This window comes from Pelodiscus sinensis, chromosome 1 (assembly GCF_052426305.1).
Source record: "Pelodiscus sinensis isolate ZL-2025 chromosome 1, ASM5242630v1, whole genome shotgun sequence".
Lineage (NCBI taxonomy): Eukaryota > Metazoa > Chordata > Testudines > Trionychidae > Pelodiscus > Pelodiscus sinensis.
This window is the reverse complement of record NC_143052.1, coordinates 267,296,552-267,440,730: the sequence shown is the minus strand read 5'-3', so window position 1 is coordinate 267,440,730 and position 144,179 is coordinate 267,296,552.

Here is a 144,179-nt window from a genome sequence, read left to right as displayed (position 1 = left end):
CTAGACTACACCTCTCTGTCAACAGAGAGATGTAGATTAGGCATGTTGAAATTGCTAATGAAACAGGGATTTAAATATCCTGAGTTTCATTAACATTAACATGGGCATCGCTTTTTTTCAAAATGCAGCTTTTTAGAAAAAAAAACACAGTCTAGATGCGGATCTGTCGAAAATAAACCCTTTTTCCACAAATCCTGTAAACCTCATTTTTTTGAGGAATACAGGATCTGTCGAAAAAGGATTTATTTTCGACAGATCTGTGTCTAGACTGCCGTTTTTTTGGGAAAAAGATCTGTTTTGAAAAAAAGTAGCAGCCGTATTTATGCTAATGAAGCACGGGATATTTAAATCCCTGCTTCATTAGCAATTTCAATGTGCCTAATCTACATCTCTCTGTCGACAGAGAGGTATAGTCTAGACGCACCCAAGAGGAGGCAGTGAAAAAGCCATTCAGCAACCCAGGTGGTACATATTATAATCCTAAGAGTGATGGAGAAATACTGAGGAGGAAGAGGGTGGTGGCAGAGTTGGGGCCACCCCACCACTCAGCACGAGAACTGCCTAGGAAATCCCGCTCTCTAGGGACACGAGGAAAAATGTGGCCTTTCCTTACTGCTCCACACAGATTTGGAGAAGAAAACTTGGAGGGAGGTGCCAATCAGGGAATGAAGAGTATTTTCTAATTCTTTTTTGGAATAGTCTTTCTCCTATGCTGACCAAGAATACCAAATTCAGGACAAGGTGCTGAGAAACAGGGCAAACACAACCCAAAAGAGGTGGTTATTCTTCCATAAGATATGTTCATTTGCCTCACCATACTGGCTAACAAGTCAAAAGCTAAATTCCCTTTAAGCTGCGAGGCCATGTGTCTGCACAACAGTCTATACATGGCCATGCAGCAGAGAGATAGTATGTGGGCCGGTGGATGAGTGGGAACTGAGGAAAGTATCAAGTTGAGATGTGCAGGCCTATCACAGGCCTCTCCCCCAAGCCATGGAGCTTGCTGCTGCTGCTGACAGGGAGAAAGGAACCTTTCCCCGGAGCTCCAAGCTGCCAGTATAATGGCAAAAGCAGCAGAAGCAATGTTACTGATCCAGATCTGTTCCTGTGATCATACTCGGAACAATCTCCCTAGGAAATTCTGCCAGGGAGCTTTTTGCATTGCCTCCCACATTGCTCCATGCTGATGGCAGGGAAAAGACTTCAGGGAGTCCTCCAGCCCCATTCCTGGGTCAGCCTGATTGATGTTTGTTGTGGCAAGTTGTTTGTGAAGAAAGACAGCTGCTGGCAAAGGATTTTTTTTTCTGTGTATGTTTCAAACACAGTCGTGTGAGTTGTGAAAACATGTCTGAATGACTGCTTCCCTTCAACACTCTTCGTTAGCTTAATTTTAACTTCTTTGATATATTGTAATATTTTCAGCCTCTCAGAAATCTTAAGAGGATGAGGTCTAGCTCCAAGTACATGTTATTTTTCCTAAATCACAGAAGGGGAAATTTTAAAAAGTTGTAGAGATGGAGCAGAGAAATTGGATAGTGCAGCTTGCAGTCATGAGGGTATCTTTTCATCTACCAGGTTAGGTCTACACTGTAAAGCTATTTTGAGATACCAGAGAATCCCAAAATTGCTATCCTACATTTTCACAGCAAGCTCGTTATTTCGTTATTTCGAAATATAACCAGCTTGCTACTCCAACGTTCCAGTAAAACTCATTCCATGAGGAGTAAGGGATGTTTTGGACTTGCATCTGGCCAGAGGGGGTCACCAGGGAATTGTGCGGCGAGCGGTAAACCTCCGCCGCTTTGTAAGGAGACAAGGTAAGCCCCGCACAGCTGCTGGTGACTAGCCAGCTGAGGAAACCCAGCCACCAGCTGCAAGTGGGGGGCAGAGGAGAGGGAGCAAAGCATTCTGCCAGAGGGGGTCACTGGGGATCAGAACGGCGAGTGAAGAACCTCTGCCGCTTTGCAGGGAGAGCCTCGCGCAGCTGCCGGCCACCGGCCGGTCCTAGGGGAAATTGTGTTATTGCAGGGACGGGTCGTGTTGTTTGAAAAATGTTTCCCCCCAAAAATCATGCTACCACAAAAATGAGTTACACGGGCACGTGTTAAGCAAGGAATTACTGTACACAATTTGCATACCTTATTTTGAGCTACGGTGCAGTGTAGATGCCCCCCCCCCCAGTGAATAAGAATGGCACATTCTGCTTTGCCTTTTGCCTTAGATCTGATTTTAAATACCACCAAGGAGCTTTAACAGTGACCCTGAATTAAATTGCTAATAGCCTTTCTAATAGCTTTGAATTAATTTGCCCATGGTCCTGTATTACTTTGTCAGTATCAAAGATAATCGTCCTTTTCAGATGCGGCGCTAACCGCAATTCTGGAGGTCTTTATCATCTTCAGATGGAATTATAGCAGTGTGCGCTGGTTTGAATCATACAAGACTATTCAGAAACTTCCTCTAGGTAAAATGTAGATGACTACTTATAAAGTAGCACAGGGACACATTTGTGCTATATCGTTTGCGTTGGTTTCCTATGATTTTATGCAAAATGTAGAAGCCCCATTTTGATCTATAAAACATTAAATGGAATGCTTTATGGCTACCTGAGAAACCACATCTCTTCTGATGCAATATGGCAGCAGATGTAATCAGCTGAAGAGCTGACCTAACTCAAATCTCTGCTCAGCCCTGAGTCCCTTCCCATATCCAGACAGCAGAGCTGACAACCCTGCCTGGCCTCTGCAGCAATCCCAGCAGCAATATGGAAGTGATTTGTCACACATCACCTCTGTACTGGTGCACGTAACAGATTCACTTTCCACATAAGTGGGAAAAATTTGAATGGAACATATTTTACCTTTGCATTGCCGTTCTCCAGTTCAGGGACAGTGAAGACAATGCAATACGTTTTTTGGGGGTCAGGAGGGATTGGTTGAGTAACTCCCTCTAAATTCACAGGAGTATAGTAAAAGGCATGTGTTGTGTTGTTTTGGGTTGGTTTTTTTTTTTTTACAATGTACAGCAAAATTGAAATAATTATGAGAGACCAGGAAATACGAATCAACCATAAAACCTGCACTAAACATTTTTTTCCTGAAAAGAAAACTATTAATTCGTTATATGGATCCCAGTTAGTGTAGTATTTACTGACACACCATGTTCTAAAGACAGAAGTGTATGGATACTAAGATGCACAAATTCATTATGGTAGAGAGATTTGTTTGTTTCCTTTTTACCATTTCCTTTCTTCCTGCTTCAAGCGCTTTCCATAAAAAAGATTATATACTGTATGAATGGCTCTTCAAATAAATGTGAAATGCTATCCAGGACTGAATTCAATTCTGAATGAATTGAACTATGTCTACCAATTATTTCCAGCTATCTGTGTGATGGGCCAACTCTGTTCAATTTGGGTTCTATTCTCAACAAAATTCATTATGCAACAATGCATTCAGAATTCTTGTGAGACAGAGGATATAAATATATTTGTTTTCTTTTATTATATATTTTGAGGAGAAAAACATCTGTGAAAGGGTAAGGGAGGTATATTATAGCCTCAGGGCTCTATGGGTATGTCTACACTACAACGTTAATTCAAACTAACTTAGTTCGAATTAATTAATTCGAACTAAACTAATTCGAACTAACGCATCCAGACTAAAAAACTAGTTCAAATTAGCGTTTTGCTAATTCGAAGTAGCATGTCCATGTTAAGTGGACCCTGAACCGGGCTTAAGGATGGCCGGAAGCAGTGCCGGCAGGGCATCAGAGAAGAACTTAGAGCATGGAGATGCTGTCTCAGGCTAGCCGAGGGCTGTGCTTAAAGGGTCCTAACCCCCACCCCGGACAGACAGTTCTCAGGGGTGCCCCACTTGCAAAGCAGTCCTGGCTTGGATTGCCCGGACTACCCACAATGGGCACATCACACCACTAGGCCAACAGCCCGGCTGCACTTGCCGCAGGCTGCCATCTGGAGAGAGGGGGTAATTGGGGGGCTGCAGGAGAGCTTCCACCCCCAGAAGCCCGCAGAGCCAGCCCAGTCCTCCCCATCGGGGGCTCGTGCCCCATTCCTCCCTCACCTCCTTCTACTTACCCTTCCCTAGCCCCTCTTCTTGATGTACAAAATAAAGATAACGTGTCTTCCAAAATGGAATCTGTCTTTATTGGACAAAACTGGGGGAAACTGGGAAAAGGAGGTGGGAGAGGGGAAGAGAGATTCTGGGAGAGGGGAGGGCAACTAAAATGATCAGGGGTTGGGAACAGGTCCCATATGAAGAGAGGCTAAAGAGACTGGGACTTTTCAGCTTAGAAAAGAGGAGACGGAGGGGGAACAGGATAGAGGTCTCTAAAAGCAGGAGTTGGGTGGAGAGGGTGCATACAGAAAAGTTCTTCATTGTTCCCATAAAGAAGGACTAGAGGACACCAAAGGAAAGGAATGGGTAGCAGGCTTCAAACTAGGAAGAGAAAGTTGTTCTTCACAAAGCAAAGAGTCAACCTGTGGAACTCCTTGCTGCAGGAGGCTGGGAAGGCTAGAACTAGAACAGAGTTTAAAGGGACGTGAGATCAAGTCACGGAGGTTGGGTCCATGGAGTGGTATTAGTCAGGGGGTAAGAGTGGTGTCCCTGCCCAAGGTTTGTGGAAGGCTGGAGAGGGATGGCACGAGACAAATGGCTTGGTTACTGTCTTCGGTTCCCTCCAGGGAACCCTAGGGTTGGCCGCTGTCGGCAGATAGGCTACTGGGCTAGATGGACCTTTGGTCTGACCCAGGACAGCCATTGTAAGCTCAGGGCTCAGGGCTCAGGGTCGGGGGTCTCAGTGGACCCCCTTGATTCTCTTGCACACCTGCTCCTGGGTGGCCAGGCTGGCAGCTCTCCTGCCCTAGCCGGCCACTTTCCTGTGCCTTGTGCGGAGATCGTGGACAAGGTCCACGATGTCTGCACTAGCCCAGGCGGGTGCCCGCCTCTTGCTGTCCCAGGAAAGCTCCCGGGAGCCGCCAGCCTGGTCCCGGGAAGAGGGGGAGGGCTGGGGGCCATCGGGTGGGTGGCTCAATCCATGACAGGTGCAGGGTCTGCTGGCTGGGTGCTGGCAGGCTTGCACCTGGCACGGGCACCGTAGCCAGCCCGTGCCCCTTTAAGGGGTCTGGGGCCGGGAGGGGGGCAGAAGAGTTTCCCTGGTGTTGGTCAGAGTGGCCACCAGGGAAAGCTGGGGAGGGCTAGCCTCCCACTAGTTCGAATTAAGGGGCTACACACCCCTTAATTCAAACTAGCTAGTTCGAACTAGGATTAATCCTCGTAAAATGAGGTTTTCCTAGTTCGAACTAAGCGCTCCGCTAGTTCGATTTAAATTCAAACTAGCGGAGCGCTAGTGTAGCGCCTATTAAAGTTCATTCAAACTAACGTCTGTTGTGTAGACATTTGTAGTGTAGACATACCCAGAGAGAGTAAGAGTCTATGGAAGCTCTGTTAGGCTATGTGTAGAAGTATGTGTGTGCACATACACATAGCTACGTCTACCTTGCACATTCTTGCACAAGAAGATATGCAAATGAGGTGCCTTGCTGACTATCCCCATGCCTCGTTTACATACCTAATGAACCACCATTTTACGCAAGGGGCTTTTGCGCAAGAAGGAGCAGTCTACATTGCTCCTTCTTGCGCAAGAGCCATTCTGCCTGGAAATAAGCGGCAGAATGACTCTTGTGCAAGAGGGGTTTATTCTGCAAGAAGGGGCAGTGTAGCCTTCTCCTTCTTATGCAAAATCCCCCTGCACCAAATTTCTGTTCATTAGGTATGCAAATGAGGCATGGCGATATTCATTGCCAGGCCTCATTTGCATATCTTCTTGCGCAAGAATGTGCAATGTAGACATAGCCCATGTGTATATAAAATCCCTCCGCTAAACCAAACAACACTCCCAACATGTTATACACTTAACAGAACACATTTTGCGATGAAGAAACATATTCAGTACATTGAGTCATTATGGAGCTAAATTACTTTTAATATTATATATTATCTACTAGATAGGTAGACTACTTTGATTTCTGTCAAGAGTAAAAATACAAAATGCAGCAGGGTACACAGTGAAAATACGTACTTACAGAATGCTAAAAATATTCATTCTTCTTTTTCATTGGTAGCGGGTTTTCCTGAGTCAGGAAAGAGGAGACCGTGGTGGACAGAAAGTTCTGTGCCATTAGCTCCCCTTTCCTCTTAAAATTGTTATAGTCCCATGCATTTATACCATAATCATGCTTATCATAGCCCAAACTACAATTCTAGAGAATAGGAACTCCAGTCATTCACTGACTTGTTATCCATTATCTTCAATGGTCTTGATCTGCTGATATTGATCCAATGCTGATAATGCTGCTAATATAGGCTTCATGTAACATTTTTGTTTGTTACTATTCAGTTTCAAAACAATTAAATTAGGCTAAAGTCAACATATCTCTAGTTTTAAGTCTAAGGTGCTATATAGATGCAAGGGTGTGTATGTCTACACAGCACCCTTAGCTCGAAATAAGCTACACAATTTGTGCTACACAAACTGCGTAGCTTATTTTGAGTGTATTTCAAAATAGCTTATTTGAAACAATAATTTGGCACTGTCTACACAACACCATATTTCAAAATAATTTGCTTTTCCAAAATGCCCCTTAACTCTCATGGAATGAGGGTTACCATGATGTCAGAATATGCCTCTCATTATAGAAATCTATTTGGAAATAACAGCTGCTTCAATAGAAATGGAATAGCTATTTAAGGATACTTCTGGTATACCAAAATAGCCTCGCAATGTAGAAATACCCTAAGGCTATGTCTACACTGTACTCTAAACTCGAAATAAGATACACAATTTGCGCTATGCAAATTGTGTACTTAGTTCGAGTATATTTCAAAATAAAGTGCTATTTTGAATCATCCCTTAACCCTTGTGAAATGAGGATTCCCGGGAAGCCAATATAGCTCACCTGTTATTTTAAAAATATTGCAAAATAACAGGTGGCTTGTGAAAATGTGGGGGGAACTATTTCAGGATACCTCTGGTATCCCAAAATAGCCTTGGAGTTTAGACATACCCTAAGTGAGTGATGTAGGTATTTAAAATGAAAAATGAAAATCTTTAGCATCCTTTTAGCAATCTACAATATAGTTGAGAGAATTTGTCTATTCATCTATGCGTAAGTCTGTCTGTCTATGCATCTGTCTGTCTGTTCAAGAACTCCTTCTAAATGGTAAGAGCTAGGACCACTAAATTTGGTATGCAGCTTCTTCTTATCATAACTTAAGCCAAAGTAAGGGTTTGGTTGTGCCAGGAAAATGAGATGTGCCTGGAATGGGATTGTGTCTCATAAAACCATACAGAAAAGAGTCACCAGGCAGATGAAAGGAGCTGGCTTGAAGCTAAATTCCCATCTGGGACTGCCTCAGCCACTCACCTCTGACCCCACTCTGAACTCTTTAAGGAGGGGAGGGCTGCAATATCTATCCTTCCCCTGATTCGTACAAGAACATTCCTGGTTGCTCTCCTTCATCAGGAAGCCAGTGGAAAGTGAGCAGTTTGTTGCATTCCTTGTTCTGGCTAGGAAGTGCAGTGGGCAGATGAACTTGGCCTATTCCAGCCGAGCTTAGGGAGGATGGCAGGGGCTAAAGCTACCCTCCTCCTCCAATTTGTATGGGAATATTACTGGCAGTTTCCCTATGCCAGGGAATGAAGGGAAAGTGCACAGTTGGCTGTGTCTCTCACTCAGGCTGGGGGACATAGAAGGCATATCAACATAGACATGACAGCCATGGGACATGCATCCCTCTCCTGCCTGTGCCTACTGCAGCGGCAGTAGCCTTGGAGAGGCACTTCTCACTGGGCACAAGCAGCTGCAGTGAGAGAGGGCCCAAGCATAAACACAACCATGATAGTTTAGTAACTTCCAGTTATTTTATTTTATATATTCATCATGTTTTAATGGCTATTGTGATGCTTTGCATACCTTGGAAGAAGAGCTCTATCTCTATTTCCAACTCTGCTTAAGTAATTTTGAAGTATAGCTGTCAAGGTAATATTCTGCAGTGCAGAATAAATGCCTATCAGCTATGACTATACAATTTTTTTACAATGTGGATAAATTACTTACCTTTCAGGAATATTGTGACACTCTCCCAGTGATATCCAGGGTCGTGAAGCATCTCATCACTCACTACCTGTTCTTAGCATGAAGTGAGTTTGTCTATAGTAGCTGTAGTTCAACTTCCTGAAACTATCAGCCTCCTCAGCATGAGCACGACCTTCCAGGCTTCCACAGAACTCACTATCTCTGTGCAGGCTACTGGGAGGCACACTCCAGTGCCCAAACCCTTGGAGCATTCCCTTCAAGCTGCTGTTTCCAAGGGAACCAAATACATACAGCTTGAAAGTTGCAACTCAGGATCAAATCCTTCAGATCATCCCAGTTTAGAGATCAGTTTATCATGAGAAAGGCATACATTTGTTATCAAAAGCTAAAATATAAAAGTTGTAAAGGTAATGAAAACTGAAATGATTACATATAAAACAAAAACAGAGAATGTGTTGTGAAGTCTAGATGTGACAGGCTAGACCCTCTTCTAAAGTAATTTATCTTCCCTAAAACAATCCCCCAATGTTTTCAACTAACACTGCTGGGATGCTTCCTTCATGAATCCCTCTTTTGCTTCCTACGTGAAGGATAAAAATATGTCCTATTGCCTTCTCTCTGTATCCACCAAAGCGTATTTTTTGACTCCAGAAACAGTAAAACCTCTTACGTTTTATTCTTTAGTGTCTGCTGACCTCATGTTGAGTTTACATCCTCATGCTGGTTTTGTATGCAAACCAGGCTTCCATTTTGTTGGCTTAAAATGGTTACTTTACATGTGCACCAAAACAAACAAGTGAATATACATCATTAGTATGTCAGAAATCTTTTTCAAACGTGCTTTGATTCAGACTGTAAAACATATTTTCCAAAATATATAACAGCTCCTTATATAGTGTCAGTACACACATTTCACAATGACATTAATGATTATTGTGATTGTGGCTTTCATTTAAGATCTCTCATGCATTCTTTACAGTTAAATACTATGGAAGTAGTGTGTTAGTTAAATTTGTTTGATTTTGTAGGATTTGCTATTACAGCACTTTGTAATTTGCGATTCAGGAGTTTTTGGCTTCAAAGACATTTAAGATATTAAACATGATCCTGCTCACACTGTTTTTAGTGGCAGAGGGATTGGTCCCATTATTATATAACTACTATTGAGTCTGTATATAATACAGTACAGTTAGATGATAATGAAAATGTCACATATATAAACCTGCAAGACCAACATTGGTAGGAATAATAAAAGCATTAACATATTTTGGAGAAATTATTGCAGTGAATATTATAATGTTATTTTTATATAATGTAAACAATACTAATTAGTATTAGAGGGGTAGCTGTGTTAGTCTGAATCTGCATAAAAAACAAGACGTCCTGTGGCACCTTATAGACTAAGGGCATGTCTACACTACAGCATTATTCTGAAACAACGCGTCTACACACAAAATGCATTCTGAAATAGCATTCTTCTATTTCGAAATAGCGCATCCACACTGAGTGGATGCTGAATTGCATTTAAGGCTGGCCGGAACCAGGCCCGGTAGGGCATCAGGTCAGGAGTGTCTTTGTGTGGCTTCTGCCTGAGACTATCGGAGGCATGTGCTTAAAGGGCCCCCCCCCCCCCCCCCGACAGCCAGTTCTCAGCTTTCCCTGCTTGCCTGCCTGCCTCAATGAGAGACAGCAAAGCATTTTGTTTATGTGTACTCTGGTTGCCCTCACTAGGGACACCATAGCACTCTGAAACATGGAGCCAGAGCTGCCCATGGGCACTCTGGTGCTTCTTGTGGATGCGTTGCTGTGAGCCTGGCTGCACTTTCTGCAGGCTGCCATCCGGGAGATTCATCTGCAGGCTGTCAGTATCCAGGAGGCTCTGCGAGAGAGCTTCCACCCTGAGGAGCACTAAGAGCCTCTCTGGTCTGCCCCACCAGGGGCTTGTGCCTCATTCCTCCCTCACACTCTTCCACTTACCCCTCCCTAACCCCCCTTCCTGATGTCAAATAAAATACACATATTTTTATGAATACAAGCTCTCTTTATTTAACAAAACTGGGAGGGGGGAATGAAACTCTGATGAGACTGGGGAAAGGAGGTGGGAGAGGGGAGAAGAGAGTATGGGAGAAGGGAAGGGGAAACCTGGGATTAGGGATCTGGAAGGGGGAAGCAAGAAGAAGAAGGGGAAGGGGAAGCTCAGGGTTGGGGGTCTCGCCGGACCAACTTGATTGTCATGCAAACCTGCTTCTTGGTTCGAATGTGGCCTTTGGTTGCTAGGCTGGCAGCTCTCCTGCCATAGACGGCTGTGTGCCTCCACCTACTGCAGAGATCATGGACGTTGGGGGCCTCCCCCCCAAACCTGAATAAGGTCCATGATCTCCACCCTGGACCAAGAAGGCGCCCTGGCAGGCTCCTGGGTGGTGGCAGACTGCTCTTGGGGAGCAGTGGAGGGCTGGCTGCCAGTGGCTTGCTGGCTCATATTTTGGGGCCACTGGGTCAGGGGCAGTGACTGCTGGCTCTGGGCTGGCAGGCTTGGAGCTGGCACAGGCACTGTGGTCAGAATCTACCCCTTTAAGGACTCTGGAGAGGAGTGTTGTTGGTTGAGGCTGGAGTGGCCACCAGGGCTCCTTGGGAAGGCTGGAAGCCCCCTATTTCAATATAAGTGTCTACACAGCGCTTATTTTGAAATAGCTATTTTGAATTTGGCGTTATTCCTCGTGGAATGAGGTTTACCAAATTCAAAATAAGTGCTCCGCTATTTTGAATTAATTTTGAAATAGAGGTTTGTCTGTGTAGACGCTAGTAAAGTTATTGTGAAATAACGGCTGTTATTTCAAAATAACTTTGCTGTGTAGACATACCCTCACAGATTTATTGGAACATAAACTTTCATGGGCAAAGACCCAATTCCTCAGATGTGGGTCTTTCCCCATGAAAACTTATGCTGCAATACATCTGTTAGTCTTGTTGTTAATACTAAGTAGGAGATCCATTGGGAGTTTGGAAGGTGTTTGAAATAATTTGTATGAGGTTCCCAAATATTCCCTTCCAGTCATAATTCCAATCTTTTTTTTTTCAAATATGAAATGAGTGTGTTCAATTTGAGACTTCTTCAGATAATAGTTTCATTGCTCCTCTTTAATGTCTTAACAGTGAAGAGGCAACACAATGTTTTAGTCAGTTATTTAAAAATACCAATGCACTATTTTTCTTGTCTTGAATTCAAAATTGAGCCTATAGCATTGCACTGTGTGAAACACTGCATTTTTTTTTTGCCTGTAGTACTCCTGAACAGAGTATAAATAGCTAGATTCATTTCCTAGGGATGTCAATCAATTTCCTTTCATGAGCAACAAAAAAGGGAGAAAATAGCTGTATTTAATAGCAACATTTAATCCCCTCAGATGCACATTTCAATACTCTGAAATATATTTTCCTGTCCTGAATTAGCTGTTCAGAATTTCAAGGTCAAGCTGTAATTTTCAGCATGTATGAATTCCTAGCTAAGCTCTTTTCTCACCTCTGCACTTGACCAAGCAGTGTAACAAGAGAATAGCTTACAACAAAACACTTGTGTATTAATATGGGGAAATCACATATCCCTGCATAATTCTTAAATTGAATATGTAGTGCACCCATTGGACATGAACTACTTTTCCAGCAGGCTTCCTGGAGAAGAATTTTCCACAGAGCTGATGTTATGTTACACTGGAGATGGTTTGGGGTAAATGAGCTTTATAAGCCGCAAAGCCCAACGTCATTAAGATTTCTTGGTTTCAATAAAGGATAGTGAGTCTGACACATCTTCCATGTGTAATTTAAATTCATACTTCAATGGTTTGCTTTATTTGGAATATGTATGAAATAGGACCTGTTGATTTTCTTCCCACTTTGCCAGTTTCTATCTCTACTACACCAAACTGACTGTATTTAGGGGTTATAATAATTAAGGTTAGAGACTCTATACTGCAATGATTTTCAAGATGAAAATGATGTGTAAAGAAATATGGGTTTGTAGACTTTTTTCTCTAATATCCTGTTAATCAGGGTTATTACAGCATGCATTATCTAAAAGGATGACATGGTCTTAAGGGTATTCTGTAACTTCCTACTTGAATGCACATTTTTTCAGCAATAGAATTTTTAAATGTTTAGCATACTGAAGTCAAATCATCATTTCATCAGACCTATGACAACTTGCATCGTAAGTACAAGTAATAGTGATTAAAGATATAAAATGCAAATCTGCTTCAGTCAATTTTTTTATAACCAAAGTCAATTAAGCTATTGCCAAAAATAGAGGCAGATCTGAAGCAAAGTATTTAATTCAAACTAGAATTCTAGAATCTGAACCCATAATTCTGATACATGCAATAGGATTAAAGATATTAAATTAAATTTAAACCATTCAACAGGGAATGAATCATGCAAGCATATTGGATTTCTAGCAAACTGGAGAGAGCGGTAATTAGCAATTGCCACTAATTCTTGAGATGTGATTCAGTGAGGGGTGCATTTTGAACCAGATTTGCAATGTTGCTCTACCTATATCAGTGGGATTACAGTGGGACTAGAGATCACAGGCACCTCAGCTGTCAAATGCCCATCTTGAGATTCCACAGAGAGGCTGATTTTCAAAGTCTGAGCAGAACAACCATAGTCTGAAAGTCAAGATGCTTCAGGGTATCTCAAGACATATACTCATTATCACTAGACTCTTTTGGAAAGCTTAGGCACTTTCTTGTTGGAATGGACCCAAGGTTGTCCTCTGATTTGAAAATGATAGGTAAGCATATTTGTTTAGCATCAACAAATGCTACTGTTCCTGGAGGGAAAGTATTCACGTTTTATGGTCTCTGAGGGTATGTCTACACTACCACCCTAGTTCGAACTAGGGTGGTAATGTAGGCAACCGGAGTTGCAAATGAAGCCCAGGATTTAAATTTCCCGGGCTTCATTTGCATAAAGCCGGGCGCCGCCATTTTAAATGTCCGCTAGTGCGGACTCCGTGCCACGCGGCTACACGCGGCATGGACTAGGTAGTTCGGACTAGGCTTCCTACTTCGAACTACCATTACTCCTCGTTTCACTAGGAAGCCTAGTCAAAACTACCTAGTCTGTGCCGCGTGTAGCCGCGCGGCACAGAGTCCACATTAGCGGACATTTACAAATGGTGGCGCCCGGCTTTATGCAAATGAAGCCCGGGAAATTCAAATCCCGGGCTTCATTTGCAACTCCAGTTGCCTACATTACCACCCTAGTTCGAACTAGGGTGGTAGTGTAGACATACCCTGAGTTCTCTGAACTGAAATTTATATGTGGTTGGACAGAAAGTGCTATGTATTCTAGAGAAGGCAGCCATACATGTATATGTTTAATTTGTCATATAGTTTACAGAACCTAAAATAATTTTGTGCTAAAATAGATACAAGTTGGACCTCTTTGGTTTGGCACCCTCAGGATCTGACTGGTCCCAGATAAGGGAATTTGCCAGGCCAGGGGAGGTCATATCTAGCCCCCCTACTACTGGCCTCCTGGCTGGTTTCCCTTATCCCCCCACTGCCAGCCCTGCTGCCCTGCCAGTCCCCTCCTCCATTCCCTGTACACCAGGCAGCCCAGCTGCAGCCCTGCTACCTATATGTTGGGCTCTTGACTATCCTGGGCAGCCCCACTGGTTGGACCTAGCAGCCCAGATACAATGCTTAGGGCATCCCAGGGAAGCCCAGCTGCCAGCCTTCCACTGGGACTCTCTGGACCTGGAACATCCATGGTTCTGATAGACCACAGATGTTGCTGGACTAAGAAGGTTAACAGAGGTTCAACCTCTATACCATTGTTATTAGATATCTACATATCTAATATCTGAGCTGTTATTTATGCAATATGACCACTCTGGCCAGCACTTTAAACTTGGCTGAACTCCCAGGTACACTGGAAAAGTCCTGGGAACTTTTGAATTTAATTTCCTGTTCGGTCAGCGTGGAGAGCTCAGCAGCACACACCTGATCATGGATGCCCAGTGTCACAAACAAGCTCCAGCATGGAGCATGTGGGAGATACTGGATCTTATTGCTCTGCATGTGTGTGTGGAGGGGAGGGAGATTGTTCAGGCAGAATTCTGATGCAGCAGAATAAATGCTGATATCCATGCCAAAATCACACATGGAACGGGGGAGAAAGGTTACACCAGGGATACTCAGCATTGCCATGTGAAAATAAAGGAGCTCAGGTAACTGTGCCAGAAGACTAATGAGGCAAACAGTTGCTCCAGGTCAGAGCCATAGACATGCCATGAAAAGGAAATTGTTGATGAGGAAGAGGAGGAGGAGGAGGAAGATAAAGAGGGGGTGTATGCACAGCAGGCGAACAAAAGAAGAGTTCTCCTCAATAGCCAGGAACTTCTCCTAACTCTGGAGCCAATCCCTTTGCCAAACTTTGATGGCAGGGGAAACAACTCTGATGAGGGCACATCTGTAATCACGCTACAGCTATTAAATATAATTGGGATTAATGTTTGATCTTCCCTGAACAAATGGGATACAGTGGCACTCAGTACAGCTACACAGAGGGTGCTCCCTGGAAAAGTTTATGTGCCAGGAGATGGACTGAGAGGCTGTGTCTAGACTACATGCCTCTGTCGGCAGAGGCATGTAGATTAGACACATAGGCAAAGGCAAATGAAGCCGCGATTTAAATGATCGCGGCTTCATTTATATTTACATGGCTGCCGCGCTGAGCCGACAAACAGCTGATCAGCTGTTTGTCGGCTCGCGCGCTAGTCTGGACGTTCCCCCTGTCGACATCAAAGCCCTTTGTCGGCAGCCCCATTATTCCTCGTGGAATGAGGTTTACCGGGGCTGCCGACAAAGGGCTTTGATGTCGACAGGGGGAATGTCCAGACTAGCGCGAGAGCCAATGAACAGCTGATCAGCTGTTTGTCGGCTCAGTGCGGCAGACATGTAAATGTAAATGAAGCCGCGATCATTTAAATTGCGGCTTCATTTGCCTTTGCCAAAAAAACAAATCTACATGGCTCCGTTGATGGAGCCATGTAGTTTAGACGTACCCAGACTGTTCTCTGGATTTGTCTACAAAGCTCTCCTGGAGGTACTCCCCAAACCTTCTTAGCATGTTTCTGCTGGAGGCTGCCTTATTCCACACTCCACAGTAGGACACCTTACCATGCCAAGATCGCAGTAAATGACCTGGTATCATTATAGCAGAAAGCAGAGCAGTGAAAGATCCTGATCTCTATCCAGATTTATGCAGCGGCCACTCCCTTTCCTGCTCTTGGACCCTCAGGAGGCTGATATCATAAAGTGGGGGAAGTTTTGTAAGTGTTAGCACTGAGGCAATCCACCTCTGTTTACTAATCCCCAACAAATTATGACACTGGGTGGGGTGCTGCTCTATTTGGGATTGGCTTGAAGTAATCATCCCAGAGAATAGCCATGCTGTGTGGGAGGGAGATTTTCCCACCCTAACTGTGAAGATCTCTGCCCCATCCCCCTAAACCTGCAGCCACTCCTTTGCAAATACATATACATGAACAAAATGTATATATGGTTGTGACTATTTTCTTCCACTATTTGATCTGAGGAAGTGGGTCTGGCCCACGAAAGCTCATCATCTAATAAACCATCTTGTTAGTCTTTAAAGTGCTACATTGTCCTGCATTTTGCTTCAGCTACCCCAGACTAACACGGCTACATTTCTATCACTATATACATGAACAAGCAGTTAAGCAACATCCAGGTTGCTGTGGGAAAAGAGGGCTATCCGTATGTGTTAATAAAAATATTAATATAGGGCAGATCGTGGCCTGCTAGGCTCATCAGGCCCTCATGCATCCCCATATATATTATAAATATTGCAGATCATAGCATAAATGGAACCTCTGCAGGACCGCTACTTCTTCTTCGAGCAGTGTCCCATGGGTGCGCCACTGTAGGGGTATGTCTAGACTACATGGCTCCGTTGGAGACATGTAGATGAGTTTAGTATACATAGGAAAATGAAGCGGCGACTTAAATAATAGCCGCTTCATTTACATAAAAATGGCTGCCCTGCTGTGCCTCCAAGCAGCTGATTGGCACAGCGGGGCAGCCATTTTGATGTAAATGAAGTGGCAATTATTTAAATCACCTCTTCATTTTCCTATGTCTAGTAAACTCATCTACATGGCTCCGACAATGGAGCCATATAGTCTAGACATACCTTAGGTGGTGGGCTTGTCCCAGTGCCAAAGATCGGAGATCTTTCTCAGCTGTAGCCCACCGGACCGTGCATGTGTGATGCGCGTCTCATGCCTTTTGCGCCGTTTGTGTGCATGAAGTCCGGCTCCCGCCAGTTCCTCCTGACTGTCCTTGGCCTCAGACGGTGTGAACGCTCTATTGTTGTCACTCCTGTCAGGATTTGAGTGAGAAATTTGTTTATAGTTATTAGTTAGTTTATATAGTTCTTACTCTTATAGTCATAGTCCCAGTTAGTTAGTTTGTTACAGTTGATGCTGTTATTTAAAAAAAAAGAGTTTTAGTTAGTGTGTTACTTCGTTAAGTTAGGAAGAATTACAGTCCTCTCCCCTGTTTAGAGGACAAGAGACGACGCTTGAATCATGCTAGGCTCATCCGGTTTTATAAAGTGCGGCATATGCCGCGATCTGATGCCCACCTCAGACAGACACTCACTGTGCATAAGGTGCCTCGATTAGGGACATATTCCCCAGAAATGTCCCCACTGTTCGAAGCTCACCGCGTTGGGAGAGGAGGCTGAAAATGCTCTTGTTCGACAAGGCTTTAAAGCCGCAGGAGACTGACTCCTCCCGACCCATGGACTCTGAATCCAGCAGGTGCTAGCCCTCATCGCCCAAGCTTACTCACGCAAAGAGGAGACCTTCCCCCTCACGCTCCTTACCTCCGACACGTATTAGCATGGGGAATAAGCCAGTCACCTCGGGCACGACTTCCACTCGCAAACCCAAGAAGCACAAGCAGGGACTCGGTAAGTTGGCACCTAACCCGGTGTCATTGAGAAAGTCAGCACTGAAAACGTCTGCTGGAACTTGACCAGAATTGAGCCCTGAACCGGCACAGACATCGGTGCCAATAACTGCATCGACACTAGCAACCATTCTGGCACCGGCCACCCTGGCACCGACCACGCTGGCACCGACACTACAACTGGCTCCATTATGCCACCCAGTGCCAGCACTGACAACTCAGTCAGCACTGACAGCACACTCAGCACCGGTGCACCGACCAGTGATGGCACCGACAACCCAAATGATTACGCGGCAGGCACCTACGCTCATCTCAACCCAGGCTTCATCTTCACACGAACAATCCCCGGTGCTGACAAAGTCTCACGAAAAGTCCTGCAAGCTACCATTTCTTTCATCAAGCCCGGAGCACATTGAGTTTTCTCCAGAGCCACCTTAACTGTCTCTGGCTTGCTCATTTCTTTCCATGCATTAACCAAGGGTACGTCTAAACTACATGCCTCCGTCGACGGAGGCATGTAGATTAGCCAGATCGGCAGAGGGAAATGAAGCCGCGATTAAAATAATAGCGGCTTCATTTAAATTTAAATGGCTGCCCCGCTCTGCCGATCAGCTGTTTGTCGGCAGATCGGGGCAGTCTGGACATGCCGCGTCGACAAAGAAGCCTTTCTTGATCGTCACAGGTAAACCTGGTTTCACGAGGCATACCTGTGCCGATCAAGAAAGGCTTCTTTGTCGACGCAGCGCGTCCAGACTGCCCCGATCTGCCGACAAACAGCTGATCGGCAGAGCGGGGCAGCCATTTAAATTTAAATGAAGCCGCGATTATTTTAATCACGGCTTCATTTCCCTCTGCCGATTTGGCTAATCTACATGCCTCCGTCGACGAAGGCATGTAGTCTAGACACACCCCAAGACACCATACTTCTAGACAAAGTTATTACTCACCGCCATATACTTCATCTAATTGCTGCCATCAGCACTGACATTCACCAGCATCCTCCACACACTCAAGGGGAAGATCATGACCACCCAGATCTCTCCAGCTACTCTGGGCACTGCGAGATACATAGAAACTTGATACTCCTCTAAATATTCCCCATATCACACATGACACTATGACCGCTCTAATACACACTCTCACTATATCAGATGCCACTCATATTCTCCATGATGAGATACAGAATCATCATCGTCTCTTCACCAACCTCGCACCACACATACCAGAACTGACTCTCCTTCCCCATCTGCAACGAGACCTCCTACTCTTATGGGAATTGAGCCTCCCGTGCCACAACATGCAGAACTAGAGCCTTAGCAGTTGTCAGATCAGAAAGAGACACAAAGACATTCACCTGAAGACAGTCACCTGAAGGCGCTGTCTTCCTCGGGGATCCATCACCCACTGATGACCTCCGACAATTTCAGGAGTTATTCAAAAGAGTCGCTGATAGTTAACAGGTGCAACTCTCAGAAGTACAACAAAATAATATCAGCTGCTTAGAAACCTACAACCTTCCCAAAACTCAAAATTTGCACTTCCACTTGATGATGCAATTTTGGAGACAGCGGATGACGTATGGCAAATGCCAGCATCAACTCCTGCTACAAACAAAAAAGTGGACAAGAAATATTTTGTTCCCGCTAAAGGCATGGAATTCCTCTTCACGCATTCACAACCAAATTCTCTGGTTGTGGATGCAGCACAAGAGAGGGCTAAGACTCCTCAGTTCAGGGGCAATACCAATGACAAGAAGACTAAGCATCCGGATCTCTTCAGATGGAGAGATCAAAATTGATTCTACTCCTAGAACATCTTCCAGATAATAAGCACAATGTACTCAAGGCGGTGGTACAAGAAGGATACACGGCTTCTAGAACAGTGCTACACATAGCCCTTGATACCGCAGATATGGCAGCACAGACCACCACCACTCTGTGGTCATGTGCAGAACCTCATGGCTGCAACAAGCAGCGGTGCCAAAGGACCTCTGGTCAAAGTTTGCAGATCTCCCCTTTGACAGGCAGAGTCTTTTTACAGAAAAGATGGATCAAGTTCTCCATTCTGGCAAGGTCTACAGAACTACACTTAAAACTTTAGGCATGTACACCCCACTTTATCGCTGAAAAAGATATACACCCTACCAAAGACAGAGACCATTCTCACACCTCATGCCCCAATATAGACAGCAGGAACATCAACACGGCAGACAAAGGCAACAGAAAAGACGACCACAAACTAAAACGTCCAATCAACAGAACACCAGGCAGCAAGTTTGACTCCTCGGTTGAGGGACTACAGACCATCCTGCTGGCCACTCACCTTTGGGCCACAGATGCACTGTTTCACCATCGTCTACAGCCATTTCACCAGTGATGGACCTATATTACCACCAACAGATGCGTCCTACAGCTAATTGTGTTTGGCTACACCATCCCCTTCCTCTCACTTCCTCCTCCCCACCCCCACCCTGTCCCTCTTCAGGGATTCATTTCACGAGTCTTTCTTAAAACAAGAGGTTGCTCGTCTTTTAGGGTATATCTACACAACAAAATTAGTTCAAAATAACAGCTGTAATTTCAAAATAACTTTACTAACATCTACACAGCCAAACTACTATTTTGAAATTAAATCAAAATAGCAGAGCGTTTATTTCGAATTTGGTAAACCTCATTCTTTGAGGAATAACACCAAATTCGAAATAGCTAATTAGAAATTAGTGCTGTGTAGACACTTATTTTGAAATAGGGGGCCTCCAGCCTTCTCAGGGTGCCCTGGTGACCACTTTCTTGCACTCCCCCTCTCCCCGGAAACCTTAAATGGGTAGACTCTGGCCACAGTGCCTGTGCCAGCTCCAAGCCTGCCAGCCCAGAGCCAGCAGTCACTGCCTCTGACCCAGTGGCCCCAGAACATGAGCCAGCAAGCCACTGGCAGCCAGCCCTCCACCGCTCCCCAGGAGCAGTCTGTCAGCTCCCAGGAGTCTTCAAGAGCCCAGAGAAGGTGGGCGCCTTCCTGGTCCAGGGTGGAGATCATGGTCCTTATTCAGGTTTGGGGGGGATGCCCCAGTGCCCATGATATCCACACTAAATGGAGGAACGCGGCCATATATGGCAGGATAGCTGCCAGCCTGGCCATCTCCAAGCCACCAGGAGCAGGTTTGCATGAAAATCAAGTTGGTCCAGCAAGACCCCGAACCCAGAGCTTCCCCTCCCCCTTCTTCCCCTTTCTTCCCCCTTCAGCTCCCTAATCCCAGTTTTCCCCCTCCCCTCTCCCACACTCTCTTCTCCCTTCTCCTGCCTCCTTTCCCCAGTCTCACCAGAGTTTCATCCCCCCCTTCCCGTTTTGTTAAATAAAGAGAGTTTGTGTTTATGAAAATGCATGTATTTTATTTGACATCAGGAAGGGGGGTTACAGAAGGGTAAGTGGAAGGACATGAGAGAGGAATGAGGCACAATCCCCCAGTGAGGCAGACCAGGGAGGCTCTTAGAGCTCCTCAAGGTGGAAGCTCTCCCGTAGAGCCTCCTGGATACTGACAGCCTGCAGATGAATCTCCCGAATGGCAGCCTGCAGCAAGTGCAGCCAGGTTTGCAGCAATGCATCCACAAGAAGCACCAGAGTGCACATGGGCAGCTCTGGCTCCATGTAGCAGAGTGCTGTGGTGTCCCGAGTGAGGGCAACCAGAGCATGCTGAGACAAAACTTGCTGTCACAGGATCATGGGCAATTGATACATCCTCAACTCGATCACCTCACTCTGACGGTTCAATATTGACAGGACACAATGCTTTCAGAAATCTCAGAGCCTCCTAGTGTCCACCGTGGAACATTCCAAAGGCCATCCCTTGTCGGCACAATGTATATCCAGACTCATCATCTCTTGTATAATACAATTTTATTCCTTACAGAACAAGCCTCTTCCACATATGCTGACGGTCCACTCAACAAGAGCGATGGCAACTTCAACTGCCTTCCTCAAAGAGGTTCTCCTACAAGACATTTGCTGTTCAGCTACTTGGTCTTCCAGCTTTATATTTGCTGAACACTATGCTATTCCTAACATCCTGACTGATGCAGCAGTTGCCTCTGTTGTCCTCTCTACAGCAGCAGGGCGTTAACTCCGAATCCCACCTCCTTGAAGTAGGCTACTGCTGTGAACTCACCTACAGTGGAGCACCTATGGAACACTGCTCGAAGAAGAAGAAGTTACTCACCTTGTGCAGTAATGATAGTTCTTCGAGATGCATGTCCTGTGGGTGCTCCGCAACCAGCCCTTCTCCCTTCTTTCGGAGTACCTGATTTATTGTGTCTTTCAGACTCTAGAGGATCAGGAGGAACTGGCGGGAGTCAGACTGCGCACACACAAATGGCGTGAAAGGCACGAGACGTGCATCGTGCATGCGCTGTCCAGCAGACTATGGCTGAAAAAGATCTCCGATCTGTGGTGATGGGACAAGCCCGACACCTACAGTGGAGCACCCACAGGACACACATCTCAAAGAATCATTGTTACTGAACAAGGTGAGTAACTTCTGCTTCTGCTTCCATATAGGTGGGAAGAGAATGGGAGGGCCAGAGCAGGGAGTAGGCATAGTGTTGATAGTAACTAAGCACAATATTCCAGCCAGCACTGCTGCAGAGGTTGCCTTAGCATAAGGAAGAACCAGTGATCAGATTGTGGTTGAGGGGTAATTTGGTTCCTTCTTTGTCAATGTCTTGGGCAGCATCATTATGGGATGTCCCATGGTCAAGGTGTACAAAGCCACCTTCTAGCCTATGTATTTTCATAATGTACTGATGAGCTATTGAGGCCCATATTAATTGGTTTTGTTCATGAAATAAAGCTGCTGTGTAAATGTACTCTCTGGAAATTACTCCTTTCTAAGGAAAGGGAGAAAGAGAAAATGCAGTTGTATGTTTTCCATTCCTCACTGACCATTAAGCTCCTACTGGTCATAGAATCATAGAATCATAGAATAATAGGACTGGAAGGGACCTCGAGAGGTCATCGAGTCCAGCCCCCTGCCCTCAAGGCAGGATCAAGCTCCGTCTACACCATCCCTGACAGATGTCTATTTAACCTGTCTAATATCTCCAGAGAGGGAGATTCCACCACCTCCCTTGGCAATTTATTCCAATATTTGACCACCCTGACAGTTAGGAATTTTTTCCTAATGTCCAATCTAAACCTCCCCTGCTGCACTTTAAGCCCATTACTCCTTGTCCTGTCCTCAGAAACCAAGAGGAACAAATTTTCTCCTTCCTCCTTGTGACACCCTTTTAGATATTTGAAAACCGCTATCATGTCCCCCCTTAATCTTCTTTTTTCCAAACTAAACAAGCCCAGTTCATGAAGCCTGGCTTCATAGGTCATGTTCTCTAAACCTTTAATCATTCTTGTCGCTCTTCTCTGTACCCTTTCCAATTTCTCCACATCTTTCTTGAAATGTGGTGCCCAGAACTGGACACAGTACTTCAGCTGAGGCCTAACTAGTGCAGAGTAGAGCGGCAGAATGACTTCACGAGTTTTGCTTACAACACACCTGTTGATACAACCTAGAATCATATTTGCTTTTTTTGCAACAGCATCACACTGTTGACTCATATTCAACTTGTGGTCCACTATGACCCCTAGATCCCTTTCCGCCATGCTCTTTCCTAGACAGTCGCTTCCCATTTTGTATGTATGGAACTGATTGTTCCTTCCTAAGTGGAGCACTTTGCATTTCTCTTTATTAAACCTCATCCTGTTTACCTCTGACCATTTCTCTAACTTGCTAAGGTCATTTTGAATTATGTCCCTATCCTCCAAAGAAGTCGCAACCCCACCCAGTTTGGTATCATCTGCAAACTTAATAAGTGTACTCTCTATCCCAATATCTACATCATTGATGAAGATATTGAACAGTACGGGTCCCAAAACAGACCCTTGAGGAACTCCACTTGTTATCCCTTTCCAGCAGGATTTAGCACCGTTAACAACAACTCTCTGACTACGGTTATCCAGCCAATTATGCACCCACCTTATCGTGGCCCTATCTAAGTTATATTTGCCTAGTTTATCAATAAGAATATCATGCGAGACCGTATCAAATGCCTTACTAAAGTCTAGGTATATGACATCCACCGCTTCTCCCTTATCCACAAGGCTCGTTATCTTATCAAAGAAAGCTATCAGATTAGTTTGGCATGACTTGTTCTTCACAAACCCATGCTGGCTATTCCCTATCACTTTATTACCTTCCAAGTGTTTGGTGATAAAGTCTTTGTAAAAAACATTATACTGACCTTCTATATTTGACTCTATCAAGCTGTGTTTTGAGCCATCTAATATAAACTATCTTATACTTTATCTAGGAGGAGCCTAAAAGATTTCCCTCTGCAGAGCTAAGATCCAGGTAAGGGAACAGAAATATACCACATCATTTCCAAAGGAATCACTGCACGAGAAAGAAATAATATGAAAAAAATCAGATATGCAGCGAGGCACATAACCCAATTATAGGAATCACCTGGAAACTATTTGTCCAATATTTAAATGTCACCTTCTATGGTGTAGGGGAGTCCTGAGGCACCTTATAGACTAACTGAAGTGTTGGAGCATAAGCTTTTGTGGGCAAAGACCCACTTTCTCAGATGCAGCATTGTTATGCATGCATCTGACGAAGTGGGATTTGCTCATGAAAGGTTATGCTCCAACACTTCAGTTAGTCTATAAGGTGCCACAGGACTCCTCGCTGCTTTTGCAGATTCAGACTAACACGGCTACCTCTCTGATACTTCTCTTGTGTGTAACAGAACAACTGTTTATCGGTTAACATCAGCATTCTTAAATTTAGGATAGCACGTAAAATTGCCATGTAGACCACAGAGTTTTATAATATTTTATGTAATGTGCTCAATGGGTAGTATGAAAACTCTGTTGGCCACCCTTCTCTGGTTAGCAGGAAGGCCCTTAATAAAGATACAACAGGAAAACTGCTTGTGTTTGTATCTGATCAAAAGGATCTTTGTGATTCAGCATGATCACACTGTTGCTCTTAGGAATAATTAGAATACAGATTGTGTTGTAAAGAAAATATAATGAATGAATTAAAAGTTTGTATTAGCAGAAGTTTTGTATTGAAAATAGATGATACCTTTTGTATGGACAATTGTATCTCTTTTCCTGTGTGTGAAATGATTGCGTAGTTGCAGGGGAGGGGGAGTGAATGAGTTTGGAATGTGACTGTTTGGAAAGATAACTTATAGCTCAGCAATTTCAGAGTCTAGACAGTGTGTGTGTGTGAGTGGGGGGGAAGGACTGGAAAATTCAGAGGCTCCAAGTTACTGTCACTTTGGCCCAATATCAAGTAGACTAATGCAAGACATTCTGGATGGTCTTAGAGTGTGAAAAGAAATCATCCTCTTACAAACAAGATAGCTTTGAAATAACACTGGGAAGGAACCACCAACATACTAATGTTAGATGGCAAAGAAGAATAACTCCCAAATAAACAGACATTAAGCAGAAAAAATGGTGATTGATTTAAGAGCTGACACAGCAAAATGCATAGACCTGAATGGAAGAAAAGTGCTATAAAGATAAGGTGTCTTGCTTGAATTTCTGGGTTGCATCTTGTCAAAGATCAGAGCATCGGTCCAGACTGAAAGAAACCCCTGCTCCTCCTCTTCATGCATAACTCTCCTGGCCAGTGAGTTATTATGAGCAACAAACTGACAACTTGAAGCAAAAGCAAGATGGTGTTTGTATGTTTGTGTGTGGGTATGTGTGAATATGCATATAACAAAATAGTGTTACATTGTTAATAAATGTGTGTTTTGCCTTATCCCCCTAAAAAAGATCCTGTGAAATTCTTTCAAGTATAACAGCCATATATAGTGAGAATCTTCAGAAGGAATTTAAAGTAGGCAGAATGTAACTGAGTTAAAATTTTCATTACTGTAACCTGGAGACATGCACAGAGATCCTCACTGTTCCCATTTTGTCGCTGAAATCAGAAGAATCACTTCATTTATACAGTTTCAACTACAGGCTTTTCTGCAAGACTCTTGCATTTTCTACTTTCAGGATGGCTGAAACTGCCACAACTGTCTTTCCCATAATGTAAAAAGGCACATCATCAACTACTGTCCTACCTGAGCTCAGTGCTAGTATATTATAGCTCTGAAATCAAGTAAATCTCCCCTGTGCATGCCCATTTACAATGATTACAGTCTCCTTTGAATGCTGTAATATAGGGTATTTGGATTCAAGCCATTCTCTATCCTTTTAGTTCATTGAACCTAACAAAATCATCTGTTTCCAAAGCATATTTTTAAAGAGTTATTCTGATGCGAAAAAAGAAAAGAAAAGAAAAGAAAAGAAAAGAAAAGAAAAGAAAAGAAAAGAAAAGAAAAGAAAAGAAAAGAAAAGAAAAGAAATGTCATTGATTCTAGGCCTCAAAGGTGATACTGGCTCTCTGCAAAATATTTATATTCTGTGTGAATCTCATACATTTTTAAGAAGAAAAATGGAACAATTACAACTTAGTGCTCCAGAAGTTTTGTATCCCATCTGGCAGGAATTATGAGACATAGAACTATGAAAGATAAAGGCAAGAAAATCAAAAGTCTTTAGGCAGCTTATCTGCCTCTAATCCATGGTCTACACGAGGGAGTTATTTTGAAATAACTCCTCTTATTTCAAAATAATAAGTGGAGCATCCATACTACTAAACCCATTATTTCAAAATAACGGGCTGGTTATTTTGAAATCTGTACTCCTGCTTTCCTCGGGGAATAAGCTTATTTTGAAATAGTTATTTTGGGGGTTATTATTTTGAATTTAATTATTTTGAAATTATTTCCCAGTGTAGACATGCATTACGAGAGGTGATTATGAACTACCATCCTCCTAGTTAATGAAAGAGCTATGATCTACAAAATATCTTTACTATTTGGATTTTTTCTTACTGAAAATATAAATATTTTAATACCACAAATAATTCCTTCGCAACTCATTAAATGGCCATTCCCGAGAAAAAATATCAGGCAAGACTTTCACAAGACAGTAAATGCTATCCTAGTGGGAATTAGGTATTGATGCAATTCTGAAAATTCCACTAGGCACATACTACCTTTAGTGCCTATACATTTTCTTAGATCCAGACTAAAGAAGCTAACTTACTTCAGAAAAATAAAAAATCATCATTTAAACCACATAGGCCTTGCAACAATGAACAGAAAAATGCTTAAATGCATTTAACAAACTGAGCTTTAGATAGTATTCAATGTCCTCATGAGGAGTAAGGGAAGCTAATGGAAGAATATGTGCCTGTCAACCTTTCACTGTGTGGACAGTGATTTAAGATACACTGGCTCCAGCTATGTAATTTACCTAGCTGGAGTTGCATATTTTACATCAACCTTCAGCTCTAGTATAGACAAGGCCTCTGGTTTCTACTACCCGTTGACTTCTGTTTTCCCTACCCCCAGGAAACATTACCTATTCCCATCTTTTACTTTCCTTTTCATCTTGGTCTGTACTTGACTCTTGGGTCAATGATGCTTCACATTCACCATAACATAATATAAGTTTTTATCTGCTCATTATCCCTTCCTCTTTCACTAAGGGTTTTTTTTGTCATTGTTGTTGTTTGTTTTTGTTAAGTGTCCTAGTGATTTTGACTGCCTAGTCAAGTCTGGGTGACTAATTTGAGATGTGATTATCAGAAAGTGTTGGGCACTTCTCTTCTGTAACGCAGGCCTTTATACTGATCACTTCTGAAAATTGTATTCTTTACATCTATACAAAGGAGAGAGGGAGCAAGAGATTATTAATGTGGTAATGAGACTAGGGCTCATTTATAATCTGAAAATTGAACATATGAGTAGCTTGGATAAGCAAATTATGTTGATATTCAGTGAGGAGTTAAAAAAAACAAAAATGAAACAGACGTGAAGAACCCTGCCACATTTTCGTTAATCATCTCAATCAGTAGGCTTACTGGCAACAAAATCCCTTTCAAATATCAGCTGGAGGCATCACAGGTGTCTGCAAATGTTTAGAACAATTTTTGTAGACCTTCTCTGGAGAAGATCTATATAGGAACACTTCTAGAGATGCACAGTAGCAGCAAACAATAGATTTGTATGACGCTGCACATTTTCCATCTGCTTTTGATGTCATAAACTCTTCATGTACTGATCATACCACGGTCTCAAAAGCAAGTTATGAAAACCATACATAATTTCATTCCATAGGTAGGCAAGTTGTCTCTGATTCGAATACCAGACAGCAAATGTGGCTTGTAAAATACTCATGGTTATGTCATTCTGACTCATTCCCAAGACGTGTGATAATGCCAATAGATTTAGAAATGGAACACTTGAAGGCAAGTGACTACTAGGAAAATATTAACAGTTGTTTTGTAATCTTAACTTTTAATGGCTAGATTGTGCTTTTTAATGCACAGCACATCAAGGGCAGTGTGAAGCTGTACATCCACCAGGTAAGCACTGGTGCTCTTAATTGCACAGGAAGTTTACGCATCTTATTTCTGCAGCAAGTGCAACATAGGCCCTTCCTGTGCAAGTCCTACTTTGTAGGATGGTGTAATTCAGAGATGGGAACATGGCCCTGTCTTAACCATAGCCCTTAAAAAGATATCATGCATCTCAGAACACATGGGCACTTGAACGAGTTACCTAGGAAGGTGCTGGAATCTATACACTTGGTGATCTTTAAGGGCAGCCTTGACAAAACCATGGCTGAGATGATTTAGTTGGGATTGGTCCTGCTTTGAGCAAGGGGTTGGACTAGACGACCTCCTGATTCAAATCCTTATCTTCTATGATTTTGCCTATTCCTTATGGGGGCCATCTGGAATTGTAGAAGTTCCTAATTAAAAGTTCTTAATCTGGCCCTTGATTAACAAGGGGTCTGATTCAGCCAGCTAACAGAGTATTAGCTTAGTCTGTGTGAAACCTTATTAAAAATCACTGGACCTATTCAAAAATCAATTAATATTTATATAGAGTAATAGAAGCACCTATTAAATATCAAGACTTTCCTTTTGAAAACCTGATGTTTTATAACCCCTTTTCATGTCTCCAGTCTCCCACAACAGTAAAATTATACTGCATTTACAAAGAATTACCAAATTGGTTGCTGAAAATGTTGTTTGGCTTCTTTATCATCCTTTTTAATAGCAAAAGTCTTAGTAATGCATTAACTATGCAAATATCTCAGCAAATATAATGAGATATTCTTCTGCTAGCTAAAGCATACGAGCACTTTAACGTTAGTGTATTTTACATCATATTGCTCTGGAATATGAACTATTAGAACAAAAGAAGAGGGAAAGATTTAAATGTCAAACTAGTGATCAAAAGCCAGCTTGATTGTCTATTCACTGCATTTGTTATTCAAGTATAGTGTGTCTCTATATAAAACCATAGTACCGCCACATCTTGCATACTGCATACAGATGTGGTCACCTCATCTCAAAAAAGATATATTGGCATTGGAAAAGATTCATAAAAGAGTAACAAAAATGATGAGAGGTTTGGAACAGGTCCCATATGAAGGGAGATTAAAAAGACTTAGACTTTTCAGATTAGAAAACAGGAGACTAAGGGGGAGATATGATAGAGGTCTATAAAATCATGACTGGTGTGGAAAAAGTGAATAAGGAAAAGTTATTAACTTATTCCCACAATATAAGAACTGGGAGTCACCAAATGCAATTAATAGGCAGCAGGTTTAAAACAAACAAAAGGAAGTTTTTCTTCCCTCAGTGCATAGTCAACCTGTGGAATTCCTTGCCAGAGAATGTGGTGAAGGCTAGGATTATAACAGGATTCAAAAAAGAGCTAGATAGATTCGTGGAGGTTTGCTCCATCAACGACTATTAACGAGGATGGGTAGGAATGGTGTCCTTAGCCTCTGTTTGTCTGGAAATGAGTGACAGGGGAGGGATCATGTGAGGATTACCTGTTGTGATCACCTCCATCTGGGGCATCTGGCATTGACCACTGTCTGCAGAGAGGATACTGGGCTAGATGGACTGTTGGTCTGACCCAGTATGGCCATTCTTATGTTCTAAGTAATAAAAAATCAGAATTACATTAATTGTTCTAAAATACCAGAAAAGTACTGCTTAGTTTTAGTGTCTCCAGACTAAATATTGGTCCCAGAGGTCAGTCTTTACAATAGAGTGTTCAATAGAGGTAAGAGAGAATCAGTCCTTTGCCAGGTTGTGGCTTCTCCTTGTTCCACTCCTGTTCTGGCTTCCAATATTCTTCTGTATGCTGGAAAAGAAAAAGCTTCCACAGAAAACATCTCTATAATGTATAAGGAATGTGCAACTTCCAGCATCCTCTTCTGCAGCTCCTATTAGAGGCATCAGACCATGTCCATTGAAGAAAGGGAGCTTACTGCGTAAAGGGGAAGGGTGGAGATTCGGGGTTCACCCATATATAAAATATATCCTCACAATTGTATTTCTTTTTTACCTGTGCCACACTCACCAACTCTTATTTCTGTTTTCCTATGTATTTCTGTATTTAGAAATAACAGTGTATGACTCATAAGAAAGAAAAAAAGAATATTGCTGCAGGCAAATTCTTAACAGAAATTTCTAAAGAAACTGAGATGCAGCATTTTTTTTAGAAGAACAAGTGATTTTTTATATATATAGAAGAGCAATTAGGAGACATTTTGTTGCTGTGGATTCTTTGTTAATAGCTGCAGAACTCCCGTTTATTAGATGCAGCATTACTGGCATCTCTTAGGGTATGTCTACACTGCAGAATTTTTTCTGGAAAAATGGCAATTTTTTCTGCAAAAGAACCAATACTTGCATCCATACTGCTATTCATTCTTTCAATAAAAAGTCAAAAGAGTGGAGGGTTTTTTCTGACAGAGGTAGACCTCTTTCTATGAAGAAGAAAGCTTTTTCCAAAAAAGCGTTTTCGGAAAAAGGCATGTGTGGACGCGGAAGAAAGGTTTTTTTTGGAAAAAAGAGGCCTCCAGGAAATAACACAGGTGCCCTGGTGGCCACCATGCCCAAACTAATATAGTTCCTGTCTCCTGCCATCTCTTAAAGCTGCAGGCTCCTGGGACAAGCCTTGTGGCAGGAAGCCAGCCCAGAGAGCTGCATCTGACCACGCGGCTCTGAGTGCCACAGACCTTTCGAAAGATGGCCCAGCCACAAGCCCCCCGTGACCCACCTGGCCCTCACAGGGAGCACCATCAGGGCTTCCAGAACCTACCCAGGGGCACAAAAAGTCATGCGCCGTGGAGATCCTGTCCCTCCTGGAGCTGTTGGGTGAGGAGGAGATCCTGCAGGATCTACGCTCCCGAAGGCAGAATGCAGACATATACAGCCAGATGGCTGAGGCTCTGGCTGCAAGGGATCATCCCTCCAGGACTCTGGAGCAAGTGAAGAGCAAAGTGAAAGAGCTCCACAAGGGCTACACCAGAGCCAGGGAGCATAGTTCTCGCTCGGGGCAGGACCCCACTCCTACCCTACTACCAGGTGCTCCACCAAATCCTAGGGGATAGTGCAGCCCCTTCTCCACCTGTGGTGGTGGATTTGGGGCTCAAGTCGCCCGTCGTTACCCGGCTGGGGTTCCCTTGCAAGGAGGAGGAGGATGAGCTGCAGGAGGAGCCCGCACAGTTACCATCACCCTGGATCTGGTACTCTTGGCCCTGGATCTCTCACAGGCTTCCTCTGAGGATGGGGAGGGATCACCAGGTGAGTGGTCTCAGTTTGTCACACACAGGGTGGGGGAGGTGGGCGCAGAGGGGATGGGGTGTGATTGTCACTCAGCCTGCTCGGCCTCGACATCATGTTGCACTCCATGCATGTAGAAGCACATGCTGCACCAGTCTGTGCCACGTGGCCTCAGGAGGCAGCCCCAGAGCACACCAGGCTCCTGCTCACAGACTCTGGGAAGGCCACACACATGTCTGAGCCCTGGGGGGATGCCCTCCCACCACCAGCCACCGCTGGAAGCAGACTGGGAACAAGGATGCATGCAGGACCCCCCCCCCCACAGATCAAGGAGTGCTGAACATGGCACAGGGGCATGCCTACATGGGCAAGGCACAACCTGCTCCTGAGGACAGTGCTGCCAGATGTGTATGCAGGCTCCATGGAAAGCTAGGCTGCTCCAGGCCCCTCTCCTGTCCATGGGATCCCAGTGTGGACAGATACTTCCTTTGCCTGCTTGTCCATGGGATGGGAGGGGTGTGGAAGAATGGTCCTCTGGACACCTCAGGGCCCCTGTGAGGCAGAGTACGCTGTGCAGGCCACACATGGCCTTGCTCCCAGGACATCCCCGTCCTCTGGCCCGAGGAGTGTTGCTTGCTGTTCACAGAGGAGGGCATGGCCTCAGGGACAGTGTCTGCATGGATGAGTGACTGCCTCTCCCTCTTTAGTGTCCACAGCTGGACCAGCCATTGCTAAGGGGTGATCATCACCATCCGAGGCAGCTTCCCGACCCCAGGGGAGCCACAAGTGCAGGAGGGTCCACGAGGACCTCATGAGGGAGTACGTGGCCATCTTCTGCGGTATGCAGGAAACCCTGGCCCAGGAGGTGTGGGATGGTGCCCAGTGGCGGACCCAAATGTGGGATGAGCTTGTGCAGCAGGGCAAAAACATTTGTGACACCATCTGAGAAATGATGGCAAACATAGCTCCTGTCCCTACTCCTGCCCCTTCGGCTATGCCTATGCCCCCACCCCCTGCCCCTGCCATACCTGACCCCCACCCCAGCCCCATCTCCTGGCCACCTTCCTGTTGTCCCAGGGCCCACCAACCTCTGAAGTTGATGAAGTCCCCGGACCTGAGGCAGCACTTCCAGCCATACCATGTGCCACTCCCAGCCCTGAGCCCCCTCTCCTCTCTGCCCCATTCAGGTTAGTTAGTAATCATGCTTGAAGGGCATAACAAGTGGGATTCCTCAGGGGTCTGTTTTGGGACTGGTTCTGTTCAATATCTTCATCATCAATTCAGATATTGAAATAGACAGTAGGCTTATTAAGTTTGCAGAAGATACCAATCTGGGAGGGGTTGCAACTGCTTTGCAGGATAGGGTCATAATTCAAAATGATCTGGACAAACTGGAGAAATGGTCTGAGGTAAACAGGATGAGGTTTATTAAGGACAAATGCCAAGTACTCCACTTAGGAAGGAACAATCAGTTTCACACATATAGGCTACGTCTAGACTGGCATGATTTTCCGCAAATGCTTTTAGCGGAAAAGTTTTTCTGTTAAAAGCATTTGCGGAAAAGAGTGTCTAGATTGGCACAGACGTTTTTGCACAAAAGCACTTTTTGCGGAAAAGCGTCCATGCCAATCTAGACGCGGATTTGCGCAAGAAAGCCCTGATCGCCATTTTCGCCATCGGGGATTTTTTGCACAAAACAGTTTTTAGCTGTCTACACTGGCCCTCTTACGCAAATACATTTGCGCAAGAGGGCTTTTTCTCGAATGGGAGCAGCATAGTATTTCCACAAGAACACTGACAATCTTACATGAGATCGTCAGTGTTCTTGCGCAAATTCAAGTGGCCAGTGTAGACAGCTGGCAAGTTTTTCCACAAAAGCAGCTGCTTTTGCGGAAAAACTTGCCAGTCTAGACGCAGCCATAGAACGGGAAGCGACTATCTAGGAAGGAGTACTGCAGAAAGTACTCCTAGGGGTCATAGTGGACCACAAGTTAAATATGAGTCAATAGTGTGATACTGTTGCAAATAAAGCACCCATGATTCTCGGATGTAGTAACAGGAGTGTTGCGAGCAAGATACGAGAAGTCATTCTTCCTCTCCACTCTGCACTGATTAAGCCTGAGTTAGATCTGGGCACCACATTTCAAGAAAGATGTGGAGAAATTGGAGTTTAGGGAACATGAGCTATGAGAGAAGATTGAAAGAATTGTGCTTGTTTAGTTTTGAAAGATGACTGAGAGTGGGCATGATAGTGGTTTTCAAGTATCTGAGGGTATGTCTACACTACAAAGTTAATTCGAACTAACAGCCACTAGTTCGAATTAACTTTCATAGGGGCTACACATACAAACCACTAGTTCGACCTTAATTCAAACTAGCGGAGCGCTTAATTCGAAGTAGGTAAACCTCATTCTACGAGGACTAACGCCTAGTTCAAATTAAGTAGTTCGAATTAAGGGCTGTGTAGCAACTTAATTTGAACTAGTGGGAGGCTAGCCCTTCCCAGCTTGCCTTGGTGGCCACTCTGGGCACAAACAGGGAAACTCTTCTGTCCCCCTCCCGGCCCCGGAGCCCTTAAAGGGGCATGGTCTGGCTACGGTGCTTGTGCCAGGTGCAAGCCTGCCAGCACCTAGCAGCAGACCCTGTACCTGGCATGGCATGAGCCAGCCACCTACTGCCACCCAGCCCGCCACCTCTTCCTGGGACCAGGCCGGCGGTTCCCAGGAGCCTGCCCAGGGCTGCAAGAGGTGGGCGCCCACCTGGTCTAGTGCGGAGATCGTGGACCTCATCCAGGTTTGGGGGGAGGCCTCCAATGTCCACGACCTTCGCACTAGACACAGGAAAGTGGCCTTCTAAGGCAGGATAGCTGCCAGCCTGGCCACCAAGGGCCACATGCGAACCCAGGAGCAGGTTTGCATGAAAATCAAGGTGGTCCAGTGAGACCCCTGACCCTGAGCTTAGAACATAAGAACATAAGAATGGCTGTACTGGGTCAGACCAAAGGTCCATCTAGCCCAGTAGCCTGTCTGCCGACAGCAGCCAACACCAGCCACCCTGGAGGGGATGGATCGAAGACAATAACCAAGCTATTTGTCTCATGCCATCCATCTCCAGCCTTCCACAAACAGAGGCCAGGGACACCATTCCTACCCCCTGGCTAATAGCACTCCATGGACCCAATCTCCATGACTTTATCTAACTTCTCTTTAAACTCTGTTATAGTTCTAGCCTTCACAGCCTCCTGTGGCAAGGAGTTCCACAGGTTGACTATTTGCTTTGTGAAGAAGAACTTTCTTTTATTAGTTTGAAGCCTGCTACCCATTCATTTCATTTGTTGTCCTCTAGTCCTTATATTATGGGAACTAATGAAGAACTTTTCTTTATGCACCCTCTCCACACTACTCATGATTTTATATACCTCTATCATATCCCCCCTTAGTCTCCTCTTTTCTAAGTCTTTTTAGCCTCTCTTCATATGGGACCTGTTCCAAACCCCTAATCATTTTAGTTGCCCTTTTCTGAACCCTTTCCAAGACCAAAACATCTTTTTTGAGGTGATGTCACGTTACCAAATTTGAGGGGAGCAGCCAGATCGCTGCTGCACCCATAGGTGGGGGTGTTGGCCCCAAAAATGGTATAGAAGGGGGCCATGTGAGGTATTGAATGGGAGCTTATTGTTTGCTGATCCTGTGTACGCTATTTATGTGAGTGTATAATGTCTGTGTGTGTAGGTAGGAATCTGTAATCTGTGTGGAAGCTGGATATTTCTCTGAATGTGGTTGAGCATTGCTATGGACAGGCTGATTAGCCAGGCCCTGTGGGACAATGGCACTTGATGGGCCAAGGACACACCTAAAGCATGAGGGCGGAGACCTAAGAGCTGCCAGCAGAGAGAGGCTGAGGGCCAGGTGACCGGCTGATACAAGAAGAGACCAGGGAGGAGGTATAAAGAGGCCATGTGGTAGATGCCATTTTGTTCTCAGCTCAGCACTTCATCCCAGAGGCAGCAGGGATCGAAGAGCCCGGAAGACCTGTGGACCCATCCTGATCTTAGGATGTGCAATAAGAACTTTTAAACCAGCAGCTGTAACATCTCTGCTAGAGCCTGCATCGAGGACTGGGAGATTCGGTGCATGTACCGTACTAATCTTTAACAACCTTACTCTCATGCTTTTCTTTCTTGTGATAATAAACCTTTAGATATAGATTCTAAAGGATTGGCCCAGCGTGATTTGTGGTAAGGTCCAGAGGGTAAATTGACCAGGGATCTGTGGCTGGTTTCTTGGAACCGGACAGGACTTGTTCGGGGTAGGTGGGATTGGGTGCTAGGACCCCCCACCTGTGTATGATGCCCAGGGCCATCTGGGGCACGGATATTGCTGGGGTGTCGGAGGGGTTTTGCTCGTGAGGCTTCAGGCAGGCAGCTGAAGCGCTCTGTGGGACTGGTTTGTGGCCTGTTTGGAGAGGTCACCAGTCTGGGGGCTGTAAGGAGCCCTGGATTTGAGCAATTCGCCCTGAGCAGACGCCCTCAGCTGTGCCCAGACACGGCCCGGTCCGTCACAGGTGATGAGACCACCAAGTCTGTACACTGTACTGAAGATATGGCGTATCATAGTTTTATACTTCCCCTCCTTCTTCTTCCCCTTGCTTCCCCCTTCCAGCTCCCTCCTCCCAGGTTTCCCCCTCCCCTCTCCCACCCTCTCTCTTCCCCTCTGCCACCTCCTTTTCCCAGTCTCTCCAGAGATTAATCTCCCCCCACTCCCAGTTTTGTTAAATAAAGAGAGTTTCTATTTTTGAACACACGTGTCCTTTATTTTTTACATCAGGAAGGGGGACTAGGGAGAGGTAAATGGAAGGAGGTGAGGGAGGAATGGGGCACAAGCCTCTGATGGGGAGGACTGGGGTGGCTCTGCAGGCTCCTCAGGGTGGAAGCTCTCCTGCAGGGCCTCCTGGATCCTGAGGAGTAATGGTAGTTCGGAATAGGCACCCTAGTCCGAACTACCTAGTTCGAGCCCCGTGTAGCCGCGCTACACGGGGTTCGAAGCAGTGGGGATTTAAAAATGGCGGCTCCCCGCTTATGCTAATGAAGCCCGGGAAATTCAAATCCCGGGCTTCATTAGCAAGTGCGGTATGCCTACATTACCCTCCTAGTTCGAACTAGGAGGGTAGTGTAGACATACCCTAAGTCCTAACCTGATGCCCTGCCGGCACTGCTTCCGGCCAGCCTTAACTTCGGTTCAGGGTCCACTCAATGTGGACATGCTAGTTCGAATTAGCAAAACGCTAATTCGAATTAGTTTTTTGGTCTAGATGCACTAGTTCGAATTAGCTTAGTTCGAATTAACTAATTCGAATTAAGTTAGTTCGAATTAGTGCTTTAGTGTAGACATACCCTAAAAGGGTGTCATAAGGAGGAGGGAGAAAAATTCTTCTTTTTGGCCTCAGATGAGAGGAGAAGAAGCAAAGGGCTTAAACTTGGTTTAGGTTGGACATTAGGAAAAACTAATGTTGGTTAAACACTGGAATAAATTGATAGGGAAGTTCTAGAATCTCCATCTCTGGAGTTATTTAAGAACAGGTTATCAGGGATGGTCTAGACTGTGCTTGGTCCTGTTGAGAGGGCAAGGGACTGGACTCAATAACGTCTGAAGGTCCCTTCCAGTTCCAGTATTCTATGATTCTATGATTCTATACTAAAGTAATATTGTGTAGAAATCTAACAACTAATTCTGAAATATGTTTGATGGAACTAGAATCTCAGATTTGGAAAATGTTGTAGTAAGGTCAAAACATCAGAAAGGGATATTTGAACAAGTAGGCAGGCGGGGTTCACTATGAGTAGATATGATTAAAATGTAAAAAAGCATTGAAGGCCATTCCAGCAATTAAAAATAATGAGGACCAAAAATAGCCATTTTTTCCATCTTTTTAAAATGTTCTTAAGTTTGTTTAGCTACCCTCCATACAAGAGGACTTTTGAGTACCTTTAACAGATAAACTTAGAAACCTATTTTACAGGGGAGAATTAATTTGCCAAAAGGCAAAGATCAGATAGAAATACAGCAAATGGTAGATAGAATTTTAAATCTGTGAACTAAGCTGCTTGCTGATACTGTAAGGGATAAAGCGTTTTTGTCCCTCTTGTACAGAAAAGGATTAATTTTGGGAGATACTTTTTTACTAAAAAATGTGCACGTTAAAGTCAGAATATATATAGCTAGCTTTAGATTTCTTATAATGTCCATATTCTGAACATGCAAATGTGTTGAGCTACAAATATACTCACATGTAGAATTGAGAGTCAGAAAAGTCTGAGAGGTAGAATTCTATGAAAAAAAAGCTTTCTACCTTTCAGTATATGACTCACTGACAGAATGTATGATCAAAGGAACCATATATTAAACTAAAATCAGGCAGATCTAGGGGTGAGCATAAATGATAAAAGGTTGGATCAGATATTGTAGCTCACTTAAACTCCTGGTCTTTCGAACAGTTATGTATGTAAGTTCACTTAGGCTACTGACGTGCATAAATGTTAGCACAGGATTGGTGCCTGTTACTCTATGAAAAAAATGGGCTGGATTAATAAACATTACTCTCTTTTTAAAGCGGTAAAAGGGAGAATTGTTTTGGAATATAGAGGAAATATCAAGGCATCCCATTCATCCAAAACTTCAAAGGGAGATAAGGATTTAAATGGCTGCAAAAACAGTTTAGGTTTCAAACTTTTTAGTTTATGTACTGTTGGAATAGATTTGCTGTCTTAATGTGACTACAGGTTGGACCTCACTGGTCCGGCACTGTCGGGAGCTGACTGGTCCTGAAAGAAAGAATTTGCCAGATCAGGGGAGCTCTCCTGCTACTGGCTCCCAAACTCATTGCCTGCTGCTGGCAGGCTGTTCCAGCAGGCATCCTGCCTCACCCTTAGTCTGTCTCCAGCTCTGAACATCTAAGGGCAGCCATGGGGATCCAAACTCAGCTCTGTGTTCCATGGAGTTGCTCCATGCTCCAGTGGACTGCTGCAAGACTCTGGTCCTATGCTACTGTGAAACTTGACTCCTGGGGGTGCTGCAGTGTCCCAGCCCTGCGCTCCAGGAAGCTGCTGGGGGATTCTGGTCCCACACTGCCATGGGGCCCCAACTCCCAGGAACTCCTGCAGGACTCCGGCCATGCGCTGGCCCATGCTACCGGTGTGCTCCGGCCTAGCCCCGCCCTGCCATGGGCTGCTAGAGGCTGCCATGGGGCTCTGGTCTTGCACTGCTCCCAGATGGGCTGCTGACCCTGTTGCCCCAGCCTCTGATGGCCCTCCCTCCCTTAAGCGCCTGGCTTTCTGGTCCAGAAGCATCTGTGGTTCTGCCAGAAAACAGATGTTGACGGACCACAGAATGCCAGTTTTGGAGGTACAACCTATAATATTATCCTGATTTCAAATTCACCAGGGTTTTATTGGTTCAAAGGAAGCCATGGAGGAAGTCTACCAACAGTGCACCAGGTCTGTGCAAGTGTCATAATTACATAAAGATGGTGTAGTGCAGCTCCCCTCCTTCTTGCAATGCTATGCATGTGCCTGTGAAATAGATGTGCATGTAAGCAAAAAATAAAGATGAGGAAAGCAATAATGTTCATTCTCAGTTCTTCATGTGCAAATAAATGGGGCAGTGCCTGCAAGAGGCTGTGTGCCAGTACAAGGTGATATAGACTTGGTGGTGCATACCTTGAAGTAGGTGAATATTTTTCCATTGACTTCCAGGGCCACAAGATTTACCTGCTCTCACCTTCCATTTTACTTTGGTGCAAGAGAATTCAATATTTAACAGGACAGAGAGGTAGTGTGTCAGTCTTTTGTCAGAACTGTTACTGTTACTTTGTTATTACAGTACCCTGCATCTAAGGATTTCTATCTGCACGTTAGAAACCTAAGTAATTTCAGAATATGCCTAATTTCTCTTTTGATTTTGTTTCTTGTGCCCCAGGCACTGAAAACTTAAAACTAGATCTTTAATGATCTTCCATGCTTATATATTTTTGATGTAATAGTTGTACAGAATCCTTAGCCTATATTTCGGAAATAAGGTTTCATATTTTCCTATAAATAGCTCTGATGTGGAAAGCTTCACTGACAGCAATAATTTGTTCTAATACTCAGCTGGGAAACCAGGAGAGAAAACACATGCACAAAACCAAATATTAAAATGACATTTTTCATTTCTTTGTGAATTTGACCTGGATTTAAATACACGAAGAGGCATAGCTAGACCCTCCACAGAAAACTCATCACCAATCATACAGTGTTCTAAAATGGAATGAGACTCTTCCCATCCTCTTAGACATTCCCACTTTTAAAAATCATGATCTTACTGCATAAATTTGACATAGAGATATTTGGGTCTTTACTCATCTGAGCTGTGAGGCAAACAGGGAAACAAAGAAGGATAAAATAGGATTTAGTACTATTGAAGGAAGCCAAAGTTGTGTGTCTGCCATATGCTTCCACCCCCTTCCACCTCCTCACCTCACACACACACTACGGGTTTGGTTATCATGAGCTAGGGAGAAAGGTAGACAGAGAAATTGATCTGTGCATCATGGTGCCCTCAGGAAGTTAGTGTGACTTCTTGCAGTCATTAACATCTTCTCTATGCAAGTTTCTTATTGAAGAGAGATATTTTACATTGGTGGAGAACAAATTATTTTTTTCAGCATGGCTTCTATGAGAGGTCTGGTGCCAAAGAGCAGGAGAAGTTGAATTGTACTTCTAAGAGAAAGCCCAATTATTGTTTTTAAGATCCCCTTAAAGAAGCTGTGGAAAGTCATGCTTTCCCTCACCCAGCACGCTTCTACAGTGAGTCTGGGTTTGCATCTGAATTTTTTAATGTAGAGAGGAGTTTGGTTTTAGGGCTTTGATTCTTGTCTCTAAATGTGATTATTTTTAGCTAGGGATCTGCAATCTGTAGCTGAATGCTTTTGATTTTAACATTGAACACTATATGTTGGGAAATAATTTATTTTAATGGGGCACAGTATAAAACAGATAGAAAAACAAAGTCCTAAGAAACCAACCTTTCAAGATGAATCTTGCACAGTTTCTGACTCTGTATTTCAGCTTTGGAGTTTTTTTCCCTGCTGTAGACAATGATTTTTATAATCATTCACTTATTGTGTGATGTTATGATTATGTTATATCACATATATTCTTTGTATGTCAATTAGGACATGGGTACACTACAAAATTAGGCTATTTTCATTTAATTCAACTTTAAGCATTTCATTTAACAAATGTGATTTTGTATGTCCCCACTTCATGGCAGTGGTTAACAGAGGACATCCTCCTTGCCTCTGGTTTCATTGACTCTAGGAGTGATTCATTGTGGGTAGCTATTCCACAGTCTCTTAATCAGACTAGAATTTTGGACTAGGGTCCAATGTCTACTGAAGGAGGCAAAGATTGTGTCTCTGACATATGCCTCCCCCACAGAAATGAAAACATTGTTCTGAGTGGCGATGGGTACATATGGTGCTAATCCTGAACATCTTATACCTGTGGCTCAGAAACAGTCTTGTCCTGTAGTATGCTTTCTGACCTCTTTTATTTTCATGTAGCATTGTTGTGTGTCTCTGGTGTAGACCTTATCTACCAGGCCCTGTCCAATTTTGGCATAGATATCAGCATTTCTTTTACTGGTTTGAAGCTCTGCCACATAGATTGTTCCATACACAGAAAAATCAGATTCAACATCTCCCGAACCCTTTATGCTGGAGGTGTTTGTGACCCTGGGCATACATGCTCAACTGTGCTGCTGAACACCCTATTCTACTCCAACAGGAAATGGATATTCGAAGTTCCCAGGGAATTTCCTCCTCACTTAGCTGAAGAACACAGGAGTTCAAAGTACTCCCCAGAGTGCTCACAGTGGAGCACTCTGGATCATCAACTGGAAGCCAATAACCCTGAATTGCAGTACACAGTGTTTACACTGCACTTAATTTGATGCGTGAATGTTGTGTCAGGCATTACTTTACTTGTTCAAATGGACTACAGAGGCCCATTTTAAAAACCTTTCAGGTCAATGGGAGGGACTGGGCAGTGCAGACACACTCATTACAAATTCAACCTAATGATGAATATATCAACCTAAGCTTGTAGTTTAGACCAGCTCTAGAGTTAATTCACAGGATTATAAAAGTATAAAATAGTTCCTGAATCAAGTATTAGACATGAGTAAGACACACTGAAATGCAAAAACCTGCAGGTTAAAGTTTTTTATCTTAGCATTTTAGGTATTGGAGAGAAGAAATGATTAAATAAGTGACCATAAAATAACCCAATGCCCTAAGAATCTGGGGAAAGAGGTGTCAACTGATAATATTTGCCCATAAATTGCCCATAAAATTTATATTAGATCATAAAAATACTGTAAGGTTCAGTGTCCCAGACATGTGTTTTCATCACTAGATACAGACTATAGAAAATGAGGGTCCCTTAAGTTACTAGGATACACAGACCAATAACAGAAAAAAAGAGTTAACACTTTTATGGACATGTGTATAATGTAGGAATAGACGGAATCACATTATAAATGGGGAATAGCAGCAATGGGAAAACTAAGCTTCCTATGGGAGACTCTGTCAGCAACTATCCCTCTACTAATGGTCAAACCATAAGAGACCTATTAGACCCTAATATTTGTTGTTAAGGATATGGGTAAAGCTGTATTTCTAACTTGTGCATATGTCAATATAGAATTGGTATAGTCTTAGGTAAGCATAACTTTTTAATAAAACATAAAATAAACTAGACCTTCTATTGGTAAAGGTATATGTGGTCAATTCCTCTGGTCTTTGTGTGTTGCTAGAGACTAAATTTGAAGCAAGTAACAGAAGTGACTTTCATTCTGTTAAGCTTGAAACTAGCCGTCAAAGCAGAATCCATGGTAGTGTCATACCACAATACAAAACTTACTTAAAATAAAATAAAAAATTACATTCCATCCCAAATTGAGTTGTTCATATTGTGTGGGATTTTCAAAAGCATGTTGGTCCAAGCTACGCTGGGCATTTTCCAGTCAGGAAAGAAGTAATAGTCTCTGTCATGAGGAGTTTACCATTTGCACACATAGAAAATTGATTCATTTAACAACTCAATTCTTTTATCTTGTCAGTTCTATAGGCTGTTATACTGGATATGTAGATAATTTGTTCCCTTATGAAGACTTCCTTGAAATCCTTTAAATGTAGTTTTAAACTTGTATATACTTTATGAACTCTTTTGCTGGGAGGACAGCATATTTCAGTACTTTAATGACCCTGCTCTACTGCAGTAGATAATGAGGAAGTGTTTCAACTCAAGCTTACACCTACTGCAAAGAGAAAATATTTTCAAAGACTCTGTATATATTTGTTTGTAATAGTCTCATGAATCTTGAAGAATTCCTGAACATGCATCCATTTATTTGCAAATGGATCATAGTGTTATGAGGTCCACTATATAAATCATTCCTGTGAAAGTGGGTATATTATAAATGTGATCCAGATAGTATGCATAGGAATAATTTTTGTGATGCATTGTGTAAAATAGCCAAACTAATAAAAGTGTAGTCTATTTTCAGCTACCGTGCTATCTTATCCATTTTTATCCCTACTGGTCATATCCTAAAATTTAATAAAACTACAGTACCAAATATTTTGCCTATCACAATACCTTTTTGTGTATAAATGAACACAGTTTGGAATATTTTTATATTGCTTATAAAAAGAGATGTTTAAAATGTATATTTTGCTTTTCAAAAGTGATAAGGTTAGAGGTATTAAACAGATATTGCAAGGCATTTTTGGACCAAGTTCTGTTGTGAATTGCTGATATGAGTAGAATTGAGTTCATATTCTGTAGAGTATAAATAACCATCTCTGTTTAAAATTGTTATTGCTTGTTTTAATATGCATAAAAAGCACATTGCTTTGTCCCATTCTTGTGAGTCATTGATTCAGTCATGTTGTGTTGCTCTCCTAAGCACTTAGTCTTTGAAAGAAATTAGCACTTTGTTGGAGTGCATCAACATCTTAGCCAATGGAAATTTAAGGCACTTAGCATAGCAATAAAATGTTCAGCATTTTGCTGGATCAGTCCCTAAATTAAAAAGTTTGTTTACTTTTTTCAGGTTTTACTATTCTATATTGGGGTGGCCAGACAATGTCCCATGGGCTATACATGATCCACCAGAGCATTTCATAAGGCTGGAAGAAACCCCGAGAAGTTTTTTGCCATTCTTTGCAGCACTGGACATGGGTCACTTGCAGGTTCAAATTATTGTGAATGGAGGATTCAATATAATTTGAAATCTTTAAATCATTATTTGAGAACTTCAATAACTGAGCCAGAGATTATGGGTCTATTACAGGAGTGTGAGGTTCACAAGCCTGAAATGTGTAGGACATCAGATTAAATCATTGTCTCCAAAAGTGTTATGCCCAATGTCACTTTTTGAATTTAAGGGCCACCCAAGTTCTACCCTGCCTCTTACTCGAGGTCCCACCCCTTCTCTGTACACTCCATTCCCTTTCACCTTTCTGTTGCTTGCTCTCCTCTACCCTCACTCACTTTCACTGGGCTGGAGCAGAGGTGTCATTCAGGAGACGGTGATGGCTCTGGGCTGGGGATGTGGTTTGTCAAAGGGCTCCAAGCTGAGCCTGAGGCAAAGTGTTGGGGTGCAGGAGGGAATGCAGTGTGCTGGTTCTGAGAGAAGTGTTAGGGCTGGGATAAAGGATTAGGGTTCAGAAAGGTTTGGGTGCTGGCTCTGGGAATGAGTCAGGGTTGGGGCTTGGGATGCAGAAGAAGGTATGGGGTGCTGGCTGCAGGAGGGGTTGAGGGCTGGGGTGGAACTTAGTGTGGGTGACTTCCAATTGGCAGTGCAGTGAGGCTAAGGCAGGCTCCCTGATTACCCTGGCCCCATGCCACTCCCAGAGGAAGCCTGGGAGTCAGGGAGCATGTGTCTTTGTGCTGTGCTTCTCTGCTGTCTCCTCAGTTCCCATTGGCCACAACTGCCCATTCCTGACCAATGGGAGCTGTGCAGTGGTGTTTGTATGCTGGTGCAGTGTGCTGAGACTCATGCCCTTCCCGCAGGGCTGTAGAGCACGTTCACAGCTTCTGGGAGCAAGTCAGCAGTGTGGCATTGTGGCAGGCCACAGTCTTGCTATAGAGGCAGCCCTCCTCCACCACCAGTGGTTGCAATCAACTGGGAAAGACCCCAGGATTGACCAGTCAATCACAGTTGACCAATTGATCAACACTGGACTAGATGATCATGATGGTCCCTTTTGGTCTAAGAACAAAAGCGAATGGATTTCACCAAAAGGAGTAGTAACAATCAAACACTGGGGTTCTGTTCCATGACTAAGGATCCTGGACTCTACAGCATTTTAAAGCAATTAATTAATTGTGTGTGTGTGTTTATATGCATGCACATGCATGAAAGGAGATCTAAGGAGTCAAATGATGAATGAGGAGCAGCTGATATGTGATTGGCATTCAAGTTAACATGGAAAAAATGTCAAGAAAGTTTTTCAGTGTTTCCTAAGAAAGGCCACACTCTGGCATTGTGTAATCATCTTTGGAAGGTGACCCTATAGATATCCTTCCCATTACATGAGAAAGCTTTATTTGAAAACATAATATCCAGTAAGTAATTTGAATTTCCTGTTTATTTTTTCAGTTGTCTTTGATGCTTTATTTTTTGTTCAGTAGCATAGCATCCTCTAGTTTTGATTCAGTAGTTATTGTTCCTTGGCTTCTCTGCTGAGATTAGATTTACAAAGAAAAGTTAAAAAAATAAAGCAACAAACTCTGGTCAATGCACTGCAACAAAGAAAAGAGAGACTTTACCTTGTTTTCTGAGATTCATGTAGCTTCCATTGTGGCATAGTATAAAATATAGTCCAAATTCAGATATAAAACAGAAAGTGAAATATCCTTAGAAATGATTAACATATTATAGTAATCTATTTTTCATGAATAAATACCTTCAAATTAATCAACATTCATTATTCGGAAGACTATGTGACAATATATGTATGTATATTAACCAGCCTTCCTTTCTATTTTGCTGTACTGTAAATAGTGCTTTTTACTGCTTTTTCATCTAGCAAAAGTAATTGAAACTGTTTACAATTTAATAAGGTTTAAGGTTCTCTGTATTTAGTTAACATATACAATCCCAGCTTAAAAATAACATAGGTAGAAAATGATAAGAACATAAGGACAGCCATATTGGATCACCTCAAAGTCCATCTCTCCCAGTATTCTCTCTTCTGACATTGGCCAATTTCTGGTGCCCCAGAAGCAATGAACAGAACATGCAGTCAGCAAGCGATCCAACTCGTCACCCGTTTCCAGCTTCTGACAAACAGAGCTTACAGACATCATTCCTGCCCATCCTGACTAATAGCCATGGATGTATCTATCCTCCATGAATTTATCTTGTTCTTTTTTGTAAAGTCCTGGTCTATAAAACATCCTCTAGCAAGGAGTTCTGCAGGTTGACTGTGTGTTGTGTGAACAAATATTTTATTTTGTTTCTTTTAAACTTGCTACTATTAATTTGATGACTTCTAGTTCTTGTGTTATTGAAACAAATAACTTTTTGTTCTTTACTTTATCCACACCAATCATGATTTTATAGACCTGTATCATGTCCCCCTTTGGTCTCTTCTTTTCTAAACTGAAAAGTACCAGTCTTATTAATTTCTCCTCGTACGACATTTTTTTGGCCCTTTTCTGAACTTCTTCCAGTGCCAAGAAATCTTTTTTCGAGATAAGATGACCACATCTACGCACAGTATTCAAGATGTGGGCATACTATGAATTTATTTGAAGGCAAGATATTCTCCATCCTCTTATCTACTCTTTTTTAAATGATTCCTATCATTCTATTTGCTTTTTTGACGTCTGCCTGCACATTGAGTGGACATTTTCAGAGAAATGGAGAGAGTTCCTTATAATTTCCCTTAGTGTGTCACTGTGGAAAGATAATGCTTGGTGTAGTTTGCAGACATGAATCCTGTCCTACCATAGTAAGGGAATATTAAACTTTCCCTGCGAAAGGCCTTGGGAGTTTCCGATCACTGAACTCCAAGAGACAACAGGAGAAGGAAATAAAGATATGCAAAAGGAGGTTAATAGAAGGTGTGTGGGCTAGGGAATTCTTGATTTAAATGGAATCAGAAGCCCAACTTCTTATAACAGTAAATGACTATAGAAAGCTGGAATTATGATAATGCAGAAGATAAAAGGGAAAAAATTGTAACCTCAAGTCATTAGTGAATATGAATATAATTTGTTTTACTTCCATATAAAAATATATGCAGGAAAGTATGTGAGATTTCCAGAAGTCCTAATCATCAGTTTCTTGTGCTCTTAGCTCCTAGATAAAGTCTTTCTCTGGGACTGAAAGCTTTCATTTCAAGAAGCACTTTTCAACAGGTCACCTTTTTATTAACAATAAGTATGAGCTTTTTTGCTATAAGACAAGGAGGCAGATTGATTTGCTACTAGAAATAGTCTATGCAAATATTGAGCCATAAAATCAAAGGAGAAAAAATAAATGCATCCAGAAAAATATTAAGATGACAGTTTCTTACTGTAGAGAAGTTGATCTTCACTGTCTTTTTCATGGATCTACCCAATTCCTAAAATAAGAAGTTTTGCAGCACTCTTGAAGAGTTGATAAAATCCTTCTATATAAAGAAAATATACAGATGCAATTAAACATAAGGGGCTACATTTTCAAATTAAATGTACTGCAGAATACACAACTTGTCAGACATGTTGCTCTTGATCTCTAGTTGGTCCTTTCCCATTTCAATAGGAGCTGCAGACAGGGGAGTTTGAGAGGGAGTTTGGCAGAGGGAGGCCTACGATGGTCAGGAAGACCCGCAACACCTGTGCCAGCACTGCTTCTGTCTCCTCCACTGGCACCTGTAGCCAGACAGAGCACTTGAGCATGGATGCCTCTACCCAGATCCTGGTGTGGTTTTGCAGGGACTGTGGATTGTAATTCCTGTTTATTGATATCCAAGCTGGGGAGATCATCCAATGTGAAAGGTGCCTGCTGGTGGAATCTCTCAGAGCTGCAGGAGGAAGTGGCTAGGTTGAGGAGCACCCGCATCCATGAGAAATTCTGCGTTCATGAGGAGACAGCTGAGGTAGCTGTCCCGGTAGACAGGATTGTGGACACACCACTGGTGGAGGAGGAGACAGCTCAGGGTGGACAGTGGCAGCTGGTTACTTCTGGCAGCAGGCACTGCTCTGCCCCTGCTCCGAACCCTCCCACCGTGGTACTAGGAAACTGTTATGCCCTTCTTTATACAGGAGATCGGCAATCACCCCCTACACTGGAGGAGGAGAAGCCCCGTACCCCCAAGGCTGGGAGGTCTGCTGCCACTACTGCGAATTAGAAACGTAGGGTAGTGGTGGTCGGAGACTCTCTTCTGAGGGGGACGGAGGTGCCCATCTGTCGTCCTGACATTTCATCTCGGGAGGTATGCTGTCTGCCAGGGGCCCGTATCTGAGATGTTACAGAGGCATTGTCAAGGATTATCCCAGCCCTCTGACTACTACCCCATGCTACTCATCCATGTGGGCACAAATAATACTGCGAGGTGTGACACTGAGCAGATAAAGAGTGACTACAGGGCTCTGGGAGTATGGGTGAAGGAGTTTGGAGTGCAGGTGATATTCTCTTCAATCCTTCCTCTTGAAGGTAGGGGCCCGGGCAGAGACAGGTGCATCCTAGAGGTGAATGCCTGTCTGCGAGGATGGTGTCACCAGGAGAGCTTTGGCTTCCTCGACCATGGGGTGCTATTCCAGGAAGGACAGCTAAGCAGGGATGGCATCCATCTTTCGAGGAGGGGAAAGACCCTATTTGGACACAGAATGGCTAACCTAGTGAGGAGGGCTTTAAACTAGATTCGATGGGGACAGGTGAGCAAAGCCCACAGGTAAGAGGAGAACATGGAGACCTGGGAGATGGGTTGGAAATGGGAGGGAGCGTGGGCTACAATGGCAGAGAGAAAGGAGGGTCAGGGCAAAACTGGGAGGCAAGGTCAAATCAGGATCTTAGATGCCTATATACAAATGCGAGAAGTATGGGAAATAAGCAGGAAGAACTGGAAATGCTAATAAATAAGTACAATTATGACACTGTTGGCATCACAGAATCTTGGTGGGATAATACACATGATTGGAATGTTTGTATAGAAGGGTGCAGCTTGCTCAGGAAGGATAGACAGGGGAAAAAAGGGAGGAGGTGTTGCCTTATATATTAAAAATGAAAACGCTTGGAGTGAGGTGGAGGTAGGCATAGGAGACAGAAATGTTGAGATTCTCTGGGTTAGGCTAAAAGGGATTAAAAACAAAGATGATGTCATACTAGGAGTCTACTACAGGCCACCTACTCAGGTGGAAGAAGTGGATGAGGCTTTTTTTAAACAACTAACAAAATCATCCAAAGCTCAAGATTTGGTGGTGATGGGGGACTTCAACTATCCAGATATATGTTGGGAAAATAACACTGCGGGGCACAGACTACCCAATAAGTTCTTGGACTGCATTGGAGACAACTTTTTATTTCAGAAGGTAGAAAAAGCTACCAGGGAGAAAGCTGTTCTAGATTTGATCCTAACAAATAGGGAGGAACTGATTGAGAATTTGAAAGTGGAAGGCAGGTTGGGTGAAAGTCATAGAGTTCACAATTCTAAGGAAGGGTAGAAGGGAGAACAGCAAAATAAAGACAATGGATTCGGGAAGGCGGATTTTGGTAAGCTCAGAGAGCTGATAGGTAAGGTCCCATGGGAATCAAGACTGAGAGGAAAAACAACTGAGGAGAGTTGGCAGTTTTTCAAAGGGACATTGTTAAGGGCCCAAAAGCAAGCTATTCCGCTGTGTTGGAAAGATAAAAATATGGCAAAAGACTGCCTTGGCTTAACCATGAGATCTTGAAAGATCTAAAAATAAAAAAGGAGTCATATAAAAAATGAAAAGTAGGACAAATTACAAAGGATGAATATAGGCAAACAACACAGGAATGCTGGGGCAAGACTAGAAAGGCAAAGGCACAGAATGAGCTCAAACTAGCTACGGGAATAAAGGGAAACAAGACGACATTTTATAAATACATTAGAAGAAAGAGGAAGACAAAGGAGAGGGTAGGCCCACTGGTCAGTGAAGAGGGAGAAACAGTAACAGGAAACTTAGAAATGGCAGAGATGCTCAATGACTTCTTTGTTTCGGTCTTTACCGAGAAGTCTGTAGGAATGCCACATAGTGAATGCTAGTGGAAAGGGGGTAATTTTAGAAGGTAAAATAAAAAAAGAACAAGTTAAAAATCACCTAGAAAAGTTAGATGCCTGCAAGTCACCAGGGCCTGATTAAATGCATCCGAGAATACTCAAGGAGCTGATAGAGGAGGTATCTGAGCCTCTAGCTATCATCGTTGGAAAATTATGGGAGACAGGAGAGATTCCAGAGGACTGGAAAAGGGAAAATATAGTGCCCATCTATAAAAAGGGAAATAAGAACAACCCAGGAAACTACAGACCATTTAGTTTAACTTCTGTGCCAGAGAAGATAATGGAGCAAGTAATTAAGGAAATCATTTGTAAACACTTGGAAGGTGGCAAGTTGATAGGGAACAGCCAGCATGGATTTGTAAAGAACAAATCATGTCAAACCAATCTGATAGCTTTCTTTAATAGGATAATGAGTCTTGTGGATAAGGGAGAAGCGGTGGATGTGGTATACCTAGACTTTAGTAAGGCGTTTGATATGGTCTCGCATGATATTCTTAGCAATAAACTAGGTAAATACAACTTAGATGGGGCTACTATAAGGTCGGTGCATAACTGGCTGGATAACCTTACTCAGGGTATGTCTACACTACAAAGTTAATTCGAACTAACAGACGTTAGTTCAAATTAACTTTGATAGGCGAATTAACTTTGATACACTGGCAAACCGCTAGTTCGAACTTAATTGGAATTAGCGGAGCGCTTAATTCGAACTAGGTAAACCTCATTCCACGAGGACTAATGCCTAGTTCAAATTAAGTAGTTCGAATTAAGGGCTGTGTAGCCACTTAATTCGAACTAGTGGGAGGCTTGCCCTCCCCAGCTTTCCCTGGTAGCCACTCTGGGCTCCACCAGGGATACTCTTCTGCCCCCCTCCCGGCCCCAGAGCCCTTAAAGGGGCACGGGCCGGCTATGATGCCCGTGCCACGTGCAAGCCTGCCAGCACCCAGCCAGCAGACCCTGCACCTGGCACGGCTCGATCCAGCCACCCACTGCCACCCAGCCCTCCTCCTCTTCCTGGGACCAGGCTGGCGGCTCCTGGGAGCCTGCCCAGGTGCGCAAGAGGCGGGTGCCCGCCTAGTCTAGTGCAGACATCGTGGACCTCATCCACAACCTCCGCACTAGGCACATGAAAGTGGCCGTCTAGGGCAGGAGAGCTGCCAGCCTGGCCACCCAGGAGCAGGTGTGCATGAACATCAAGGTGGTCCAGTGAGACCCCCGACCCTGAGCCCTGAGCTTAGAATTGCCATACTGGGTCAGACCAGGTCCATCTAGCCCAGTAGCCTGTCTGCTGACAGCGGCCAACACTAAGTGCCCTGGAGGGGATGGACCGAAGACAATGACCTAGCCCTTTGTCTCGTGCCATCCATCTCCAGCCTTCCACAAACAGAGGCCAAGGATACCATTTCTACCCCCTGGCAAATAGCACTCCATGGACTCAACCTCCATGACTTGATCTCACTTCTCTTTAAACTCTGTTCTAGTTCTAGCCGTCACAGCCTCCTGCAGCAAGGAGTTCCACAGGTTGACTCTTTGCTTTGTGAAGAAGAACTTTTTTTTATTAGCCTGCTACCCATTCATTTCATTTGGTGTCCTCTAGTCCTTCTATTATGGGAAGTAATGAAGAACTTTTCTGTATGCACCCTCTCCACACCACTCATGCTTTTATAGACCTCTATCATATCCCCCCTCAGTCTCCTCTTTTCTAAGCTGAGAAGTCCCAGTCTCTTTAGCCTCTCTTCATATGGGACCTGTTCCAAACCCCTGATCATTTTAGTTGCTCTCCCCTCTTCCACCCTCTCTCTTCCCCTCTCCCACCTCCTTTTCCCAGTCTCCCCGAGTTTTGTTCAATAAAGAGAGTTTCTATTTTTGAACACACGTGTCCTTTATTTTGTACATCAGGAAGGGGGGCTAGGGAGGGATAAGTGGAAGGAGGTGAGGGAGGAATGGTGTACGAGCCCCCGATGGGGAGGACTGGGGTGGCTCTGCGGGCTCCTCGTGGTGGAAGCTCTCCTGCAGCCCCCCAATTGACCCTCCCCTCCTCGGATGGCAGCCTGCGGCAAGTGCAGCCGGGCTGATGGCTGAGTGCTGTTATGTGCTGAGTGTGGGCATTCAAGGCACTCCAAGCCAGGACTGCTTTGCTGTCCCTCATCGAGTTAGACAAGCAAGCGGGAATGCTGAGAACTGTCTGTCCCGGGTGGGGGTCGGGTCCCTTTAAGCACAGCCCTTGGCTAGCCTGAGATAGTAGCTCCACGCTCTAAGTCCTAATCTGATGCCCTGCCGGCACTGCTTCCGGCCATCCTTAACCTCGGTTCAGGGTCCACTCAATGTGGACATGCTAGTTCGAATTAGCAAAATGCTAATTCGAACTAGTTTTTAGGTCTAGATGCACTAGTTCGAATTAGCTTAGTTTGAATTAACTGATTCAAATTAAGTTAGTTTGAATTAGTGCTGTAGTGTAGACATATCCCCAGAGAGTAGTTATTAATGGTTTACAAGCCTGCTGGAAAGGCATAACAAGTGGGGTTCTGCAGAGGTCTATTTTGGGACTGGCCCAGTTCAATATATTCATCAATGATTTACATATTAGTATAGAAAGTACGCTTATTAAATTTGCAGATGATACCCAGCTGGGAAGGATTGCGACTAATCTGAAGGATAGGATCATAATTTAAAATGATCTGGACAAATTGGAGAAATGGTCTGAGATAAATAGGATGAAGTTTAATAAAGACAAATGCAAAGTGCTCCACTTAGGAAGGAACAATCAGTTTCACACATACAGAATGGGAAGCGATGGTCTTGGAAGGAGTATGGCAGAAAGGGATCTAGGGGTTATAGTGGATCACAAGTTAAATATGAGTCATCAGTGTGATGCTGTTGAAAGAAAGCAAACATGATTCTGGGATGTATTAACAGGTGTGTTGTGAGCAAGACACGAGAAGTCATTCTTCCACTCTACTCTGCGCTTGTTAGGCCTCAATTGGAGTATTGTGTCCAGTTCTGGGCACCACATTTCAAGAAAGATGTGGAAAAATTGGAGATGGTACAGAGAAGAACAATGAGAATGATTAAAGGTCTAGAGAACATGACCTATGAGGGAAGGCTGAAGGAATTGGGATTTTTTAGTTTAGAAAAGAGAAGATTGAGAGGGGACATGATTGCGGTTTTCAGGTATCTAAAAGGGTGTCATAAGGAGGAGGGAGAAAACTTGTTCATCTTGGCCTCTGAGGATAGTACAAGAAGCAATGGGCTTAAACTGCAGCAAGGGAGGTTTAGGTTGGATATTAGGAAAAAGTTCCTATCTGTCAGGGTAGTCAAACACTGGACTAAATTGCCCAGGGAGGTTGTGGAATCCCCATCTCTGGAGATATTTAAGAGTAGGTTAGATAAATGTCTAGCAGGGATGGTCTAGACAGTATTTGGTCCTGCCATGAGGGCAGAGGACTGGACTCGATGACCTCTCGAGGTCCCTTCCAGTCCTAGTATTCTATGATTCTATTCTTCAAATTTATCTAAACTTTTCTCTACTTACACATTATGAATAGTCTTTTCTTGGAGAAAGACATGTCTTCTGTCTCCCTCAATATCTAGAACAAACTGGACAGAGACAAAGGAGGGAAAACCCCAAAATTCCATTGCCTCTGTTTGAAATCCTTATATGCCTTTCTATTGGCTGATGGCTACCTGGCTAGTACAGTTAATCCCAGGCTGTTGGCCATCCCTCATGACCATGATAGTATCACAGGGAGGTAGACAGGAGAGGCGGCTGGAGAGGGGTTAAGGTTGGGTAGGTAGAGGGAGGGACCCTAGGCATCACTTGGGGAGGGGGCATAGGCATTTCTAGGGGAGGGAGCATGAGCATCACTTGGAGAGGGAGCAGAGGCATGGCACGGGGATGGAGCAGAGGCATAGCAGGGGGCAGGCTAGTGAAAGCCAGGAGCAGCCACATCACGCGGGTGTGCCATCATGCAGGACATGATGGCACACATGTTGTCACACCACTGCATCAACTAGTCCCATGCACAGTCCCGCCACTTCAAGTCTGCATGGATCTTGTGTGCTAGGGTCTGGTGGATGTCCCAAAGGTCACTGATGTGCTGGTGCATCAGGTCTTCATGGACCCTGACATACCTTCAGGCCCCTCAGGCTCTGGTGGGTGGCTGCAGTGGTGTAGCTTGTTCCTCAGTCCCAGCTGGTCCGGCTGTGGAGAACACACAAGAGGGAGAAGTGGTCAGTCATCCCCAGCCCACAGACAAGCAGCCAAGGGAGGTGTCTGGCCACAGTGGGTTCCCCTCATGGGCAGCAGAGGAGCTGGGAGCAGCCTGGTCCTCCCTAGAATCTGTACACACAGGTGCAGCTCGCAGTGCTGTCTGTAGGAGCGGCTGCTGCTTCGCACGTGCAGGTATGCCCATGTGCTGTGTGTGGTACTCCTTGGTCTGTGTGGGGTCATGCCTGTGCCCTTGTGACTAGCCTGCTTCCATCCCGGGTGCCCCCTCGCCCCATGTCAAGACACGCATGGCCTCCCCTGAGCCTGGCAGCAGATCCCACCCGTGCTCAGGTGGGCTGCCTCCTGCGTCCATGTGCAGCACAGGAACACAGCACATGGTTGCACATAAACGTACCACAGTACAATATCCAGTCTGAGTGACACTAACCTCCTGCCTCCTGTGCTCCTGTCTCCCCTGCTCTGTGTGTGTGACTAAGTGAGACCACTCATCTGAAGATCCCTTCCAGGCATCTGAGGAAGCCTGGGAGACTTCCTGGGTCACTGGCACTGGCTCAAGGGACAGGGTCTCCTCCTTCTCCTCCTTCCCCTCCTTCACCATGGCCAGCTGGCCCTGGCCCTCCTGCTCCTCCTCCGCAAAGACCTCCAGCCGGGTGATCACTGAGGTCTCAAGGCTGGAGTCCATGAGGATGGGTGGGGAAGATGTTTCCCCACCCCCTAGGATCTTGTGGAGCTCCTTGTACTAGGGGCAGGTGTGGGGTCTCTGCACTCTCTTGCCTAGACATATCCCTGGTATAGCTCCTTGATTTTACTCTGGACCTGTTCCAATGTCTGCGGTGGGTGTCCATGCGCCTCCAGAAATGTCCACGTTGCGGCGCTTGGCCTGGGGATTCTGTAATGTCTCCTCCTCACCCCACAGTTCGAGGAGAGACTGGATCTTTGGGCAAGACCAAGACGGGGTATGTCCCTTCATCCCCCTGAGTGGGTCCTGGGACTGCTGGGGCTGCTCCCTGCGAGGGCCGGGGGGATCGTGGGGGACTTGAGGCTCAGCCATCAGTGAGCAGACCTGTGGCAGGGAGAGCTACTCGATGAAGTGTTGCTCTCTGGCCAGCTTCCTGCCACAAGGCTTGTCTAGAGTGCCTGCAGCTTTAAGAGGAGCCATAGTTTGTATAGAGTGGCTACCTGGGCACCTGTGCTTTTTTCCTGGAGGCCTCTTCTTTCGAAAAAAAAAAACAAACCCTTCTCCTCATCCTCATACGCCTTTTTGAAAAAGAGCTTTCACAAAAAGGTTTCTTCTTCATAGATTGAGGATTACCAGTGTCAGAAAAAGCCCCCGTTCTTTCCATTTACTATAGAAAGAACACAATTGCAGTGGGGACATAAGTGAAGTTTTTTTAGAGAAACGGCCGTTTTTCCAACAAAACTCTGTAGTGTAGCCATACCCTTTGTCTGTGTTTGTCTACACTATGGGACAAGGTCAAATTAAGCTATGAAGCTTCAGCTTAGTTAATTGAATAGCTATGTTAATTGCGTAGCTGAAGTTGAAGTACCTTAACTCAACTTTTGGCACTGTCCACACTGCAGGAACTCAAAGGGAGAGCACTCTCCCTTTGACTTTCCTTACTCCTTGTGGAAGCAGGACTACCGACATCGACTGGAGTGCCCCTCTCACTTCAAAGTAACTGTCTTCACTAGACCCATTAATTTGAACTCTGGAAGATCAACAGTGGCAGCTTCAATCTTCTCTGCAGGGTAGTCATATCCTTTGTCTCTTATCCTGATTCATGTGAGTCATGTAGTCTCCTTGGATATGTCTACACTGCAATGTAAGTCCAGAACCAGTGAGATTTGTCAGCTGATCACTATTAGACAACCTGGTGCTTGAGTGTCTACGCTGATTCTTAACACCAGCATTAAGAATGTTTTAACCTGTGGGGCTCTGGCATCCAGCATCAAGCTGACCTGAGTAAGACCAACCAGATCTCACACTCCTTAGCATCCTTCCAAAATGTGGTTGGCTTAGCCCTTTGATAGTGGTTCTCAATGGGAGAATTTTACTTCCAGACTGTCACATTACAGGAAGTTTGAATAGCTGTCAACACAGCCAGGTGAACAACATGGAGGCCCCTTTTCGTTCACCAACTTAGGCAAGTTATAATGACTGACATAACTATTCTATAAACAGGATTGTGTCTCCTGTTGTGTTGCCCTGAGTGTTGACATTTATATAAAAATGACTGTAATGTTTTTTAAATCATAGCTTGGGTAAACTGAAAGCTCTATGTGTGAGTGTGTGCGTGTGTGTGGGGGGGGGTTGTATTTCATAAACTTCTTCCTCCAATGAGTCAGGAATCTCTTATTTTCTTTCATGGACATAGAAGACAAAAGGAACAGAGATAAAGCTGAATGAAGGATGAGAGGATATTTTCATGCTTTTGACTACTTTGTTTACATAACCATTAGGGTATGTCTACACTACAACGTTAATTCAAACTAACTTAGTTCGAATTAGTTAATTCGAACTAAGCAAATTCGAACTAATGGATCCAGACTAAAAAACTAGATCGAATTAGCGTTTTGCTAATTCGAACTAGCATGTCCACATTAAGTGGACCCTGAACAAAGCTTAAGGATGGCCGGAAGCAGTGCCGGGAGGGCATCAGAGGAGGACTTAGAGCGTGGAGATGCTGTCTCAGACTAGCCGAGGGCTGTTCTTAAAGGGACCCGACCCCCACCCCGGACAGACAGTTCTCAGGGGTGCCCTGCTTGCAAAGCAGTCCTGGCTTGGAGTGCCCGGAGTACCCACACTGGGCACATCACAGCACTCGGCCATCAGACCGGCTGCACTTGCCGCAGGCTGCCATCTGGGGACAGGAGGCAATTGGGGGGCTGCAGGAGAGCTTCCACCCCCAGAAACCCGCAGAGCCAGCCCAGTCCTCCCCATCGAGGGCTCGTGCCCCATTCCTCACTCACCTCCTTCCACTTACCCCTCCCTAGCCCCTCTTCTTGATGTACAAAATAAAGATAACGCGTCTTCCAAAATGGAATCTGTCTTTATTGAACAAAACTGGGGGAGACTGGGAAAAGGAGGTGGGAGAGGGGAAGAGAGAGGCTGGGAGAGGGGAGGGCAACTAAAATGATCAGGGGTTGGGAACAGGTCCCATATGAAGAGAGGCTAAAGAGACTGGGACTTTTCAGCTTAGAAAAGAGGAGATGGAGGGGGGACAGGATAGAGGTCTCTAAAACAGGAGTTGGGTGGAGAGGGTGCATACAGAAAAGTTCTTCATAGGTTCCCATAAAGAAGGACTAGAGGACACCAAAGGAAAGGAATGGGTAGCAGGCTTCAAACTAGTAACAGAAAGTTCTTCTTCACAAAGCAAAGAGTCAACCTGTGGAACTCCTTGCTGCAGGAGGCTGTGAAGGCTAGAAATAGAACAGAGTTTAAAGAGAAGTGAGATCAAGTGATGGAGGTTGGGTCCATGGAGTGGTATTAGCCAGGGGGTAGGTGTGGTGTCCCTGCCCAAGGTTTGTGGAAGGCTGGAGAGGGATAGCATGAGACAAATGGCTTGGTCACTGTCTTCGGTCCATCCCCTCCAGGGTCCCTAGGGTTGGCCGCTGTCGGCTACTGGGCTAGATGGACCTTTGGTCTGACCCAGGACGGCCATTGTAAGCTCAGGGTTCAGGGTCAGGGGTCTCAGTGGACCCCCTTGATTCTCTTGCACACTTGCTCCTGGGTGGCCAGGCTGGCAGCTCTCCTGCCCTAGCCGGCCACTTTCCTGTGCCTAGTGCGGAGATCGTGGACGAGGTCCACGATGTCTGCACTAGCCCAGGCGGTTGCCCACCTCTTGTGGTCCCGGGCAAGCTCCCGGGAGCCGCCAGCCTGGTCCCGGGAGGAGGGGGTGGGCTGGGAGGCATCGGGTGGGTGGCTCAATCCGTGCCAGGTGCAGGGTCTGCTGGCTGGGTGCTGGCAGGCTTGCACCTGGCACGGGCACCGTAGCCAGCCCGTGCCCCTTTAAGGGGTCCGGGGCCGGGAGGGGGGCATAGAGTTTCCCTGGTGTTGGCCAGAGTGGCCACCAGGGAAACTTGGGGAGGGCTAGCCTGCCACTAGTTCGAATTAAGTGGCTACACACCCCTTAATTCGAACTAGCTAGTTCGAACTAGGCTTAATCCTCGTAAAATGAGGTTTTCCTATTTCGAACTAAGCACTCCGCTAGTTCGAATTAAGTTTGAACTACCGGAGCGCTAGTGTAGCGCCTATGAAAGTTAGTTCGAACTAACATCCGTTAGTTCGAACTAAGGGTATGTCTACACTACCCTCCTAGTTCGAACTAGGAGGGTAATGTAGGCATACCGCACTTGCAAATGAAGCCCTGGATTTGAATTTCCCGGGCTTCATTTGCATAAGCGTGGCTCTGCCATTTTTAAAACCCCGCTCGTTTGAACCCCGTGCAGTGCGGCTACACGGGGCACGAACTAGGTTGTTCGAACTAGGCTTCTTAGTTCGAACTATCGTTACTCCTCATTCCACGAGGAGTAACGGTAGTTCGAACTAGGAATCCTAGTTTGAACTACCTAGTTCGTGCCCCGTGTAGCCGCGCTGCACGGGGTTCAAACGAGCGGGGTTTTAAAAATGGCGGAGCCCCGCTTGTGCAAATGAAGCCCGGGAAATTCAAATCCCAGGCTTCATTTGTAAGTGTGGTATGCCTACATTACCCCGGTAGTTCGAACTAGCGGGGTAGTGTAGACATACCCTAACTTTGTAATGTAGACATACCCTTATTTTCTCTTTCAGAATTTCACCTGTGGAAATTTTTGGTTTTCACTTTGCTCTTGAAACGTAAGGGTTACATATATATTTCTTAGTTAAAGCTTTCACTATGCAGTGTTTCAAAAGTCTTACTCTTTTGAAAGGTCCAGAGACAAGGGTCACAAGATCCCAAAGGTGAGTCTTCTCAGCCGCCTAAGAGGCAAATAACCTGTGGAAGCTAGGAAAGAAGTCTGACTGACAAGCTAGGACAGACAACTGTGAACCGTGGAGAATTTGCACATCACGCGATTATACAGAAAAGCAAAATGTTGTGTTGGAGGACTTGACTGCAGAGAGTTGGCTTCCAATAACAGGAGCAGGCCTTCTGCTTGTTTGCTTTTGAAGGGAAGAAAAGTTGCCCAGAGAACTCATAGCCCACTGTTGCAAAGGTGAGTCCAGGATGATCAGTAGATTCTTCCCCTCTTGGGACCTCCATAGGCGGGTTACATAAATTTAACTTTGTAAAAGTTTGTTTAATTATTTTATTATTACCTGGAGAGCTTAAGATTTTCAAGTCCCCTGGAGGTGGTCAGCAGCAGAGGTTTCCCAAGTGCCTCGAAGGGACAATGACTCACCTACAACACAGGGGGAAGGCAGAGCATTCCAGGTGAGAATTGAACCCAAAAATCCCTGGTTGTAGAGATCAAGGCTTAACCATTAGGCCATTGGGCTTACTGAAGTCCAAATAGAGGCTGCAGGAGCTAGGTTTTGTGTAGTTCTGGCTGGACGGTTAAGACAATGAAGTATAAATCCACTGGGCAGGACATAGGAGTGAGTAGGAGTTCCCATCATCAGTTGTATGAAACCACCAACAGACAATAGGGCAATTCCTAGAATGCCTCCTGTTTCGCACAGAGCCCTGGGATAATACTAACCTTGAGTACCGAAACAAGGCAGTCTAGGTGTGAATATACCCAGATACAGAGTATACACCCATGACCAGTGTAGTATATTTGGAAACTTGGTTCAGGTATGGGCTATATGGGCAAGTACAGATGGCCCTCAACTTAAGTTCCCTCTAAGCTGTGTGGCCTGGTGACTGCACAACTGCCTAACAAGCTTTTTGCAAAGGTTCAGGGAGATCACACAGAATGTAGGCCTGACATATACTTGTAATTATATGGGCTTTATTTTATAGCTTATGTAGATGTAGTTATATAGATGTAGCTTTGTTTCATTTAATTATATAGATTATGTTTCATACGCTTTGTTTTATAGCAGCTGCTAGGTATTAAAATATATTCTGTACTAGGTATTAAAATATATTCTGCATAAGTTACCAAAAAATTGTTTATAGGTATTATAAATTAGTATATTGTAAATCTGTTAGAAATCCTGCCTCTTCCTTTGTAAGAGAAATTGCTTTCTCTGAAATGAATGGTTCTTTGTATGAATGAGGAATGAGTGAAAGGGAAGACAAGCAGCACCAGGTCAGAATGGTTAGCAAGGAGATGTGAACTTGGGTATCAGTCAAATTCAGGTGGCTTAAGAGGGGCAAAATTGAAGTCTCTAAGGATGTGTCTAGACTACAGGTGGCCTTTTTTTTAAAAAAAAAAAACTTCCCCTGCATCTAGACTGCCGCTGCGTTCTTTCAAAATTAAATCAAAAGAATGCGGTGGTGTTTTCAACTGCGGTAAACCTCATTTTTATGAGGAAGAACTGCCTGGGTGCTCTCTTTCAAAAAAGCAATCTGCTTTTTCAAAAGAAGTGGTTGCAGTCTAGATGCTCTCTTTCCAGAAAGCCTCTTTTGAAAGAAAAATGCAGGCCAATGTAGCACTTTAAAGACTAACAAGATGGTTTATTAGATGATGAGCTTTCGTGGGCCAGACCCACTTCCTCAGATCAAATAGTGGAAGAAAATAGTCACAACCATATATACCAAAGGATACAATTAAAAAAAATGAACACATATGAAAAGGACAAATCACATTTCAGAACAGGAGGGGGATGCAGGGAGGGGGAAGGAAGGAAGGTAAGTGTCTGTGAATTGATGATATTAGAGGTGGGGAGACATGTAGTCTAGACATAGCCTAAGGGTTCATCTACACTGCAGGGCTTAACTTGAAATAAGCTACACAAATCGAGCTACGTCAATTGCGTAGCTTACTTCGAAATAGAGCACTCTTCCTTCAACTTCTCTTATTCCCCATACAATGAGGGTTACAGGAGTCGGTGTAAGAAGTCCTCCAGTTGACAGTATTTAGGCATTGTTTCAAAATAACTGCCTGTTGTATAGATGCAGACGAAGTTATTTCAGAATAGCGCCAGTTATTACAAAATAGTGTTGCAGTGTAGACGTACCCTAAAGCAAAAGGCATACACCTGTGAAGGAGATATGTGACTGAGATAAACCAGCTGCAGTCACTCAGAGGACATTCATCAAATATTGATGGAGCATGACAGTGGAAGTAGGCTTGAGAGAAAACAATTAGTTGATTTCAGCATGACACTGCAAAACTCAGAGACTAAAGTTGTGACTTACAATTATAAAAGTGGCTGGCTGCCTATTACGGAATAGGCATGCAAATGTAGCACTTTGGAAGAGGCAAATCTGCGGGGCATTTAAATATCCCCCGCGGCATTTGCATTTTCATGGCCGCTGCTTTTTTCCGGTTTGGAGATAAGCCGGAGAAAAGCATCCAGACTGGCGCGATCTTCCGGAATAAAGCCCTATTCCGGAGGATCTCTTATTCCTACTTGCAAGGAATAGGGCTTTATTCCGGAGGATCGCGCCAGTCTGGATGCTTTTCTTCAGCTTATCTCCAAGCTGCAGAGAGTATATGTGTGTGTGAATGAATGCACATGCTTTCTTTGCAATAAATGTGGTGTATTCACTTTTCCCCCTAAGAAAGATCCCATGTGCTTCTTATAGGCATGACATTTTTGGTTGAAGATGCATGCTAAGTTAACAAGAGCACCATTTCTGCCTACCAGCCCTGCTGCAACTTTGGGGAAGAAGCATTTTTCCCTGCTGGCCCTGGCATGGCAGCTCTGTGCAGAGATTTGGCTAGCGGGGTGGTATGCAGGTCCCCAGGCCACAGCTGCTACATGCTGTGGCTGAGGGAGGGACACCTCCCCTCTCAGCCATGCCTCCGAATCCAGAGCTGCCTTAGAGCTGGCACTGCTGCGACAGGCAACCCTTCTCTGGTTCCCATCCAGCCTACCCTGGGTCTACCCCTGCTGGGGGACATTTGCCCTTCCCCAGCTATGTCTGCTGGAGCTGCAGATACTGTGGAAAAGCACCTCTTACTTAATCCCAAGCTGCTGTATTGAGAGAGGCCTGGGGGTAGTCCTCTCTCCCCAGGGCAGCCTGCACCTAAACTCCTTATTCCCAGCTCCACCCAAGAGCCTGTATCCCTCATCTAGGCCTCAGCCTCACCACTCAGCCATCTTCCCCAGCCCAGAGCCCCTTCTTACAGCTCAATCCCTTGATACCACCCCTACCACACACGTATATGTGGAGAATTACTTTTGTTATGTGATATATTATCTTCACACCGGTGCACTTAATGAAAGTCATCCACACGTGGACAAAAATGTTAGAGGAAATATTGCCCTCTGTTCAGTCCAGCTGCCGGTGTTTAGTTTAGTGTTTGTTGGCCTCTGCTGTCCTCTTACTTTAAACTTAAACTCTTCATGGCAGAGTTTATTTTCATGGCCAATCACTATTTTCAGTTCTTTCATCTGCAAGAGACTACATATGTAAATGGTGCTATAAAACCAACTTATTTTATAGTAAACCATTTTCCCTTTTCTTCTCTCTTCTCTACTATTCTCTCTAGGCTTCTCAAAAACTTGATTGTGCTATGTATATCTACACAGTATCTAATGAGTTCATGTATTCCTAGATGCTTACTAGTACATTCTATATAATGTTGTTCATCATTCCGTCCTACTTTAATAGTATTATCATGTTGCTAAGACTAAGATTAATGAGGCAGTTATTAGCATTGAAAAGCTAGCATAGCTAGTTTTTTCTTTTATTAGTAACTTGGGGAAATATATTTTATTTTATTTTTACTTTTGGGAAATTATACCTGTAGCTAAATTCTGTAGTTCTTCTCCAAGGGAGTATAAAATGTTTGCCTTGATGTGAATAAAAATAAAAGTCCTGTGAAATATGATTTTTAACTGTAGTCACAAAGTGAAAACTTTGTAAAAATATATATATGGAAAGGTTTTATTTTATTTGCTTGGTTTTCTTAGAAAACTAAATTTATTTTATGTATAAATTATTAATCAGGTGCTATCATTATAATTATCTTCATGTAGTTCATATTCAACAAAATAAGTTCAGATCTATTTTAGTAAATATATGTTAAATAATATATGCCACATAAGAAAAAGAATCCATAACTTGCCCTAAGCAACTCAATGTATTTATTGAAATATGTGAAAATGTTTTTGTACACTTTTAACAAATTCAGATACTGATAATGGGAATATCTGGATCATTATTTATATATATAATGAACTTTTCAAAAATGACTAGTAATTTTACGAGACTTACAGTCCAGCAAGTCTAACGTCGGTACCGGGCAAATTAGTCGAAACAATAGTTAAGAATAAAATTGTTAGGCACGTAGAAGAACATAATTTGTTAGGCAAAAGTCAACATGGTTTCTGTAAAGGGAAATCATGTCTTGCTAATCTATTAGGGTATGTCTACACTACAAAGTAAATTCGAAATAACAGCCGTTAGTTCGAATTAACTTTAATAGCGTCTATACATACAAACCGCTAGTTCGAATTTAATTTAATTCGAACTAGTGGAGAGCTTAATTCAAACTAGGTAAACCTCATTCTACGAGGACTAACGCCTAGTTCGAATTAAGTAGTTCGAATTGAGGGCTGTGTAGCCACTTAATTCGAACTAGTTGGAGGCTAGCCCTTCCCAGCTTGCCCTGGTGGCCACTCTAGGCCAAACCAGGGAAACTCTATGCTCCCTTCCCGGCCCCGGACCCCTTAAAGGGGCACGGGCTGGCTACGGTGCCTGTGCCAGGTGCAAGCCTGCCAGCACCCAGCCAGCAGACCCTGCACCTGGCACGGCACAGAGCCACCCACCCGATGTCCCCCAGCCCACCCCCTCTTCCCTGGACCAGGCTGGCGGCTCCCGGGAGCTTGCCCTGGACCGCAAGAGGCGGGCACCTTCCTGGGCTAGTGCAGACATCGTGGACCTCGTCCACGATCTCCGCACTAGGCACAGGAAAGTGGCCGTCTAGGGCAAGAGAGCTGCCAGCCTGGCCACCCAGGAGCAGGTGTGCATGAAAATCAAGGGGGTCCACTGAGACCCCTGACCCTGAGCCCTGAGCTTACAATGGCCGTCCTGGGTCAGACCAAAGGTCCGTCTAGCCCAGTAGTCTGTCTGCCGACAGCGGCCAACCCTAGGGACCCTGGAGGGGATGGACTGAAGACAGTGACCAAGCCATTTGTCTCATGCCATCCCTCTCCAGCCTTCCACAAACTTTGGGCAGGGACACCACTCCTACCCCCTGGCTAAGACTACTCCATGGACCCAACCTCCATGACTTGATCTCACTTCCCTTTAAACTCTGTTCTAGTTGTAGCCTTCACAGCCTCCTGCAGCAAGGAGTTCCGCAAGTTAACTATTTGCTTTGTCAAGAACAACTTTCTCTTACTAGTTTCAAGCCTGCTACCCATTCCTTTCCTTTGGTGTCCTCTAGTCCTTCTTTATGGGAACTCAGGAAGAACTTTTCTGAATGCACCCTCTCCACCCAACCCCTGCTTTTAGAGACCTCTATCCTGTCCCCGCTCCATCGCCTCTTTTCTAAGCTGAACAGTCCCAGTCTCTGTAGCCTCTCTTCATCTGGGACCTGTTCCCAACCCCTGATCATGTTAGTTGCCCTACCCTCTCCCAGCCTTTCTCTTCCCCTCTCCCACCTCCTTTTCCCAGTCTCCCCCAGTTTTGTTCAATAAAGACAGAGTCAATGTTGGAAGAAACGTTATCTTTATTTTGTACATCAATAAGAAGGGGGGCTAGGGAAGGGTAAGTGGAAGGAGGTGATGGAGGAATGGGGTACGTGCCCCCAATGGGGAGGACTGGGCTGGCTCTGCGGGCTTCTGGGGGTGGAAGCTCTCCTGCAGCCCCCCGATTGCCCCCTCTCCCCAGATCGCAACCTGCGGCAAGTGCAGCCGGGCTGATGGCCGAGTGGTGTGATGTGCCCAGTGTGGGTACTCCGGGCAATCCAAGCCAGGACTGCTTTGCAAGCGGGGCACCCCTGAGAACTGTCTGTCCGGGGTGGGGGTTGGGACCCTTTAAGCGCAGCCCTCGGCTAGCCTGAGACAGCATCTCCACGCTCTACGTCCTCCTCTGATGCCCTGCCGGCACTGCTTCTGGCCATCCTTAAGCCCTGTTCAGGGTCCACTCAATGTGGACTTGCTAGTTCGAATTAGCAAAACGCTAATTCGAACTAGTTTTTAGTTCTAGATGCGTTAGTTCGAATTAGCTTAGTTCGAATTAACTAATTCGAACTAAGGTAGTTCGAATTAACGTTGTAGTGTAGACGTACCCTAACAGAGTTTAAAGAGAATCTAGATAAATTAATGGAGGTTAGGTCCATAAAAGGCTATTAGCCAGGGGGTAGGAATGGTCTCCCTGGCCTCTGTTTGTCAGAGACTGGAGATGGATGGCACAAGACAAATCGCTTGATCATTGTCTTCGGTCCACCCCTTCCGGGGCACCTGGTGCTGGCCATTGTCAGCAGACAGGCTACTGGCTGGATGGACCTTTGGTCTAACCCAGTACGGCCATTCTTATGTTCTTATGTTCTTAATTTTGAGTGCTTCAGTTTTTAGGTACCCAATCTGAGACTTGCTAAAGGGACACAAGGAGAGGAAATTGACATAGAAAGTGAATTCTCCTCTCCTGTTCCTTGACTCCCGACCCCATAGCCTGAATAATTTGTGGCCCATTCCTTTGGACTGAGGGAAAGGGAAGCCCCTGCAACAGAGCTGAACTTCATAACTTCCTTCTGCACAACAAATGAAAGTTTGTACTCTCATTGACTCACGCAAGTAGAGGAGAGCATTTAAGATTTAATTTATTTAAAAAAAGCTATCCCCAGCTGCAGAATTGAATTTGTCAATTTCCTATTCATAAATTGTCATTTCCTAAAGTGTCTTTTAAGGACAGATAAGACCAGACAGACTGGTTGAACTAGCAATGACACTTTTAACACTCATAATTAGAGAATGTGTGGATGGGAATATATGGGCATTATGGTAACAGAGCAAGAATCTTCTGCACATTTGGAGTTACCACAAAGCCAATGCAGAGTGCTGATTTTGAGTAACTGTCATCAATCTATACAGTTTCTTTAAAAGTTCTAGTTGTTATCATTTAGATCTTTTACATCCTGGCCATTTTTCATAGAAATGAATGAGCTTGGATTATGCCTCAAATAATTAAAATTTAAAACACTGAAGCAACCTGTAACTAAACAAACATCTTCCTTAAAGCAAAATATTATTTATTTAACTCAAAAGTATTTCAGAAAAAAACATCTCCTAAAACAACAAACCAGACCACATTCACGTGTGGATTACCAAGTGTCTAACTATTTTACACATGGAGATCCTAGGCCTGCACTTTTTGTAGCCATACCCATCTTCCGAGAGAGTTCTAAAGTATTTTGGGGATAGTTTGTTCCCTTTTCTCACAAACAATTTCTCTCAGTCTCAGGGAGAAATTTGTTAAATAGTCCTTTTGATCATTCCTTATTCCTGAGACCAAATCACTTCTGTAACTGTTTATATACCTGTGATGGTAGTTCCCAGCATTGGCAGAGGAAGTTTTGAAACTCACTGGAAACAGAATATAAGGTACAATTTAGATTGTAAATTATTGCCTGTTGTATTTCAAATATATGACGCAGTGTTTTCTTAACTGAGGCTATCATATTCTTTCTGAGGACAATATTCCTTGAATTAAAGCATTATAGGTACATAGTAAACATTCCACTATTTCCAATACATTTATTCACAAAATTGTAATAATGCACTCCATAGCTCTACAGTAACTTTACCTCACTGACAACACAGTGCTCATAAAATTCTTAATGATCAGTATTCTTAGATTATTACATAGCAGCTCCACATCTGTCACAATCATAATTGCTCATTTTTGCACAGCACTCTGAATTACTTTGAGGAAAGAAGTTATGTAAGAGCATAATATTTAAGTGGAATGTAAGATTTATTTTAATCATTTCCTCACATTACTGCTCCTTCATAATTGTACTTACTGCTAGGAAACTATTATCTTGACACTTTGCAGTTTATGGTTACCTAAAAACAGAATTTCCTCAAATTGGCAATTATTTTTTCAAAACCCTTATATGATGTGGTTTACTTCTATCACCTTTTAGGCAAGCAGTTAAAATCCAATTAGTGTACTTCTGAATGCCTGAATGATTGTCTCCAAGAGTGTGTCTAGACTACACCTCTTTTTCGACAGAGAAATGTAGATTAGGAACGTCAAAATTGCTGATGATGCCGGGATTTAAATATCCTGCACCTCATTAGCATAAACATGGCTGCCGCTTTTTTTCTAAATAGAGTTTTTTTGAGGAATACAGGATCTGTGGAAACCCTAAGTTTAGAAAAAAAAAACTGTTTAAAAAAAGTGGCAGCCATGTTTATGCTAATGAGGCATGGGATATTTAAATTGTGGCTTTATTAGCAATTTCGACGTGCTTGATTTGCATCTTTCTGTCGACAGGGATGCAGTCTAGACATAGCTCTAGTCAGAGGGGCAGAGCTAGGTAAGGAACATTAGGCACCTGGGCCTTATAAGGAACTAGAGGGAGCTCGCTATGGAGGAAACTGTAGGAATGTAGGATTCTTACATAGAAAAGAACCCATAGAAAGTTGGTCAGGATCTTGTGGGGAATGCCCTATGGTAGGGTCAGCTAAAAGTGGTATGAAGTCAGTGAAGAGAAACTGGGAGGATCGAAATAAGATAAAGGCCTGAGATCCAAAGGAAGATTTTGTGAAGAAACAGCATAAGGAGGATAAAAGAAGAGGTGGAGCAGGGAACCAGCAATATGTCTGAAAACAACACCTAGATACTTCATCCGTGGTCACTGAATTGGAACGCAGAGTAGAGGGTGGGCCTGGGTTTCCCTAGTAACCCTTAAGGAAGGATCATGGAAACTCTAAGGGAAGAGTAGATGAGGCTCCTCTGGGAGAAGCCCTGAGGGAAGGCCAGTAAGAATGCTTGAGTGGAGCCTGATGGGGTGTACTAACTATATGGATAGCCATTGTGGACTTGCAGTTGAATTTTTTTTACCTTGGAAGGAGACTGAACTTTATATGGTTGGCTAAGCGGACCTGGCCATAGAAGATCCAGTGAGAAGCAGATGAAGTGCTGCAGATGAGGAATGTGGTAGACAGTCATAACTGGTGGGGTGTCCTGACAGGTCTCCTGATCCTTCAGTGATAACTATTTGGCTGTGTGTGTTTGGTCCTACATGTGTCATGTTGTCTTCACAAATAGCAAATACAGCAGAGTCCAAGATAGCCCTCAAAGAATATAAAAGCAGATAAGGATCAAAGGCACCAGGTCAAGTTTATTGTCAAACAAAATACAATAGTAGTTGTCAGTAGACTCTACTGAACCACAACACATATATATCCCCTGACAATGGACCCAGCTAAGTCAGCTGCAGAAACGATACACTGACCCCTTGTCTAGACAAAGACAACTCTTTTCAGTACACTTTTATACACAGGTATAAACAAGTTACATATCACTTCTTATATATCAGGTTGCCACCTTCTGACAATACCTAGAACCACCCATTACCTTGTACATGAGGGTTCAATCACTACCTACCATATTGTCACTTTAGATCCTGTCCTGGTTTGGTATGTTCCTGAGTGTTTCTGTAATATCAGCCCTGTTTTTGCAAAGATTTGTGAGAAGGGTCTGTCTCTTGCTCACAGCTTAACTCTGCTTTATATGAGCAAAGTCTTTACGATTGTACCTAGGACTCATGCCTTACACGAGGCCTGTGATACAGGGCTTATGTTCCAGGACCTCATTTTACACAAGGACCCTTTGGAGAAATGCACTCTTACATTTCTATGGGTAGTGAGTACGCTGTTTTGAACCATTATTCTACATGCAATTTCCTGTACTTAATCCTTAGGGAAGGGGATTCTTACTCTTTTGAAAGTTCCAGAGACAAGGGTCACAAGATTCCAAAGGTGAGTCTTGTCAGGCGCCTAAGGGGCAAATAACCTGTGGAAGCTAGGAAAAAAGTCTGACTGACAAACTAGGACAGACAACTGTGAGCCGTGGAGAGTTTGCACATCACAGGATTATACAGAAAAGCGAACTGTTGTGTTGGAAGTCTTGACTGAAGAGAGTTGGCTTCCAATAACAGGAGCAGGCCTTCTGCTTGTTTGCTTTTGAAGGGAAGAAAAGTTACCCAGAGAACTCATAGCCCACTGTTGCAAAGCTGAGTCCAGGATGATCAGTAGATTCTTCTCCTCTTGGGACCTCCATAGGCAGGTTACATAAGTTTAACTTTGTAAAAGGGATCTCTCCCCCCCCCCCCAACGTACACATTAACTCTATATTTCATTATACGACATATGACAAAAGAGAAAATTTCTGTCTGAAAATTCACCAGGAGTCTGCATTTAAACAATATAATGTATCTCAAGAGTGAAAATATTTCTGTACTGAATCATGGAAAATAACATATCTTCTCTGAATTCTGGTTTACAATCCCTTTCTGTTCATAATAGTGGCATTACTAAGCATACAATCTGCATTAATAAAAGATTGTGTCCCCTCAGTTCTCCATTCTTCAGTATAGTTTGTCCTTTCATAATACAAGAACTTGTGTAAATGTGTAGATTCATAACAGATATAATGGGCAATGTCTTCAGTTTTAATGAAAAGGCATTTTTATTTATTTTTAATTAATGGAAGTTACTGAACTTTTGAATTGATCGAAAAACACAGTGCACCAAAGACATATAGAAATTCATTATTTCTAATTCTTGCATTTTGATATGTTGGTACATAATTCATAGAAATACAATGTATACATTTATAGTATGTTTTCCTTATTTTGTACTTTTCTGTTTAATTATTTTATATACACAACAAAACTGCACAAAAATAAATCATCAAACACAACTGAAAACATAAACAGGACATTAAAAGTATTTACTGTATTTTATATGTTTTCCAACAAAGCATTCTCATGTAATGGGAAGGATATCCATAGGGTCACCTTATAAAAAGACAATTATATAATGCCAGAGTGTGGCCTTTCTTAGGAAACACTGAAAAACTTTCTTGACATTTTTTCCCTGTTAAAATACCAGCTGCTCCTCATTCATCATTTGACTCATCTGATCTCCTTTCATGTATGCGCACACATGTACACATGTACACACACACACACACACACACATGCTCCCTCAAGAGAAAAAAGCCAAGGATTTTTCTAGTGACAATTTATTTTCATGGAAGACACTCAGATACTCAGGTACAGCAATACCTTAAGATTATATTAAACTATCACATTTATTTCCCCTTCTACTGAATGCTCATGATATGAACACTGGCAAAAAGAGATTAAAAATAAAACTAAGATGAAAGAAGTGGGCTACGTCTACACTGGCACCCTTTTCCGGAAATGTTTAAAATGGAACAATTTTTCCGTTATAAGTATTTCCGGAAAAGCGTCCGTGCCAATGTTGGAGACAGGGAGCACTTCATTTTCGCGATCGGGGCTTTTTTGTGGAAAAGACTACTGTGCTGTCTACACTGGCTCTTTTCCAGAACAGTTTTTCCAGAAAAGGACTTTTGCCCGAACAGGAGCAGCATAGTTTTTCTGGAAAAACAATGATGATTTTACATTAGATCATCATTGCTTTTCCGGAAAAGCAAGCAGTCAGTGTAGACAGCTCGCAGCTTATTCCGGAAAAGCGGCTGCTTTTCCAGAATAAGTGGCCCAGTGTAGACACAGCCGTGATGTTTCAATAGTCTCATGTAATTTTAGGGACTTTTTTTTTTCTCGCGCATTTAAATTAATCTTTATTTTCAGAAATTTTCCCATAAGTGCAGACATTTTCCCAGTCCATGCTGTTTCAGTGTGAGAGCTCTCACTTCTTGTCTGCTCACACACAGCCTCTAGCATGTAAGTTACTTCCAGTTATAACAGAGGAATGATATAGCCAACCACTCATTCATTACTATGCAGAGAAGCAGTTCTTAATTTATTTGTAATTGTGGGCCTCATATGCAGCCTGCCATGTGTAACTTGGGCCACAGGGGCAGTATGGAAAGGCAGCAGCTGCTCGGACCCTTGCCCCAGACTTCCTCCCCCTGCATGGGGCCAGCCGGCTGCTTTGAACTCCAAAGCTCATGGTGCTGGCTGGATGCCCCAGACCCTCCAACCTACAGAGTTGGGCAGAAACCTGGAACCCCTACTTTGCATGTCCAGACAATGGCACCAACCCACAGGGAGGAGAGGAGGCTCTGGAACCTCTCTGTACAGCTGATTGGTATTCTAGTCCCGCTGGGCTTGCTGGCTGCCCTGTCAACACTGAACTCCTGACTGCGTAGAGCTGGTCAGCTGCTCCAGGTCTTGCATAGCTGAGCTGCAGCAGCAACCTCTGCTATGTGGCTGCCTCAGATACCCCGTTGTGTGGGACCAGGCTGCAGCTATGGATCCCCTCCCCCTGCAAAGCCAATCGGGAGTCCCAGATGCCACATCAAGTCCATCATTTCATTAATAACAAATGATATGCATAAAAGCCTGTTATCCCAGATGGAATTTCCCAAGCACAATGGTCTAGATAACAAAGTAACAAGTGTATTAGCTGCAAAACATAACTTTTTAATGAATGCAGGTAATGTGGCAATGGTCTTTCTCATGTTCCTTTCTGTCAGGATCCTCCCTACTTCACTCCACCCAGCCAAGTGCTTCTTCCTTTGTCCTTCAAGTGTTGTTGAAATCATAAGTAGGGACAGAGAAAGAAGAATGATCTGCAGTGCTCCCTGTCTCCTCTTATATTTTTTTCTCTTATTTGAGAATAATGTCCAGCTGAGGTCCAGGAGAAACTATGTGTGGATGGGAATCCTCAGCTGTTTCTCTGTTGAGATATATATTTCCACTCACATCCTCTCTCTTGCCAAAAATGGCCACTTAACCAGCTGATGGTCCATTTGATGTTGTTGACATTTGACTGAGGAGTTGGCTAACTTTTGTCTCTGGGAAACTGATTTGTATTTGCTTCCCCTAGACTTGGAACATATCTAGCAATACCATAGAGAGAAATCGTGTATCTCTATATATGAGGTTGCTGTACATATATTACTAAGACAATAATGATCAGCAAATTATTTGTTTTCACATGATACCTCCAAAGTATACATTGTATAACATTTATCAAAATCTTGTAAAAATGGTACAGACTGTCACAATACTGAGTCCTTTCTGCTATCCTCCCTTATATTAATATACCTTACTCCTCAAATAGCCTGTCCAAAATCAATGAGACAATTCATGGAGTAAATTATGACCCAGAAATACCCTTGACTGGAACCATGCACATACTGTACTTTTCCAAAACTAGTTTGGCAGATTTCTTAATAGGACAAGATTAATTATTTGTGTAAGAAAATGGCTATTTCCTATAATCAATTCAGAGTTCAACTTGCTAAAATTATTACTTATAGTAATTACTTTCAGGATTTAATGGTATAAGCACTTTATATGATTTGGCATTGGCCTCTGATAAAATGTTCATTAGGCAGACTTCATTGTGTCTAAGAGTTAATCTCTTTTCAGTTTTTTTTTATTCACTTAAGCTGCTCATAAGCACCAACATTAATGTAAAAAACATCTTCAAAGATAAGAGATCATAGCCACTTGGTTGAATGATAAAATATTGTGACTTTATTTTGATAACAGATAAACACACTAAACTAATGGCAGAAGGAGATATGTAAGGCATATCTGATATGTAGGCAAGGAACAGAACCACATTTCTGAGCAGTGATGCTAATAGGTGTGATTCAACTAGCAGTAAGATAAAACAATCCCATATTTAAGGTCTTCTGTTTATCAAGCAGCAGTGTAGAATAGGGATGAGTCTCATGTGCAATCCAATGCTCTGGCTTCAGACTTTATGCCAACATTCCCTAATTTTCATCTGTTTTCCTTTAGGCTAGAAGACCATCAGGTGAGGACACTATCCATTAAGACAGGGGTAAGGAACCTCTAGCCTGCGGACACCATGAGATTTGTCATTGTTAGCTACTAGAGGGCTGCCAGATGCTTTGATTGCCTGATCATCTGCAGGCACAGAGCCCTTCGGTTCCCAGGGGCTGTGGTTCACCTTTCCCAGCCATTGGGACTGGTGAGAAATGGTGTGGGCTGGGCCACAGCTCCTATTGGCTGGGAATGGGAAACCATAGCCACTGGTTGTTCCAGGGTTTGGATGCTCAGGTAAGCAAAACAAATCGTGGCCTTCCAAGGGTTAACCCAGCTGAATGATGTGCAGCTCGCAGGATGGAGGTTCCCCACCTTTGCATTAGGAATTATACAGAAAGTACCAACTCAGGAGTCACATATGATGATGATGATGATGAAATGTCAGACTATAGGAACTTTTAGTCCTCAATGACATGGGCCAGATTTGTCTCAGGGACATAAAAGTGGAAGAATCTGTCTTACAGTGATTCACTTGAATCCATTGTGTAGTCTAGTTTAAAATGACAGACAAGACGAAACAAATCTATGATTTTGAATTTTTGAGACTAGGGTAGGTTTGAATCACTGGATCTAGAATTGCTTTTGAGGGTTTTGTTTCTGAAACCAGTTTGTGAGATTTTAATTCCATTGAATCTGAACTGGAGTCCTAATTCAAATTCAACCTCAGAGTTGATTGAACAAATTAAAGGCATGAACACAACATGTTGTGAAAGAGTCAACAAGGCTTTTTCTAAAAAGCAATCATTACTCATGAACATTTTAGAATTCTTTGACGGAGTAAACAAACATGTGAACAAAGATGATTAATTAGGAATGGTGTGCTTAGATGTTCAAAATACTTTTCACAAGGTCCTTCACCAATAGCACTGAAACAAAGTAACCACTAATGAGTTATCAGGGAAGAACATCTCATCAGTCAATAAGAATATGTCTAGACTGCATCCCTCTGTCGACAGAGGGATGCAGATTAGGCAAGTCGACATTGCAAACGAGGCAAGGATTTGAATATCCCATGCATAATATGTATAAAAATGGCCACCACATTTTACAGACTGAGCACTTTGTTGGCAAAATGCTGCAGTCTAGAGGGGGATCTGTCGAAAGGTATCTGCTGGAAAGGTATAACAAGTGGGATTTTGAAGGGGTCTGTTTTGGGACTGGCCCAGTTCAATATCTTCATCAACAATTTCAATATTGGAATAGAATGGGAAGGGTTGCAACTGCTCTGAAGGATGGAGTCATAATACAAAATGATCTGGACAAATTGGAGAAATGGTCTGATGTAAACAGGATGAAGTTTAATAAAGACAAATGCAAAGTGCTCCACTTAGGAAGGAACAATCAGTTTCATACATACAGAATGGGAAGCGACTGTCTAGGAAGGAGTACGGCAGAAAGGGATCTAGGGGTTATAGTGGACCACAAGCTGAATATGAGTCATCAGTCTGATGCTGTTGCAAAAAAAGCAAACATGATTCTGGGATGCATTAATAGGTGTCTTGTGAGCAAGACACGAGAAGTCATTCTTCCGCTCTACTCTGTGCTGGTTAGGCCTCAGTTGGAGTATTGTGTCCAGTTCTTGGCACTGCATTTAAAGAAAGATGTGGAGAAATTGGAGAGGGTCCAGAGAAGAGCAACAAGAATGATTAAAGGTCTAGAGAACATGACCTACGAAAGAAGGAAGAAAGAATTGGGTTTGTTTAGCTTAGAAAAGAGAAGATTGAGGGGGGACATGATAGCAGTTTTCAAGTATCTAAAAGGGTGTCATAAGGAGGAGAGAGAAAACTTGTACATCTTGGCCTCTGATGATAGAACAAGAAGCAATGGGCTTAAACTGCAGCAAGGGAGATTTAGATTGCACATTGGGGAAAAAGTTCCTAACTGTCAGGGTAGTCAAACACTGGAATTAATTGCCCAGGGAGGTTGTGGAATCTCCATCTCTGGAGATATTCAAGAGTAGGTTAGATAAATGTCTATTAGGGATGGTCTAGACAGTATTTGGTCCTGCCATAAGGGCAGAGGACTGGACTCGATGACCTCTCGAGGTCCCTTCCAGTCCTAGTATTCTATGATTTTATGATTCTATAAGAACTAAGGGTCGCCATGGGTACATCTACACTTCAGGCTCTGTCAACAAAGAGTGTCAACAAAGCAAGCCACTTTGTCGACATCAGAGTGTAGACGCAAAGGGCAGAGTAGATGCAATAATGTCTTCTGTCGACAGAACTCTGTTGACAAAAGGCATTATTCCTCGTAGAATGAGGTTTACCACTGTTGACAAATCTGCCGAGTTCTGTCGATGTTATGTCAACTGGTGTGGAAAAAGTGAATAAGCAATAAAAGCACTATTTTCACAGTGGACAAAGGTAAATAGTGGAACTCCACAAGCATTTTATTGGATCAGAGTGTTCAACATATTCATAAAAAATCTGTAAAAAGTGGTAAATAGTGAGGTGGCAGTTTGTAGATAGCATCACAAAATTCAGTTAAATACAAAGATTACCATACAGAGTTACAAGGAGTTCTCACTGGGCAATAGAATGGCAGATAAAGAATAAGTATTTCCAACAGGATTGTGAACCATTAATAACTACTCTCTGGCTACGTATACACTGGCATGATTTTCCGGAAATGCTTTTAACGGAAAAGTTTTCCATTAAAAGCATTTTCAGAAAGGCGTGTCTAGATTGGCAGGACGCTTTTCTGCAAAAGCACTTTTTGCGGAAAAGCGTCTGTGGCCAATCTAGACGCGCTTTTCTGCAAAAAAGCCCCGATCGTCATTTTTGCGATGGGAGCATTTTGCGGAAAATAAATCTCTGCTGTCTACACTGGCCCTTTTGCGCAAAAGTTTTTCGGAAAAAGACTTTTGCCCGAACGGGAGCAGCATAGTTTTTCCGCAAAAGCACTGACAATCTTATATGAAATCATCAGTGCTTTTGCGGAAATTCAAGCAGCCAGTGTAGACAGCTGGCAAGTTTTTCCGGAAAAGCAACTGCTTTTCTGGAAAAAAAAGCCAGTCTAGACACAGCCTCTGAGTACAGTTATCAATCCAGTTATGCACCCACCTTATAGTAGCCTGATCTAAGTTGCATTTGCCTAGCTTATTGATAAGAATATAATGCGAGACCGTATTGAACGCCTTACTAAAGTCTAGATATACCACATCCACCAATTCTCACTTATCCACAAGACTCGTTATCCTATCAAAGAAAGCTATCAGATTGGTTTGACATGATTTGTTCTTTACAAATCCATGCTGGCTGTTCCCTATCACCTTGCCACCTTCCAAGTATTTACAGATGATTTCCTTAATTACATGCTCCATTATCTTCCCTGGCACAGAAGTTAAACTAACTGGCCTGTAGTTTCCTATGTGGTTCTTATTTCCCTTTTTAGAAATGGGCACTATGTTTGCCCTTTTCCAGTCTTCTGGACTCTCTCCTGTCTTCCATGCTTTTCCAAAGATGATAGCTAGAGGCTCAGATACCTCCTCTATCAGCTCCTTGAGTATTCTAGGATGCATTTCATCAGGCCCTGGTGACTTGCAGGCATCTAACTTTTCTAGGTGATTTTAAACTTGTTCTTTTTTTATTTTATCTTCTAAACCTACCCTCTTCCCACTAGCATTCACTGAGGGTATGTCTACACTACCCTCCTAGTTCGAACTAGGAGGGTAATGTAGGCATACTGCACTTGCAAATGAAGCCCGGGATTTGAATTTCCCGGGCTTCATTTGCATAAGCGGGGAGCCGCCATTTTTAAATCCCCGCTGGTTCGAACCCCGTGTAGCACAGCTACACGGGGCTCGAACTAGGTAGTTCGGACTAGGTAGTTCGGACTAGGTTCCTATTCCGAACTACCGGTACACCACGAGGAATAGGAACCTAGTCCGAACTACCTAGTTCGAGCCCTGTGTAGCTGCGCTACACGGGGTTCGAACCAGCAGGGATTTAAAAATGGCGGCTCCCCGCTTATGCAAATGAAGCCCGGGAAATTCAAATCCCGGGCTTCATTTGCAAGTGCGGTATGCCTACATTACCCCGCTAGCTCAAACTAGCGGGGTAGTGTAGACATACCCTATTTTAGGCATTCCTTCAGACTTTTCGGTGAAGACTGAAACAAAGAAGTCATTTAGCATCTCTGCAAGAAAAGGATTAGGTAATTTCATGAAGGATTTCTCCATCAAAAGCTATTAGCCAAATAGACAGGGATGCAACCTCTTGCTCTGGATATTCTTAAACTTTTGACTGCTAGAAGATGGGACTAGATGACAGGCTCTAGGATTCTAGAAAATTGCCCTGTCTTCTTCATTTCCCCTGAAACATTCACTGTTGGTCACTGCTGGCAGGCAGGATACTTGATCTACATTAACCCGTGGTATGACACCAAATGGTCATTCTTAATATTCTTATGCTTATCTTCTAGCACAAATCTTGTCCAGAAAGTTGCATCATCTTCTTGGTTCAATTCTCTTTATATATATTTTTATAGATATTCAAGAGGATATAATTCAGAATGTGGAATAGCAAATCAAAGTATTTTATTTTTAAAATACCAAAAAGCTTTTGAAATCTCTATATGACATAGTGCTGATCTAAAGAGAATGAGCTCTCCAAGGGCTCAATACTGCGAGATGCTAATAACCCACAACTTCTCTGGCAGTGCTCCAGAGTTCAGTAGCTCTCAGGTTCAGGACTATTTGTGGAAAGGTTTATGACATGTTTTTCTTAGGTATGGATGAAATTAATGTAGAGATTATTGGGGCATGACCTCTAAAGGAAGATGATGCAAAAACTGCCTCATCAGTTTTATTTTAACCCCTTCAAGTCCATAATTAGACAGAGCTTAGTTGTTGTCTGATATATTCTACACATTATAAAGCTTGCTCTGCTCTACTAATGGTACATTATGCCCTCCATCTTGAGTACAGCACATATGACCAATCAGTAGAACCTGACTTTTCACCTCCAATATATTGTATGTTCCTATAAAATGATTTTTTTAAAACGCAACAACCCCAAGTCTCTAACATGACTTCTGCTTTTGAGAGCTCACTGGAATGAGTTGACACTTTAACAAGTAACTTTGACATAGTATAGGAATTTGTTAAAATGGCCTATACCGTAGACCATTAAACTTTAGATTGCAGGCTGCCACACCCTTCCCCCTTCTGTAAGTGGAGCTCCTGCTGTAATGGACACCAATCCTAGAAGCACAGAGGAAAGGTCAGAATTTTTAAGGGGTATTTTGATGCATGAAGATGCATATAGGCACCTGGTAGGCTTTTCAAAAGTGCCTGGATCTCCCTCTGCATCTCAAAGCTCCATTTAACATACTCCAACCTGAAGTATTACGGTACTTCAATGCCATAAATAAAAGCACCTCCACAAGGTTTGCATGAGGAATGGGCAGACTACAGACAGTAAGGTAAACAAAGTCTCTTCCCAACCCCCCACAATATCTTGGCACTCTTGATTGTGAAATCTCTTTGCAATGAGACAGAGAGAAGATGAACTATAGGAATCATATGGGCAGGATACCAGAAAAAGCAGTGGGAGTCACAGTGGAGGAAAATCAATGGGGAGCCCAGAAGGGGATGGGACTTACCAAAAGTTGTGAGTTCAAACTATCATTATAAAATAAGTTAGTCCCACCTGCGTATTTCAGAAGATGTACTACCTTGTAAGCTTTTCTGGGCAGGATTCTTTATCTTTGTGTCTTAGGCATCAATGACACTTGTTTGATGCTAAAAAAATTTGAATAATTATTTCTTTTGATTTTAAACTCTTTATACACAAAACAATCTAATAAAAATCAGTTAAGATACAGGAAGATGGTACCACTGGCATTTTTTTATCTAGAAGAACTTTAAAAACAACAACAAGTCTAGCAGCACCTTAAAGACTAACAAAACGTGTAGATGGTATCATGAGCTTTCGTGGATACAACCCACTTCATATGAATGAAGAAGAAGAAGAAGTGGGTTGTACCCACTAAAACTCATGATATCACCTACATGTTTTGTTAGTCTTTAAGGTGCTGCTAGACTATTTGTTGTTTTTTAAATTTTTCCAGTTACAGACTAGCACAGATACCCCTCTGAAACTTTTTTTATCTAATAAGGATTAGCTATTCTGTGCAAATGAACAAATGGTCTCAGAAGTATTAAATTGTCATTAGGTAAAGCAATTTTGCAAGTCTACTGGGAGCAAGTTAGAGGACTTCTAGGATCTAAAAACTAAAACCATTATTGCTTAAGTGTTTTTTCCCTGCTTTATCTGAAGATATTGTAGCTTTAACTCTAAGCATAGAACTGAATCTCCAGTAGCTTCTTGATAGTGAGGTTTAAGAACTTTGTGGTGGAAGATTAACTGTACAGAGAACAAAGTATGCAGCTGAATATAAAATCAGTTTGATTATTTGAATCTTTTTGAATGTTTTTGGATGTTTTTGAATCTTTATTTTCTTTGCCAAAATCAGTTAGGTTTTTTTTCTGTTTACTCAGGCTTCAGCAAATACTTCAATTCACCAAGGGTAAAATGAAATGTGTCTTAGATTTCCAAACTAGAATCTATTTTGTTCAAGGCTTATTTTTAGACAGATGAGGGGGCATTGCGGGTGGCCCTATTAAGTATCAGTAAACCAAATAATTCAAAATTCCAAATGGTCTGTCTGGGGTCTGCAATGTTTCTGGATATTGTTCTGTGTTTAGAGGCACTAGTCCAGGACACAGACTCTATTGTGAGAGACACTGCACAAATGTAAAAAACTCACCGAATAAATGCAATCTGCATTATTTTTCCAATTGCTTAGAGCCACTTCCCTGAAAAGTTTAACATACAATACACAAAAAAGTCTCCTTGGTTGCAATTTGAAAGAAAAAAAAACAAGTCCTAACTGCTTGGGTTATCTCTGGGTTACCTTTCACCCTCTGAAATAAAAAATGTCCTCTTCTCACAGCCTTGCAATCCTTCCCTTAGTCTTCTGGAGGGATTATCTGGTCACCAGCAAAAGCCATCAACACGCTTCACTGCTGCTCATGAGCTATATCTTCAGATGACATCACTCTCCATTTGGTTTATATGTCCAGTTGCAAAATCCATAACTACTAAGTAGATGTTTCCGCTGAGAATTCTGAAATGACAGAGAAAGCAACTGTTCTTCATCCCTTCAGCGAATGCCCCAGATGCCTTGTAGCAGAAATAATAATGGGATAGATTTACTATGGGTATTGTTGGGGGCATGGAGGAATTTTAATACTTGATTAATTGTATATTATTTATGCATACCTAACACTTATAATTCAGCATGTGCTACTGTAACTTTGTGATGCTACAGAATATGATTCCAAAGCCTTTTCAGGAAACATAAGTATTAATTTCTGTTAATTTATTGTTAGTAAATGTGGGTCTATTGGTGATGGGTGGAACAGTATGCACAGTTTCATTCTTTAAAAATACTTCAAAGCTTGTGAAAGAACCTACGTAAATAGGACACATGATGTACAGAGCATAGCTATACAACTCATTAATGTCGGTCAAAAGAAGTGAGTTTTGATGTGTGTTGTGTAGACATTCAGGGGATTTGAATTCTATTATCTGTAGTTTTTGTACTTTTGTAACAGTGTTTTTCCCCAGAATTAAATGTGCAAGGTTATGTTAGCACATTCAGTGCATAGGAACACAGCCTGAGAGGGCTACGTTTTGTATCTCAGCTCTAAATGAAGATTTTATATACATTGATTATTTTTCTTTGATTATGTATGATTGTACCAGCTTGTTTGTACTTCTATCAAGCTGTGATGAGAGAGAGAATTTGACATTGCTAAGTCATTTTGAAATTAATAAAAGTATAAACTGTCATTCCTGAATGACTCATAATCAATATTGTTTACTAAGTGGAACATATCCCTTAACATACCAAACACATACTGTGTTTACAAAGTAATTGTTCTTATGATCTGACTTTGTCTCTTTAACAAAAATCCATGACTTATCATAAACTAGACCAGTGGTCTCCAACCTTTTTACACCCAAGATCACTTTTTAAATGACAGAACAAGCCAAGATCTACCACCCACAGCCCCTTTGTTGAAGCCGCGTGCTTTTGTTGAAGCCCCGCTCTCTCTCTGTTCTCCTCCTCTCCATCATTTGCTATCCCCAACCCTTAAACTGCTGCTTTTTCCCCCAATTCTTCTGTAGGAAGAAGTTTTTCCAACATTTGGCCTGTCTAGACTTGACCAAATGTCAGAAAAAAACCTTCTTTTGGAAGCCCCCTTATTCCTCATGGAAAGAGGAATAGAGGGGTGATTGAAAGATCATGTTTGCTCTTCCACTAAAAGAAGTGGAAAACCAAATGCATCCTTGGATGCAGAAGAGTTTTTCTGGGATATCTCCAGAATCCTGAAAAACTCCTGCAGTCTAGACGTACCCTCACTGGGTTGAGACAGGATGTGTAGGCTCCAGGATGGGAATGAGAGATTTGGGTGCGGGAAGGGGTGAGAGGTGCAAGCTCTGGGAGGAAATCTGGATGCAGGAGGAAGTGGATAAGGGAGTGGTGGCGTGGGAAGGGAGTTCCAGGCCGGACAGTGTTGGGGTCAGATGTAGGGTTAAGGTTCTAAGTAAGCCACAGACTTCTGGATGTGAGGGTTCAGGAATTTGGGTTGAGGTATTTGAGGGGCTCAGGACTGGCAGTTCCAGTATATGATAGGCTGAGATCTAGAGTCTGGGGGAAAGGGGAGTGCAGGAGTGTCATGATACTGTGGCCAGATGGGAGCTTGGCCCCAACTGGGAGTTTCTTGGCCAGGCTTCATTTTTAAATAAAATACTATGTCAAACATAAAAAGTTTCTGCATTGTCTTTATTTCTGTGAAGGGCAGGGAACCTGTTTGTACAGGGTGCCAGTGGGGACAGGTTTCTGAGGCTGGGGAATGGGGAGAGGGAACAGGGGGCTGAAGAGCAGGGAGAAAGAGGGGAGTGGGGGCAGAGAGTCCCCTGCTATCGCCTCCTCCCAGGATTCTCCCCCCCCCCGAGGGAAGTCGGCACGTGCTTCCCGCAGCACAGCAAAAGCCCCATGGGCACGTGCCCTGGGGCCAAACCCCCTCTCCAGCGGCAGGGCCAAACCCCCTCTCCCACAGTGTGGCCAACCCCCGTGGGTGCCTGCCCCGGGCCAAACCCCAGGGCCGACCCCCACTCCCGTGGCGCAGGAAAACCCCTGCGCTCGACTCACCCCTCCGGCGCCAGCGGCGCAGGGAAGCCGCCACCCTCCTCCTCCAGGGCCGACACCCCCTCCCCCAGCACGCAACAGAGCTGTGGGAGGGGAGCAGCCCACGCACTTCCAGAACCCCCAGAAGTGATACGGGCTTCAGACAGGACTTCCGTTCACCCCGTGGGAAGCGAGCACTACACTAGAGGTAGGTAGTGGGGCTTTTCGGGGGTGGGGAGAAAAAGAGGGGGTGTCTGAACGCCTCACGATCGACTGGTCGAGGCCTTACGATCAACCATTCGATTGCGATCAATGGGTTGGTGACCACGGAACTAGACTTTTTAAACAAATATATCATATATTTCTTAACAGTTTGGGATTGAGATATGTTTATACTGAAATCTGTTCCTTTTGGATTTTTTTCCTTTTTAGGTCTCTGAAGCTTACCTTCACATTTGGTTAAAGATATTGTATAGCTTTTTTTTTGTTTTTTTTTTAAGTTTCCTTTAGTTCTATTGTTAGTATCCTCTGCTATCTTCCACAGGTATTCTTGTTGTCTGTTGCTGCCTCTTGTTTTGAATTACATATACCCACTTTTTATTACTGGAATTGTTGACTTATGGTGGCAGAAAAGCAGATTGATATCTCATGGATACTTAACTTACTGAAGTTGTTTTAACTTCTTCATGTGACTATTTCTCTCTGGTGTTGCTCTTGTTTAGCTGATAGCCTTTCAGATCTGCTGATTTCAACATCTCGTTTCCTGACAAATAATACTAGTAGTTGCTGCTGTGCAGATGTATTTGCAGAGTATTTTTGTCCAAATTTTGGAATTACAGACACTCTGGGGATTAGAAATTGGCTTCATTCCACTCCTAATAATAGCACTTGGGGAAGTTTTTCTAGACTTTTTTAAAGTGGGAGCAGAACAGTTTTTCCGGAATAGCGGCTGATTTTGTACAGTAGAGCGTCGTTGCTTTTCCGGAAATTCAAGGGCCAGTGTAGACAGCTCGCAGCTTATTCCGGAAAAGCGGCTGATTTTCCGGAATAAGTGGCCCAGTGTAGACACAACCTGAGTGATTAAATCTGTGTATATGATGGAATTTTTGGTGGCTGAATCAAAAAAGATTTTAAAAAAGTGTATTGCTTCAGCCATTGTAATAAGATTCAAAATAGTAATTATGAACGTTTAAAAAGAACAACAAAACTCTGTTTTAAAAGGATCAAAGTGAACCATTGATTTTGGGAGAAAATGACCTAAAAATGATAAATTTGGCAAATGCATTAAGTTGTTTGGTTGCCACAACTCTGAATATTTTGGCTGAAAAAAGTTTGCAAAGATGTATCCAGAATATCTTCTAACAATAATTATATAGGATAATTAAAGTATGCATTATGCATAATATATTTCCCTGTCAGTTTTATACTTGTCACCTTTTAATTTAGTTTCCTATAAAATTAAAAGCTCATAAATAACTTTTTGGAAGTACACATGATCTTCTTGCTAAACTATGTAGTTTAGCATGATCTTGCTAAACATGATCTTCTTTCTAAACTATGCTAAACTATGTAGTCTTAATCTTTGAGATGGTACCGTATATTATTCAGCACACATTAACCCAACATTATGTCATGTAGGATTTCCAGAGAAGATACTAAGTGTCTCCATTGTTTATGGTTGGTAGAAGATAAAATATGGGTTGAGGAACTATCCTGACATCTTATATTTTGAATCTATAGGTTTCATAAACTTACTTTGAACGTTTGAGCCTTTTTGCTTGTGACTAAAAAACGTGTCACATCCTCACAAGGGTGACTGTTTAAAATATTTTCTCCTAGCTGAGCTGTTGGCAACTGGCATCCTAGGCAAAATTCAGCAATGAGACAGTGATATTTATAGGTTGAATTCAAATGGGCTGGCAAATGCACTTGCTTACAGTTGTAGCTTATAAAACAAAATATGTACAGTTGTCCGTACAAACTCCAGCAAAGACGAGGGCTACAATGTGCAACACATCATTCAGATACAGAGTCTACAAGACCTTGCTCTTTAAGGGTATGTCAGCAAGTTATTTCGAAATAACAGCCCTTATTTCGGCGCACGATCAGCGCCCCTGCCTCCAAAGCTCTCAACAGCCGTTTATCTTGGCACCCTAGGTGACGACCTAGTTCACCTATATTGACGGGATGCACCTGCTTGCAATTATGCAGTATGGATGAGCGTAGTCAGGGTGTCTCTGCTCTGCCTTTTACTGTCCCTCTTCCAGACCTTTTTAACAAAGACTCTATACATTTGCTTGTCTATCTGCCACATTCACAGCAATCTGGCTTCATTCAGACAACAGTTCAGAAGTAAAACTCACAGTCAAAAAATCTGTGCTAAGGTAAGATAAGATGCCCACTGGTGATATGTCTCTACTTAAAATGCTACACTTAAACAGCTGCAGCTTCAGTGTTGTAGTATTAAGTGTTAGAGAGACAAGGCGTATGAGGAAATATCTTTCACTAGATGAGAGAGGCAAAATTTCAACCTTACATGGAGTGTTCTACAGCAGTGGTAGGGGGTCTCCCATTGCATTAGTGAATCAAACTCTCTAGGTCCTGGTCTACACTAGGACTTTATTTCAAAATAACCCTCCCCCTCCAGTCAATTTATGAGTGTAGCATCCCCACTACCAAGCCCATGATTTTGAAATAATGGGGCATGGAATTTGAAATCTGTACTCCTGCTTTTCACTGGGAGTAATAATAATTCCGAAAAAGTTATTTTGAAATAATGGTAGTGTGGATGCTCCGCTGCCACTATTTCAAAATAATTACTTTCCAGAATAATTCAAACTAATAATTCCCCAGTGCTTCCTGGCACTCTAAGTATAAGGTAGTATGTCCGCATTAATGGAGCCTGCCTCAGGCTAATTTTGAGGCTTCCCCATTGTATGCACATTCCAGTTTGAATTTGTTAATTCGGGAGTTATTAAATCAAATTTAGTAATTTCAAAATAGTTTCCTAGTGTAGACATGACCTAAGAGGTTGTAAGTAGGTTGATGGAAGATGAACCTTGAAGTTGAAGGCTGATGAACTCTTTCATCAGCTTAAGACTGTTTACACGGGTAGTTTGGTTAACATGCCAATGTATCTTGAAGTATGGATTTTTCCCTGCCAAATTTACAATCCATTCTGGTCACAGTCATAGGATCTTAAAAATAATTATTTTCATGATTTCAGCTATTTAAATCTGACATTTCCTGATATTGTAATTGCAGGGGTCCTGACTCAACAAGGACAGGTAAGGAGAGCACAAGATTATTGAAGGATGGGTTGTGGTACTGCTACCCTTACTTCTGAGCTGTTGCTGGTGGCAGCACTGCTTTCAGAGCTAGGCCACTGGAGAGTGGCAGCTGCTGGCTGACAGCCCAGCTCTGAAGGCAGAGTTGAGGCCAGGAGCAGCACTGAAGTAAGGATGGCATGGTATGGTATTGCCCATTCTGTGCAGCTGGTTGCAAACCAGTGCACTCATTAAGCAGTGATCACTCTCCAGCCACCAAGGTCTGAAGGCAGAAGTGCATTAGTAAAGATGATATGGTATGGTATTTACCTTTACTTTTGGGGGTGCTGCCCTTCACACATGGGAACCAGGCCACCAGCTGCTGCTCTCTGTTCACCCAGCTCTGAAGGTAATGCAGACATAAGGATGGTAATACAATGAACCCCTCCACCCCCAAATTAACGCTATGATGCACCTGAAACTCTCTTTTGTGTCAGGATCCCCAATGAGAAAAATACAGGGGTCTCATAAAATACCAGATTTCAGGTGGGGAGACCAAATTTTATGTTCTATGATGCGTTTTCCATGGCCATGAATTTTGTAAAACTCTTGACATTGCTTTGCCGAAGTAATGTTTCAATGTACACTGTCCCTGGGCAATCAAGTCTGAAAAGACAAGGTAATTCCTGTATTCAAAGACAAGTATTTCTAAGTACTAGCTAATATTACAGTGTAATTTTTTTCTTCATAGCTCATAGAACAGGTAATGCACATAAAATAATTATGTAGAACATGCTTATTGAACCTGAATACCTACAGAGCCTAATTTAAATTATCAAAGAGGAGATAAAACAACTGTTTCCTTGGCACTGAAATATCTAGTTATCCCCTGAATTAGAAACAGTAGCTGGATTCAGTTGATTTGAAAATCTGTGTCTCCCATTGTTTGGATCCATTTGGAACAGACTGGTGATTGTATAGAGAGGTAATGGGTTAGATTGTAACAATGAACATTTTTTATTATTGTTAAAACTCCTAAAATGTGCCTGATGCAATAATGTGAATAAAAGCCCTGTTTATGGGCTGACTTTTGCAATGTTGACTGTCCAAGGTCAAGTCTGTGGGTGTTATGGATATGTAAAAATTTAAGAACAGGGCCTTGAATATCTATATACATCATTATAAATAAATATTGCTCCAAGTGCTCTGTTTCTTCTTATTTCTCCTCTAATCCAGTACTCTAGCCTTGGTTCATTAACTTTTTAGGTTAAGTAGTGGCCTGTCATAAAGAAGTTTATTAATAGTTTTAAAGACCTAAGGATGTTGTCACATGCACTGTGCCTGTTAATTTTGGTGTCATCTGTCTCTTTAAAACAAAAATCAAGATCAGTAAAATATGCTCTGAATCACCAATCCTGAAGTTATTGTGACACATAAAATAACACCTAAACACATTAAGTAAGACTAAGCTAACATTTTTTTTAGAGAATGGAGATGAATGGATGAAGTATAAATAATGAATTCATTGTCATTATGACCTCATTTTAAAACCTATTTTAAAATTGAATGTGCTAGTATTTTTTGAATCGTCAATTTTTGAAGCCATCCTGATTCTACCATGCATACCTTTCCATTAGTGAATAGGGCTATTCACTATAGATAGAACTTGATGATTTGCATATTTTGTTATAGTTGATCAAGGAATGCATGCTAACTTGATTATATTTTCTCATACTTGAAAGCATAGGTTGTATACCTGTTGCCTGACAAAATGTGTACACTTCCAGAATCTAAGGGCAGATCCCAACTTGTTGTGTATCTTCACCATGTACCCAAAATGGAGCACAAAAAATGTCAAATACAAGCAAGACAGACTGCTTGTTCCCTGATGCAACTTCATTGTCTTCAAAAAATTACATCAGGGATGAAATTGGTCTGACACCTCTTTTCACTGAAAAAATGAAAAGCTAGGTTGACCAGAAAGGGGGACCCTGAGGGAAATGAAGAATGGGCATTTATTTTGCTTTTATATTAAAAACTTTAATACATTTGACTAACTAGTAAACACTTTCTATTTATAAGATACAAATTATGTTGTTAAAAGCACTGACAACAGAACAGGTTGCAGAATCTTTTTGTTTGACTTATTTTCTGCCTAGGAAAAACGGAGGAATGTGATGCGCCTCACATAATCCAACAAGTTGAGTTACTTTGCCTGAGGTTGGTTGTTCCATTGACATTGGTGGAAACAGTTTCACAGTAGTTTCCCTGCAGTGAAGGATTTGTATAGTCCTGCAGGCAGTTAAAGCAATCTATACTGACTCATTGTAGCCTTTAGGGTTTCTTAAACTGTGTGAAATTGTGCTTTTCAGCCACCAGTGCGAATTTGAATATACAGTGATGTCACTACTATAAATACATCTGGCACCAGTAATTCTTTTCCTGACATCCAAGATTCAACAGTATTTTGGATGTGGGTCTGTAATACAATTATTTATGCATCCAGATTTAACTATTACTCATCTGAACAGGAAGTGGTGGGTATTCAGCACCTCTGGAAATCAGGGTTAAGGTGCCTCTCATGGGACACTCAAACAAATGCAGCCAAAGATAGTTAATGCTTTTAAATATTTTGGTCTAAGTGTTTCACATTTTCAATGTTCTTAATAATTTCAGAGTGAGATTAGACCACAGGAATCCTATGCATTAAATCCCACTCTTGGCACTTGTCTGGGACACTCATTGAGTTGCATCTCTTGTTACCAGGGGATACGCTGCTTGCAGAACAGATATGTCGTAAGGGAATAACTGAACAATCAGTGACACGTTTTGAAGCTTAGCAGCCATTTTACATTTTCAAGTCAATCTTCATCAGGAAAGGGACTAAAATTCCTTTGTTCATAAATGAAAGCTGAGAGGCTAGTCTGTGTATCATTCCTGAATATTGGAATGAAGGGGAGAGGAGACCCACCTGTTAGTCATGCATCTGTGGAAGTGGGTCTTTGCCCGTGAAAGCTTATGCTCCAATACATCTGTTAGTCTATAAGGCGCCACAGGACTTCTCATTGTTTATGCAGATTGAGACTAACACGGCTACCCCTCTGATACATGGGAAACCTAAAACTTTGTAGCATTCCTTCTGTTAGTGTAAATGACTTTCTGGGAACTCACTATAATGAATCTTCATTCCCGTTGTAAATGTTCAGCAATAAATTTGAGGAGACATCTAATCTATGTCAAATAGTTGTCGTTTGGGGATAGAAAATGAGTGGTATTCCTCATAAAATGTGACTGTAAGCTTCACAGGCTCTAAAGGCCAGTTCTGGTAACATAGATTTTAGCCTCTAGTTTATATAAACAGATCAGTAGTTCAGGGACACCTACAATAAGGTGCAAAGGAAAACTTTGCATTGGTAAGGTCTGAGATCGTGTTTTCTTTTATTTTGAACTTTTTAAAAGGCGAATTTAAGTGGTAAAATAAAAACTCGGATTTTGAAATCCTGATATTAAGGATGTGTTTTATGAATATTTAAATTAAAAAGGATAAATTGGTACAAAACATGGTTTGAAAACCATATTGGTTTTCAAGATGCATAGCAAACAAAGGAGGAAAGCAGATACTGTAAAATTGTTTTTATTATTTTTAAAATGATATTTACACAATGATGGCCTGGAACAGTGTCTGATCGGGAGCCTATAAAAATGAAATAGGAATATTGCCATATAGAAATAGAAAACAAACAGTTACAGATGATGATATATGCACATGATTTTATAGACACTACTGTGTATTTATATGGTTGAGAACAATGAGAAGTCCGATGTCACATTATAGATTAACAGATTTATTGGAGCATAAACTTTAGTGGGCAAAGACCCACTTCATCAGATGAATGTAGTGGAAATTCCAGAGGCAGGTATAAATATACAGGCACATGAAAAGAAGGGCATTCCAATCAAGAGCAAGGCCAGAGATATCAAGGTCAATTCAGTCAGGGAGGATGTGGCCCACTTCTAGCAGCTGATGTGGAGGTGTGAACAGCAAGAGAGGAGAAACTGCTTTTGCAGTTGACTAGCCATTCACAGTCTTTTATTCAATCCTAAATACATAGTGCCAAATTTGCAAATGAATCTGTTATATGTCTGAGTTTTTCTTTAGCCCCAGGCACTATTGTTAACATGTCAGCTTCCTTTTTCCAATCTTCATTTTCTTATATGTAAAGTATTATTTAGCAAACCAAAGAAAGCAAAATTGATAGTCACTTGTAATACACAATAATGGCATGAATGTAAGGAGAAGATAGTTGAAATCTTAATAGGACTAAAACTTCAGGAAGATTTATAACACTTCATTTAGTAATTGGAACCCGAAACCATTGCTTTACTTACCTGTCATTATCAGGGAATCCTTCTGGGATATCCCTTGCCCCTGAGAACAAGATGAATAAATAATGAGGATAATAAGTAATCCCTATTCTCAGCTGCATGTAGGGATTGCATTTGTGTCCTCTATCAGGGAAAGTGCAACATAGCAGCGGAGTATCAGAGGGATAGCCGTGTTAGTCTGGATCTGCTACAGGACTCCTTGTCCCCCATGGCAAGGGAGATCTTTTACATCCTCCTCCTTTCTTACACACCCATGCAAAGATAGGGCTCTATCCATAATCCTTCCTAAAAATCTATAGGGATTTTGCAACTGTTTATTTGGATATCCAGTAAGGCATGTTTCATGACTGAAACAAACATGTTAACATCAGATAAACTGAACTCCAGGTTCATGTAATCTGAACTGAGTTAAAGCCTTTTACCAGATCAAAATATACATATTACATGGGAAATCAGAGTTTATCAATTCTTAATCCTTCACAAAAAGAACTGGAATCTTCTTACAGCACACTGTGTGTAAATGTCTCTGACAATATCAACTGAAATGATTTTTAAATTTGATGTTATAGTAATTAGTGTAGGTCGGTGCCAATAGAGAAAGCAAAATGTCACTGCTTGATATTAAGACCATCCTCCAGATTGCCCAATCAAATTCTGTCCTTTTCTGTTTTTTTCTGAATTGTTTTAAAGAGGGTAACTAGGAAGTGAATTGATAGTTGTTGTTAGCAGCACGGTTAAGTATTAATACAACAGCCATTAATTCAACCATTCTGTAACCATCTTCAGTAGACATTGAATTAGGTGCTTAATGTTAGAGCCCTGCAAATCTGTGGCTATCCGATTTATATTCAGAGGAATCTGCATCCGCAGATATTGATGCGGATGTTCATGGCTCATTTTTTTAAGCAGAGATGCAGATGAGGATACAAATTTTGTATTCATGCAGTGCTCTACATAATGTCACTAAGCTATTCTGATTTATGAATGTCAAAGTTACTTCATATAGTCACTTTTTGTGCACTAGATATTTGAACTTCATATTTACTAACTCACATGATAGTGACTATTTATTAAACCATGGGTAGCCCAGTTTAAAGTAATTCTGGAAAGCTACTTGTATGAAACGTTATTAGGAAAAATTTCTTCAAAGTGTTAATTATCCCATTGCATATTGCAGACAACGGCAGAAATATTTACAGTGTGATTTAATCTAAAGATCATGAAATCACACTGAAAAAGTAAGAGGAAACAAAAGTGGGTTTCAATTGGGCCTCTTTATAAGAATAACTTATTCTATAATACTTGTAACAAGCAGCCTGTCCTTGGGTGGATACGGACATCAACATCAGTGCCTCAGGCATACTCATTTGTCTGCAGGAAGCTCTGACAATCGATTTTAATAATCAAACTTAACAATGATGTGCCCAGTGGTCAACAGAACAAGGCTTTTAGGATGTGTCTAGATTACAGGGTTTTTTCGACAAAAGTTGGCTTTTGTTGACAAACTGTACCTGCATCTACACTACCACCGCATTCTGTCAACAGTAGGTCGACAGAACGCGGAAGTTTTGTTGACAGCGATAATCCTCATTTTACAAGGAATAATGCCTTTTTTCGAAAGTACTCTTTCAAAAAAAGGTGCTATTGCATGGAAACTGTGCTTTTTCGAAAGAGAGCATCTAGACTCTTTCGAAAGAGTGGCTTGATTTTTTGACAATACTGATCGTAGTCTAGATGCTCTTTTTCTACAGAGGCTTTGTCGACAGTATCTGTCGACAAAGCCTCTGTAGAAAAAGGCGTGCAGTCTAGACGTAGCCTTAGAATATATCCCTAGACTTAGAACATTGTAACTTGGCATGTCTGGGGAGAAGCAGGGACTAAGTGGCTTTATATTGATTCTTGATGGCTGCTGCAGATCATTCCTTCTTTCTTTCTCCCTCAGCACTAGAACAAGCAACCTCCCAGTTGCTCTAAATGAAATTGTTGGTTAATGACTCTCTGTGGGCTCTTCAGTCAACTAGCTCAGCGCAGGAGTGTGCAGTGTGTGGGTTGATTAGGCTAGGGAATACTTATCTGCTGCCTTGGGGCAACTTTAAGTCCCCACTTCACTGATGGATAAGATTTAAGAGAGAGGACTTGGCCCTTCATATAATTATCTGTCCCTTATTTATAATTAGCAGATTTTCTGCCTCCTGGTAGTGCTGCGTCTGAGTTTTTATTACACTACTAGCTTGAAATATCTCTTTACTTAAAATGGGACCCAGTAATTACTAATTTTTTTAAAAATGCAGCTACTGTAAATGGAATGAAGTAACTTCACCAGATCTCAAATAATTATCAAATTGGTAGACAAATTATATTAATATTACAAGAATATAATATTGTTTTGGCCTTTTTACATAGTTGGAAGGGCTATGTTGAAAAAAATGGAAAATGCTTCATAATATTTTTGGTCCAAAATACTCTAATCAGTCTTATGAAACTCACCCCAAGGCACTGTACAGCTATCCAAAAGCAAACTATCTGAGAATTGGTATCTAGTACTGTGAAAGTACTCACATAGTATGATACTGTTTAATGTGAGCAAAGATGGGAAAATACTCCCCTAAAACAGTGTGGTGTAATACTGAAATAATTTCTGTTCTGTAACTGCTTACTCAAACATTTAGACATTTTAATGCTATTATCCACTAAATAGAACTGATGACCTTGTGTGATTTTTTTTCACCTACCTAGAAACCTTGTACTCTATATAATCTCCTAATGGAAGAAATCATTCATGTTTTGTCAGATTTTACGATTGTCACTTATGTAAGGATACTTATAAGTGATATTTTGGGGAATGTCAATGGAAAAATGAGATTTTCATCTGAGATTTTCCTGTGTTTTTAGCATCCCACAGTGAATTAAATGCACCGAATATCAAGATTTCAGCTCAACAGGAATATAGAAATTAATTGTATCAGTTGCAATTGCAATCAGTACATGGATTGTGGATAGGGCCCCAAGTAATACATTAGAAACATTTTTTATATATCCTGTAAATATGCTATTGTTGTAATTCATTTTTCTTGCCTCTAAGGCACTGGGGTATAGTGAAACTGGTTTAGGAAACACAAGAAAGATCACTAATACATTAGTAGATTCCAAAGTCAGAAAAGATCACTGTAATAGTCAAGTCTAACCTCCAGTATAACATACTCCATAGAACTTCCCCAAAATTATTCTGTTTATCTTTGAAGCTAGTATCGTTATACTGTAACACGTGATTCTGGGTCAACTAACTATTATCATATGGCTTCTCAAATATTTCCTGATATTTCATTTATATTTAATTAAAATACAAATATTTAAAACATTCATGTGCTTTCTAACTTTTGACAGATATGAATAAATTATATCAAGCTAATATTGACAAATAACAGTTGGATTACTTCTCTAATAATCTATTTGACCCTCTTACCAAATCAGAAAACGTTATGTAATCTATATGAAAAGTTGAAGCTACTATGCTTTTCCTCCCTCTCCCAACAAAACCAATTGAATTATTGAATGGAAAGCATTCATGAATCAATGCAATATTTGCAATAATATTAAATCCAACAGGACTCTTTATTTTGGTTAGAATCAAATAATGTTATGCTAGTTTACTTCTCTGAGATTTTATAGAAGCTATATTAACATTAATGGAAGGAAGTGCTTCCTTATTAATCAGTTTCAGTTTGGTCTCACCATAAAAGCTTTCAAATATTTATCTGTACACTAAGCTTGACTTTTTTTACTGGAAATCTTTTAAATTAAGGTGAATATTCATTATGAGCTGAGCATGGTAAAAAATATGGACACCTTACTGTCCTTGGAAAGTAAACAAATACCTGAACTAAGGGAAGTCAGTCTTTAACCTGATAATATTCTTCCAAAAGTACTTAGTAAGATGCTTGAGCAAAAAGTAGAAAGCTTTTCCTGAATATTGGTTCAAATTCCTAAATAAAGTTAAGCGTTTTAGCATTTATTGTGTTTCCTTTCAGTGGGTTAGCGGGAGTGCATGTTTATATCAAAAACAAATTTTATACCTGATTTTCAAACTTGCAATTTGCACTCGGTTGCTTAATTACACAAATCACATTAGGTGCATATTCTCTGTATCCAGAGTAGGTGATTTCTTCACAACACCAATTTCACTGTATTCACAGTTGTAATAGTGAAATCTAACAATTAGCACTGTTCAGGTTGCTTAGGTCACAGTCTTGAAACAAAATATGGTACACCAAAGGCTCTTGTGAAAATTAGGTTGTCATGTGATAAGAGGGAAGATCCTTTCATGGATTGAGAACCGGTTAAAAGACAGGAAACAAAGGGTAGGAATAAATGGTAAATTTTCAGAATGGAAAGGGGTAACTAGTGGTGTTCACCAAGTGTCAGTCCTAGGACCAATCCTATTCAACTTATTCATAAACAATCTAGAGAAAGGGGTAAGCAGGGAGGTGGGAAAGATTGTGGACGATACTAAACTGTTCAAGATAGTCAAGACCAAAGCAGACTGTGAAAAACTTCAAAAAGATTTCACCAACTGATTGATTGGGCAATAAAATGGCAAATGAAATTGAATGTGGATAAGTGTAAAATAATGCACATTGGAAAAAATAATCCCAACTATACATACAATATGATGGGGGCTAATTTAGCTATAACTAATCAAGAAAGAGATCTTGAAGTTATCGTGGATAGTTCTCTGAAAATGTCCATGCAGTGTGAAGTGGCAGTCAAAAAAGCAAATGGGATGCTAGGAATTATTTTAAAAGGGATAGAAAATAAGACGAAGAATATCTTATTGCCCCTATATAGAACTATGGTACGCCCACATCTTGAATACTGCATACAGATGTGGTCTCCTCACCTCAAAAAAGATATTTTGGCATTAGAAAAGGTTCAGAAAGGAGCAACTAAAATGATTAGAGGGTTGGAATGGGTTCCAGATGAGGAGAGGCTAAAGAGACTGGGACTTTTCAATTTAGAAAAGAGGAAACTGAGGAGGGATATGATAGAGGTATATAAAATCATGAGTGGTGTGGAGAGGGTGAATAAAGAAAAGTTATTTACTTGTTCCCATAATATAAGAACTAGAGGACACCAAATGAAATTAACAGGTAGTAGGTTTAGAACTAAGAAAAGAAAGTTCATCACCCAGCGTACAGTCAACCTGTGGAACTCCTTGCCAGAGGAGTCTGTGAAGGCTAGGACTATAACAGAGTTTAAAAAAGAGCTAGACAAATTCATGGATGTTAGGTCCATAAAGGCTATTAGCCAGAGAGTAAGGAATGGTGCCCCTGGCCTCTGTTTGTCAAAGGCTGGAGAAGGATGGCAGGAGACAAATTGCTTGATCATTGTCTTTGGTACAGCCCCTCTGGGGCATCTGGTATTGGCCACTGTTGGCAGACAGGCTACTGGATTAGATGGACCTTTGGTCTGACCCAGAATGGCCATTCTTATGTTCTTATGTTCTTAACATGTAGTGATCATACATACAGTCATTATGAATGTTTGTAATATACTGGTCACGGATATTTGAAAGCCATTACATACACTGGCCCAGAGCATCTCTTTCATGGGGATTATTTAATCCCTTCCAAAACATACTCCTCCACTAGCTAGGCGTATCTCTCATAGGCCATAATGTTAAAGCATGAGGAACAAGCTGACCCTGAAATATTCTTTGCTACATTGTTCTCATGAACTATGGTTTAATTACTTTAACAGTATGTCATCCTGGCAAATAAACAACTTTTCTAATAGTTTCTAAAAAGCCAACTATTTGAGGCTTACTTGTCTGGACTTGATAACCCTTATGTATAGAGCATTTATGCCATTTCTAGGAGCGTTTTTCTTGATAGGTGTATGAACTCTCTAGGTACAGCATGACATTTTAAATCCTTTTTTACTTTAGTGAAACATTTGGAAACTTGAATGAAGTGCCTAGAAGATTATTGAAGATATTTCTTATTCTGTGCATAGGGATTACATGGATTGGAATATTTTCTCTGAGGAGGAAATTTATAGTGCAAAAATATGTACTGCAAAGAAGCTTATTAAAGACAGAACTAGCTTGATGAAAAGCCACTCACATTGGTTAGGATTGGAAATTTTGAATAATGATGGCTCACTTCTGTGAACTGACCACTTCTAGCTTGCGTTTATTTCAGAGGGAATTGTGTATGCTCAGCCTGTCCCAGGAATTCAGGGTACCATAATAAAAATATTTTAATTTCCATATAAAAGATAAGAATGGCCCTGCTGTGTGAGACCAATAGTAAGTCTATCACAGCATCCTGTCTTATACCTGTGGCTTTTGCCTGTTGCTTCAGAGGGAATGAACAGAACATGACAATTTTCATAGAATCATAGAATAGTAGGACTGAAAAGTACCTCAAGAAGTCATCTAGTCCAGTCCCTTGAAATCAAGTGATCCATTCCAAGTTGATGTTTTCAGAGAAATATTCACTATGACTCCAAGAACGTTTGTAGGTAGCAATAGCTAATTCATAGCCCATTTTTTGTCTGATCCATTTGTAACACTTTGCAGCCATTTTTGGACTTAATTGTCTTGAATTATTTTGTATCATCTGCAAATTGCCACTTCCCATTTACCCCTATTTCTAGAACATTTATAAATGTGTTGAACAGTTCAGATCCTGAGGCAACTCCACTAATTGTATTCTGAAAATCAATTCATGCCTCTCATTTCCTATATTCTTATATTACCTCTCATGGATAAGTTATAATTCCATGAGGCAATTTTTCCTTTTATTTGTTGTTGTATGTTCTATAATAAGATTTCACTAACCCTGTAACAAATATGAACTCCTAAAGCACTGTATAAGTCTTACCCACAGAGTCACAGACAATCTCTTTGGGCATTCCAGTCCATTTTAGGAAGCTGGACTTAGTGGTAGTTGCTATACATAAAAAATCACAAAAGATTCAGGTTGCATCCAGGCCCAAGAGATGAGTCACTTACCCATGGTAAATTTATATTTCAGATCTCATACCAAAGACAAGACTTGTAGCCAAGACTATTGTAAACTAACTGAGATTTATTAACTAAAAAAAATTTATTACAAGGTTAAAACAAGCAAACACACACACACAGAGAGAGCTTAATCTATGGTTTTGAAAGGTGACAGTTATCGTAATCTGTTAGTTTTGAATGCCTTTTAGGGCTAACCTAGGTTGACCATTGCACAGATTAGGAGGGAGATGTCCACACATGAGCCATTTTTTTCAGGTGTCAATTCTGAGGAACTATCCAAGATATAGGTGTCAGTAGAGAATATTTTGGAACAAATTAATAAATGAAACACTAATAAATGACCAAAGGTATGTCTACACTTGCAGCCTAATTCAAAATAGGGCTTCAAATGTAGGCATTCAAAATTGTAAATCAAGCCCGAGATCTAAATATCCCACGCTTGATTTGCATGTTCCCAGCTGAGCGCCATTTTTTAAATTAACAAGCCTGGAATAACTGCCTTTGTCTACACGCGGCAGTGAAACGGGCGTTCGAAATAAAGCCCTATTTCGAACTACCTGTTATTCCTCCTGCAATGAGATTTATCAGGTATTTCGAACTTCAATCATTTGGTATGGTGGCTTATTTAATAGATTAACACCACAGTTAGTAGTTCTGCAGTTTCACAGTTGAGTGCCTTTGGAACCCATGGGGAAGGCCACAATTTAATCATGGATATTTTTAATAAAATTTATGGACAGGTCACAAACAATAAACAAATATTTATGTCCTATGACCTGCTCATGTCTTATGCTATTAATATACTGGACATAATTTTATCTGGAGGGATGCTGCTCTACGAGGTAGTCTGCTGGGTGTGGACCTGGGGATGTGCTGCTTTGGGATGGTCATCCCATGCTCAAGTGGTTCCAAGAACCAGTTGCATTGGCTGCTGCTCAAGTGGTCCCTGGGGACAGTTGCCTAAGACCACCTGAGCCAGGGCTTGTGTGACTAGCCCCAAGGACAGCCTGAGCAGTTGGTTTTGAGGAAAGCTGCTTGGATTGCCATGGAATCAGCCACACAGGTTGCTGCAGAAGTCACAGAATTTGTAGCAAATTATGGAATCTGTGACTTCCACAACCTCTGTGATAGGACTGGAGTCCTACTCATGGGTAAATGTCACCTGGTCCTCTTAACTTAGAGTTTAACGTATCAGTTTTTCCAATACCACTTCTGCTGACACTTCAGTTTGGGAAGTTCTTTAGATTTGTCACTTAAAAAGAATGGCACTTCTCTGAAAACTTTCCTCACACCCTTTAGTTTCTCTGAAATGACCTTGTCTTCCTTGAGTTAGGGTTACAATATTTCCAGTTCCCAAATAAAGGACTCTTCTGGGGAGAGTGGGTATAGGGTGGGGAATGTACAGCGGCTGCCCCTCACTGGGCACTCATCTGACAACAGCATGTCCAGCAACTGTGCAGAGGGTAAGTGTGTCAATGCTGTACCATGACCCCTTTATTTTGGTATGGCTGCTGGATGTGGACCTGCCTTCAGAGCTAGGCACCTGGACAGCATCTGTTACTCTTCAGCTGCCCATCTCCAAAGGCAGTGTAGGAGGAAGGGTGGCAATACCAAATCACAGACATTTTTTCATATTTCATATTTCAAAATCTAATCAGAGAACCAAAAAAGGAGCCACATTACACTAAACAGGGAAGACTTTGTTTTCTATTTTCCTGAATAGATTTTGACTTCCAATTTTGAAATTATTCCTTTTTGTCTCTGACTCTTCTACTGTATTGTTTAGCCATGACTTTTAATTACTACTACTATTACTACTGCTGCTGCTGCTACTATTTTGGGTATGCAGGTAGTTTGAACCTCATTGATTTTTAAAAATAGTTTCCATGCTGTTTCTCTCTTGTGATGATCAATTAAAGGAAAATTAAAAGAATATCCTCATTTTTGTGTGCTTCCCCTTTTGAAGAATGCTACTGTGGTGCCTTTCTTTGGTACCTTTTCATAAGTATGTTTAAATTTAATTACAGATTGTTATCAAGTAGTTCATCTAGAATGACATCTTAGATCAGATCCCATGCTTCTCATAAGATTAAATCAAGAATTACCTCTTCCATGTGGGTTCAAGGACTAGTTGCTCCAAGAAACTTTTATTAAAGGAATCTAGAATTTTTACCTCTGCGTCTCAAGCCGAGCTGCATCCCCAATCAGCATGGGATAACTGAAATCCCCCCTTTATTATTGGGTTTTCTCTTGAGAATGTCACAATCACTTGCACAGTCCTGGTCATGTGATCACTAGTATATTCCCTCTGCAATACTCCTAATTGTCATGTGTAATTTCTATCAACAAATTATATGGTACAGTATAATTCATTAAAGAGTCTTATATATGGCTCTCTGCTTTCTGTCACACATAGTGCCACACCAACACCAGCAAAACACACTCTTATTCCTGTATTTTGTATCCTGGTATTATTGTGTCTCATTGATTATCATCATTACATCCAGCTTCTGTGATGCCTATTATATCAATATCCTCATTAGTACCTGGCAATCTAGTTCATCCATCTTAGTCTTTAAATGTCTAGCCTTTGTATGCAAGCACATTTACATTTGTCAGTATGTAGACAGCTGACTTCATTTGATGTAATTGAATGGGACTTTTTCATTTAACTGTTTTTCTTTAGTTCCTATATGTACTTTATCAACTTCTATCCTCTCCTTATTACTAGAATCTAGTAAATCCACCAACTCCTTTAATAAATCCTCTACTAAGGGATGTCTTTATCCAGACCATATACTCTTCCACTGTCAACTTCCCTCAGTTCTTACTTTAAAAACACCTTCTTAATTTTACATGCCAATAATCTGGTTCCATGGAGCTCATTCTTCTTTGGGAAAGCTCCCCTTTTCTAAAAGTTTCCCCTGTTCCTAATACTCAAGACTTGGCTTTCACTTCTACACAATAATCACCATTAGAAGCTAAAACTATTACACACAGACTTGCTGGTGTTTTAAATCTTGCCTCAACACATGGTTGCATATCCCCTTTCTTTGCCTCAGCCACTATGCTCTGAAAGGAGCTAATACTTTATTAATTCAGAAATATTATTTGCTATAAGTATACATGGAGCTGTAGAGTATAAAATCAGGGTTCAACAGATAAAGCTTCTGTATGAGGAAGCCTTAAAATCTAGAAGTACTTCATTAATTATGGCACTCTGACTTACTCTGATGTAGGAGTGCTGAACCTGGTTCCCCATCAAATTTTGTCAAACACACAGTATTTCAACAAACCTTCAAGTTATATCATCCCAGTTTTTCAGATAACCAACAAGCCAAATGCTTCTAATTTTTCTTTATTTTAGGTGCTGGTGAGGCCTCCAAGAATGTTTCCTTATATTACTAAGACAAATTGTTCAAATACATCTCTATAGCAGCCTTGTTTGAGCCCTTCAGGTTTGGATAATTCATATAGGCAGCATAGCACATTTCACAAAGGTTTAACCTTCTGTCCTTAATCCATTGTGCAGACAAGCACATATATCAGATACATAGCAAAAATGGCTCATAAGATACCTCTTCACAGTTGTACTTCCACCAGACACACATGCCATCTTCCTCTACCAAAAGCAGGTCGATTGCCAATTAGCATACATTTCTGTATGAAAGGGATTGAGAGCAAAGGCTGCTGGGTGAGTTGTATGGAGTCAAACAGCGAGTGAAAGGATTCTTTTCTTTATGGCAGATCCACAAAGAAAATGGGAAAGGAGACAGGAAAGGCTGCTGAGGTGATCGTACCTGATTTTAATACTAGTACCTGAACAAAACAGCACTGAATATCACTCTTTTCTAAGAGCCTCAGAAAGCGTGTGGACTGAAGTGAGTTTTCCAACAGAACCAAACTTCCTACTAGACTTGAGTTCACATGTTTTAGTCTATTGTAGGAAAGACTGTAATACATAGACACTGCAATAGGGGATACTCACTGGATATTGCTGCTCTAATGTCTAGCAAGTACTCATCTGTATATATTTTTCTTTTAAATCACTTCTAACCTTTTTACTTACAACTTCCAAGGAGCTATATATGCTAAAGGATGTGTTTATCTGATTCCCAATAAGTATACCACTCTGGTTCTATGAATTGCCCTTTACACTTAAGTTTTAGTTAGCTCCCAAAGGCAAACTGTCATGTTCTTGAAATCAATCAATTTTTCATCTATTATGCTAATTGACAGCACATTTAACACATTTCCAAATCTATAATTAAAAACATTTCAACACTGAAAACTTCTGAAACATCTTCATAAAGTATTCTTTTAAAGCACTTTAAATTTAATAAGTGTTCACTGATATGAGTTCCTGTCATATATACATTTTAACTCAATTATTTTCCTACCCTTTTTACTTATGCGACTCTGACAGCAAAACTGACTATGAATACCAAATATGTTGCCTTACCAAATGTAAGCCACTGTTTGCTTCAGCTTGTGATGAAAAAAAGTAAATGTATGACCAGAGATAATACAGGATGAACCTGTGTGGTTCATGAAAGGAGTGCTTCCTGCTGTGACATTACCCAGGGTACAATCTGGATTGATAAAACAATTGTGTCCCTTCAGTTGTTCAACCTTGGATATCCTTTACCCTGCTCCCCTATGAGAGTAACTACTCCCAGACTTTCTCCTAGAAATTTGCATCTTTTACTAACTTGCACCCTCCTGGGTTGCACAATCTCATATAAAATCAGTAATTTATTAATAGAAAATGGTATGCACAAATCTTGTTATCCCAAATGAAATGTCCCCAGCACTTCAACCCATACACACTAGTTTAAATAAAACAAAAGGACTAATTTATTAATGACAGAAAGATAGATTTTAATTGACTACAAGTCTACAAGTAATGAGGCATACATGTCAGAATTGGTTACAGGGGAATAAAAGGTGACACAACTAACACATAACTTAAGAGTTTTGCTCCTGAAAGCTCTCAGGCTATATGTATATATTAGTCTCTCAGGCTATGTCTACATTAGCAGGTTATTTTAAAATAAGTTATTTCAAAATAATAACTCCCAGAATAATTTTTTTCCTCTTCACAGGCAGGAGTTATTTTGAAATAACAGGCTTGATAGTGTGGATCTTCACCTTGTTATTTTGAAAAAAAGGGAGTTACAAGTCTGCAGTATAGACATGCCCTATGGTGCTAGAGAGCTACTCATTTTTTGGCTTGGTAGTGTGGATACTCACTTGGTTATTTTGAAATAAGGGGAGATACAGGCAGTCCCCGAGTTATGCGGATCCGACTTATGTCGGATCTGCTGTTACGAACGGGGTCCTCTCCCTGGTCTCCAGCAGACCAGGGAGAGGAAGCAAAGCGGCGGAACATGCAGGCAGCGGACAGCCCAGACACGTCTGGGCTGTCTGCTGCCCGCTGCCCGCGTGTTCCGCCACTTTGCTCCCCGTCCCCTTGGTCTGCAGACCAGGGGGGCAGGGAGCAAAGCGGCGGAACACATGGTCAGCGGGCAGCCCAGACGCGTCTGGGCTGTCCGCTGCCCGTGTGCTCCGCGGCTTTGCTCTGCTTTGCTCCCCGTCCCCCTGTGGTCTGACCAGGGGGACGGGGAGCAAAGCAGAGCAAAGCCGCGGAGCCCGAGGGCAGCAGGACAGCCACGGTGCATCTGGGCTGTCCCGCTGCCCCCGTGCTCTGCGGCTTTGCTCCGCACGCCTGTGGTACAGCAGCTGGGGTGCTGCCGGTTGGTCCCGTAGCTACCTCTTTGAAACGTAAGAAGTTAACATGAAGCAAAAGTCTCTCACCACATGTTCCAGCACTCTTATAGAGTGAACCTCTTTTAGTGAGGCTCTCCATTCCAGTCCAATGCTGCTCCTTTGTCCTTCCGGTTTTGATGATACCATGGACAGAGAGCAAAGGAGATAAGATATGGGACATCTGTTACTCCTCCTATGACTGAAACTCTTGTGCAAGAATACTCTTTATCACATATTCAGGGGACAGAAAGTCAAGTTGGCTAGGTACTGTAAACAGCTTCTTTGTGAAAATGTTATTTTATTTTTTCCACACCACCTCTCCTGCTGAAGAGTGGCCTCTTAATTAGATGGTAGTCCATTTGATCTTGTTGGCACCTGATTATCAGTGGCTCTCCTGGCTGGTGTACTTCTAGAAAGGCATCTATCTCAGCACATCCATTTCTTGCTGCTGGAGACTTGTCCACACCTAATCAACATCCTGTCTTATGAGCTGACATATGGGTTCTGCTACTGCCGCCAGGTGTGAACAGAGCTTGTCAGCAAACTTATCATTTCTATGAAACAGTGTAGTGGTCTTACATCCACTGGAGCGGGCATTTCTGAATGTCTTGATCTTGTTGGGAAGTACTCTGTGAATATTCTGCGTAGCTATCCAATGTATTTCATCTCTCATTGTTTGTGTAGCATATTCTTTTGGGCTCAATGTTGTTAACAACCCTGCATTGCTATAGAGAAGCTTGTCACTTTCTGTCGTGGTCTCGTTCAGTTTCTTTATGATTGCTTTCTTCACCTATAATAAGGACACCACCTGAAATATTTTTTGCCTAAGGTACTCCTTGCCATACTAGAGTGATTCCTCTGGTGTTGTGCTCTTGGGCATGCACAGTTCCCTGTAATGACCAGATGGCATTGTAAAAGTGGTCAGCATGCTGGACTCCATATCCAGGCTCAGACGATAAAGATTCTGGCAAGATGTCATTCATTGTGAACAGTGAAAAGTAGTATCTTTTCATAGCCCAATTCAGGAACTATGGGGCTATGTATATGCATAATATGCCTAAGAGCTCGTTTACCAGAAGGATGCTGCTTAGCCAGACTCAACAGATGCTCTAAAATCCCTACTCTTCAGACTTTTGGGTTCCTTGCACATTAGATTATGTAGTGCTACTGGCATTTCCTTCATGGTATGCAAACAAGTTTGACTGAGGGGTCTCTTCCAGTTGCAGTTTTTCTTTGTGACACCTGTCAACTTTTATTGCACCCTAATATGCTTTTGAAATGGTCTGGTCCCTCTTGCTTCTGGCACTGCAGCTATCCAGCTCTGATATTTCAAAATAATGGAATTGCTGTGTAGACATTCGCATAGTTATTTCAGAATAACGGCTGTTATTCTGAAACAAATTTGTTGTGTAGAAACATCCTTAGTGTGTAACTCTTTCCTCCTTTTCCTGATCATGCTGTCCCCTACAATAAAGTCCATTTCACAATAGGTAAGGTGCTCTTTTCTGTAGTAATTTCTGAGGTATTGTGGCTCCTAGGGCTTTCATTCTTTCTCTTGAGGTTTCCATGTCATATCCTATGTCTAAGCATCTGTCTAACATGAAATCACCTTCCCAGAACTGCCACTCCCATAGAATGTGATCTCAAGTGTCACAGACAATCCTGTCCCAAGCCAGGGAATCTGGCTGCTATATGCTATCTTAAGGACTCTGCGAAATTCTTAAGGCAGAAACATTTGGGAAAGGTCTGTCTTCTTGCCCTGTAGATTGAGGTTTTGGGTGGGAAGGGGGGAACACATTGTTCCACAGTTTTGTTCTCCCTGGAGAACAGCTATTCCTCCCAAGGGTCCTAGGAAGGCTGTGAACCTTGAGTATGTGGTGAGTTTCAGATGATGCAGGCCTCTCTACATTGTTTCCCAATGAGTCAAAACAATACATTTACTTTCCTACTGTCAGTATTCTCCTGCATGGCCAGTTCTGTGTATAGCACAAACTTCTCTTTCCACTTAAGTTCATCCTGATGTTGCGGTATCCTCTCGCACTGAGGATACCTCTGATGGGGAGGGAATGCCAGTTAGGAAGAGGCAGGTGTTAGTAGTGGGTGATTCGATCGTTAGAAACATAGATAGTTGGGTTTGTGATGACCGAGAGAACCGTATGGTCACTTGCCTGCCTGGTGCGAAGGTTGCGGATCTCTCGAGGCATCTAGATAGACTTATGTGTAGTGCTGGGGAGGAGCCGGTGGTCGTGGTACATGTAGGTACCAATGACGTAGGGAAGGGTAGGAGAGATGTCCTGGAGGCCAAATTTAGGCTGCTAGGAAAGAGACTGAAATCCAGGACCTCTATGGTGGCATTCTCGGAAATGCTTCCAGTTCCACGCGCAGGGCCAGGTAGGCAGGCAGAGCTTCAGAGTCTCAATGCGTGGATGAGACAATGGTATAGGGAAGAGGGGTTTAGATTTATTAGGAACTGGGGACACTTTTGGGAGAGGGGGAGCCTATACAGGAAGGATGGGCTCCACCTAAACCAGGGTGGAACCAGACTGCTGGCACTAAACATTAATAAGGCTGTAGAGCAGTTTTTACACTAAGAGATGGGGAAAATCCGATTGGTGCAGAGATGCACGTAAATCGGAGAGAGACTTCTCTTAGCGGAGAATCCGTTGATAGAGATTCTCTAAGCTGTACTCAGAAAGAGAGGAGGGGAGAGGGCAAACCATGGGCCAGAGCTGACAAACAACCACATTCAAAGGAATCCAATGCATCAGGGAAGGGCAGACAAATAACCAGTGGCAAATTTTTAAAGTGCTTGTACACAAATGCTAGGAGTCTGACTAATAAGATGGGTGAGCTAGAGTACCTCGTATTAAATGAGGAGATAGACATAATAGGCATAACTGAAACCTGGTGGAATGAGGAAAATCTGTGGGACACAATCATACCGGGATATAAAATATATAGAAAGGATAGAGCAGGCCGGGTGGGTGGCGGAGTGGCACTGTATGTGAAAGATAATGTAGAATCAAATGAAATAAAAATATTAAGTGAATCAACATGTTCCATAGAATCGCTATGGATAGAAATTCCATGCTCCAATAATAAGAAATTAGCAGTAGGGATATATCACCGACAACCTGACCAGGACAGCGATACTGACATAGAAATGCTGAGGGAGATTAGAGAGGCTACCAAAATAAAGAACTCTATAATAATGGGGGATTTTAATTACCCCCATATTGACTGGATACATGTCACCTCAGGAAGAGAAGCGGAGATAAAATTTCTCAATGGCTTAAATGACTGCTTCTTGGAGCAGCTAGTGCAGGAACCCACAAGGGGAGAGGCAATTCTCGATTTAGTCCTGAGTGGAGTGCAGGATCAGGTCCAGGATATAACCGTTACAGGACCGCTTCGGAATAGTGACCATAATATAATAACATTCAACATTCCTGTGGTGGGAAGAACACCTCAGCAGTCCAGCACCCTGGCATTTAATTTCAAAAAGGTGAATTATGCAAAAATGAGGAGGTTAGTTAAACAGAAATTAAAAGGCACAGTGACTAGAGCCAAATCCCTGAAAGCTGCATGGAAACTTTTTAAAGACACCATATTAGAGGCCCAACTTAAATGTATACCCCAAATTAAAAAAAACATAGCAAGAGACCTAAAAAAGAGTCACCGTGGCTTAACCACCATGTAAAAGAAGCAGTGAGGGACAAAAAGGTATCTTTTAAGAAGTGGAATGCCAATCCTAGTAAGATAAATAGAAAGGAACATAAACACTGTCAAATTAAGTGTAAACAGGTAATAAGAAAAGCAAAAAAAGATTTTGAGGAACAGCTAGCCAAAAACTCAAAAAGAAATAACAAAATGTTTTTTAAGTACATTAGAAGCAGGAAGCCTGCTAAAAAACCTGTGGGTCCCCTAGATGATCGAGCTATAAAAGGAGCAATCAAGGACGATAAAGACATTGTGGAGAAACTAAATGATTTCTTTGCTTCAGTCTTCACGGCTGAGGACGTTGGAGAGATTCCTGAATCTGCACCGTCCTTTGTGGGGGATGAATCTGAGGAACTGTCCCGGATTGAAGTGTCATTAGAGGAGGTTTTGGAACGAATAGAAAAACTTAATGTTAACAAATCTCCGGGACCGGATGGCATTCATCCAAGGGTTCTAAAAGAACTCAAATGGGAAATTGCAGAGCTATTATCTGTGGTTTGTAACCTATCCTTTAAATTGGCTTCCGTACCTAATGACTGGAAGGTAGCCAACGTGACACCAATATTTAAAAAAGGGCTCTAGAGGCGATCCTGGCAATTACAGACTGGTAAGTCTAACTTCAGTACCGGGCAAATTAGTCGAAACAATAGTAAAGAATAAAATTGTGAAGCATGTAGAAGAACATAATTTGTTGGACAAAAGTCAACATGGTTTCTGTAAAGGGAAATCCTGTCTTACTAACCTGTTAGAGTTCTTTGAAGGGGTTAACAAACATGCGGACAAGGGGGATCCAGTAGATATAGTATACTTGGATTTTCAGAAAGCCTTTGACAAGGTCCCTCACCAAAGGCTCTTGTGTAAATTACATGGCCATGGGATAAGAGGGAAGGTCCTTTCTTGGATTGAGAACTGGTTAAAAGACAGGAAACAAAGGGTAGGAATAAATGGTAAATTTTCAGATTGGAGAGGGGTAACTAGTGGTGTACCCCAAGGGTCAGTCCTGGGACCAATCCTTTTCAACTTATTCATAAATGATCTGGAGAAAGGGGTAAGCAGTGAGGTAGTAAAGTTTGCAGATGATACCAAACTGTTTAGGATAGTTAAGACAGAAGCAGACTGTGAGGGACTCCAAGAAGATCTCACCAAACTGAGTGACTGGGCAACAAAATGGCAAATGAAATTTAATGTGGATAAGTGTAAAGTAATGCACATCGGGAAAAATAACCCCAACTATACGTACAGTATGATGGGGGCTAATTTGGCTACGACAAATCAGGAAAGAGATCTTGGAGTTATCGTGGACAGTTCTCTGAAAACTTCCACACAGAGTGCAGCGGCGGTCAAAAAGGCAAATAGGATGCTAGGAATTATTAGGAAAGGGATAGAAAATAAGACCCAGAATATCTTACTGCCCCTGTATAAAACTATGGTACGCCCACATCTTGAATACTGTGTACAGATGTGGTCTCCTCACCTCAAAAAAGATATTTTGGCCTTGGAAAGGGTTCAGAAAAGGGCAACTAAAATGATTAGGGGTTTGGAACGGGTCCCATATGAGGAGAGGTTAAAGCGACTGGGACTTTTCAGTTTAGAAAAGAGGAGACTGAGGGGGGATATGATAGAGGTCTATAAAATCATGAGTGGTGTGGGGAGGGCTGATAAAGAAAAGTTATTTATTAGTTCCCATAATAGAAGAACTAGATGACACCAAATGAAATTAATGGGTAGCAGGTTTAAAACTAGTACAAGAAAGTTCTTCTTCACACAGCATGTAGTCAACCTGTGGAACTCCTTGCCAGAGGAGGCTGTGAAGGCAAGGACTATAATAGAGTTTAAAGAGAAGCTAGATAATTTCATGGAGGTTTGGTCCATAAAAGGCTATTAGCCAGAGGATAAAATGGTGTCCTTGGTCTCTGTTTGTCAGAGGCTGGAGAGGGATGGCAGGAGACAAATCGCTTGATCATTGTCTTCGGTCCACCCTCGCTGGGGCACCTGGTGCTGGCCACTGTTGGTAGACAGGATACTGGGCTAGATGGACCTTTGGTCTGACCCAGTACGGCCATTCTTATGTTCTTATGTTCTTATCCTGTGTTAGATTTGGGTCTGCAAAATCCAGAGCTCTGGCTCACACTGCCTGCTGTTGCACTTAGAAAACTCATAGTTCAGACATCACCACAATATTTTATTCACAATGTGAAATGAAATATAGGTTAAGTTGAACAATTGAAACATCATTAAACCCCATGCACGACTCATGTAGTGGAGTTGCTTCCATCCTCACTCCCTGCATTTTCTGTTCCACTGGTGTCTTGTCAACAGTCCCTCAAGGAAACGTGGGCTCTCTCACACCAGCTCCCCAATCATGATACATATGTAATATACTGATGAGTTTGAGTCCTAAGTTCCCTCTGCAGAATCAGCCTGCACGTCATGTTTTTAACTCTACAAGTCCCAGGTTCGATCCTTGGTGTCTTATAAAATCACTGTCAAATATTGTATGATCAAAAAGAAAAGCTTATCACTTTATTCCTTGTAACTCTGCAGTGCCAATATGGCTATTTGGCATTGAACTAGGTTCTATCCTTTCTCATGTTGTAATGTTATCAAACCATTCATGGATCTAATTAATATTATACATTAGTTCTTTTTTAGGTGGCAAATTGCAAAGAACTCCTGTTTTTCTTTGATGGGCTTGGCTGAATTTCCAACTGAGGGTACGTCTACACTTGCTCCCTAGTTCGAACTAGGGATGCAAATATAGGCTACTGAAATTGCTAATGAAGCGGGGATTTAAATATCCTGCACTTCATTAGCATAATCTCGCTGGTGCGTTACTCCGCTCAACAGCTGTTTTGAAAGTGAAAGTGTGCACCGGGATGCGTTAGTTCGAACTAACATTACTCCTCATTTTTTAGTCTGAGTTTGAACTAGGGAGCAAGTGTAGACGTACCCTTAGGGATTGTTCACAGCAGTGTAATTGGTTATATTTTAATATGTGTTCATGGATCTCCTCACAAATTCTTGTTTGGGGAAAGATAAGTTGGCCTCTTAAGTGCCTGTATATGCAATGGAACTTGGCACTGAAACCTCTCTCGTCATGGGGCCCAGAAGAACATAGTCCATTTGCCCAGGGACTGGACTGGCTGCAGATCTATCCTGCTTCCTGACAGTACAGAATCAATGAGTCTGTTGCACCACCAATTCCCCAGCCTGTGAGTTCCTTAGAACCCCTTTTAAAGCAGATGGAGGAACTGCCCACATCAAATACCATTCTCCCTCAGAACTTCTAAGTTGCATTACTCACTGCTCCTCCTGAACATCCATTGTGAATGATTGTCACAATGCACCAATGGTTGACATCCTAAAAAATATCTTTACATCAAAGATATCTTCAAGTAGTTAACACAAGCCATTTAGTATCACGTAAGCATAGCTGAGATCTTTAAATTCTTAGATGTAGCACCAATTAATATGAATTTGCTAAATCAGAATTCATAGTGCCTCACACAATTTTGACTTGAAATTACTATTTAAATGAACATAAGAACATAAGAACATAAGGTCTATCTAGCCCAGGATCTTGTCTTCCTACAGTATCCAGGTTCCCCCAGAGGAAATGAACAGAATAGATAACCATCAAGTTCACTGTCGTTCATTTTCAGCTTCTGACAAATAGAGGCTATGGATACCTTCCTTGCCCAGCCCAACTAATAGCCACTAAAGAGCCTATCCTCCATGAACTTACGTAGTTCTTTTTTTAACTCTGATGGTTTTTGGCCTTCACAACATCATCTGGCAAGTAGTTCCACAGGTTGATTGAAAATTGTGTGGAGAAAAAACATCCTTTTATTTGTTTTAAACCTACTGCCTCTTAATTTCATTTGGTGACCTCTAGTTTTTGTGTTGCGAGGAGGGGTAAAAAGATCTTACTTATATATTTTCTCTGTCTCAGTCACGATTTTATACATCTTAATCATATCATCCTTTAATCATCCCTTAGGCATCTCTTTTCCAAGCTAAAAAGTCCCAGTCTTATTCATCTTTCATCATATGGAAAGAATTCTATACCCCTAATAATTGTTGTTGCCCTTTTCTGAATGTTTTTCAATTCCAATATCTCTTTTTTGACATAGAGCAATCACACCGGCATGCAGTATTTAAGTTGTGGGTATGCTATGAATTTATAAAGGGGTGATATTATTTTTTCTCTTTTTATCTATCCCTCCCTTAATAATTCCCAGCATTCTGTTCACTGAATTTCCTGTTCAGCCTGGGACCAATCTCCCCAGTTCAAATTCTTCTCTTCCAAACATTCTTTTTGCCTTCATAGTTTTGGGAGGAAGACACAGAGAGAGAAAGTGATTCAATCATAGCCTTTCATTTTATACTCTCTTCCAGTTGTTGCAAAGTTCCTTGCTGTGTCATCAGGGCTAGCAACCACATCATGTTTGTGTTGTCTTCAAAATCTACAGGAGGGGCCCATAGGGACAGTAGATTCTCCCAGCTAGTCCTGATGTGAATCTCTCTTGGGGATCTTAGTCTCTCCTTTGCTTCTGATAGGCTACTTGTGAGTGTCTCCCAAACTCACAGCATAGTTCAGTAACAACAATTTAATAACTTCACATACCATGGCAATACATACAATTCAACAAGAGAGTAATGTTCAACAAAGCATGACTTTTCAAATGATATCTCACAAGTCATAATTTGTATAAAAATATCATAATCATATAATGTGAATATGTGGGGACAGAGGCTGTGTCCAGACTCCATGCCTCCGTCGACGGAGGCATGTAGATTAGCCAGATCGGAAGAGGGAAATGAAGCCGCGATTAAAATAATCGCGGCTTCATTTAAATTTAAATGGCTGCCCCGATCTGCCGATCAGCTGTTTGTCGGCAGATCGGGAGAGTCTGGACGCGATGCCCCGAAAAAGAAGCCTTTCTTCATCGACACAGGTAAGCCTCGTGAAACCAGGTTTACCTGTGTCGATGAAGAAAGGCTTCTTTGTCGGGGCATCGCGTCCAGACTCTCCCGATCTGCCGACAAACAGCTGATCGGCAGATCGGGGCAGCCATTTAAATTTAAATGAAGCCGCGATTATTTTAATCGCGGCTTCATTTCCCTCTTCCGATCTGGCTAATCTACATGCCTCCGTCGACGGAGGCATGGAGTCTGGACACAGCCAGAGTGTTTCAACATCCCCAGTAGTAATCTTCTAGTCTGGAAAGTAAGTCCCTGCTTGCAGTTTTTTACACTGACCTGTGGTCTTAAAGATGTGTGTATCATGCTCCTTCCCTGACCAGCCCTACTGATGTTAGTGAAATGACACCGGTGATCCACCAGCACTTGCAATACCATAGAAAGGTAGCTTTTTCTGTTGAGGTACTCAGTGGTCAGGTGGTCTGGTGACAAAATAGAAATATGCATTCTAGCACTCCCTACAGTTAGGGAACCCCTATTGCTGCAAAATTATCCCCTCTTTCACACACATTGCCCAGTATCATAGTTCTTCATAGTAGGATGTGATTAATGACCCTGTACACTTGCATCACAGCAATCCCTACAGTGGATTTTCCAACTCCAAATTGATTCCTGAACAATAGCAATCATGGCAAGCTTCCACACAACAATCAACCCTTACTTTTCCACTAAGACTGCAACTTTTAACTTGGTGTCACTGCACTAGAGGATAGGAGTGAGCTGGTCCAGGAATGTGTCCTTCTAAATCCAAAGCTCTGAAGCCACTGCTCATGCATACCTTACCAGTATAATGATACAATCCCACCACTCAACTCTTGTTTCTCAAGTCCAAAACTGGCAGTCCACTATGTGCAGCTGCTCTGTGAATGCCATCATCAACCTTGAATTGTTTCTTTCCATGGTGCACAGCAAAGCAGCCTAAAAGGAATTATATCCTGTCTCTCAACTCCAGACATATTTTTTAGGGTGTCATGTGATATGCCTAGTCTGTATAATTCCTTTTGAGCTACTGTGGTACAGGTACTCCCTGCCTCAGTATCCCATATTAGTAAATTGGTCTTTCCCTTCCAGGCACTCTTGAAACTTAACTCAATACCTCCGTGGGGCTTGCTTCTTACATCTCATATAAGAGTCCATAACAAAAAGTCCGAAGAAAACCAAAATGTTCTGTTTCAGTCTTTTTTCCTTCTAAAGTCTGACCCTTAAACTCTGTTCCTAATTCCCATATTCTTATCTCTGTCTAATAATAACATATTAGGTTATATTGCTAAGGCAATGGCACTATATGGCTATGTCTAGTCAGCAGGGCTATTTCAGGATATCGGAAGTATCCCAAAATGGCAATTACGCGTCTTTAAATGCACCCGTTTAGAAATAGGTTTCAAAGTAACAGGCACTCTATTCTGGAATCTTTGTAACCTTCATTCCATGAGGGTTAAGGGACTTGTAATGATAGTGCTTTATTTTGAAATTACCTCAAAATAAGTGATGCGATTTGCATAGAGCAAATTTTGTTGCTTATTTCGAGGTAAGGGTTCAGTGTAGATTCACCCTGTGTGAAAGGAACCATAGAAGAAAATATAGTAAACATTGAAATGATTCAAGCAATACCTAAGAATTTGTAAGGATAAAATTCCATGCTTGAATGCTACATGTGTGGCAGTAGGAATATACTATTGATCACCTGGCACCAGGATGCCAACAGTGAATGTTAAATGCTCAGCGAGATGAGAGACTACAAAAAATGGAAAACCCACTAATATTCACCCCATATTAACTAGAAACATGTCAAAATGGGGCTAAGATGAAATTTCTAGACATCATTAATGACTGCTTCTTGGAGAAGCTAATTCTGGAATTCACAAGGGGAGAGCCAATTCTTAATTTAGTCCAAGAAGTGACCACAGCTGAACCAATCAGCAAGGGTGCATCTACACTGCACCGTTATTTCAAGAAACCTGGCGTTATTTCGAAATAACAATGTGAGTGTCTACACAGCCATTCCGTTATTTCAAAATAATTTCAAATAATAAATAGCTTATTCCAAAACCTGTAAACCTCAGTCTACAAGGAATAACACCTCTTCCAAACTAAATATTTTGAAATAAGGAGTGTGTAGATGCTCCACTACTGCTATTTCAAAATAGTCCCTCACCAGGGCCATTCTAAGTTATTCCTCCCCAGTGCCTCCTGGGGCTCTAAATTGAAATATCAGGTCTACATTAGGGAAGCCTGCCTCAGACTAATTTTGAGGCTTCCCTTCAGTATAGACGTGCTATTTTGAAATAAGCTATTTTGGAATAACTATTCCGGAATAGCTTCTTTCCTACTAGGCATGCAGTGTAGATGTACCCTTACAGAGACAAAAATGTAATTAAAGTTAAACATCACCGGAGGGGAGAAAATATCAAAGAAATCAACCTCAGTGTCATTCAACTTCAAAAGGGGGCCTACAAAGAGGAAGCTAAACAGAAATTGAATATTAAAAGAAAGAATCACCACAATAAAATGCCTGAAAACTGCAAAAAACTTAGACAATGCCGTGATAGAGGCTCAAACTATATATATATATCTATTAATTAAACATTAAAAAGTCAGAGGGTAAAAAAAAGTACTTCCCTGACTAATCAGCATAAAGGAGGATGTTACAAAAGACAGCGTCTTTTAAAATTTGGAAGTAAAATCCTGAAGAAAATAGAAAATAACATTAACTCTGGTGAATTAAGAGTAAAAGGTTAATTAGACAGGCAAAAGAAAAAAAATCCTGAAAGAAAAAATAGCAAAATACACAAACAGAAAAAAAAAAAAGCTTATGTACTTCAGAAGCGGGCACCCTGCAAAACAGTCAGAAGGGAAACTGGATGATTGAGCTGCTAAACGAGCATTCACGGAAGATCAGGCCACAGCGGAGAAGCTAAATTAATTCTTTGTATTAGTTTTCATGGCAGAGGACGTGAGGGAGATTTCCCTCAACAGAGCTATTTTTTTTCAGGTGACAAATCTTAGAAATTTTCACAAATTGAGGTGTCAATAGGAGATTTTGGAATAAATTGATAAATTAAACAGGACTCAGTCACCAAGCTACATGGTATTCACCCAAGAGTTATGAAGGAACTCATACATGAAATTGCAAAACTGCTAACTGTGGTTACACAACCTATCATTTAAATCAGCCTCTGTATCAGATAACTGGAGGAAAACTAATGTAATACTGATTTTTAAAAGAGGCTCCAGAGGTGATCCTTGCAATTATAGGCTGGTAAATCTAATTTCAGCAAAAGGCAAATTGGTGGAGGAATGGAATTATCAGACACACAGTTAAATAACTGTGTAAGGGAAAAATCAACATGGCTTTTGGAAAGGGAAATCATGATTCACTAACTAATAAAATTCTTGGAAGGTATCAATAAATGTATTTACCATGCCAAATTTTCTTAACCATTGCAAACAGTCATGAGTAAGTGGGAAGATCCTCTCATGCATAAATAAATGATACATGAGGAGGAAGTTATGAGGGTAAGGGTAGAAATAAATGGTCAGTTTTCAGAATGGAGAAGTAAATAGCTGGGAAAGTAAATCCCCGAAGTTTCTATGCTGGGATTAGAACTGTTCAAGATAGTAATAAATTATGTGGAAAAAGAAGCAACCATTGAGATGATAAAGTTTGGAGCTGATACAAAATAACTCAAGATAGTTACGTCCAAAACTGATTGTGAAGAGTTACAAAGGGATCTCAAAAAACTGGATGAGTGGGCAATAAAATGTCTGATAAAATTCAGTGTTGATAAATTCAAAGTAATGCATATTGGGTGACACAGTCCTAAATATGTATACAAAAAATCTAAATTAGCTGTCAACACTCAATAAAAGGTTATCAGAGTCATAGATAGTTTTCTTCAATGCTCATGTGCAATCGAAGTAAAAAAAAGCTAACAATGTTAGGAACTATTAAAAGTCCAAAGCAGCGTTTCAAAAACTAGGCACTGCAAATCCCTACCAATCCTCTCTACCAATCCCATTGATCAATTCCTCCTCCTCATTCTGAGCACCTCCTGTACATGATGGAACAGCTGTTCAGTGGCATGCAGGAGGCATCACGAAGGCAGGGGAGGAGCAGGAGAGGGTGCATTCAGGGGGAGTGGTTGGAAAGTGTCAGGGAAGAGGAGGAACAGGTTTTGCAAATGCAGGGAGAGGTAGCCTTAGGGGAAGGAATGGAGTGGGGACAAAGCCTGACACTGAGCAAGGAGGTCGGGAGGGCCTATGAAAATTTTTAAATAAAAATGGGGACCTTCAGATTGCTAACATTTGAGAACAGCTGGTTTAAACCATAAGATGGAAAATATAATGATATTCTATAAATTCATTCATTATAAAAGCACATTAAATGCTACATGCAGTTCTGGTCATCCCATTTCAAAAATATCTTAGAATAGTGAAAGTTAAGAGAAGGGCAACAAAAGCGATCAGAGGTATGGAACAGCTTTTCTATGAGGAGACATTAAAATAAATGGGATTTTTTTAGCTTAGAAAAGAGATGACTGAGGAGAAGTATGACAGAGGTCTATGAAATCATGATTGGTAAGGAGGAAGTAGTGTATATCTTTTCACATAACATGAACCAGAGGTCAACCAGGAAATTAACAGACAGCATAAGACTGTGCTTCACACAAAGTACTGTTTATCTGTGCAGTCTGTTAACAAGGAATGTTGTGAGGGTCGAAAGTATAACTGGTTTAAAAAATATAGTTTATAAAGAATAGGTCCATCAAAACTATTAGCGAAGATGGTCAGGAACACGGATGCATGCTTTAAAGATTTATATGATTATACAGTTATGAAAAAAATAATTCTACATTTCTAAGTTGCAATTTCCCATTAAAGACATTGCACTACAGTACTTGTGTGAGATGAACTGAAAAATACTATTTATTTTATTTATTTTACAATGCAAATATTTGTAATAATAATACTAGAAAGCAAGCACTGAAAACTTTGTATTCTATGTATTAATTTAAATCAATGGATTTGCAAATGTAGACAAACATCCAAAATTATTTATAATGAATTCAAATTGTTAATCTATTATTGTTTTACAGTGCCATTAAAACTGTGATGAATCATAACTATTTTTAAATTTCGTTAATTTTTTTCACATTAGTTACTAGTATTAACTGCAGTTAATTGAAAGTCCTAGACTTTCTATACAAACAAATATGGAATAACTGAATAAACTTTTTATTTATGCTTTATTGGTGTTTGAGTCTGTGGCTATGTCTAGACTACAAGCTTCCTGCACAAGAAGCTTTTTTCAGAAGAGAAAAGCAAGGTTGTTGGAGGCAGAGAGGAGTACAAGGGGCAGTGACATTAAAGCACTGTTGTAGCAGCGCTTTAACATCAGCCATGTATGAGCCAGTACTGGTGGCTGCTTCTTATTGGTTTGCTATACCAGCTCACTTTCACCTCTGAATGGGTAGTATTATTCAGAATACTTTTACTCCTTTGAAGTCATATATAAACTTGAATCTGTATTCATCCAGGATGACACGAGCTAGGTTTGCCTCCTGCAGTCCATGGAGAATTAATGCCAACCATCCACCAAGTAGAAATTTCTCATGGTTAAAAAAATTGAGTTTATGAAGAATAGGTCCATCAAAACTCTTAATGAAGATGATCAGCTTTAAACTCCATCTCTGTTCTCATATATGCTCAGAAGTTTATGTGTGCCAAAAAAGGAAATTGTGTTTAGATGGTCATAGAAATCCCGTTGGTAATCGGTTGTGTGGTGCTGACATCTATTACCTGAGGGTATGTCTACACAGCAAACTTATTTTGAAATAACAGCCTTTATTTCGAAATAACTTTCCTAGCATCTACACAGCCAAACCGCTATTTTGAAATTAATTTGAAATAGCGGAGCACTTATTTCAAATTTGGTAAACCTCATTCCATGAGGAATAATGCCAAATTCGAAATAGCTTAATCGAAATAAGCGCTGTGTAAATGCTTATTTTGAAATAGGGGGCCTCCAGCCCTTCTCAGGGTGCCCTGGTGGCCACTCTGGGTACAATCAGGAAAACTCCTCTCTCTCCACCCCTCTCTGGAACCCTTAAAGGGGTAGACTCTGGCCACAGTGCCTGTGCCAGCTCCAAGCCTGCCAGCCCAGAGCCAGCAGTCACTGCCCCTGACCTAGTGGCCCCACAGCATGAGCCAGCAATCCACTGGCAGCCAGCCCTCCACCGCTCCCCAGGAGCAGTCTGCCAGCTCCCAGGAGCCTGCCAGGGGCTGCAAAAGGAGGGCGCCTTTCTGGTCTAGTGCGGAGATCATGGATCTGATTGAGTTTTGAGGGGAGGCCTCCAAGGTCCATGATCTCCACCCTAGATGCAGGAAAGTGGCCATCTACAGAAGGATGGCTGACAGCCTGGCCACCAAAGGCCACATGCGCACCCAGGAGCAGGTGCACATGAAAATCAAAGAGCTGCGGCAGGCCTATGCCAGGACTACAGGAGGCAGTTCCCAACCAGTGGCAGACCCACATGCCTGCCCCCATTTTGACTTTCTGGACCGCATCCTGGGGGGGCGGGACTGTCCATGCCCCCCAGCTGGTCATCAACCCTGGGGCAGAGAGCCCTGATCAGGGAATCAAGGAAGAGAAGGAGGAGATCCAGGAGCCAGAGAAAGCCATCATCACCACTCAGATGAGCCAGGACCCCCAAGCTGCCCCAGTGGACCTCTCACTAGTGTCATCTCAGGCCAGGGAGGCAACAACATGTGAGTGCCATCACTGTCCCCTTATACGGGGGAGGGGAAGAGGTAACAGAAACTAGGGATTGCATGTGTGGGCCTTGCTGTCCACGGATCATGCAGCAACTGTGTATGTGTGAGCAGGTGCCATGCCACCCCTGGGCATGTGGCCCCAGCTGGCTGCCACATAGGGACCTTATCCTGTCAGCCACATGCGTGTGTGAGGAGGCATGACATTCTCTTGACTCCAGGGTAGGACACAGCAGGACGCCCTCCCTCCACAAGGCCACTCTTCACAGAGGCAGGGGACATCTTTTCCCCTGTACACACACACTATATGCACCATAGGGGTCTGGGTGTGGTCTCGAGTCTGCTCCTACTCCTGGGGTTGGCAGGACATTCTGAACATGTCCTCTGTGCAAGCACATCGGCTCTGATGGTGCAGGGATTGGTCATCCTCACCTTGCAGAGGGGGACTGGGCTTCACCCACTGTGTCCCCAGGGATAACTGACCACTTCTCTTGTTTCTCCACAGCCGCACCAGCTGTGCATGGAGGGGGCACCACCCCTCCCGGGATATGCTCCTGCATCCGAGGGCTCGGCAGGCCCACCTGTGCAGTGGAGGGGTACCAACAGCAGCACCTGGGGGCTCTGCAAGCCCTGCACCGCACCCTCCAGCACTGGATGCAAGAAAACCTGAAGTTCTGGCGGGAGCAGCTTGCCCAGGGCTGTGCCATTTGCCAGCACCTGCAGACCCTGGTGTAGAGCTTGCTGCCTCCTGCTGCTCCAGCACCTGCTGCCTCCCCAACTACCGCTCCTCCTCCCACTCTTCCTCCCACTCCTTCTCCCCCTCCCGCTTCTCCCTCTACCTCTTCCACACTCTCCATCCCCTTCCCCCCTCCATCTCCTTCTCATCCCCCTGGGGACGCCGAGACCCCCGCACCCGCGGTTCTGGGAGACAGTTGGCCCAACCATGAGCCCCGAGCTTCCCCTTCCCCTTCTAACCCTTGATTCCCCCTTCCAGCTCCCTCCTTCCAGGTTTCCCCCTCCCCTCTTCCACCCTCTCTCTCCTTTCTTCCACCTCCTTTCCCCAGTCTCACCAGAGTTTCATTCCCTCCCTCCCCCCCCCCCATTTTGTTAAATAAAGAGAGTATGTATTTATGAAAATATGTGTATTTTATTTTACACCAGGAAGGGGGGTTAAGGAGAGGTAAGTGGAAGGACGTGAGGGAGGCATGAGGCACAAGCCCCCAGTGGGGCAGACCAAGGAGACTGTTAGTGCTCCTCAGGGTGGAAGCTCTCCCGTAGGGCCTCCTGGATACTGACAACCCCCCGATGTACCTCCCAGATGGCAGCCTGCAGAAAGTGCAGCCAGGCTCACAGCAACGTGTCCATGAGAAGCACCAGAGTGCCCGGGGGCAGCTCTGGCTCCATGTTGCAGAGTGCTGTGGTGTCCTGTGAGAGCAACCAGAGCACGTTGAGACAAAAATGCTTTGCTGTCCCTCATCAAAGTAGACAAGCAAGCAGGGAAATCCAAGAACTGGCTGTCCGGGGGGTGAGTGGGCTCTTTAAGCACAGACCTCAGTTAGCCTCAGGCAGCAGCCCCACACAGTAAGTCCTGACCTGGTTCCAGCCAGCCTTAAATGCGATTCACAGTCTACTCAGCGTGGATGCGCTATTTCAAAATAGCAAAATGCTATTTCGAAATGCATTTTGAGTGTAGACACGTTATTTCGAAATAAGCTATTTTGGAATAATGCTGTAGTGTAGACATACCCTTAGTGATAAAGGGGAGATTGAGGATTTTGTAACCTTCCCTTCCCTGGAACATTTCTACTGTAAAGTTAAGATGCGGGGGCAGGCCTGCTGACAGGAGGGAGAGCAAATGCCCCAGGGCTCAGAAATTCAAAAGGACCCAGGGTTCCCAGATACCACTACTGCTACTATACCAGCAATGGTGACCAGAGTGCTGGGCCCATTAATTGCTGCCAGAGTGCTACATGGCATGCTCCAGGTCGCTCTGAAGCTGCCAAGGGGGCAATGCAGTGTGGCAAGCTGACTGCCCCAGTCCCGTTCCTTATGTTCAAGTCCCTGCTCCTTCCAGGTGCATAGAGTCACACCCCCTCCTTGCTCAGAGGCTTGGCAATTCTGTCCCCATTCCTCATATGGGGACAATAATTGACAACGCTGTTGCAAGCCTTACAGTGCATTTATGATATAGAAAAGAAAAATATAGTCCTCTTTCCCAGAATTATGATTCTAGTTTCAGGTGGGTCTGAGAACATGAATACAGTAGTTGCCATAGTAATATCTCAAAGCTTGAATAAAAATAACAGTGAATGTCTCTCTCGCACTGTCGCTGTATGGGTTATACCTTGCATTCAATGTCTCTATCAAAATTTTAATTTGGATATTTCTATTCAGTCACACCAACTGATAATTACAAACATATTTATTCATGTTTAAAAACCCAGTGTCTATTATTTTCTCAATAAATGCATCATTCTAAATTCTGCTTTCATATGCATATGAGAAGCTCCTATTTATTTAGATAGAAATTGTGCATTCAGCTATGGGCACAATGTGGGATCTGATCCAAATTCCTTTGAAGGCTTTCCATTCACTTCAATGGACATTGAATCACACCCTAAGCTTGTACAAATATAATAGGACAGCTTGACGTTGAAAGCAATTTACAGGTCTAAATCAAAGGCCATTGAAGACAAGGGCACCTGTAACCACATACACCACTAAGGGCTACAAGGTGCACTAACAGGCAAAGTTCCTCAGGTGACTGAATGCCAGATGAAGATCAATAGTATACAACCTTCTAGCCAAAACTGTGCAATGCATCTTCCCACCCATGAAATGTCTCCGGCTTTATGTATTGTATAACCTCTCCACACTTGACTCCCCAGGTAGTGATTAATTTCCACTGCCTTTCTACCATTTGGTAGACTGCAATGACTATCTTCTCATCTCCCCCCACCCCACCCCACCCCACCCCACCCCACACACATACTTGTGCCTGAGGCCATGGCCACCTTCTGCTCCTGCTCCCTTTCTACCTCCTCTCCTACAGCTCCTGGCTCCAGAGCTGGCCAACCTGGGGCAAGGGAGTGTGGCACAGGCCTGGTGTGCTACAACCTTAGCACCCACAGCCCTTGGGCAACATGATCGCCACACGCCCAGTCCCAGAGCTCTGGATGGACCCTGTCCCAGGTCTCCAGCAGCCAGGTGGGCAGCACAATCACCACACTCCAAGCTCTAGATCTCTGGGCAGCAGGGTAGTATGGTTGTCATGCCCCAAGCTGTGGCACTTAGGTGTTCAGGCAGCATGGTCACTGAACCCCCCAGCCCTGGGGTTTCAGATTGCCCCCTGTCCCAGTGCTCAGGCAGCCAGTCCCAGAACTTCCAGGCAAGCAGCCCAATACCAGCCACCCTTGAGGCCTCAAATCCCTGTGGGGAGGCATACTGACTGGGAGGCAGGGCCAATGGAGGATGTTAAGGGAAGCAAAGCCTCCCTCTCCCCAACTATGATAACCACCGCCCATTACTGTAAGGGGGAAAGGAGATACCATAATCCCCAACTGTATTTATTTGGTACTTTGCCTTATATTAGTCAAAAAGGCTACATGTCACCCTTCTTCCCACTCCTCCAAACAGACACTTTGCATTCTGAAAATGTATTTCTGAAGTATCAATTTAAATATTTTAAATTGAAAGTAGATTTGCAAGCTCCGTTATGAGCTATCATTGTATGTCTGGTTGTAGCAAACATATTTTGCTCATTTCTTTTCAAAATATAAAAATACATGGGCTTCTTGTAGGTTTTTTAACCCAATCATTATGAAGTTCCAGCTTTTGCTGGCTGCCAGTGTGCTTATGTGTCATGCTTTTTCTGAGAAAGGCTAATATAGTTTTTAACTTGAGCAAATGGTTACCATGAAAACATTGTTGAAATCTAGCCAGTTTCACAGTCTGTTTCTTAAAGTTTTTTTAGCGAGTCTTTTCCGTAATGTATAGAACCAGTAATTTGTCTCACATATAGATATTCTACTTTCAGGACTTGTAACTCTTATATCTGTTGGCAGAGACCCCATTTTAAGAAAGATAAAGATTTGTATTTATGAAGAAACTGAGGAACTAACTGAAATGTGTAGGTATTACATAGGAGATGTGCATTTCTACACTTCAGGTAGGTATTCCTTCCTATTCTTGCATAATTTAAGTGAATGCTATTAAGTATTTTAGACCTCAAAAACAAAACTCATGGAGTATCACTGTGGAAGAATTTTATCCTGTCTGACACAAATCATAGAAAACATTATCATTCAATTTTACTGCTTCAGTTATGCAGTGATGGAGGGTAGACTTTTTTAAAATAAAGGTCTAAAAGGGTTCTGGAGTAAGGCAGTTTGAAATCAGTTGGTGCATTTATAGTAAAAAATCAGTTTTATGAACATGAGTCTTATAAATGACTAGTTATTTGAACCGTTTTTTTCCAATGAGGAGGGAGGGAATCGCATAACAAAAGGGATGAAGCCACTCATATATCTGAGATTGGATTCAGCCAGTGACCTGTGTTAGCCTGGACACCTGAATTCCATAGAGAAGAACAATAAGTCAATATCCTTTTACATTGTAATGGTTTTAATGCATTGGAATCACTCTGCTGTGGTTTAAACAAGGGGTTCTACTGTATTATGGCCATATCTACACTATGCAGAAGATTGATGCTGCCACAATTGATGATCCGGGGTTCTATTTAGTGGGTCTAGTAAAGACCCACTAATTCAAATTGAGAGGACTCCCCTGTCGGTGCTGGTAGTCCCGTTTCTCAAGAGGATTAAGAGAAGCTGATGGGAGCTTGTGTTCCCATAATCCTCCCACTGTGTGGATGGCATGAAAATGCAGTTTAAGATACATTGACTCCAGCCACGTAATTAACGTATCTGGAGTTGCATATCTTAAGTCGATCTTCCCCTTTAGTGTAGACCTGGCCTATGTGTTTATGTGGGTAGAAAACCCAAGTGCTAAGTGCTCTTGTAAAAGATAGTTCCTGCTCCGAATTGCTCATAATCTTAGACAACAGAGCCAAAGGCTGAGAATAAGAGAATAAAATTATCCCTATTATACAGATGGTGAGTGAGGCAGGCAATGGATTGTGTAAATCAAATGATCTTTAATGATATATCACCTTTCATCTAATGATTGCAACAAATTTCAAATCATGTGCATGTAATACAAAATCTTTAGTCACCTTTCCCCTATATTTACGGTTAGGTACGTTTTTTAACAAAAAATTTTTTGACAAGATAAAAACTGTGAGGAATGTGTGTAGTACTGTGGTTCTAAAGAACGGCTGTACAATAACATAGTAGTATAAAATGAAAAAGCAACTACCACCAGCAGTAGATAGTTTCATTTTAGGAGCAGTCAATTGGTTCTAGAAAGCTGTCTGGAGGGAACAAGATGGCTGATAACTCGAAATTAGATCCTTTATCAAGCACTGTGGTGTGACTTCAGTCAAATGTAAGCAGTAAAATTTAAAAATCAACGTGCTATATTATGAGATAGGCAGACAGTGGAGTTCACCTGGCAGAACAGTAATGGAGAGCAGATTTTTTTTTATCGAGTACAGTACCTAATGAAACAGCAGCTGCATTTCAGATAAGTTAAGATGAATCAGTGAAGACTGCAGCAGGCCATCCCTAACACAGCTTCACATATCAGCAACTATGAAAATTGATTTTTTTTCTTTTCCTTGACTTTGTATAAAGCGCATACTTTTTGGAAGAATCTATTATAAGTTAAAATACCTTTTAATAATGTGTATTGAGAATATGTTGTGTGTGTATCTATTTTTAATGCAAAAGAGAATAAAAACTTAACACATATATAAAACTCTAAAAGCTATATATACTTATTATAGGTATAGGTTTAATGCAAAGTAAACAGCATTTAATCTTGTTCTTCCAAAATCTGTCAGTTTATCACAGGTTAGATGGTCCCTGAATGTTAATGACATCTTCATTTTTAAATGCTGGTTCCTTTTTCGTGGTTGCATGGACTAAGTTTCTCATCCAATTTCTAAATGATGATTTTCTTTCCTATTTATTTCATATAATCATATAATCAAGTACTAACTTCTGAGTGAATTCTTTCAATGATTTAATATCTGTTTAATATTTATAAAATCTCAGCACAACTGCCATTGTTACTTGATACTTTCCTCAACACAGGCATTCTGACAGCAAATGAACTGCCCAGTAGATATGACAATTCAAAAACTCAGTTCAAAAACTCCTCTGGTTTATTGGTTCCTTCTTGGTCTCACTTAGTGTAGGGTATTTAATATATAAAATATAGCTGGAATTAATGGAGAATTATATAGAATCTGCACATACAATTTGATACAGACATTCTGTAATTAGATTATCAAACCTTTTTCTCATTTGCTGTTAATTGGTAATCCAAGGTAATCTGTTGCCTCGGATTTCTTTAGAAACATATAAATCTCAAATTCCCATGTTTCATAACACCCACACGAGCACTCTTTGCTATGTACTATTGAATCTTGGGTGAAGGGGATTATTGCACTATATCTTAATAGTATCTGAAGGCCAGATCCACAAAAGGTTGTAGAATCCTAAATATTTTGACATCTAAACTCCAATTTCATGCATCTCTGTAATCCCCAAAATATTTTGTCTAAATTGCTGCCTACCCGGTGGACCTACATTATTTGTATTAATATTCCCAAGGCATCTGTTTCTGCCTCTGGGCGTGCTTTCTGCTGACTCAAAAAGAGGTTGAGATGCTTATTTCATGCCTAAGCCCCAGTGTGATTCTCAGGCAGGGGAACACTCATTTTCCCCCATTTTATCTTGCATGTGGGGCTTGATCCAGTAGGTGTGCTCAAAACACGCCAGGCCATACAAAAAGCCAGGGGCAGAGAATGACTGCCTTTTAATCAGTTCAATTCTTCTTCTGTCTGTTGCAGAGCAATTAGATCACTGTTGGGCAAAAAAATAAGATTAACTTCAATCTAGGCTTTAAAAGGGGTTTTTTTAAGTCTTTTTTATGTTTTAGGACAATGCTAGTACCACCTATGAATTACATATACATTGAAAAACAGATAACACAAGAACAATGTTTCGTTTCCTGAGGGTAGAGTGACTCCTTTGAAAATTCTGGTTTCCATATCTTCCCTAGTGTCTTCTCCACCCTCTTACTGTCAAACACCTACCTTTTAAACCCTGTGTTCCGTAACTTTGCACAAACTCAGTTTAACTTCTTACCCCATTTGTGTAATTATTTAACATACTATGCACAAAACCACTATAACCTTAACTGCTATTTTGCTTATCCTGCTAAAATGTACTTATTTCTAATTAACTATTTTGAAATAAGATATTTCGAAATAACACTGTATTGTAGACATACCCTCCTTATAAGTAAAGTATTCCAGTTTCCTAATCATTGTTGTTGCCCTCCTCTGCACTGTTTCTAAATTGTCCACATTTTTCTTGTAATGGGAGGTCCCAAAACTGAACTCAATACTCCAGATGTGGCCTCACCAGTGCTGAATATTGGGGAATAATGAATTCCCTTGATCTGTTGGCAATGCTTCTACTAACGCAGTCCAATATGTTGTTAACCTTCTTAGCAAGAAGGGCACACTGTTGATTAATTTCCAGCTTCTTGTCCACTATAAACCCCAAGTCCTTTTTCTGAAGAACTTCCACTCTGCTAATGGTCCCCAGCTAGTAGCAGTGTACGGGATTCGTGATTCCTTCATGCTAAGTGCAAAACTCTGCACTTGTCCTTGCCGAATCTAAGCCGATTTTTTTTGGCCCAGTCCTCTAATTTGTTATTCTGGACCCTATTCTTAACTTCTAGCATATCCACTTCTCTTCCCAGCTTAGTATAATCCATGAATTTGAAGAAGGTGAAATATATCCTATCATCCAGATTATTAATGAGTATATTGAACAAAACTGACCCGAGGGCAAACCACTGAAGCTTAAGCAGACACACATATACAAAGCAAAAAATCTTTTATGTCTTATTGTTCTTTTTCCAACATTATATATTTGACTGAAACACACCATTACATATCAGAGGGGTAGCCGTGTAAGTCTGAATCCGCAAAAGTGGTGAGGAGTCCTGTGGCACCTTATAGACTAACTGAAGTGTTGGCGCATAAGCTTTCATGGGCAGGACATGCATCTGACGAAGTGGGTCTTTGCCCACGAAAGCTTATGCTCCAACACTTCAGTTAGTCTATAAGGTGCCACAGGACTCTTTGCCGCTTTTACACCATTACATAGTTTTCTACACTTACACATGTGTTGACCTCTGAGCTATGAAGTGGGTCTCTGTCCATATCGTTAAAGTTGTTCCACTCAATATTAAACAATCTTAAACAATAAAAATTAATTGGATAAGAGAGTAGCTATATAGTCCATTGGTCAGGACATTCATCTTTCCCACTCAACTAAAGTTTTTAAGGAAGGTTGAGCATTACAGTCTCTAAATCCCTCTGTAGCGCCAAGGCCAAATGCTTTTTTGCGATAAATAGAACTGTGTTATTGAATGCTGTAGTGGACTTCATTGAGTCTGTAGCTATTACTTGTGGGTTATAGAAAGCTCAGCTTTATAAGATAATTTTTTGGGAAGGTTGGTGGGGGAAAGGGTTTTGTAGTGAGGAGGCATGGCCTCCTTCAGTGGCAGAAGTGGAGGGAACACAGAGCTAAGAGGCCAGCATCCCACATGCTAGAAACAGAAAGTCAGGAGAGGAAGTGGAAGTATAAGAGGCCAGCTAAGCTACTCAATTTAGAGGGCACTGCTGAAGGAGACAAATGCTTCTTCACCAGTGGTGGAGTGCAATGCCAAGGAGAACCACTGCTACCTCAGAGACCACCCTGAGGTTCCAGGAAGCACTGCTAGGCTTATTTAATACTCAGGCCTGTTTGACTTGGCTGCAACTATAGATTTGTTTACCCTCAATTTGATATCTGGATTGTATCATTTCAGATACCATAAGGTTTCTACAATGGTATAAAACAACATACTAGTGTGACCCTTTTATTTTGCCATAATGTAAAATATTCACCACTCAGTCACTGTACCTCTGAAAACCAGCACTGTCTGGTCCAGCAAGACCATGGATGCTCCTGAACCAAAAAGCCTGGAAGCCTAATGGCAGGGGGGCCAGCAGACTGGTCAGGGCTGGGCCAGAGCCCTGCAGCAATGCTGGGGTGAGGGCCATAGAACCCTAGCAGCTTCTGGCAGTGCAGGGCTGGGGACTGGAGAACCCCAGCTGCCTGTGGCAGCAGGAGGCTGGGGGCTAGATATGCCTAGCAGTATGCAGCAGTACAGAGCTGGGGAAACCTGGCCACCTGTGGCAGTGCAGAGCAAGGGGCTGGGGAACCATGGCAACCCATGCCAGCATGGGGCTGGGGACCAGAAAGCATTTAGCCAAGGGCTGGAAAACCTTAGCTGCCTGCAGCAGCATGGCACCAGCTTAAGGCCAGTGCTGGGGGCTGGAGAACCCCAGCCACCCATGGCAGCTGGGAGTCAGGGGGCAGCAGCAGCCCTGCTGCAGAAGGAGTAGATGGGCCAGCTAGCTCGGGTCAGGTAACAGGGGATATGTCTCCTGCTCCAGAAAATTCTCTTGTTCTGGACTGGCCAGGTCCCGACAGCACTGGAACAGGGAGTTCTAACCTGTATTTTTATGCTATGTGAAGCTCTGAAGACTAAGATAATGCAATTAAAAATAAGTTTCCCTAAGCATGCAGTGTAACTAAACATGCAAAATAGAATTTAAGTGGGAAATGAGTGGGGCACAATCCTTGTAGTAATCTTCTGCAGGGAGGCAAGTTTCACCCTGCATGTAGACAGTTTCAATGAGTAATATCTGAGGGGCTGTATGCGCTAGGAAAATTCTTAGCTATGACTCCTCATTGTTTGAAAAAGCAATAAACTGACATTTTGAAACTTTAGTATTATGCTTTGTTGAAATGTCATTGATAGCAGCATCACTCTAGAGAGCTATCATGCTTGATTGACAACACAGAGCAACCTTCATTTAAGGGTATATAATTACAATTTCTCTACCGTTCCAGATAAAAGACAATGATAATCAAATATAATCATTTATTGTACTAATTATTGTGACTTGATATTACTGCAGAAGCTTTCATAGCATGTAAAATGTATTCACTTAAATTTTGTAAACACTATCATGTTACTTCTCATGTCTTGCTTTTTGTAATATCTTGATTAAATTGGAATTTAAAGATAAATAATAACATAGTGTGACGGAGCCCCCATGCTTTATGAAATGGACTCATGGACATGAATATACATAACTCGAAGATGCTTGGGACAAATTGCCTCTTGTAACCTACCAGTCTTAAAGCCTTAATCTGATCGGTCTTGGTGCATGTATCATTCTTGTGTGTAAAGTTAGACATATGGAGTATGGAATGTTTTATGATTTTAAATGAGTAAATGAAAGCCATCCAGGGTGTTTCCAAAGCTGGGATGCCTCAATGTCTGGGCAATCATATGTAAACACCCTCTTTAGTCCTTTAAGTCTTAGCAGTGGTTGGTCTTAGGAAGACACATGACCTCTCTAACTGGTAGGGACTGGCCAGGTAACGTCCTCATGTAAAAGGGAATCCATAAAACAATGGGAAACTAGCAGGTCTTTATCTTTGTCTGGCTGGCATGGCACTCCCATGGGAATGAACCAAACACCCAAGGGAGAGGGAGTCCCTGGTTTGAAGGCTTAGCTGGAAAAAGAACAGTATAAGGGTGAGTCTGTAATGCATTTGTAATAAGTTTGTGCTGGATTTTAGTGGTAGAGTTGGCTAAGCATTTTCTGTTATTTTGTTTGCAATCTAGATTACTCTGCCTGTTCTCTCTTATTACCACTTAACTCCTGCTGCTTGTACTTAATAACATCACTTTTATTTACTTTCAAGCCCACTGTAAATAATTGTTACCTGGGGGAGCAACCAGTGTGCACATTGTTAAAGGGGGCTTACCTAAATAATTTATTTGGGGTATGATCCCATTTGGGGAACGGTATCCAGGGAAACTGGGCCCAAAACTGTATTTTTCTTGGAGGAGTTTCAGTGTCTGTACTGCTTTTGGGGGAGGGGGATGGGATCTCAGCTCTTGTCCTTGGCTGGGGGAGACCAGGGAGCTGGCCCAGCAGGACAGAGCAATGAAAAGCCCCAGAGAGCAGGAAGGTGACTGGCAGTGGCCTTGTCAGCACCTTGGGAAGCATCTCCAAGGGATCTTCTGTGATCTCACCCCGTCACACATAGATTTTAATAAGCTGTGCTTCACCTTAAGGAAGTCCAAATTAAATGGGACAGAACCAGGAACAGCAGTGCCAGTAGCCTAGCCAGGGTGGGGTTAGGGTCAGAACTATAGCCCCTCAGCAGACCCCAGAAGTGCGGAGCTGGGATCGGAGCCCTGCAGCACCCCACAGCAGCGCCCAGAAAGTGGGGCTCGGACCAGAGCTCAATGGCATCCCAGCTGGCTGGGGATCTGGCAGCAACTGGGAAAGCAACCTGGCTGAGTTAGTGGTAGGAACAGGGGGTGGGGCAGGGTGCCTCCTGGGGCAGTAACTAGGAAGCAGCAGGTTAGGGTCTGGGGGCCAGAGGCAGAGGACTTCCCCTGGTTCTGTACATTTTTTTCCTTTGAAACAATCAGGTCCCAAGGATGCCAGACTTAGTAGGTCCAACCTGTAGTATTCTGACTCTATTGTCTTCTTTTGGGGATGTCAAGTATTCCCAGGTTTTCATAAAATCAGCAGTCAAAGGAATTTCAAGAAAGTTTTGTAAGCTTTATTATGGAAAGAGAAAAAGAAAGTCCTACATTTCCAAATACCAACACCAATGGAGCTTCCCTCGGCCCTTGTTCTATGCAGGTCTATATCAATGTGGCATCTTTCACTCCAATCTTGAAGTTACGAAGTTTGGTTTCCTTCAACAGTGTCCAGTGTAACAATACCATAGAGGAAGCCTTGTCTACCAAGTGGCCTCTCTATTTTAAGAGTCCAAATAGTAGGACTTTCCCTATGTAACAGTTTCCATAGTTTTCTATGGTATCTTTTTCTACTGCAGGCTTGCAACCACATTCATTTCTGACCAGTGAGGAGATTCATATTAACCCCAAACAGAGTAGTTGCTTTCCTCCTTGCTTCTTTTCTAGTTAATGAGAAAAGAAACAGAAAAAAATATTGAAGAGAGCAGAAAAGTCCCAAGAGAACTCGTGGGTAATAATTCATAGAATCATAGAATCATAGGACTGGAAGGGACCTCGAGAGGTCATCGAGTCCAGCCCCCCACCCTCAAGGCAGGACCAAGCTCCGTCTACACCATCCCTGACAGATGTCTATCTAACCTGTTCTTAAATATCTCCAGTGAGGGAATTCCACCACCTCCCTTGGCAATTTATTCCAATATTTGACCACCCTGACAGTTAGGAATTTTTTTCTAATGTCCAATCTAAACCTCCCTTGCTGCACTTTAAGCCCATTACTCCTTGTCCTGTCCTCAGAAACCAAGAGGAACAAATTTTCTCCTTCCTCCTTGTGACACCCTTTTAGATATTTGAAAACCGCTATCATGTCCCCCCTTAATCTTCTTTTTTCCAAACTAAACAAGCCCAGTTCATGAAGCCTGGCTTCATAGGTCATGTTCTCATGGCCTTTAATCATTCTTGTCGCTCTTCTCTGTACCCTTTCCAATTTCTCCACATCTTTCTTGAAATGTGGCGCCCAGGACTGGACACAGTATTCCAGCTGAGGCCTAACTAGTGCAGAGTAGAGCGGCATGATGACTTCACAAGTTTTGCTTACAACACACCCGTTGATACAACCTAGAATCATATTTGCTTTTTTTGCAACAGCATCACACTGTTGACTCATATTCAACTTGTGGTCCACTGTGACCCCTAGATCCCTTTCCGCCATGCTCCTTCCTAGACAGTCACTTCCCATCTTGTATGTATGGAACTGATTGTTCCTTCCTAAGTGGAGCACTTTGTATTTCTCTTTATTAAACTTCATCCTGTTTACCACTGACCATTTCTTTAACTTGCTATGGTCATTTTGAATTTTGTCCCTATCCTCCAAAGAAGTTGCAACCCCACCCAGTTTGGTATCATCTGAAAACTTAATAATCGTACTCTCTATTCCAATATCTACATCATTGAGGAAGATATTGAACAGTACAGGTCCCAAAACAGACCCTTGCGGAACTCCACTTGTAATCCCTTTCCAGCAGGATTTAGCACCGTTAACAACAACTCTCTGACTACGGTTATCCAGACAATTATGCACCCACCTTATCGTGGCCCTATCTAAGTTATATTTGCCTAGTTTATCAATAAGAATATCATGCGAGACCGTATCAAATGCCTTACTAAAGTCTAGGTATATGACATCCACCGCTTCTCCCTTATCCACAAGGCTTGTTATCCTATCAAAGAAAGCTATCAGATTAGTTTGGCATGACTTGTTCTTCACAAACCCATGCTGGCTATTCCCTATCACTTTATTACCTTCCAAGTGTTTGCATATGATTTCCTTAATTACTTGCTCCATTATCTTCCCTGGGACAGACGTTAAACTGACCAGTCTGTAGTTTCCTGGGTTGTTCTTATTCCCCTTTTTATAGATGGGCGCAATATTTGCCCTTTTCCAGTCTTCTGGAATCTCCCCTGTCTTCCATGATTTTTCAAAGATCATAGCTAAAGGCTCAGATACCTCCTCTATCAGCTCCTTGAGTATCCTGGGATGCATTTCATCAGGACCTGGTGACTTGCTGACATCTAACTTTCCTAACTGATTTTAAACTTGTTCTTTGTGTATCCTATCTTCTAAACTTACCCTCTCTCTGCTTGTATTCACTACGTTAGGCACACCTCCAGACTTCTCGGTAAAGACCGAAACAAAGAAGTCATTGAGCATCTCCGCCATTTCCAAGTTTCCTGTTACTGCTTCTCCCTCCTCACTAAGCAGTGGGCCTACCCTGTCCTTGGTCTTCCTCTTGCTTCTAATGTATTTATAAAGGTCTTCTTGTTTCCCTTTATGCCTGTAGCTAGTTTGATCTCATTTTGTGCCTTTGCCTTTCTAATCTTGACCCTGCATTCCCGTGTTGCTTGCCTATATTCATCCTTTGTTATTTGTCCTAGTTTCCATTGTTTATAGGACTCCTTTTTTATTTTGAGATCATGCAAGATCTCCTTGTTAAGCCAAGCTGGTCTTTTGGTATATTTTCTATCTTTCCTACACAGCGGAATTGTTTGCTTTTGGGCCCTTAACAACGTCTCTTTGAAATACTTCCAACTCTCCTCAGTTGTTTTTCCCTTCAGTCTTGCTTCCCATGGGACCTTACCTACAAGTTCTCTGAGCTTATCTGCCTTCCTGAAATCCATTACCTCAATTGTGCTGGTCTCCCTTCTACCACAGTTATGTATGGCAAACAGAAACATTCAGAAAAAAAACCACTATATGGATGCCTGCATGATTGTAATAGTAGCATACAAACTAGATATAGGAATACTTAAGTTAATCAAACTGAAAGACTAAATATATTAAAATGTTCTTATCTCACTACAGTACTTGTAAACCCCAGTGTAAAAGTCCCTGCCCCTGTTACTTGTATTTTTTTATTAAGAAAATATGTGGGTGTCAATTTGTATCCTCTTGGTGAGTCATGAGAGGACTTTCATGAACCTCTCTTTCTCAGATTATGCAGTGAAAATGCGGTACAGCAGTCATCAGCTGCCTCTGCAGGATTCAGTAAACAAAAGCAAATTAATTTGATATTAAAAAATAAGAGATTTTCATGTATTAGCTGGAGGAAACAGTAAATATTTATATTGCTGGCTTTATAAATGTTTTGAAGCAGGTGACAACCAGCACTGTACTCTAGTACTAGAGAACAGCCAATTATACTTAATTAGAATTTAAAAAAAGCAGTCTGAAAAGCATGAGAAACATTTTTTCAGATTTGCAGAAAGTGGGGATGGCACATGCAACTATGGGTGTCTAAAAGACTGCAAAGGGCTGTTTTGATTTATAGTTTAACAGCAGATTTTGAAAATTATTTGTTCTGCCTTTATAGGGCAATGTTGATTAAAACTGTTTTGATGGAATAAGGATGGTGAGACAATACATGAAAGTATTATTTGGTGATATATCTAATTGAATTTTAAATTCATGAATTATGACTGCTGTGAATAGTCATAGGACTGCCAAACAAATCTCTTTTTTCTTCTCCTTTGTTCCCACATGTAAGCCCTTAAGCTAGTTAAAAAGAACTGTCTAATGAGTAAAATGGTAATAATACTATCTATACCATCTAATGAAAGGGATACCATGAACTTTCAGTCTAATTACTAAAAACACAGAGGTGCCAAAAGCTAGTTTCAGGTTCTTCACTTATCCCTCACTACCTCTGACAGTTTTGATGGCTTTACCATCACATTTTTCTATGTATATTTTTCCTTTTCTGCTTTATGATACATCCCCTCTGAGGGAGAAAAATAACTGAGACTATTTACTGCAATTAGTCTGAGGTCCGATGTGGTTGTTGCCTCTAGCCCCCTCCACTTACAAAAACCTTTCAGCCAAGTGCTGTTTCTCAGGGTTTTCAGAACCCAAAGCAATGGTATCTTCTCTGTTTTTTTCCATGTGGCATTAGGAATAAACCAATGGGGGTGCAGTTCCTCTGTCTAGTAAATGATTAGCACAAAAAAGTGTGCTTTTAACTAAAACTTCTTTTTTATTAGGTCAAACATAAACATATATGTTGTAGCAGAAGGGTTAGACATCTCAAATATTTATATTTACCTAAGTCTAAGATGATTTTGAGAACTCAGAAAACTGTTTCACAGGTGCCAATCCTGTCTGGTTGCTAGAAAGTTTAGGTGTCAGATTCTGGCCCAAAGAAAAGCTTTCTTGGATTTCCCCAAAACATACTATTTAGCAAATATTCTTACAGATTTTCTCTAGACATAAGAACAGAAGAGCCACCATACTTAGTCAGACCAAAGCTCAATCTAGCCCATTATCCAATCCTCCGACAGTGGCCAATGCCAGGTGCCCCAGAGGGAATGAACAGAGTAAGTAATCATTAAGTGACCATTCCCCTGTTACTCATTCTCAGATTCTGTAAAATAGAGGCTAGGGCCACCAAATAGTGGCACTTGCTAGTCAAAGCAAGTAATTCATAATAGCCCCTCATATGCTAACAATTTCCCTAGCAACAGCTGATAACAATTCATTATTCTCCAGATAAGCAAAGCAAATGCAGCAAAAACTTACCAACAGAGACAACCAGAATCAAGATCAGTTTTCCATATTTTCCGCTCTCCTCATGAATCTGTACTTTTACTTTAGTGAAAAAATGCAGCTCTTTTCTCTGTCTGCCTAAGCAAGGCCAAATTATTCCTATGTAGTATCCTTGCTTCCAGTTTATGGGTAGCTAAATTCTTCACAAGGTGGCTGAAGTTAGGTCAAATCCAGCCCTCTCACAACATTCCCCTCCTCACAGGTCTCAAAACATTAAGACCCTAATTTGTAACAGGTTCATAGATTACTAGTGAGGAAGCCTAGAATAGGTTAAAAACTCTCAACTGAGACCAAAGATCTTCTCACTGGTGACCTGAATTTTTGCCTTTATCTTGCCTTGCTAGTGGTCAGACAATATAAGGTATCCCCAAGGAAAGGCCCATAGTCTGTTCTGTAGCTAGTTCATTTTCTTTACCAAGTCAGAGCCTAAAATAAAATAATCAGCACCATCAGGATCCTCATAAGATCCCCACAACTGGATGTAAGGTCAGATTAAAACTCCCTGTTGCCATAGCATGCCATGGCAACAAGGTTTTCCACTGATTGTGGTCCAATCTTCTCTAATCCTCTCAATCGCTTGTTGAATTTCATGGGTGGAGTACTGGAGAGCAACCAGGATTCTGTGTGCCTGTTATTCAGCAGCACATGAATTCCTGAAATATGGTGCCCAAGCAGTATATGTAAACCAGTTAAATTCATTCCAGTGGTTATAAGCATTACCTCTGAACACAAGATGTTTTTCACATATAATTAGCTATATTTTAGTTGAAACACTTTAAATGTTTCACATCCTTCCATAACTACAGTGTGGTAAAACATTTATTTTCGTGTGAAATATCAGCTATATAATTAGTTCTGCGCAGCGGGCACCAACTTCCAAACCTTTCATAATTAACACCCCATTTGACCATAGTCAGCTGTCCCCAGGGCCACCTGGAATTCAGGATTGTCCTCAGACTCCCTTAGTAACACTGTAAGTGTAATTCATTGGGAATATCTGCTAGCTCTGACAGTTCAGATGAGTCTTTGGGACTGCAGAAGTACTCAGCATGCTCTGGCTCCAGCAGTAGGATGGAAGTGTAGCCAGAACTGGACACAATACTCCAGATGTGGCCTCACCAGAGCTGAATAAAGGGGAATAATGACATCTCTGGACCTGCTGGCAATGCTCCTCTTAATGCAACCTAATATGCCATTAGCCTTCTTGGCTACAAGGGCACACTGTTGACTCATATCTAGATTCTCATCCACTGTAACCCCCAAGTCCTTTTCTGCAGAACTACTACTTAAGTAGTTGGTCCCCAGCTTGTAACAATGCTGGGGATTCTTCCATCCCAAGCGCAGGACTCTGCACTTGTCCTTGTTGAACCTCATCAGATTTCTTGTGGCTCAATCCTCCAATTTGTCTAAGTCACTCTGTACCCTATCTCTGCCCTCAAGCATATCTACCTCTCCCCCTAGCTTAGTGTCATCCGCAAACTTGCTGAGGGTGCAATCCATCCCCTTATCCAGGTCATTAATAAGGATATTGAACAAAACCGGTCCTAGAACCGAACCTTGGGGCACTCCGCTAGAAACCGACCGACATCCTGACATTGAGCCGTTGATCGCTACCCGCTGGGCCTGGCCTTCTAGCCACCTTTCTATCCATCTTACTGTCCATTTATCCAATCCACATTCCCTTAACTTGCTCGCAAGAATATTGTGGGAGACTGTATCAAAAGCCTTGCTAAAGTCAAGGTATATAACATCCACTGACTTTCCCACATCCACAGAACCAGTTACCTCATCATAGAAGCTAATCAGATTGGTCAGGCATGACTTTCCCTTTGTGAATCCATGATGACTATTCCTAATCACTTTCCTCTCTTCCAAGTGCCTCACAATGGATTCCTTAAGGATCCCTTCCATGATTTTTCCAGGAACCGAGGTAAGACTGACTGGCCTATAGTTCCCTGGATCGTCCTTCTTCCTTTTTTTGAAGATGGGCACTACATTTGCCTTTTTCCAATCATCTGGGATTTTTCCCAATCTCCATGACTTTTCAAAGATAATGGCCAAAGGCTCCTCAGTGACATTTGCCAAATCCCTCAGTACCCTCTGATTCATTAAGTCCGGACCCATGGATTTGTGTATGTTTAGCTTTTCTAAATAGTCCCTAACCTGTTCTTTACCCACCAAGGGCTGTCCATCTTCATCCCATCTTGCATCACTTAGCACATTAGTCCAGGACCCCACCTTATCCATTAATACAGAGGAAAAGAAAGCATTGAAAACTTCAGCTTTCCTCACATCAGCTGTCACTAGGTTAGCTCTTTCATCCAGTAGGGGCCGCACACCCACTCTGATCACCTTCGTCTTCTTAACATGCCTGTCAAAACCTTTCTTGTTATCCTTCACATCCTTAGCCAGTTGCAATTCCATTTGGGTGGAGTTTTTCACAGCTCTTCTAGTGTTTTAAGCAAAGGACCATACAGAGACTAGCTGGAAGGGCCCAAATGAAAATGAAAGTTCTCAGGGATTATTCCTCTCAAAATCATAATAAGAAGGAATAAAGTTGGGGTCCTTCTCTGACACCCCACTTTCCCAGACTATTACTTCCTTTAATTTCAGTGACTAGTCCCATATTTTTTTTCACAACATGGCTCTAAAAGCATGATTTTATACTGTATATTCTCTATGATCTTCTTGGGTCTTATTCTGAAAAATCTTAAGTAAGGCTTTCAGGGCTGGTCTACGCTAATGGTATAAATTGATCTAGCTTGCACCACTTAAATAATATAAGTAATATAACTGAAACTGACATAATTCAGAATTGTACAGCAATCTCTACACTCCACTATGTTGATGGGAGATGCTCTCCGATTGACTAGCCTTGTGCCTGTTAAGGAGGTGGAATACATCCGTCAATGGAAGAGCACTTTGCCATCAACTTTCCTTGTCTTCACAAGACATGCTAAATAGACTCTGCTGCATCAATGGCAGCAATGTTGATTCAACAATTCTTTCACTCTCAATTATCTGCTATTTCAATTAAAATACTTCTTGCTCCAGCCTATTACTTCCTCATTCACTATCACATACTTGCTTCTGCATTGCGGTAATCAATACTGCCTTCAGACAGGATATTTCTTTGCTTTCTCAATTGTATCTTTCTTTAACTCCTCTATTTCAGTTTCTTTTTTGACCTTATTCTTCTCTTGGTTCTCCACTTTAGTTTTTAACTGATCTATCTCAGTGTTTCTCAAAGTGGTCCACAAAACCACTTAGAGAAACATACAAACTGGCTGCGCCTTGGCCATGGAGCCTCACAGCTCTGATGGGCTCTGGTTTGCTGTTTGCAGCTAAGGGGAAATGCAGGAGGAACACTGACCTATCTCTTTATCTTCTATCGTCACTACTATCTGCCAACAGAGATGCAAGAACACACAAGGGCTAATATCATTTCCAGGCTTCCATAAACTATTCCATGCCCCTGTACAAAATCAGGCAAGCTCTTAGAAACACAGACAACCCCAGCCTGATTCTGGCCTGCATATTTATACCTGCCTCTGGATATTTCCACTACATGCATCTGACGAAGTGGGTCTTTGCCCACGAAAGCTTATGCTCCTACACTTCAGTTAGTCTATAAGGTGCCACAGGACTCCTTGCCGCTTTTGCAGATTCAGACTAACACGGCTACCCCTCTGATACAGAGTCAGTCAGTTTTCCACATTTTCCTCCTTCTCATGAATCTGTCCTTTCACTTTATCTACCTTGGTCAGTAAAACTGCAGTTTTCAGCTGGTTTTGTTCAGTGCCACAAAGCAAGGCAAATGTATTCCTGTGTGGTGTCCCTGCTTCCAGCTTATGGGGTGCTCAGTATAAAGACGGCTGCAAGTTATATCAAAGCCCAACAGAGGATGGACCAAGTAATGATTACTTGATCTCTTCATTCCCTCCAGGGCACCTGGCATTGGCCACAGTCAGAAGACAGGCTACTGGGCTAGGTGGACCTTTGATCTGATCCAGTACAGCTCTTTCTTATGTTCTTTCACATCTGTGCTTTCAACCCATGCTAATTGGAACAGCTGAGCAGAAAAGTTAGAGAATACGTAGCCCTCCCACCCTTCAGTGAAGAGCCACACCAAATCACCTCAATGCTGACAGTCTTCTGTTGGCTTTCCACAATTTCTTCCATATGACCAGAAGGACAGATAAGTTCTCACAGTTCACTGGTAAGGAATAATAGAATGTTGTAGAATGTTACAGAAGCAGAAAAAGCAAAACTATGGAAGAATGTCCACAGCAGACCCAGAGACACATAGGTGGATGTCAACACCAATTCAAGACCCAGTAAGATGCATAAGGCTTTACATCATGGCTGCTTTCACCTTATATTGGTGAATTAAAGATATTACCTTGCCCACTTTCTCTCTATAATAGCATGAACACTGCGAGCAAAGTATCTAAGGACTGTCCTAACTTTAATGGCTTATGGAAAGGCAGTTTTAATTAGAGAACGAGGAAGTAGGTGGAGATTCTGAAGGGGACTTTTGGGCATTGCCTGCATAGGTTCCATGCCCAATCCTGCAGCCTGATGCATCCCCTAGCTGCCTTCCCCCTCCCCATCACTGCGCAGGCTCAGCAGCAGCTTTGGCAGCCGCCAGCCCCATCCCATACTCAGCCTCACCACACAGACTGTACTCAGCCCTTGCTTGCCTGATTGCAGCTACTGGTGCAAGTATGGGATAGAGTTCTCCCAAGGAGCAAAGGGAAGCCATACACCTGATTGGAGAGAAGAGGCACTTTGAGAGGGAAACCACTGCTTTTCTCCAGCCAATGATAGGCATGCATATCATTTCTATTTATGAAACTACAGGCTTTATCTAAGCTTATATTGTGCAGCAGAGGGCTGAGAAGTAAAATACATACACTGCTGGGGAAAAATCTGGGAAAGTGCTGTGGTCATCCTGTAGTACATACAACAGAGGAAATTCTGTGCCATGGCATAATCCAGAATTAACAAAGAATTAGTGTTCTAAGAAGAATTTCAGTTTTCCCTGCTAAATTGGTACTGCTGAGACACCAGCTGCCTCTAGGGGTCACTGGATCCCACAAAGCCTGGCTGTACAGTTCACAAACACAGGATACTGTCTGTGGGAGGAAGAGGAGGAGGGCAAACATGAGATGGAGGGTTTGGCACTGCTGCAGTTTCCAGTGTGTCCTGAAGGAAGGGGTGTACACTGTAGGAAATTCTGTTCAAGTCTGGGACCCAGCATTAGGCTGTTTTTCTTTCTGAATCCTGGTACTCTGGGAGATAGGAAGTGTGAGTGTCTGGACTAAGGAGTGTCCCATGGCTGGGCTCTGTGGGGGAGGGAGATGTGGGTTTTTGAGACCAAAGAAACAGAGTTTTTCTTCAAGGCTGTGTCCAGACTCAGGGTTTTTTTCGAAAAAAGTAGCCTTTTTTCGAAAAAACTTCACCTGCGTCTAGACTGCAGCCGCGTTCTTTCGAAATTAAATCGAAAGAACGCGGCTTTTCTTTCGACGGTGGTAAATCTAATTCCACGAGGAAGAACGCCTTCTTTCGAAAGTGCTCTTTCGAAAGAAGGCATTCTTGAAAGCAAACAGGCTTTTTAGAAAGAGAGCATCCAGACTCACTGGGTGCTTTCTTTCGAAAAAGCGGCTTGCTTTTTCGAAATTCCACGTGCAGTCTAGACGCTCTCTTTCGAAAGAGGCTCTTTCGAAAGTATCTTTCGAAAGAGCCTCTTTCGAAAGAGGCTTGCAGTCTAGACATAGCCTAAGATGCACATCCGGTTGGATTTAGACTCTGGTTGCTGTGAAAGTGGAGCACAGAATGTGTTGAGTGCACCACCCAATCTTTTTTCTCTGGATCAGTTTCAGCTATTGCAGACTGAGGATGTGGACAAGGTGCTTGGAGGAGTGCTACCGACCATGTGCTCACGTGACCCCTGCCCTTCATGGCTTATTAAATCTATCCGGGAAGGGACAACTGGCTGGGTCCAGGGGATTATTAATGCGTCTTTTAGATCTGGTATGGTTCCTGCTGCCTTGAAAGAGGCAGTGATAAAACTGTTATTCAAGAAGACCACACATGACTTTAATAACTATAGCCCAATTGCTAATATTCCCTTTTTGGGCAAGGTACTCAAGCGGGCAGTGGTGCTGCAACTCCAAGCTTTTTTGGAAGAAACAGACTACTTAGATCCATTTCAGACTGGCTTTAGACCTGGTTTTGGAACTGAAACAGTTTTGGTCGCCCTGGTAGATGATTTACACCAGGAGATAAAAAGGGGAGTGCATCCCTGTTGATTCTCCTAGACCTCTCAGCAGCTTTTTGATACCATTGTCCATGATATCCTTCTGGGATGCCTGGCAGAGTTGGGTATTGGAGGCACCGTTTTGCAATGGTTCTGGTCCTACCTGTCAGGACGCTTCCAGAAGGTGGAGCTAGGTGGCTGCTATTCGACCCCATGGTGATTGTTCTATGGGGTCCCACAAGGTTCCATCTTGTCCCCTATGCTGTTTAATATCTACATGAAGCCCCTGGGAGAGGTCATAAGGAGTTTTGGAGTACAGTGCCATCAATATGCAGATGACACCCAACTCTATTTCCTTGTGACATTAGAACCAGGTGTGGCAGTGACTGATCTAAATCGGTGTCTGGAGGCAGTGATTGTTTGGATGAAATCAAATAAGCTGAAGTTGAACCCAGATAAGACTGAGGTCCTGTGGATCATGAGTCCATCTGTTCACGAATGTGGCATGGCACCTGTTCTAGACAGGGTTACTCTCCCCCTGAAAAAACAGGTACACAGCTTGGGAGTCCTCCTGGACCCTTTTTTAACATTTGAAAATCAGATTTCTTTGGTGGCCAGGAGTGCCTTTGGGCAACTTCATTTCATCTTCCATCGGCGACCCTTACTGAACAAGCGATTAACAAGAACCTTTGCGCAAGAAGCCACCAGTGTAGATATAGCCTGAGAGTTTCCTCCCATGAGCGGAATGAATTTTGTGTTGTGCACCAGTACTGAGTTCATGTGGCTTATTTGGATGTGCCACTGTGGCACCCAAGTTATTAATAAATATTTTATAAACCTTTACCTTTTCTCTCTGATGCCATGTCTCCTCCCCTTGCTCCATCAGTTCCCCTGGTGCCTGCTGCCCCCCAACTCCTCACCCTCCTCTGCTGTCCTGACTCCAATATATACCAAAGTGATACAATCAAAAAAATGAATGCATGTGAAATTGACAAATCAAATTTTAGAACAGAGTGCGGGTGAGGGGGGAAGGTTAGTGTCTGTGAGGTAATGACATAGGGGTGATAATAGGGGAAGCTTCTGTGAAGTAATGACAATAGGGGTGATAATTGGGGAAGCTATCTTTGTAATGGGTGAGGTAATTAGAGTCTTTGTTTAAACCCATACATAAAGTGACAAATTTAATTGTCATTAATGCTTAAATTTGATTTGTTCTAAAATTTGATTTGTCAATTTCACATGTGTTCATTTTTTTGATTGTATCACTTTGGTATATATGGTTGTGCCGATTTTCTTCCACATATTGATCTGAGGAAGTGGGTCTGGCCCACGAAAGCTCATCACTTAATAAACCATCTTGTTAGTCTTTAAAGTGCTACATAGTTCTGTCTTTTGTTACATGCATCAAGGGGCCTCCTTTTGTATGAAGTTCTTGCAAGGATATTCAAGACAAAGACAAACAAAGAATAAACCCAAATATATTGCTGCCTTTCCAAATTTAATCATTATTTCCAATTATATTGTCATTCAATCTGTGTGAGTACTTGCAAATATGAGTCCAAAATTCACAGGACATGAATATTCTATAATAATAACTTGACAGAAATGTTTTCTCTGAATTCTCTTTTAGTAAACTCATTGATTACAAGCAGAAATTCAGAACAAAAGAGGCCCATTGTATGTGAAAAATGTTTTGTGTAAATATTTAGTGACCATTATGGATTTTTTTTTTCAGTGTTTTCATAGCACTAAGTGTTAATTGCATGAGTGACTAAGGTTTGGTTATTTTGCTTTCTTCTATTAGTGAAAGCCATTTTTATCACATTTTTGTTTGTTTGTTTGTTTGTTTGTTTTGTTCAAGTGCTGGCCTAAGATTTCTGTATAGTCTTCAAGGAGATTTTGTGGACGATTTTGAATGTTAAACATTGTGATACTTATTGTAACTAGAGCTTATGCTACTGTTTTTTAGCCATACTTCTGGTGATGAAACCTAATTTTCTGGGTTTTCTGTCATGGGGAGAGCAGCTTACTTAAATAATCATAACTGTATACAATTTAGAAAAAAACATTTAAAAAAGGGGGGAAAAACCCCAAGATATTTCTATATCTTAACTACCAAATGTATACATATATACTTGATTATAAGCCCATCCGTTGATAAGTCAACCCCCCATGTTAAAAAATGTAAAACTAGAAAAGACCCATTCATAAGATGACTCTATATCAGCTTGTCAGCGAAAGCTGCTGGCACAGTAGGAGGTTTTGTTTACCTGGAGGGTCCGCAGGCATGGTGGGTGTTGCCAAGTTTGCTCCATGTGAAGGAGAGAGTCCCAGCATGGGCTGACCTTTTAAACCCTTCATTTCTAGGTGGTGAGTCAGCCACCACACTGGCCCTTTTCCCAGCAGTTCTAAATTTTCTCCCCTCATCTGGAGACATCAAGACTTGTTTTCCCTCCTCCCCCAACCCGCCAAGAATTATTCTCTTCTCCAGGCCAGCCCGAGGGTAGTGATTCTCTGGCCACACATTTCTTTTCCAAAATGACCTCTCCAAAGATAGAGTCATGTCTTGGCCCCATGAGAAAGTTCTCCAGGCTCCTGGGTAGTCAAAAAAAAGACAGAATAGTGGCCACTTTCCCTTCCTCTTGATTCAGGAGCCTTATGGCCTTTTTTATCTTTCTTCCATTTGTGTCATACAGGGAAAGACAGAATACGTTCAATCGTTATTTCAGTGTAACTGTAGAGTTTGACAAATCACACTGCATATAGCTGGGCAGTTAGGTTAGGGTGTCTAGTCAGGAGTAGACATGGTTAAAAATTACTTTTTTTAATGCACTTTTTTCAGATTGAGGTTCTACATAAAAGTTACATAATACTATCATATTTGAAACAAGCACTATTACCTTTTGACTTCTGAAAATAAAGACTTTGCTTTTAATGTAAGAGCACTTAGTTCAAAAGGATTTCTCTAAAGCAGATAAAAAAACTGTTAGAATGCTGCAAAGTTTCTGCAGTATATCAAAAGGTCATCTCTTTGAAATAACTTTTCCTAACTATTCTAACAGTGCTACCCCTCCCACTTTACCCCAACCTTCCCCTAAGTTTTGAGATTATCAGAAGTGGCAGGCAATCTATTTATAAAAAAAATAGTCACTTATAAAAATAGTCACTTTTTAAAAAATAGTTTGAAAGTTGAATTAATCTTTGAGCAGGTTAGTCACTTTAACCATTTTCTTTCAAATGAGTTGCAAAAAGAACAATAACAAAAATTACCATGCATTGAAATTCTGCTGAGGTCAAGTGGCCTTGTTGTAACCAGCAATTTTTCCAGTCTGACTTTTAAGAATAGTGTATCCTTTGACCACTGAACCTGTTACTAGTATAAAGGTTGAAAGTTTGTCTGTACAGAGGGCCAGTAAAAGCTCATGCATCACATAAGACCTGCATAAGCACTCAAAAATGGGCTTAAAAGGTATTTATATGGAATACAGATCTTGTGCTGGTCCTTAGAATAGGGTTATATTTTAAAAGTAGCTCCTAAATCTACAGATACTTTTGGTCAATCGGAAAACAAAACTCATAAGCAAAGCTAGTTGGAATTTTCATTCACAATGTTTTTTGATGGAAAATGTCTTTTTCATCACAATTTCTGTGGGAAATATCAATGTTTTATTTTGTCCTATCATTCATTAAAAATCCAAAACTGATTTTCAGTTTTTGGCTATAGAAAACAAACCAAAAAATGCAACTGAAAAACAATTATGTTTGGTTTGGGTGTTTTCAGTCTCTCTATATATTTATTAGAGTGTGTCTGTCTTTCTGTGTGTGTGTCTGTCTGCGAGTCCATTTGTTCAAGAACTCCACCTAAACGGTAACAACTAGGGACACCAAATTTGGTAAGCAGCTTCCTCTTACCCTAACTTAAAGCAAGGTCAGGGTTTGGCTAAGGGAGTGGCCAGCAGGGCTGAGG